The 125,236-nt window shown below is 47.1% G+C and overlaps 3 protein-coding genes and 1 long non-coding RNA gene across 5 annotated transcripts; 2 read left to right on the top strand and 2 right to left on the bottom strand.

The window, feature by feature from the left end:
- The first annotated feature begins 17,800 nt into the window (after nucleotides 1-17,800).
- On the top strand, nucleotides 17,801-34,777 carry LOC144144662 (uncharacterized). Its single transcript, XR_013317301.1, has 6 exons — nucleotides 17,801-17,925; nucleotides 20,907-20,983; nucleotides 22,206-22,244; nucleotides 29,227-29,250; nucleotides 29,869-29,889; nucleotides 34,658-34,777. It is a non-coding gene; the product is annotated as an uncharacterized LOC144144662 (long non-coding RNA).
- Nucleotides 34,778-43,908: 9,131 nt separating this feature from the next.
- Nucleotides 43,909-65,588, bottom strand: Rab35 (RAS oncogene family member Rab35). The gene is made up of 7 exons (XM_077678118.1): nucleotides 65,427-65,588; nucleotides 59,318-59,368; nucleotides 58,783-58,906; nucleotides 54,604-54,728; nucleotides 51,761-51,885; nucleotides 47,600-47,787; nucleotides 43,909-46,111 (listed from the first exon to the last, which is right to left on the bottom strand). Exons 1-6 carry the CDS (start codon nucleotides 65,476-65,478, stop codon nucleotides 47,662-47,664), a joined length of 603 nt encoding a protein of 200 aa, XP_077534244.1. The 5' UTR covers nucleotides 65,479-65,588; the 3' UTR covers nucleotides 43,909-46,111; nucleotides 47,600-47,661.
- A 75-nt stretch (nucleotides 65,589-65,663) lies between these two features.
- LOC144146151 (putative tRNA (uracil-O(2)-)-methyltransferase) lies at nucleotides 65,664-83,543 on the top strand. The gene is made up of 10 exons (XM_077678116.1): nucleotides 65,664-66,252; nucleotides 69,525-69,744; nucleotides 70,551-70,619; nucleotides 72,833-72,937; nucleotides 74,499-74,570; nucleotides 75,559-75,659; nucleotides 75,900-76,089; nucleotides 78,019-78,328; nucleotides 79,103-79,219; nucleotides 82,601-83,543. Exons 1-10 carry the CDS (start codon nucleotides 65,804-65,806, stop codon nucleotides 82,774-82,776), a joined length of 1,809 nt encoding a protein of 602 aa, XP_077534242.1. The 5' UTR covers nucleotides 65,664-65,803; the 3' UTR covers nucleotides 82,777-83,543.
- Nucleotides 83,544-85,867: 2,324 nt separating this feature from the next.
- Nucleotides 85,868-123,645, bottom strand: LOC144146150 (putative RNA-binding protein EEED8.10). Of its 2 annotated transcripts, none has more exons than XM_077678114.1 (16): nucleotides 123,009-123,645; nucleotides 120,488-120,589; nucleotides 118,899-119,039; nucleotides 117,925-118,022; nucleotides 112,188-112,228; nucleotides 112,005-112,080; nucleotides 111,736-111,903; nucleotides 107,230-107,278; nucleotides 106,469-106,512; nucleotides 104,590-104,669; nucleotides 101,950-102,052; nucleotides 100,982-101,069; nucleotides 96,197-96,337; nucleotides 90,783-90,893; nucleotides 89,815-89,877; nucleotides 85,868-87,287 (listed from the first exon to the last, which is right to left on the bottom strand). In XM_077678114.1, exons 1-16 carry the CDS (start codon nucleotides 123,157-123,159, stop codon nucleotides 86,575-86,577), a joined length of 2,169 nt encoding a protein of 722 aa, XP_077534240.1. In that variant the 5' UTR covers nucleotides 123,160-123,645; the 3' UTR covers nucleotides 85,868-86,574. The 2 variants fall into 2 exon arrangements, with proteins under 2 accessions (XP_077534240.1, XP_077534241.1); XM_077678115.1 differs by having other exon boundaries at nucleotides 118,899-119,012; nucleotides 123,009-123,644.
- Nucleotides 123,646-125,236: the final 1,591 nt, after the last annotated feature.

Here is a 125,236-nt window from a genome sequence, read left to right as displayed (position 1 = left end):
CAAACCTGTGGCTGAGACAAACCGGTTGACGCTGCCGGTTAACAAATGTGATGGTACCTGTGATGCGAGAATACGAAATATTATTGCGGCGATGTGACGTGAACTTTATATACGGTTGAAGGTACTTAACCCAAAATTTTGTATTTCAATTCATTACGTGCTGTACAGACTAAAAAATATGCTCCGTCTGATTGCCAGGTACGCAGACACTACACCAAAGCGAATAAACAAATTTCCTTCAGCGTCTAAGTCCTGACCACGGTGTGTCCTGGCCTATTCACGCATACGTGGTACCTTTGTAGGCTTAGAAATAAATGACTGGGCTTGGGCCTACAAACAAGGCCCGTGCAGTGATAGTTCGATTAGCCAAGAGTCATAGTTATTCTATTACGGGTTTACATTACAGTGGATATTTTCTTATCAAGCGCTGTTTTCTTTGCTGGAAATAAATTAAGCCTGTAAGCTCCAAACACCACAAATAATGTTTTAGCGCTATCCAGTCCCCCTAGTGGGTACGTGCCAGACACCTTAGGACTTGAAGGCGAATCATCATCATCATCACCTTGCTGACAATACGGGCGACACCACCGCACCACTGGAAGCGTTTCTGTATGTCTCTGCTGTGCTTACTGCGATTGAGTCCGCAGCGCCCATTCTTCGGGACAGCTGTGAAATGCATGCGTTCGGTGCAGATGGAAGCACCCCCAACCAACAACCCCGTAACCGCTACGACGCGAGGATATATAGTATATCGCTCTGATGACGAAAACTTGTCGCAAAAGAGGAAGACATAAGCACGATAGACCTACCAGTCGCATCGCATAGCTAAAAATAAAATGAAATTCTTTTGCATTGTAAATGTCTCTGGATTGTTTTCGTGACTTGTCTCGTCCTATTGCTAGAGATTTTTGTCAAGTAGTTTGTAGATGCTCTCCATACTATTGTATTAACACGAAAGTGTTTTATTACTGGATACACAAAGATTTCCATAACGTCATTACCGTCACGGAATTGACACCCCATAAGCCTGCGACACTTTCTTCGTGCGATGATGGGCCTTACGACCTTTTTTAACTCGTGGCCCTATTGGTGGAAAACAAAGCGCTAAAAAAAAACAGGGACGAAGGAAGACGTAGACGTAGACGTAAAGCGCCGCGCTGTCTACGTCTTCCCTCGTCCCTGTTTATTGAGCGCTTTTGTTTTCCACCAAGATGAACACATACCAACTAGCCAACTTTCCGTTCTTCTGTTTTTTCGTGGCCCTACAGAGATTAGAAAAAACGCACATATTCGATGGACACTTTAAACCAATGGTATCCTCCAGGTTTCAATTTAGTTAAATGATTCAGCTGGAAAGTTGCTGTGGCCAAAATGATTCTACATCTCATTCGTATCCGCATGTCCTGTTTCGATGCTCATCATTACCCCCTTACGCTTTACTAAGAGTATGCATATTTAATTGTTTCGTGGGATTCCAGCTTTCCTAATTTACTTAGTGTTTTAAGTACTGTGAGTGACGGAAATGTTTTAGCATATCATCATCCCACATATGTGTACTAACTATGGCATGAAAGAAAAAAAAAACTATAGTGGTGTCGGGAACGCGTGCCTCCCCCGCATTCCGGAGGTCCTGATTTCGATTTTTACCCACTCCAGGTTGCATTCTACGGACAAAAAATCAACTCGTCGACAAAGCACGAACGTAGTGTCTATTATCTTGGCAACCGTGAGAATTACCGTCAGACATTTCTCACGCCAGTCGCCTCTCATTGGCTAAGCACGCTACGCGGATATTCTATGGGATAAATATTCCCTACGAGAATTACCGCCACCCATTTCTCACGCCAGTCGCCTCTCATTGGCTAAGCACGCTACTCGGATATTCTATGGGATAAATATTCCCTACAAAGCCGTGTTTGCAGCTGCTCCTGCAGCGCTGTGTTACAGTACTTGGTTTTCAACGAGAAGGTTCTGCTTCGAATCCGACATTTCGATGTTTGTTTTTATTTTTTAGCTCTCAGAATTTTTTGGTCATCGGGATTTTGTAATACTTTTTTTGCCCTTGTTTGTACTATATCAAGAGATCGACTCACAGGACTTATAGAATGGGTTGAATTATGTTTAACATGTCGTTGGGCTGGGTTAGATTAGGTTTGTTGCAGTTGCGCTGGATTTGATTGATTTATTGTAGGGTTTAACGCACCGACGCAACGCAGGCGATGAGGCGCGCCGTAGTGGACGGCTCCGGATTAATTTCGACCACCTGGGGATCTTTAACGTGCGCCAAAATCTCGTACACACGGGCGTTTTTGCTTTTCGCCTCCATCAGAAAACCGGCCGCCGCGGCCGGGAATCGAACCCGCGACCTCGTGCTCAGCAGCGCAACGCCTTAGCCACTGAGCCACCGCGGCGGGTCGCGCTGGATTTGGGCAGGTTAGGATGCGTTCGGTTAGGTTACGCTAGGTTCGGTGAGGTTATGTTATATTATGTTACTTTGGGACGTAATATTAAGTAACAAACTTCAGGCGAGCCAGCGTTTATGGAAACTGCCGTGAGAATTTCCCGGAGGTAATTCTCACGGCTGCCGTGAGATTAGACGCAGCCAAGCACGAATGTCATTTATTTTTTGTTACACGCATGGGGTTGAACTGATCGCATCGGCTGCAATCCTTCGTGTGGCCGTTGCTGCGGCCGCGCTCCCAGCCCCGCAACACGATGCGACCCCGCACCGACGTACAGGCACGCCTCCATCAGCCCACCAGGCACGAGGTCAGTGTCAATGTCATAGTGCGTCAGGACCGGGCCGCACGGATCGGCCGACCGGCTTGTTTCCGCCTCCAGGTCTTTGCTGTACAGGTGTCAGCGCCCGCTTCCGAGATCGCCCCCGATGCGACCGCGAACAGGCATGCTGATCAGCCTCAGATCTCCAGGCGTGGCCTCGTCGGAGCTCGAGAGGGTGTCTTTCTTCTGGTCAATACCAGGGATGCTGCCATCCAGGCCAAGGCCGCGCTCCTGTTCTTGAACGCCGGGTCATCGGTGTACACGAACCCGCCCTCGCCACTCGGACCACCAACGACCTCTCCACGTCCCGGCATGCCCGTCGCCCCCAGCTCCACCGGGGTGAACCTGTCGTCCATGCCCCGGTGCGCATTTTCTTCGTAGCTCGGGAGACAGGGCCTGATCGATGGGTGCCTCCGAGAAGAAGCAGTCACCCGGTCCACTCTTCGAGCTTATCTCAGGGGTGGAGACCGTGGAAAGTTCACGGTGCTACTGGACAGGGCATCCTCCGAATCCACAAAGCCGCCCGCGTTGCTGAAGCCTTCTGGGCGCGCCATCGGCGATTCCTTTTCCACTCTGCCAGTCCGGGTGGGCCCGCCGGTTGCACCGAGATCCGAGACGAGTGGAATCGCCGCTCCGCTTTCCAGGCTTAGTGAGGTGGTCAATGCGTTGGGCATCGACCGAATGTCCGCCCCAGAGAACTCGCTTTTGGGCACCAGATGCGTAGAGTTCTTGTGAAATTCCAGCGACGAACGGTTGGCGCTGTCGCGGATGCCAACACCCTCCGTCATCGGGCTACGAAGAGTGGTGCATTGAATTGGACAAGGCCAAGGCACGCAGAAAATGGTTGGCTGGTGCCAAAAGAATGGCTCATACCCACTCAGGGCAATTGGCCAGTAAATGGGCGCTAACTGAGAGAAACAGAAAAACTGGACTTTGGATTAAAAAAAAATCAAGTGAATGCACGAAGTACTCGGTTAAGAAAAAGGTGTGTATAAACGGGAATAAAAAAGATAATAAGTAGACTGCCAAAAAATGATGTGGGGCAGCAAATAGGACACACCAATTATAAAATCAACACTAATAAATAAGGGAAGGATAGGCCGAAGGACAGCCGTGAAAAGTACGTAGAGAAATAAAGCAAGAAGATATGGCAGTGAAGGAGAGGCAGTGAGCGGGAAGGCAGTGGGTACAGGCACAGACATGTTTGATAGAGCAGCCCACCATCTTGATCTAGCAGCTAGTACGGTAGACGGCGAGATTCAGAAATGAATGAATGTACAGCGCGGCAAAGATCCCCGCGGCAAGAACCCAGGACTTTCACCCCGAATGATAAGATTAGAGGAACAGAGATTGGGTAGGCTAATTGATTAAAAGTGTTTTCAAGATATCTTTTTCGTACGGAGGTGAACCGTCGGCAGAAGAGAAAAAAATGTTCTATAGTCTCTAATTTATTTCAAAATGCACAAAGGGGTGAAGGGGCCAGATCGCAGCGGTGCAAATAATAATTTAAATTTGGTACGCCACAGCGAAAGTTAGGCTAACTTCGCATTTGCGTGATTGACTAATCCGCCACTTCAATGAGAACCAGAGTTGCTCAAGCTCTGAACCTACGCACGCAGTTTCAGCCATGCATTGTACGAAGCCTAATCTACGAAAACGTTCCGAGGGGAGGAAATGTATGGGCGGCAGGATTTCTACCACCGGGCCATCCAATGCAAGCCCCGCCAACGTATCTGCCGATTCGTTAATCCAGATTCCAGCGTGTCCGGGCACCCACACCAAACGAAGTTCTCTTAATGATCTAGGCAATAAGTAATTAAGGGCTCGATGTAGGGGAGATCTATTTGGGGACGAAAGAGCAGTGCAAACTGAGAGAGAGTCAGTAATCACTATTACATGTTTGTTAGCAGAATCTAACTTTCGAAGGGCTAGGATAATTGCCAAGTATTCTGCCCGAAAAGGACTAGTGAAGTCAGGTAGGCGGTGGGAAAAGGCCCAATATAAATCGGGAGAAGCAATACCCACGCCTGCCTTCTCATTACGGACTGAGGCATCAGTGGCGATAATGACATGAGAAGGAAAACCTGTAAGGTGATTCTGAAAAAGGCCGGATAAGAGATTCGACGGGAGCAATTTAGCATTCCTGGGGAACCTTTCATCGAAAACTACATCTAAGGATGAGACATGACGATTAGGTACGTTAACAGATAATAGGGCCACACGTAACGGGTCTAGTAAGGATTGTGCCAATATAACTTGAGGGCATTTGTATCGGGGCCATGGGCTGCTGAAAAATAACGACGGCCATGTTACAAAAGCAGTCTGCGGTCTGGTTATGGACGACGCCATAACTCTTAGGAATGCATCAACAGTGAGGAGCGTGCAGGCGGGAGACTAGTGTGGGAGTTCGAGCTTCCATGTATAAAACGCTTATTGGCACATATCGTGGGAGATCCAGACATAGTCTGAGAGCTTGCCGTTCTAGCGTTACCAGCGGCCGAAGTTTGTAATGTGCGCTTCCTGAGAACACCACCCATCCAAATTCAAGGATTGGTCGGACGAACATTCGGTAAATCATTAATAAGGTGTCACGGCGCATACCAAATTTCTTGTGACTAAGGCTTCTCAATAGCGAAACAGACCGCGCACCCTTAGAAGCAATATATTCAATGTGCGGACGCCAATTTAAAGTGTATTCGCATATTATTCCTAGGTATTTTAGGGAATTGACTGGGGAATTGTTTGCTGGCGGTAAATAGGAAAAAATGGAGACTGGGCCACCCACCGGAAAGACAAGGAGAGCACATTTGTCCACATTTAAGTTCAAGCATAGACCATGTAACCAAGCCTCTACGGCTCATAGATAAGTCTGAAGACGTTGGTGCAATATGTGAATGTCTTTGGCTGACGCAAAGAAAGCGATGTCATCAGCGTAAACGTACAGCTGAACGTCTGGGTGTATTGGAATGGAGGTCATCAGAACGTTAAAAAGCAAAAGAAATGTGGAATACTGGAGCGTAGGAAGAGGAAAGGTGAAATGAAATCATTTTTAAAGCTCAAATCTGACACATAACCGAAAGCATACCAATCGCACCACACCGACACTCATCGGATGTTTCCAGTGAATAAGTATCTGTTTTCTTGTCTTTGTTAATGAATGTTACACCAGATAACGCTCGTTGGACATGCACTGTCATTTGAAGTGGCATTCCTGCAGCCCGCTATGTGCTTTCACCTTATTTCAGTTTTCGTTTCGTTCTTCCTTCTCCACCTCCTTATGTGTCCCCTCCCCCAGCTGTTAAATAAATTGTGTTCCTTATTACCCAATATTGTTTCCCTGCCTTTTCCATATGCAGGCAACGACAACTTACGGAAGAGGAAATCGCCAGTCTTTTAAAGCGAAGCTTTAGTGTCCTCAGTGATGCCGTTGTACGCCAATACACCGTGCAGGAAAGCCAACTTTCTCTGACGATGATGATGAATGATCGTGGGTGAGGTGAAAGAAAAAATTCCGGGCAATCTCCACTAACGTGAAACTTGGGGAGGGGCGAAGCATGCAGTGTTTAAGTATTCTTGGCGCCTTGGCCTTTTTTCCCCCGGAGATAAAACAGTTGTGGGGTCGAGGTATACAGCTTTGCTGTAAAAGTCTCGTTTCTTTGAAGTACGAAGCGTTCTAGCGCGAGGCGTAGACTAGTGTCCCGGTGTGTTTTTTTTTTTTAGTACGCGTTACGTTCTAGCGCGAGGCGTAAACGAGTGTCCCGGTGTTTTAATACCGTGACTACATGAGATGAAGGTTACGACGACGACATGAGACGCCGACAGCCCAAGCCCCGAAGGCGCTTCGCCCCTAAAGAACACTTCCCGTGGCCCGAATCGAACCTGGGTCCGTTGCGGTGTGAAGCCGGCGTCTATCCGATTGTTCCATTTCGACATGATCGAAGCGAACGCCAAGCAGCATGAACCGATTCGCGCCGTTACACAAACGTTAAGCGTACCGAAGTGCACGCCCGAGAGTTTTGTGGGTATTCTAGAAAAGTGATGCGTACCTCCCGAGTAGCACATACTCGCAGTGTGAGATTGGCCAACCAAAGAATCCATCACGAGAAAGCTTAGCGTTCAACCACAGTCGTCGTTAGACGGAGGGGTGCGTGATTATTTTTTCTATGATGGCATGATGTGGTGTAGCTAGTTGTGTTTAGAATGTTAGATATTTTTCAGTGTATGCGCTTTTTTTTCGTTTAGAAGCACTTCCGTCTCTCAAGCAGTAGTAATCGGCGGTATGACCCACCGATTTCTCACATGAAATCACATTCTGGACACTGCACGAGCGTGACACAAGCCACTGTTTCTTGCGGGGCGGAGAACTTTGAGTGGCCCTTAACCTAGTCGTGATTTAGCGAGAGGTGCAGCGTTGCCTAGATAATGATGATGACGGTGATTCGTGGCGTACGAATACATCGCGTTATGTGAGAACAAGCGCTCATCATTTGAGAGACGTCGCGTTGTCATAACAGCTAGACTAACCATGCAATCAACAAAGTCTACGGGGAATAGCAGCACGGTCGAGCCAGGGACTCCTGGACAAAGGAGTCTCCCCACTGGTCTGCCTCCACACACGGAGTCGGATTGGCTTCAATAAAAGTTTATTCTCTCTCTTTCTGCCATAACATAGTGTCCGGTAAGCTCCTATACCGCAAGAGTCAGAAGCATTGTGGAGAGAGCATCTCAAGAACTTGAGCAGTAAATACGTGGTGCGTGATTCTCTTCAGGAAAATTTGATGAAGCTAAACGACCACGCCAAGGCGATGTTATCGTACGCCAGGGATGTCCAGTTGAGCGCCGTATACACTCGAGGGTTAGTTTAACGGCTCGGGTAGCACGTTGGGTAACCGGTCTGGCGTACGTCACTTATCCGGTTCTGCCCCCATCAACCCAATTGCGCACCGACATCGTCAACGTAGTTCGGTCCAAGCCGTGTTAACCAGCATCATATGATGTGGTTCCACTACTTGAGAAGGTCACCTTTTCACCCTGGATGATTTCCCTTCGGCGGCGAAAACGCCGAAGAGGACTCTCTTTTAATAAGGAGCTTGCCAATTCTATGAGGTGTTGCAGCGCTTCGTCTTTTTGAGTGAGAACTATTCCTCACAGTGTAGAGAGCGCATTGAACATGGTCATCTCGTCTCTACTTAGCAGCAAAATGACGTCACCAGAAAGGCAGGCAACTAAGACATGGGACGTGTTCCAAAAAGATGGCCGACCACGGATGCGGATACAAACCTCGTTTCTTTGCCTCACAAGAGAAGACTGAGCTACACAGTGCTGGGTTGAAAGTGAGCAGGAGGCAACGAAGGGGTTTGCTTATTAAACCGGTGATTTGAGAACGTGCGAAATCCCGCTGCAAGTGCCGCCGGCAATATCAGCCGCAGTAACATAATCGCTATGTGGGAAGCAAGAAGGTCATGAAGAGGTGGAACACGGGCACTGGGAAAGGGTCGAAACACTGCTAAGTCGCAAGTGTCACAATTCTTCAGCAGCGCGCACGTAAAAACCTACTGTGCCATACTGTTAGCAAAAAAAAAAATATGGTTAAAAACACGCCATCATGGCTCCTGCCAAATTTTTATGCGCATACTGGCTGCTCGCTAGGATGAATACCTCTGCACAGATTTGAGAGCGTGATGAGAGATCCTTCTGACTGCACGTTCATTAAACGTATCAATCCAACACATAATGCAATATTGAACAGAACCACCTTCCGTAGTTATGATGGGGATTGATGGCAATCGGATTGCTGTGTGTTTCACACAAACGGACACTTTTTATCTATTATAGCAGGGTATAAATTATACACAAGCGCGTTTTCGTTGTTTTAAGTGCGAATGGACTTCTTAAGCGAGCCTGAAGCGTCCGCCGCCGTCCGCATAGCAACAGCTGCGGGTGCGCGCGCTCCTCGTCTTCCTTGGCAACGGGGGGAGATGGGCGCGCGCTGCCTGGCCGCTGACATGGTACATACCCACGTGGGGGATTGGCCAGGAATCTCCTCGTCTTCCTTGGCAACGGGGGGAGATGGGCGCGCGCTGCCTGGCCGCTGACATGGCACATACCCACGTGGGGGATTGGCCAAGAATCGGGCGTGAGAGGGGCTAATGCACCCGCTTAAAGGAGTACTGACACGAAATTTCAAAGCTGAGATCCGCTCTAGCAATCAAGTACAACGACAACACAAATAGGTGTCTGTGAATAAATGCATCTTTCTTTCTTTGTAGTTGTGTGTGTGTGTGTGATCTCTCTTTCGCGAACATTACCGAACCGCGCAAATTCAACTCGTGCATTCGCACTTTCACATTCTTCCCCTCGGGGAAATGCGGGGATTTTTTTTTTCTAACATTCCTTTGTGCCTAAAGCAGATACGTCAAAACGATTATTTCATATTGTCACGAAGTCAAAGACGACGCAGTTGTCCTCAAGAAAATAAGTTTATTGGAGCGAACTTGTGCTCCCCTAACAACTCAAAGAATACACAGACGGCGAAGCAGCAGTCAACAAAGGGACGTGTGCAGGCGAGCTCCGGCGATTCGAATGCCGCGGCGTCTGCTCTGCAGGCTTTTATCTTTCTGCGCGAGTGTTTCTGGAACCGTCGATTTACATCCAGAACATTGTATGTCAAAGATTATTCTGGGCTAGTGACGTTAGGGCAAAACAGTCTGCTTATCTAAATGAGATAGCCCGTGCGGCATAAAAATAAAGAATGGAAGACGCGCTTCGCTTGGGACATAGGTAACAGAGCCGAGCGTGGCCGGGCAGTAAACAAACAATAAATAAACAAACCCATACATGGTTCGCAGCAATATGACGTGGCTTTGGGTGCCGGACGTGACGAATCAGAAAGTACAGACGTGATTGACTATTAGCGCAGCTTCCTTTATTCATCTCGTTCGTCTTGGCGCCTACGGGTATATAGGTCGGCTTCCATTGGTGTTGTACGGCTGTGGAATCCTAAGAAAATATTCTCCGAAATTCGTTTGTCTTGCCGCTGCACCGGCGATGCGATTACGGACGCCAACAAATCCAGACGCGTTGCGACCAGCACCAGCCGAGAAGTCAGGGACGATGCTATTGTCAGGTTTGCCTTCGGCCCCTGACGTGCCGTTTCGTGCCAGGAACGAACGTCTTCCGCCAGCGAGTGAAGCCAGGAACTCGGCGCTTAAGTTTCTTTCCATCTTGGAGTCATCGGGGCGGGGCGGCAGGTAGCGATGGTCTGCTTCGGGAACCGAGATGACTGCCTCCGTCCAGTTGCTCCGAGTTTCGTTGACGAAGCCCTTGGATCGCTGCAGCAGTCCCGAGACAACAGCAACGAGGACGAAGCAGGTGATGACGGTCACCCCAAAAATGATGGTCGCCGCATTCCTCTGGAGAGCCGTGTTGACAGAGATCCGCGGTTCCTGCGGACCTCCGCGGGTGCTGACGAGACGCTCGACATTGCGAGTCGCTTTTTTTGACGGCGGCGTTGACGCGGCATATCCCCACATACGGTAGAGCAGCGTCGTCGTTGGCGAAGATGTTCCCGAGTTCTGCCCAGTGGGGGAAGAGTCGACGTCCTCGTCGGGGTCGCAGAACGGGCTTGTCAGAATCGGGGACGCAGACCCGAAGACGGGAGCTGAGAAGCTTGGACGCATGTCTGCCGATTCCAGACCTGATACGCGTGCCGTATATGGCCACCGAGGCGCTTGCTTCTTCTTTCTTTCTTTGTGGTGAAGCGCCCCCTTAATCATATGGGAGAAATAAAAATTACCATTCTTTCCTATAAAGAAAGTTGAGAAAAGGAAGCGCGAAAGTTTTCTCACATCAAAGCGATTCCAAAAGTGCGTCAAAACGTTTGCTAAAATTGCTTCCAACCTTCGCCGAAAGTGCGTCCAATCGATCGTCAAACCTTCAAAGCTCCAAATCGCAAACGAAGAACAAACCCATGCGACCATTTTCCGCGCAATAAATGAACGCATCAACGAACGATCTAAATGTATACCGATACTCGGTTTATGAGATAAAGGTATACTATTGTACTTCTTCTTCATGATCAGTGCGTGTACTGTGAAATTTAGAACTGTTCCTTTTTCGTGATTTCCGAGTAACCGTTTTGACAGGATAAAAGCCCGCCCGGGTTCACGCACACGCTGTGCGTCCAGAAATCTTATCAGAGCTATTTCGCTCAACCAACCGGCCTATAGGGAAATGCTTCAGTTTACTGACAGAACGCCATCGGTATCTACGTGCTGGCCTGCAAGAGACGTCGAAAGGCAGCGTTTCTGCAAGCACTGCCACCTAACGCTCCTTGATGGAGGCGAAAAGCAAAAACGCCCGTGTGTACGAGATTTCGGCGCACGATAAAGATCCCCAGGTGGTCAAAATTAATCCGGAGCCCTCCACTACGGCGCGCCTCATCGCCTGCGTTGCGTCGGCGCGTTAAACCCCACAATCAATCAATCAATCAATCACCTAACGCTCCTTTTCTGCCTATCTCTAGCTCTACCCCCCTCTTTTCCTCATCCTATTTACCTGCACTCTGGCCCTCTCCCCCTACATTTCCCACTCCTGACTCATTCCTACCTATCTCATCCCCTCCAATCCCCCTCCGACGACACTTCCATCTTCCAAAACAACTTCCAAAACAACTTCCCCTCACCGCCACTCCTTTTCCCATCTTTTGCCGTCGATCCCCAATCCCTTTCCCCGAAGCCTTTTAATTATACCTTCCTCCTTCCCCAACCTCCCCTCAGATCTATCCGCTCATGTCCTTCCCTCTCTTTCCTCTCCCCCGGTTTTCCACCCCTATTCCTCTATCCCGCCTATTCCCGTCTCCCTCTCCTATTCTTGGAACCGATAGCCTTATTTAAGCTACCAATTGATTGATAATTATTTCAATATGTAGCTACCTAAACAAAAATTATGGTCGTCTGTCTGTCTGTCTGTCTGTCTGTCTGTCTGTCTGTCTGTCTGTCTGTCTGTCTGTCTGTCTGTCTGTCTGTCTGTCCGTGTGCTTATTACTCGAATCGTAACCTTGCTCACTAGTGGGTTTCCGACCCACCTGGAATTTCAGGGTAAGGTATTGGCGGTGAGATGTTTGAGTGGCGCCCGCCGTCTTTGACGTCGGCTTAGGGACTCGCGCCGCTGTCGTCTGCTACGCTCCGCATGTGAGGGGCAGCTGTGCCTGCGCTAGAAATCGTCCGCTTTGATGCTTTAGTGCATTAAAAAGCCTATTTTTAGTAATTCAGTTATTTGTGCCAGCTTCTGACACATCTGAATAATTTCAAGCTGTATCCCCCACACGTTTGCAACACACGAGTAGAGAGAGCATCGGTCATAAGATCGTGTGTAACTCATCCTTTATATTCAGGAGGTTCAGCGATCAGAGCTTCTCGATAAGTATTCGAAATGGGTAGTCTTCCCTACAGCCTTTTTGAGATTTTCTTATGAAGACTCAAGAGTCGAATGCTACGTACCAAGCAGCGGGCCCCTACACGCGCATAGCACAGCAGGAAATAAAACAGCTTTCTTCTATTTCTTTCGTTGTTGTCGACTTGTATCTGACGAATTTTTTTTTTTTTTTTTTCTGTGCCCAATGCATTAATTTTTCTGCCCCGTCACAAACATCTCATGAAAAAGCTTGGAAAGGTTTGGGAAGCGCCCAAAGATAGTGTGGATATTTTCTTAGGGTTGTATAGCATATGTTCCCTTCATAAATTGGCTTTCGTTATGGCTGCGTGCAAGAAGATGCGTATCCCCAGCGTGCGTTGTTTATTAACATGCAAATACAATCAGAAGGTTTGTGCTACGCCACCGCGATCGCGCCCCAGACAACGTTGTCCACGGTACTCGAAGGCGGCTTTTGTGCTCCTAATTTCTATTGTAACCATCGTTATCATAACGAACTGACTCTCAACCCGCACAGTTGTGACATGATTACGGTTTTAAAGGCTTTATGCACTCGCTAACGAACGTAATAAATCGTATACGTGCATATTTTACAAGAATCTAAACCGATGAATATTTCCAAGCAGCTCTTAATTGTTTTCCAACCCTTCCAGTCGTAAAGAACAAATCCTGGTCTACTTGGGATGGCGTTCTATGAATTGAAAATTACTATTGCTCTCTTGTCCTGGTGTGAGGACCCGGCCCACTAATCAGCTGTACTTTACTATTAAAGTTTTCTCCTCCTTCTCCTCCTCTTGAGTGCAGTTTTCCTATAACGCATATCTGACTACTGGGACGATATGGCTGTGAGAAATGAAACAGAAATATTACCCCAGGTCTGAACAAACATAGCGTTACTGTATCTTTACCGTGGACGTGACTCGTTTTGCTCAATAAACCACCATACTGGTTAGAAGCCCGGTATAAAACGAGCACGCACCTATGCACACAGTAGGTTATTTGGAACTCAACCTGCATTTCTTGCGCCCATAGTGCGTGTGGCATACTTTCATGCCATGACAACGTAAAGTGATGTGATACAATACTTTAAAGCGCTCGGAAACGTTGCAAAAACTGTTTTACCTTACAAATGATTGCCGAGAATCGTAATGCCTTCTGCCAAAACCGACTGCCCCGAAGGCCTGGAAATTGTCTTGTATTTTCGAAGTTGTCGGTTACTAGCAGCTGGCTGTTACCTTTCTTCGAAATATTGCTTAAAGGGGTCCTGAAATACCTTCCGCCGATGCATGGATCTACATGTAACCAAATAAGACAATGTATTAGCAATCTCCTCCCGCAAGAATTTTGTTAAAGCGATGAGTATTAGCTGAGAAATCGTAAATCAAAAACCGCGCATTATCGTCGCGCCGCGTTTCCTCCTCTTTTCAACTGTTGACGGCGCGCGAGCACTGCCTCCCATGATGCTGCGCTAGTCAGCGGTGACGTACTTCCGCATTACGCTCCTCCGACTGCCGTCTGCTACGGGCAAGTTTTGTTGACACCATGAATTCCGCACTCCGCTCAAGGATTGATAAGCGAACGAAAAATCTGGCCGCATGTGTGCGGTGGCCTGGCCTTGCCCTTTCGCGGTGTGCGTTGCTGCAGTGCAGCACGTGACTTTTAATCGGCGGCGAACTCGCAGCCGCTGGGGAGGATCTTGCGCTCGGTCCCTTTCATGCACCGCGCACTGTTTATCCAAAAAGCGCCGTATCAGATGTGGCCCCGCTGGTGCCGGGTCTTATTTTGCGGTGGTGGTAATTCCTGCCGGCGCCATGTGAAAAAGACATTTTAAGCCGATACAGAACCCGTGCACAAAACGCTTCAATCATGTGACCAGTTCAGCTTGGGGCGACGCGTGGTGGAGGGCGGCAACGTTGGCTAAACATGCTCCGGCGCGGCTCTGAGCTTTCTAGCGCTGGAGCGAGCGCCTTTCTTTGACGATCTCAAACATCGGTTGCCTTGGCAACAAGGCACAAACCGCCCCAGAGGTCAGTTACGGTTGCGTGATCCCGGTTCAGCTTGGGGCCCCACCTCGCGGCATATGGGCACTGCAGGCATACTACTCACTCTCATTTGGAAGTGCGAGATACGTTTGGCATTACAGGAGGCGATGGTGTGTGTGTTGTGGACATGGAGGAAGAAATGGTTGTGGACGCCTTTGTTTCGCGATGAAATGCGACGTTGTGCTTCTGCGGGTGGATAGTGCTTCCCATGGCCTGGATTATCTTTCTCGAGCGACGTACGACTCAACCTCGCATGGGGTATGTGCAGTGTGCGTGGCTAAAAGCCATCTCGGCTTGCGCGCCAGAGTTAAGTGACTTGCTGTTCGTCCCCGCAAACCGCGCGCGAGGTGAGTGCCGAATTTACGAGGGGCAGGAGGAGGCAGCCCATCGTCTGTCAATCGCGGTTCAGACTTGCAACGCATGTTGTGACGTTGTGTTCGTTCGAAACGCATCTCTGGATTGTTTTGAAGTGGAAAAAAATGTATCCGTCAAACCTGCGCATTCGGCTCAGGGCGTTCTCTGCGATTGCACGAAAGAAGTGCCACGGGGCTTCAACGCTTTCTTTATGGGACGTACTCCGGTAAGAGAATATCCATGTCGTGTTATGGCCGTGTTGCATTCAATACGAACGGTTAAGCGTTTGTTTACACTTGTTTCGTTTGTCGTAAAATGTCCAAGCACTCCGGCACTACGCTGGCAGATCAGCCGGCGAGTCGACGCTGAGCAGACGACTCATCTCTTTGCCGGAAGTGCGTGAAAAAGCCGCCCAATAGCAGGATGTCTAGCTCATGACGAACATCGGGGAATCGATGATGTAGACATGTGAAGATGGCGGCGTCCAAAAACACGAAGGAAAGGGTGAGAAAAAAGCGACAAACTTTGCAACAAAAGTGTGAGCTTTCCGCTGCGCGTAAAAGAGTAATACTTGGCCCAGATGACCTTGACGACCCAATCTAACGATTGCGCTACTTCATTTAGTGTGCTCAAAATGCCTTTCAGGGCCCCTTTAATACAGAAGCTGACGCCCAGCTCCGACTCTTCGCGCTCCGCAGAGGACCGGCTTCGCAAGGAATGGGGCGACGCTGGCAATGTTTCTTCCGTAGCGGTATCCAAAACTATACTTTAACTCAAGGATTGAGCTAGCGTATGCGATTTTAAGCCTATTATTATAATAAAAATTTACGCCCACGCGAAATCTGGTGCGCAGAAGCATCAGACGTGAACCGAGCGCGAAGAATCAGCAGGGAGAACGAGCCCGACTGAAGCAGCCGACAAATGCGAGAATCCCTAAGCGACGTCACGGAGGCGCGCTTCGCAGCGCCGCCCGTGGTCGTGCTCACCGCCAATTGGTAAGCAATGGAACGGAAGATGACAGGTGGAACGTCACGGGACAAGAAGAGAGCGGAGTGGGTCAGGGAACGAACGCGTGTTAAGGACATATTAGTAGAAATTAAGAAGAAGAAATGGACGTGGGCAGGGAATGTAATGCGAAGGCAAGATAACCGGAGGTCATTAAGGGTAGCAGAGTGGATCCCTACAGAAGGCAAGCGTTGCAGGGGGCGACAGAAGGTTAGGTGGGCAGATGAGATCATGAAGTTTGCGGGGATTAATTGGTCGCAGTTAGCACAGGGCTGAGATAATTGGAGAATGATGGGAGAGTCATTTGCCCTGCAGTGGGCGTAGATGGGCTGGTGGTGATGATGATTGGTGAACTGCAGAGGAGCGCAAGGGGAGAAAGGAAGGGCGGAAAGTGGAATAAAGAGAGTTTGTGGAATAGTGGATGGAGAGAACATGACAGAAAAGGAATGTAGTGGGCAAAGGACAGAGAGGAGTCAGTAAGGAATGGGGAAGGGGGTGGAGTATGGAGTAGAAGGGGAACTGGCTATGGTCTTTGAATAAAGGAAGGAAAGGAAAAGACGTGCCACTGGGTGGAGAAGGGGATAGAGAATTGGGACATAAGAGAGAAAAGGACAAAAGTGCAGCAGTAGGAGGTGGGATTGGGAAAGTGGAATGGTGAAGTGAGGGTTGTTGAGTGAAAACGGGTAAGTGAGAATTATGAGGTTGAGGTTGAGCAGAGAAGGGAGCAGGAGTAATATGTCGTTGTAAGGAGAATTCGAGGAAGGAGAGGGTAGATATGTTATGGAAGCGGAATGTGAAGGGGAGAGACGCGGAAGCAGAAGTGAGGAGGCTGAGGGAGGGAAATAATATTGGGTAACAGAAATGGAAGGGAGAGGTAAAGAGGAGTAGAGAGTTGTGGGTAGGGGGACATTAGCGGCGGGAGGGTAAAGATAAAAAATCGCAGGGGGAGAGTAATGGGAGAAGGGCGAAATAGGAGAGGGGATGGGAGTGGGGAAGGAGATGGGAAGTTGCGGAGAAGGATTTGAGGGGAGAATACGGGAGATGTATGACTGAGTTGCAAAGGAGTAACAAGGACAGAAGAGAGGTGAACAAGAGGAGGGAGAGAGGAAAGAGTAGGATCCACTTTCGCCTCTCTTCCTCCTTCCTTCTTTCCTGATTACTTTTTCTCCTCTCTTCTCATATCTCCTCCATCCTCGAATTCCCGTAACAGTCACCTTTATTTAAATGAAGAAAAAAAAATCCCTCCGTGGCTGCGTCTCTTTCCCGTCCTTTCAAGCCACTTAGCTGGCCGGAATCAGAACGACGACGTCGTGATCAGCCGCAAATCAGGGCAATAAAGAGGAAGTTTTCTTACCCTCATTCTTTTGCTGTGGTTGTTACTGTTGTTTCTTTATAGACGGCCACGCCATGACGTGCGTGTGTTCGCGTCGTTGAACGTGTCGCTTCAGCTCTGGTTCCTTTCTCGGCAGCTCAATCTTGGTGATCAGTAAAGAAAAAGCTATAATGCACGCGTCTGCAAGGTTTGCGGCACGGGCTTAGCAATGTCTTGGGCATTAGCCTCGGTGCCTACACCCGAGAACAAGAAGAAAAACGTACTCGAGCGGCTCTGATCTTCCACACTTTTGTTTTACTCCTGCTTCCTTCCGTCAATACGAACGCAACAGCTCGCAGAGTCCTGCACCTGAAGTAATCGCGTGATTTCTGGGACACGAAAAGGCGCCGTTCCACACGTGCCGTTATTTCTGTTCACCTGTTTTTTTTTTTGTTTTTTTTTTTTTGAGCATGTGACATGCGTAGTTCACGCCGTTGTCCGATAATCATTACGTGCGCGAGATGTAGAGACGACACCGTGTTCAATAGACCCCCGGGCGTCTATTGAACAATTCAATAGGCCCATCCACCTTGTTTTTGTGCTAGTCAAGTCATTAGACCCCTCAAAGACTCTGTCCGCGACGTTCTGCTTTATATGCTGTCCAATGAGATGTGCAGATTCCGTAGTCATTACGTAGGACTCTGACATAGGTGGCGTTGACCAATCCGTCTGTATAGCTGCTGCCCATCGCGTGTCCTTGCGGTGGTTCCCCACGTTTCGGCGTCACTCAAGGCGGGGAGACTAAAGCAGCTGGGTATCCTCTCTCCTTCGCTTTCGGGTTCAATGTTGGAAGCTTTAAAAGCTGAGCATCCCGCCAGGTCGTTTTCTCACCCAGGTGCGGACTTCTGGCAGAGATGGCCTCTACTACGCTTCTCGTCTTGGTGCTTTGCACGGTCGCCCTCATCTGGTGTGTCATTGAGACGGACGCGGGCCCCGAACGTGCGTTTTCACCTCCTTGTATCCCGCCTGTTTCTTAACATGCGCGTAATTAGCCCTCCTTTCGCAAAACTAGGACCTTGTGGGCTCATGTATGTCCCCTTCCAAGCCCGGCATTAATGTCACTACTACATTAGTTCCTCACCAAAAGAAGCCCCGCCGAAAAGTAGCGTAACTAACTAGAAATTTAGTTCACGCGCGGCCACAAAATTATACACAGAACGGCTGATTTTCCTTTGCTCGCGCAACAAAAATCTATCTTGAGTAATTTTGTTTGAACTTCGGGCAGAAAGAGCAAGTAATGCGTGCGTAGCAGAACATGAGGAAACTGCCAAGATACAATTACGCTTTCAGGGAACGGGCCCATTTGAAAGTACATTAACTGGACGCAGCCAAAATAGTCTTAAAGGGACCCTGTAACGTTTTTTTTTCAACTTTTTTTTCTAAATCTTAAATACTTGCAAAACCAAGTAAACCAACACGTCCAGTATACTTAGGTAAGAGGTCGCAAAGCGTCTCAGCCAAAAATTACTGCAGCTCTACGACCATCAGATAACTTGGAAACTTGCCCAAAAGATTTCTCTCTTTGGCGTTCTTCGAGCACTCGAATGACGTCATTACAGCAACGTAGCGGCTATTGGCCGGCTTTCCTTCAGTTGCAGCAATGAACGCATTCAACAGCCACTTTAAAAAGAAAGCCACAAAAGCAAAGCAGAAACGGAGAGCGTATTTGCTCCGACGAGCAAATCATGCAGTGCCGATCCGTGCTCGCGATAACTATAGCTTTCGCCGTGGTTGAATGAAAGCGTTTTTAACGGAAGTGTTGCAGGGTCCCTTTAAGATTCTGCACTTGCCTTTGCTCGTCCCCTCTGATAGCTATGCTTAGACGATGGCCTACGGATGCACGCTCTCTCCCTACCAGCATGGAGTTTATCATTCACAGCGGCTGCCCTTTCTTCAATTCGGTGTAGCGAAAAGCAGGGGGCGTAGTTTTGTGCCAAGGACTATTGTTTATCGCGAATCTGCTGCCGTCATCGGCTGGTGTCAGCACGCGCGCTCTGCCTATTGGCTGATTTTCTTTTTTGTGCACTCGAATCCTATTGGCTGAGTGTGTTCAACACTTCACGGAGTTCGTCAAATGAGCCATAGTTTCCCGCACTTGTCCTGTGACCACACGAGGCCAGACTTGCGCAATTGGCTGAGGTCGACACAAGCTTACGCAAGTTCAAATTTATTAAGGGCTTGTGTTTGCGCCCGAAGTAGTTGAACCTTAAAACAATCATAATTTCTGGCCGTAAGGCAATTAGCAAGTGTGTGCAGTGCTCGAACGTGCGGCCAATCAGCACAGTTCGGTGACGAAAACCACCTACGTGACAAAGTTGAGAAAGGTCTTATAGCGGCTCTCGCACCAGCATGGTAGCATTCGAAATCGAAAGAGAATCGTAAGCCTCACCAAAGAACAAGAGCGCCACCTCCGAGGCATTCAAGCAAACACATTTCCCCACCCCACTAGAGCCCACATTCTGGCCTGTACTCTACGCAATGCCGCTTCTGCGAGGCTCTGGGCACCCTCTACCGTATCATGTGGGGCTGTGATAAGACCCCCCTACCCCCCCCCCCCCCCTGCCCTTGCCCTCGCCTGAGCACTGGGAGAGAGCACTGTCCAGCTCGGACCCTGACGACCAGCTTTGGCTGGTGCAGCGAGGCCAAGAAGCCGGACGGACTCAAGGGGTCCTGGAATGAGGACTCTTCCCCAGGGCTGACATCTTAGATACACGTTTATTCCTCCTCTACAAATTGCGTCCCTGTTTTCTCGAAGTAGACTTTAGGGTTAGTTACAGCAAGATGGTTACCTTCTGAGCTCGATTTTCGTCGTCTGAAGCGAGAACGAATGCCATTACGTCAGAGTTACTGATCTAAAACGTCCTTCAGCGCTACGTAATTCCGTAGTGCCTATAGGAATGGGGCTACCAGCCAGTTTTCCAGCTTCTCCCCCAAAGACGTCACTGTGGCTTCGTGGCGTCAATTATGGCGAAGGAGGCAGGCATTTTGACACTTAAATGCCAATTGTTCGGCGATACCAGCGAAGTATCTCATCAAAAGGAAAAGAAGAATTGCCGTAAGGTATGAACTATTTTATATTTGGAATAAAACAGCGTTGCGAGTAGTTATCGTTTCCGCAACGCAAAAGCCTACGCGCACAAGAGCTTTGACACTTCGACGCAAACAGAGTATCTACGTTTAGTTGGCCACCCTCTATATTCGGTGACGCTGCCTTTTCTACTTCGCCTTGCATGCGCATGGAATACAATATAACAAATTCAGCGTTGAAATATTTTTCGCCTGAACCCAATGCGCCTTACGTTGCAAAAAAAAAAAACTGAAACCGGAACAGCCGCTGAACTTGAAGTCAAGGAGAGAGAGAGAGAGAGAGAGAGAGAGAGAGAGAGAGAGAGAGAGAGAGAGAGAGAGAGAGAGAGGGGGGGGGAGGGGGGGGAGGGGGGGGAGGGGGGGGAGGGGGGGGGGAGGGATCATTTTAATGAGCATGGAAGTGAGAGTGGAACCCTAGTCCGGGAATCCGTGTGTTGCTCAAGCCGTCTTCTACCATGTCATCAGTAGACGTTAAGGGAAGACGACTGTTAACTCCTCCGGCTGTGCGCCCGCCATGTTTTTGGTTTTTCTGTCACCGTAAAGCGGTACCTTTAGCGTTGCAGCAATCAAATTCCCTCTACCCCACGTCAAACAAAAGAGGGTGCGGGATCCGCCTAGCATCTTTCGGGGGACCCCAGCCGCGTGTGCGTGTGTTTGTGACAAGAGGATCGTCCGTGCTTCTGCTACTGGGTGCACTGCCACGCGTACTGCTGCACAACGTAAATGCACGTGCCAGTCCAGTTTAACCCGCGCACAGTTTCTCACACAGGGGCAGTGTTGGCATTTCTTTGTGGCCACTGTCTGCTCACGCTCGCCCGATTCTTCTCTCGCAGAAATGCAGAAAATGCAGCAAGCATTGAATTGCCTAAATGGGAAAGATATCGGGGAAAAAATGAAGAGGATACAGAAGGTGAGCTCATCGCATCAAACCTTCGCTAGATTATCGAGGAATCTGTCCTTCACTATTGAAAATCGATGCAGGTGGGCTTCACCACATCACTCCAGAACGACCAATTATCGCGACCAAATGTGCAAATTTGGCTAATGACGAGGCCCACCATAGAATTAGAGCCAAAAGTAGTGTCTGCGCTGTGACAACAGCGCAGACGCACGCCTCGCACTGTTGTTACAGCGCAGATACCACTTTTAGGGGCGGGGCTGCGGCTGTTGGCGTCTCCGGTCGTCGTAGTAATCGTCGCCTCATGTAGTCATGGTACTAAAACACCGCGACAATCGTTTACGCCTCACACTGGAATGCTTTGTAACGTGTACTAAAAAAACACCGGGACACTCTTTTACGCCTCGCGCTAGAGTGCCTCATATTTCAAAGATAAGATACTTATACAGCATAGCCGTATTCCTCTACCCTCCAATGGTTTCATCCAGTTGGAAAAAACGCCAAGGCGCCAGGAATGCACTTAATACACTGCATGCTTCGCCACTGCCCAGGTTTCACCTTAGTGAAGATGGCCCGGGATTTTTTTTTTTTGCTCTTATTGCATGCAGGGCTTCGTCATTCGCCAAATTTGCGCATTTCGTCACGAGCGTTGGTCGTTCTGTACAGCTGTGGGGAAGCCCACCTGCGGCGATTTTTAAGGGTGTTCACTTGAGCCCGTTCTCCGCAGTCATACGTGTGCGTGCGTGCGTGCGCGTGCGCGTGCGCGTGCGCGTGTGCGTGTGCGTGTGCGTGTGCGTGCGTGCGTGCGTGCGTGCGTGTGCGCGTGCGCGTGTGCGTGCGCGTGTGCGTGCGCGTGCGCGCGTGCGTGTGCGTGCGTGTGCGTGCGTGTGTGTGTGTGTGTGTGTGTGTGTGTGTGTGTGTGTAGTGAATCAGAATAGGAAATGAGGGGCTCGTTGAAAATAACACAGAAATAAGAGTTGGCAATCAAGGAAACCTCGGAAAGCAAAGGGGGGATGTGGTAGGTCATCGAAACAGATAAAGAATTTGGAAAAAAAGATAGAAAGTGGAGAAAAAAATGCCCGCCAGGTGGGATCCGAACCCACGACCTCCAGAATACCGGTTTGGTGCGTTTGTACATTGAGCTTGTTTTTAGTCCCTTACAAATGTCATTAGAAAAGCAATTCTGTTGTCAAAGCTTTTTGCGTTGCTACATCTTCTGTCTGAAACGTCGCAGGGGGCTGCCGCTTGCACCAGCAGCGACATGCAGGCAAAGGTACGTACGTACACCACCGAAAAGTGGAACGGCGGTCAGTCTCACACCCCTCGCCTTCTAGTTAATTCGACCAGCCCAACGACCCTCTATCTTAGTACTCCGGGTGTATGCGTAGGTGGCCATGGGTCGGGAAGATCAATGAACCGCGCCAAACGTTGGCCAATATGCACCGGGCGGCGAACTTGTAGCTGAATACAAGCAGGAGAGATTTTTCCGCGGAGCCCTACGCCCGTCGTTGACGACCCCCTTGGGCTAACCGGCACTTGGCAGATGTTCATCTGTCATCATTCTAAATAAATATGCAGTGGCGTCTCAGGAGACGTCGCTTTGGACATTTAGTTGTGGGACCCTCGACGCTGTTGTCCTAGGGCAAGCCCGGGAAAGAACCGAGCTTAACTCCTTTTTTCTGTGTTTTTGTTGCCTACAAATTTTCTAACCGTTTCAAAGAGACCCTGAAACACCTCTTTCACCTTTTTTCTAAATCTTAAATTCTTGCAGAACGTGGTCAACCAACACATTCAGTACTTAGATTAGGGGATCGCAAAGTACCTCAGCCAGAAGTTACTGTGCTGTGTCCATCAGATATAACTTGGAAACTTGCTGAAAAGACTTTTATTTCTTTCCCGGTCTCGGCGTTCTTCGACCGCTGGAATTACGTCCTTACAGCGGTGTTGCAGCTATTGGCCGGATTTCCTTCAGTTGCAGCAATTAACGCATCCCAGAGCCACTTAAAGAGAAAAGCCGTAAAAGCAAAGAAGGAATTGAAGGAGTATCTGCTGCGACGAGCAAATCACGTAGTTCAGCTCCGTGCTGGCGATAACTATAGCGTTCGCAGTACTTCCAGATGAAAAGGAAGGAGTGAAAGCGTTTATCGGAAGTGTTCTAGAGTCTCGTTAACAACAGAGACATGGGCTACACCCCTACTTTGTAAAGCTATACATTCTAAAAAATGTTTCATGGTAGGAGTGTTTAGAAACATCCGCTGGCACCTTCAGGGGCCTGGAAACAGCCGAGACATCCTGACGTTAAGCACAGGTTGCGATTGATTGCAAATATGCAGACAGATGGAAAGAGATGGATTTTAATGCTAGGGATTTTATCTAGACAGAAGGAGTACGCATAGGCTCTTTTACCGCACCCGTTTTAAGCGCCTTGTTTTTATCATAGCGCCACAAGTTTACTGACGCGCGCAGTGAGTGACACAGGATGTTGTAGAAAACGTACTTGAGTGCTTTTGCTGCCGCTCGAAAGATCTCCGACTTACGAGCTATCAAAAGAAGGCCGATAGCGGTTTCTGGATGTGTCTTGTAACTTGAACGATAGACATGTGTGCTGGATGGGAGTGGGAAATTGATCGATGAACTTCCCGATTAATCTATTCATGCTCTAGTCGCGATTAATTCCTTTAACCAGTTAATCGGGTGAACTCATCAGAGCAAAATGAAACTAGAGAGCCGTGTTGAAATTGTGGGCAACGCAAGCGTGTCAACGATAATATTTCAAGGATAACAATTGCACCCGTCATTATAATTATGAAGCATAATAATATTGACATTATTATGGATAATAATGTCATTGTTAAGGATAATAATAACGCCTGTCTGTGTCCTCTTTCTTGTGTGCGTGCGTGCGTGCGTGCGTGCGTGCGCGTGTGCGTGTGCGTGTGCGTGTGTGTGTGTGTGTGTGTGTGTGTGCGCGTGTGTGTGTGTGTGTGTGTGTGTGTGCTTGTGTGTGTGTGTGTGTGTGTGTGTGCGTGCGTGTGTGCGTGTGCGCGCGCGCGCTACTCAGCATGCTCTTATACCGAAACCAGCACTCCCAGCAACAAGTTCACCTGCAGATACTATTTCTGTTTAATTAACACGCCTTACGTCAAAACGGAAACGATGCAGATATGCTCAGGTTCTGCTGCTGAGCCCCAGGGTGCGTGTTCGATCCTGGACGCAGTGGCTGCTTTTGAGATGGAGGCGAAAATTGAAAACGGCCGAGTGTCGAGATTCCGGCGCACGCAAAGATTTATTTTATTTATTTTATTTATTTACAAAATACTGCAGGCCTTTTTGAGGCCCAAGCAGGAGTGGGGTACAGATACAATATTCTGATACACATTAACATTGCAAGCAAAAAGTAAAGAATAACTAATAAAAGCAGCGCAAGGGAAAAAAGCAAGGGTATAGTAAAGCCGAGGTTTGGCATACAAGGCATGCATGAAAAACATGAAAAAAAAAAAGACCATTTATAACGCCATACAACGAGCAACTGAAATGGGGAGAACAACAGACAGCTGAAATTTTTACATGTTAAGAAAATTTTCAATTGACCGGGGTACATCATTTGAAAGAAATATGTGGCCGGGGAGGGCATTCCAATCTATTATGGTTCTTGGAAAGAAGGAATGTTTAAACTTCTCTGTACGTGCAAAAATGGGAGTTAACCTACAGGAATGGTGATGTCGTGTGGGTCTAGTGGTTGAAGGCTGAAGGTAGGTAGAGGAGTCGAGCTTTAAGTCCTGATGCCAGAGATGAAAAAGAAATTTTAGCCTAGCAAGCTTTCTCCGAGATTCTAAGGAGCTAATTCCATTTGCGTTCATTAGTTCGGTAGGAGAATCAGACCTTTTGTAACGATTATACGTAAAACGAACTGCAAGTCTGTTAATCTGTTCAAGTTTGTTAATATCTTTCTTATAGAAGGGGTCCCAAACAATACATGCATATTCTAGTCTAGACCTAATTAACGAGTTGTAAGCCAACAGTTTAACATGCGGGGGCGAGTATTTGAGCCTGTGTCTGACGAGACCAAGTTTGCGACGAGCAGATGCGCAGACAGCATCAATATGTTTGGACCATGTTAGGTGACTAGTGAGTGTTACGCCCAGGTACTTAAAGCTTTCAGTTTGAGCAATTGCAACGTCATTAATGCGGTATTGGAATTCAGCGGGACATTTTTTGTTGGTAACGCGCATGAACACTGTTTTCTCGAGATTAATTTTCATGTGCCACTTATCGCACCAGTCAGAAATCCCCAGTAGGTAAAAATTAATCCGGAGCCCTCCACTACGACGCTCGCTTCCCACAGCCCAGGTGTAGATTCGGTGCAATAAAACCTGCAATCAGTCAGTCAATCAATCAATCAATCAATCAAGAATGTTAAGAGACTATATGATCACAACTGTAACCTGGTATTCAAGACAAACGGGAAAATGGCTACTCTTAATACAAATATACACGGTAGAAAAATGTGCGAGCGGGCACTCACACCGTTTTACCGTTGCATAAACCAACACTGCTGTAAGTAAACCACGATTAATCGTCGCCCCCTGCAATAACGGCGAGTGCCGATATTCTTGGTTGTAGAAATACTACTAATGATTAAGGCGGTGATAAGCGTCCAAAACATAAAGAAGACAGAGAGAGCGCTAACTTCAACTTTCGGTGCGTCTTCTTTAAGCTTTCCTCCCTCGTTTCGTGCAGCGCTCTTAAACATCGACAATCATGCACCAGCTCACCCAAACCACTACTCTGATAAACGTGCCGTCTGCATCAGCGCCATGATGATGACGGTCTGCTTACCTCATTTAGAATGTCGGTGAACGAGCCGAGAGGAATATTTGACATTACATTAAGATTATTACTAAAAAAACATTTTTATCTTTTTTTTAGCTAACGCAATCGATTAATCAATTCATTTACTGATTAAAGCCTGCCGATTAATCGGGTTAAAATTTATAACCGATGTCCTGGTGCTAGATGTGCAGGCAGCGTTCGAAAAATCGCAACTCTGAACTACCAGCGGGGCACTCTAAGGTAGTGAAAAGAGGAATCGCCCGTAACTGCATTCCCTGGCCTCTAGACAACGCATGTCAGCATGAATCCTCCCAAAGGATGGAGCTTTAGATTTGCCGCCTGCGGGACACCGGCTTCCCTCGAGAGGTCGTTGCATCGGTGGTACCTTACGAAATAGTGCAATCGTATCTCGTGAAGTTATATCTGGGAGGCGGGAACACGGGGGCGATCAAAATCACCTGAAGACCAAGCCTTTGGTATAGATAAGTCGAACCTAGTTATAACGAAGTAGTATGGGGGCAGTAAATTAGTTCGTGATATCTGATATTCGCTGTAACCGTACAGGTAAAAACCGGCTCTAATAAATCGGCAATCTGGCTCTCGCAACAATCCTAGATAAAAAACGCATTGTTCCAGGCTTCGAACCCCCTTTTGAAAGAGGTAATCCTTATCTATCTTCTTGTGACGTTTCAAACGAAACAGACCGGAACGTGAGATCGTGAAATTGCAACAGAAAACAAAGTTCGTTCGGCAAAACAGGCTTGCGTTCTTATTTACTTGAAGGAGGATGTGGCCTTCGCCTGGTGGCTTTTCACAGTCTGAGCGGAACGAAGTTTTTCACAGTGTCCACGCATAAAGGACCTTTTCTACTTCTGCAGTTTTTCGATCTACTAAAAAATCGTTGTTTTGTACTACTTTTTTTTTAATTTTGCTTTTAATATGCTAGCTGTCGAGTTTTGAGCCTCGCGAAAACCAGATATTTCTTCGTCCTAGCCGATATCGCGCGGCTCTCGAGGTTTCGGTTTCGTTATAAAAAGAATAGGTGTCACTGAAATGAAGCGTGACCAAACAAACTTCGTATTTAGTTCGCTATACCCGATAATTTTCTATATCAGTGTTCGCTATAACGAGGTTCGACTGTATACAGATTCCCGGAGCCTTGAGGAGGTGGCGCGGGGAAGTTTCGGGTGCCTGTTGCATTTTCCGCCCCAGACAAGCTGTGTCACGCTGTCAACTACCCTCGAGAGAGTGATGAGTGCGATAAAAAGCATGCCGCACTGTTTGTTTCATGCAAAATCGGTGTGGTTCCCTTTCTAGTTGGAAACGATAGATCGGGAAAACGGAGACGTGCATTACGACAAGTTACGCGAGCGCCGTGCAGCGGTGCATCCCCAACTTTCGGGGACACGCGCCTCCGAAGACGCCTAGCACCCTGCTCGGCGGCAGCGCCCTCGACGGCGAGCGTAACGGAAAGGGAGGGAACAAAAAAAAAATGTAGCTCTCGAACGAAAGCAGGTTTTTCAAAAACCCTTCATGAGATACCTAAAATTACTTAAGGCGCACTCGCGGGGAAAATTAGAGCAGTGTAAAGCATTAATTACGAGTTCCTCGCGCACCTAAAGTTTTCCAACCCCGGCCCTTGATCTCTTATTAGTTTCGCAATACTTGCGGTTATACTAGTGCTGCACATAAAGATTTTCAAAAAGGCCTTAGCGAAATACCTAAAACTAATTAAAGCGCACTCACGGGTAAAATTTCAGCCCTGCAGAGCATACATTGTTGGTTCCTCGCCCCCCTAAAGTTTTCAAATTCCCAGGGCGAGATTCCTTGATTTCTTCCTTGTGTCGCGATACTAGCGCTGCAAATTGATATTTTTCAAATTGCCTTCGGGAAATATTTAAAACTACTTAACGCGCACTCACGGGAAAGATAACCCTGAAAAATGAAAACGGGAGAGAGCAGGTGGGCGGATTGCGAAATTGTTCCCGGCTATTTATCAAACGCCATTTTATCGAACTCCCGGCGGCCATTTCATCGAACATTTAAACGTTTGGCCGAAGTCTTTTGGGTACAAGACCTTCTGTGTACAGGCTGTTTCTGCAAGGTGTACAGGAGTGACCTGCGGGTGGCCATTTAGTTGATCATTGATGCCGCTGCCTGCTTTCCGCTTTTTAGCGAAACCTGCGTACTGCGGACGTTCACAGAACAGACGTTCTATTAAGTTTTCTAGGCCACGAGCATTTTCCAATGACGGTACCGAGTTTGCAAAACATTTCTTCGGTAAGCCTTTCGAAGACAGAAAAGACTCATTTAAACGAACGCTGCCGCAAGTGTGACGCGGTAATTGATTATTTCCGGGGTTTTTTTTTTTCTATTTTTCCTTTTTTTAATCCCCTGTTAGTTGCGCTGTCTGTGCTGGTTCATATGGAGTAAAGAATTACTTGCTTGCACTTGCACTGCGTACTTCTTCTGCCCCGTTCTCTTAATCAGAGACCTTCAGTGCTTTTATGTGGTATAATTGTTTCACAGTCGAGATAAATAAGCGGTGCCTCACGGTACCTTCTGCAGGAATTTATTCTTTCGGCGTTTGTTTCTTGGTAATTTCTCAAAACATAGCGGTGTTTATTTTTACCGAGAAAATTGTCATTTAAAGGTACTGACTGAATGGTACAGCGATACTTTTGCGGCTCTCTAGGCGGTTTTATTTTGTTTCTCGTCGCTTGAAAAACGCATGAACGTGGGGCAGAAACCAGCATTTTATACTCATAAATGCCCGCAGGGAATTATTCAACATATAAGTCTGCTCTCCTGCATGCCCATATGTGCACCGCAGGGTCGTTTTTGTTCCTTTTTTTTTTTTGTACGTGTAATTTGCATCTGACAAAATCTGTGCTCTACATTGGAGCTGTACACCAGAAAGCGAATAAATGTCACTACTGCACCCGGTATGCGCACACCCAATCACAACGCCGAATTCTTAAACGTTAAAACTGCTCGGGTTTCTCGGCACAGCGTCCAAAGAGTCTTCGTTCGTCACCACGGGCAGTAGCAAGTAAAGCGGAAAACACGGGTGTCTCTGTTCGACCGGGTTTTATGATTCGGTTTCTGACTGAAATACACCACATCGAGAAAACGAAATACGCGGCGAATTTCAGCTATGGGACGTTGGTATTGTGGTTCTCACGTTTGTGGCCAATGAACGCGCCGACGAGATTTGCACTGCTTTGATCGACCGCAACCACTGGCTCAATTTACTACTGCACAGCATGAACCGAATTCGTAATGGTGCAATCGGCAAGCACTATTACCTACCGGGAAATATTGTGAAATCCCTAATTCATGCTTCACCTCTCTTGAGCAACTCTGGTGATAATCTCATGAATTTTTATCCCCACCTCCCCCCCCCCCTCCTCTCTGAACAGATGGAGTGCATGAAGAATTCTATGGTAAGCGCGCTATACTCTAGCAATATCAGTACGAATTTTGCAATCATTATCTCGCGGACAGCGACCAAGTTGCTTTCCGGTCCCCATAAATGTGCCGCATCACTCTCCCTGCCCATTATGGCGTAACTTCAAAAGGAATGTACCATCATTACGTCAATTATGGTGACATCGAAAATAAAAAAGGAATAGAGCAAGACATGAACACAAACTAAATTTATCGCGCTGTCTACTTGCCTTGTACTGGCGTCATCGACAGCAAAATTTATATTTCACCCATCACGGTAACTCGAATTCGAGAAATGTCTTCTCTACTGAGGCGTAAGCACTCTTTCGAGACGCAGTGTGACAAAATGAACTCCTTCAAATTCGTTTTCAATACTGCACATAAACACATTGCTGGGAAGTAATCATACAATGGGCAGCGAACGCAGTCTTATATTTAAGAACGAACGACCGCTCACCAACACGAAACGCTGTATACCGAATGTCATTAAAGCCGGCTTCGCCGTTATACACAAACGCATTGCTAGCGATGCCAGTGATCTCACGTATGTACTGCGCACATAAACCAGCTAACTTTGCCTTTTCTCTCTCGCCCATTCCCTTCTCGATTTCAAGAAACTGACACCAGAAGAAATGGTGACGTATCCATTTGTTTCTTTTTCTTTCTTTTAAGTGCACAGCACTTTAGGGGCTCACCTTGTCGTCATAGCTCATTCGCTGGACCCAAGAAGAGCCACACGGCGTTCCGTCATAACCGCTATCATCGCGGCGTAACCCAGAGGCGTCGAAAGCCAAGCGGTTTATATAGTAATAAGCGTTCGAAACTCGTGAACCACTCGCGCTTGTCATACATCTCCCCGTTGTTTAGCGCAAAGAAAACTGTAGGTACATTTGAGGCAAAGTATGCGTAATTAACCGGAAGCGCCCGCGTTCATTAAAAACGCTCGTTGGGTTGGTTTTTACGATAGTAAGCGGGGAAAAGTGGCAGTGCAACGCCGGCACATGCGGGAGTAAAAGCAAGCACGAAAAGAACAGAACTCCCGCTGGCACAGTTTCAGGCAGGGGGCGCGCGAGCACTGCGAAGAGAGAGAGAGAGAGAGAGAGAGAGAGAGAGAGAGAGAGAGAGAGAGAGAGAGAGAGAGAGAGAGAGAGAGAGAGAACTTTTATTTACATAAAGGGTTAGGGCTCGGTGGGCACGACCCGGAAGGTCGCGACGACTTCAGCCGCTCAAGTCACAAGCTCCTTCTGAAGCTGGCTGGTCCGAGCGGCCCAACGCCTCCATCCACTGGTCAGGAGAATTAATTGGAGGGAATGGGTCCTCTGCACAAGCCCACATTTGGTGTTGGACCGTGGCTTTTCCACCGCAGCGGGGGCAGAGTGAGGATGGGACGAGGGAGGGGTGGACATGATGAAGAACGGCTCTGCAGGATAGAGATTCCGTTTAGAGTTGACGCCAGAGGCGTTCGTCCTCCAGAGTGAGGAATGAGTGAGCGGGGGGAAGCTTGCGGCGGGAGAGGCGGCAATGCTGTGTGACCTCTCTGAGTGTGAGGAGACTGTCCCTGGTCGATCTGGCTTCATGGAGAGAAGAGTCCACATCGTACGCCCGGGTGACAAGAGCTCGGGCTGCCGTGTGGGCCGTCTCTATCCCTCCAATGCCCGTGTGAGCCTCCGCGGACTGCCCAAGACACTTTCAACCACGCAACCGCTGCGAAGGCGGAAACTTGATTTGCATTTGGTGGTAGCAGTGAGCGGATAACGGCGCTATAGCCCATTATGGAGGATCACTGCTTTGCACTTCCAGCAGCTTTTACATTGAGTGGAAAGGCTATAATTTGTCATTACGCGCTAGTGTTTGTTAGTTCGAAAGAGGATGGTCAGCAACCACCATGATGGACACCTTTACACTTCTTTGCTACTCTTATTTTTGTCGAGTCGTATACGCTACTTGTAGCGCCTCTCTAATTATGTGTACGTGTTTTTTTATGTATGTTTATCATCTTGCTCTTAAGCGAAATGTTTAGTACATATCCTCCACCTTTCGCCCAACGAAGATTTTGAGCCCGCTCGCCACGTTTTTACTCTTTGATCACTGACGATCAGCGCACAAGAAGCGCGACACAAAAGATATTAACCGGCAGGACAGCGCTGCTCTCATTTTTTGTGTCTTGTATTTTGTGTGCTGACCGTCAATTATGAATATGGACCATCTCGCCCACTGTTGTACCCCCTGCATTTGTCAAGCGAAAGTAGCAAGGTACCATGCTCAAATGTTGCAAGGTAACAAGGTACCATGCCGCTTACGTTAATAATTCTACGATTTTTCGTCCAATTATTTATTAATTAAGTTTATCAGCGTTTTTTTAACAAAACCGTAGAAGCACTGAACCCCAATTCTAAGCTAAGTTAGTGGTAGCCAATCTTCATTGAACTTCATGCTTGCTTCTGGAATGTTATTTTATGTACATAATAGTTTATAGCAGTGGCTGATTTAGCCATGCGAGTTAGACATAGAATGAGCATGTTGGTGCAAGAAGGTTTTAAGACGTTTCGCGAATACTAATTCATTACCCGTGCCTACCAGATTTATAGATATGACGTTACAAAGAGGCTCGGCTGGGTGGTAACACCAGGACAACCAAGCGTGGCCAATTAACTGGGGTCAGGCAATGTATCGAGAAAGGCTGCTTGGCAGTAATATTGATCTTCGGCTTACTACTGTCTCCGACTATTCAAAGTAAGAACAAATAGTCAACGCTTTAGGGCCAATCGACTAACAGATAGCCATAACTAAGAACAGCTGTATTTAGTCGCCATACCCCGTTCCCATCACTGTGTCATGTTCAGCCAATCCCAGCATCGTTTAATGGCTTCCGTGGACTCGGAGGACCAGCTGTCGACAGTGCATAGTGTCACTATACCCGGCAACAACTTAAGAACGGCAACGGAAGTTGCCGCTGTGTCTAATCACCGCAGCCGGATGTTACTCCGCGATGCGCAGGTAGCGCGTTCCTGATATTGTTTTGAACATGGCACGAGCCGTTTCAGCATTTTTTTTTTCACTTAGTATGCTTATAAACGACTGCAGCGACGACAAACTAATTTCCTGGCAAAGGCAGAAGATATCGCGCATTCATAGCAATCTCATCTCAAAACGCGCGCGCCCGTTGGCATCCGGGGCCGTCGCTCAGGCGGAGTGATACTGTACATGAGCTATTGCCGTTGTCAACTTGTTCCCGAGTATGGACGAAACGAGCAATGGTTCGCGTCAATTGCCCTGCCACCCCGTTACAATAACGTTCCTCTTTTGAGGTGGCGCAATCACACTGAGGGAAGAGATTAAGTTAGAATTTGAGTAACGGCGAATACCCAGTTCAGCTCCTCCCGCCGAGTTTTCTTGTGCCATCTACAGGGAACGTGCTTTAGTGACCCATGTTAAGCGTAGTGTTGTCTTCATAACTTTGTCAGAGCAGGAACAACCTTCCCTTCACTGGCCTTTGACGTCCCAGACGCTTACTGCTGGGACGTGCGCCACATGTGTAGCGTTTTGTAGCGTAAGCTGACCGAGGTTGAGCCGTTTAGCGTGGACCTTAAAGGCCGTTCTGCGCAAGCGCGAGTAGCATTGAATTGGCTTGGATTGGATCGGATCGGATTGGATTTGATTGGATTACATTGTATTGGAGTGGATTGAAGTAGATTTGGATTGGATTGGATTAAATTGGATTCTGTTGGATTGAAAATTAATCCAATTGGAGTACGAGCGTGTAGAGGATTGTGTCTGCACATTCGCCGGTCTGCGCATTCCAGAGGAGTGACGTCACTGCCGCGGCAGACGCACTGGCGCCGGCTCGTGCCTAGCTGTTCTCCTCCGTTGCGCAGTAGACAAATCTGACGCTGCGCCGGAGCCGTTTGATAGCCATTTCGCGTGGCTTCTGGAGAGCCGTGCTGCACATGCGTGAGGAGCAGTGACTGGACTGGACTGGACTGGACTGGACTGGATTGGATTGGATTGGATTGAATTGAATTGGATTGTATTGGAAATCGTTTTAGCAGCACGGTTTTAGTAAGCATAATAATCAGCTAATCCTAGACAACCAGGAAACCTATAGGAGTAACCAGCTGAACCTTAGCTCACGTTACGTATATCCTGGCATAGCCGAGTTAAGCCACTGCTAATTTTTTGGTGGGCGTCCGCTTCTACAATGCAGCGTTCGAAGCGGAGGCCATCCTCCTTTGTTGTCGAATTTGTAACCGTTTGCACGGGTATACACGAACTTCATAACTACGCCGGCAGCGCTTCATGACTATACTGTTACAGCGCCGCAGCCATTTCCGGCTTCCGGTGTGCAGACGTTCGATGCAACGGAGAGAAGCACCGTAACACTTGGAGAAAGTTTGCGCTGAACAGAGCCAATCGGACCAGGTGCCAAGCTTTAAGGATGGTTCCTGGCTTATTAGACCAATGTGACAACAAGGATTCCTGGGCTATAAGACCAGCGCCACTACAAAAGTTCCGCATTTTAAATTATATATTGTTTTGTGTACTAAAAGAACTTCGGTCGCCGGTGTCTCTATCGGGGAAATTCAGGAATTCATGTTATAATTTCCTCCTTAAGTCATGTTGAAATGGTCTAAACGAATTTTAAACAGTGTCTTTTTTCTTTAAAATTCAATGTGTTTAACTGCATCGGATATAGTACATCACCTCTTTAGATTTTAGCCCCAAAATGTAATGATGATGATGATGGTTGAATTGTAATGGCGCAAGGCCAACTGGGGCAAAGAGCGTAAACACTAAAATCGGTGAGCAAGAACACAATTACAATGAGTCAAAGACAATGAGCAAGCCAATGTAAGGAATAAAACTGACCAGGTAGTAACACTGCAATCTCATTCGTTAAGCCCGTATCGTACAGAACCTTCATAAACATTGAAATACAAATAGGGAGAGTGCTTCTCGTTCGCAGTACTGTTGTCTCCAAATAGTTGTGGAAGGCGGGAAAAACGATTCTTTGCACCATTAATCTTCGGCCGTGGTTGTGATGCTGAAACTATATCCGAGACAGCAACCGGACTTCGCGAGCAAGAAAGCAGGTATGTGGGCAGAAAAGAGAACTATTGTGCTCGACCGCATGGTCGAACACGACTCGAATTTTAAGCGCCTCTCCTCTGCGTGCAATTGAGGCACGATATGCACGCAGGTGAATAGCTGTTAAGCGCTCATTTTCGGCGTTCTCACAGCCACGCGGTTTTCTTTATTACTTCCACTATGAACAGTATCCAAGTAGCCCAGCTTCTGTAATTTCACAGTTACGCTATCAGAGCACCACGCGGGAGCTCATGACGGGACTTCCGACTTCACGTGCACTGTCGCTTATATCTTCCCGTTTATGTATGTGCTTTCCAGAAATGCCTGCTGAAGCTCACCCGCTAAAGCGATGCCAACCCCACCCCCAACAACTCCGACGTCGGCAGAGAACCCTGCGCAGTACGTCATTAATAAAACAGAAGCAACCAGGTCTGAAAATCGGCCTTTTTTGTGCATCCCGCACGTGCTTTTTGATGCAGTACTATAGCTTCAACTGGGTCATTGAGAGAAAAGGCCGCCGTGCTAGAAACGCGGCGCAAAAACTCCGCCTCTCACACTGCCAATGGCTGGGACCGGGCGTACCGCGTGTTTTACAGAAAACGAGCGCGCGTTACCAGGCCATGCCTGGGCATGTGCACAGTCACATGAACAGCAGAGAGCGTGATGGCGCCAACGCTTCTTCTGCTCTTCTCAGCCACAGGCGCAGCAGTCACCAGCCGGCCAGGGTGCTGCGCGGTGAAGAAGAAGAGCAAGAAGAAGAAGAAGAAAGAGGAGGAGGAGGAGGAGGAGGAGGAGGAGGAGGAGGAGGAGTTTATTGAAGTTCGTCAGAGAAGTACATAAAACACTAACGACAAGGGTCCCAAACTGAGTGACTGTACACGCACCCTCGATGAGTTAACACAGAGGTAACAATTAGAAACAACATTGGCAGCAACAGTGCAAGAATATACGACGCTCCAAAAAAAATAAAAAGGGTGAATTCATTTCAATTAAACAAACAAAAAAGGAAAAAGTTCACAACTGACACAACAAGACAAAACAAGATCGGTATATCGAATTCCCATTAGGAATAAATGAACAACAAAGTGACCAAAGGCCAATTAACAGGACAAAAGGTGGTCTTTTAGGGACGATTTAAATGACGACACGCGCATAAATAATTTCACAGCAGGCGGTAAACTATTCCAAATTGATATTGCAGAGAAAGTTGAAGTCATTTTACGTAATAGTTTGTACACGTGGTAGTAAAAAGTTCCTGCTTGATGCAAACCTTGTACTGTTGTGGTTTGCTAAGAAGGTGGGATTGATAAAATGCGGGGAAACACAAGGACTTGAAAAATATTAAGCTTAAATTTTATTGAAACAATTTTTCAATCAATAACGCGCTATGAAGGCGTAATAAATCTTGGTTGTTATATTGAGGATGGCTTGATCTTGAAAATGTTGCGCTGATGAAATATGACAATATGTGTTTCCTTAGGCTGCAATCCCGTAATTTAAATGGCTATGAATGAAATAAAAATAAAGTGATGAGAGCATCATGCGAAAAGTACGGACGACGTTTGGTAATGGGCCCGAATACCATAGGAAACGCCCACCCAGAGGTTACATGCCCTCAGGGGCTAGGGTGCGTGTGCGTGCGTGTGCGCGCGTATGTTTGTGTTGCTGTCAAATGTCTATGCAATGTATTCTGAATCGAAACGACATGTAAATAAGGCTTCGCAGTCTGCAGAAAGTGCTGTGTAATACGTTGTTTATAGTGTTATTTCTGCCTCTTGTATGTGTTTATTTAGTGTCAGATTGTTTATGTAGATTATGCCGCATCAGATCGACAAGCAAATAGGCTTCCTGTCTGCGAATATAGCTAGCTCTTCGTTGCATGCAGTAAGGAATAGTCGGCATTCATGTGTAAAGAACGGGACGACTGTATACGTCGAGTTCGCACACATAACAAATGCAAAAAAAAAAAAAAAAGCATGGGGAACCTCCCCATACTTTTTCGCGCTTTGGCGAAGCTTAGGTTTGTTATGCGACTGCAGCATAACTGAACTTCTACTTGTTGTTGAGCGGAACGCAGTTCACCAACCGATAAAGAACCAGGTTGGTCACCATGTACACTGCAATAGAAATACCGACATACATCGGCATCGGCGAATGTCAAGATGGGCATTCAGCGCAGCTATGTACAGATACGCCCTGGACTTCCATACTGGGCTCAACCACACACGTTAATTAGCCACCGTTGCAATTTAATCAGTTTACTCGAGTTCTCGCTTCATTCGAAGTGCTCGCGGACTTCTGATAAACGCTTCCACTCTTTCCTTCGCGCCAAAGTGGCTATATAATTCGTTCATTGCTGCAGCCTGCAAATGAAGGAAAGACACCCAATAGCCACTATACCGCTGCAATCACCTAATTCCAGAGGTCGAAGAACGCCAAGACCGGGAAAGGAAAAATTTTCTTGGGCAAGTTTGTAAGTTATTTGATGGGCATAGAGTTGCAGTACTTTTTGGCTGGGGTACTTTGCGACCCCCTAGTTCAAGTACTGGGTGTGTTGGTTGACCACATTCAAAGATATTTTAGTATTTCGAAAAAAGTTGAAAAAAGTGTTGCAGGCCGGGTCCCTTCAACTGCAGTTCAGGAAGGGGTAAATCACACCCGCTTTTAACGAAGTCGGTTTCCTGTCCCAGGCTTAGGCTTTATAGCGAGGACTAACTGCATCTCCAACAGACGCTCTGTGGCGAATCTGTGGCTTTTATTCGCGATCTAAACAATGTGGCCAGCCCCTTCCGTTTTCCGTACATGTGTACAACCTACCCAGGGTGTCGAACCGGAACCGGAACCGAACCGAAAACCGGAACCGAACCCGAATTTTCACCCGGAACCGATACCGAACCGAGCTCGTATCTTTTTCGCCATTTCGGAACTGAACCCGGACCGGAACGAATCGAAGGAATCGTTCCGAACCGGCTCCGGAGCTTCAAAACTGGAATTGGTACTTTTTGATTATGGTGCTCTACTTTGTGTCTGAAGATAATTTTACCACTCGCCTGACAACATATATATTACGTGTATTATTTAGTACCACAATCTATCAGTTTCTCGTCCTATCACTACCCTCAATTTATGTAAACGTATCCGTATATACTATCAGTTTGCGTTAGCTGCTGCCCATCTCCCCCAGTTTTCTTTTGCATATAGAATAATTTAAGTTTGAACGTATATTCCGAAGCAACGTATCATGGCTTATTCTTCGTGGTTCCTATGCGCATGGTGTTTAATATTATGCAAAGTTTTGAATTCGTTGTTAATGTGAATGAATCCGTGTCCCTTGTGAAGGACTTGAATGACATTATAAACAGTAAATCCTTATCTTTCACTTATTCTAGTTTGAATAGGCAGTTATGTACAAGCAGCGGTGAGACACAAGCTTGAAGGAGGGGAACAGCGCAAATTTGACAGACACGAGAAGAAGGAGACGACACGCACAGCGAGTCATGAACCAACATGCCCAAGCCTCAGTCCTTGCGAGGCACAAGCACCCGCAGTCTTTTACGTCACCACCACTTGTCGTGCAGTGACATTGCGACCCTTGTTTACTGCTCTAAGAGAGCATGAGAATAAAAAAATTGGGGCCTTCTGAACTCCACTTTCCATATAATCTTGAATTTGCTCAATCTTAAAATTTAAGGGTCACATGGACTGAGGCCGATTAATGCTGATTAGTCGGTAGACTAGGATGGAATTAATGAGATGAGTGGGTGAGATAATGTGAAGTAGTGGGGTTGGTGTGCTGATTAATTTGGATTAGAGGAATTAACGGGCCGATTAATTAAGGTGGATTAGTGGTTCGGACCACCCTCGATATTTTGGGGGTCCTTGAAATTTGGAAATTTTGCGGCGCTCTCCGTATCGACCGATCAGGAAATTTAGGTGCTCACAAAATAGCCAGAAAGTGTTATTTGTGACGACCATCTCAATGCTAAAAATGCCTTCCTTTACGCATGTATTGCGCTATTATGTTGTTCCTACAGTAATATTGACATCTCGAACGGAAGGTTATAAATAAACACCTAATACATATTTTATATTCATCCAAGGGTTTTCAAAACGAGTATATATTCAGATATATATACCGAAAGAAAAAAATGAGGAGTGAACAACTGATGCGAAGGACATCCGATAGCATTCTTCAATACCTTCTCTTCCTTTGTGCCACCATTCTGCAGCCTTCGACTACTAGTGACCACTACCGCTGCTTGTGACTTCACTAAGCTACTATCTTTCTTAGAATTTAATCGCGGTCACCTTTCGCTGAAGTACCATTAGCAAGTTGCTATCGCCGGTGTTTCCCTATACACAGTGGGCCATTATAGTCGTTCCTTCCTTCTAGCCGGTTTATTAGCACAAATAAGGTGGCCAGAATGAAATCGCTCCAAACGCCACCTGCCATGTGTGCCAGTCGAGGCTGACGCCCACGCCGGACAGTTTTCGACTTCTATCCCCGCTAACGATTTCGTTGAAACTATAGGCACATGAAAAGCGTAGCAGACGAAACATTTTTTTTTTCAATTCGATTTTTTTTTTCATTGTATGAAAATACGCGTGCGTGCGTGCGTGCGTGCGTGCGTGTGTAGACATTTGAAGGTACCAAAAAAGACGACTGGCTGGCAGGTTCTCTGCTACCCAGAGGAGTTGCCTTCCCACCAAAGGGATTTCCCGCTTGCCAGTAGACCAGCTGTCTGCCTGCCGGCCAGCAAGAAGATTCCGGCGAGGATGCGAAATTTGGAGACGAGGGGTGGCCCATCATGAGCCACCCAGGGGGGGGGGGGTGCACAATTCCGCACCTTGGCAACACTCGATGGTACCAAAAATTGCTGTAGTTTAGCTTCGGTTAACCCTAGTTGATAGCGAAAGCTTCACTGCCGTGGCTAGGACCATTGTCGAAGTGTGGTTTCGCAATGATATACAGACATGTTTGCGATGAATACACTGCTTATTCATCATCTTTTTTCGCCTCACGGAGTTGTTTAAGCCTCGCCGCTGTACGAGCGACCACAGATGGATGTTCGCCTTCCTCCATCGCACACAGCTCTGCGCCGCACGTGGCCTCCTGGCCTTCCTTCGTGGCGCGCGCTTATCGCTGCGGCGGTGACCTCCTCGCCTTCCTCTACCAGGTGGCGACACCGGTCCTGCGCACGCATGGACCGCTTATATCGCTTATATCTCGGCGGAAGGGTTGAAAGCTGGGCTAGTTGGAAATATATATTCTTGGATTAAACCAGTGCGAACTTAAACAAAGACAAAGAAAGTGGAACACAAGTTGTATCAATGTGCGTTTGAGAAAGCATGAATTGTCATTAAAGCCCCCCCCCCCCCCCCCCCCCCCAATCATCCCATATTTCTTCACATTGTACTAAGTGCAGCGGATGTAAACCTAATTTTCCTACCACTGACATTTTATGTAGGCACCGTGAACAAACGCTCCGCGAAATTATGGAAGCGTTCAACATAGCAGAAAGAGGAGACAGCGAAGCAAGCGTGTGCCTTCATCGCAAAGAGATTGCATATTTGCGTGGGCCTTGACTGTAGCCGGTGCCTATCTAGTTGTTTTATCACCTTGGCTTTTGTAAACTTTTTCGCGTATGCGCAGTGTTTTTTATTGTATTCTGTTAAGTGTTTATATTCACTCTTCTTGATATTAAACTTCAGTTTTTAGACCAGCGGCTGTCCTCCCCTGCCGCCTATTTCTCCCCGCCATCGGGCCGCTGCTCCGTGCAGGGCGCTTGTAGAAGGGGTTGTGGTTTGACCTCTAGCTCTCAAGGTCAAAACTAGTCACCCTTTGAAGACTGCCCGAGGTAGCGTAGTGTAGCTTTCGCTACAAAAACGATGGTGGACGGACGGGCCGCCTGCTTAGTGGACAGACTGGGCAATGGGCAGCCTGCAGGGAGGCTGCCCATTTCCCGAAGATTCTGGCGAGGATGCCACAACGGCGGAGATGGGAGGGGGGCTTCGGCGGCACCCGTGCGCTGCCCACTAGCCAGAAGACTGCGGATAATACCATTGTCGAATGGTCTCTGGTGCCGTACAAGTGTTGGTCGAGAACTTGTTCAAGAAGATTTCTTGTGCTCGGGTCAGGGTGGGGAAGAAGGTGAGATGGCCTGGAGGGGTGAGTGCCTTGAGGCGTTGTTGTTTCAGTTGCCTGAATCTAGTACGGAACGTGATTGCGGGAGTGGGGTCATCGTCAGGGCAGTTGGGGGGGGGGGGGGGGGGGGGGGGGGGTCCGAGAAGGGTGGCGCCGGGGGTCCATCGGAGCCTATTGTGAGAAGGGCCTCCTGTGCAGCCACGTGAGCTGCTTGGTTCCCAGGAGCGGCTGGTTCATGACCGGGGGTCCAGTCGATTCGGACTTGGCAGCCTGATGTTCGGAGCGCAGTGATTTGATGAATAATGTTGTGGACAGAAGGGCGGATGGACCTGGGATGACAAAGTTCTTAGAGAGCTTCATATGAGTCTGTTCGGAGGCGAAGGTTGGGGTGAATGGGGAGATGGTAATCGTACATGATATTTTCAAGCTTCACGGTTCGCTATTGCGGGAGTATGGACATTGCGTCGGTTTGCCCGTGTCTTAGGCTTTTGTTTTTTGCTTGAATTCCTTTCTTGTTTGTTTGTTTTTCTTGTGCCTGGCTCAGCTAGACCTGATATCTTATTTTTAATCGACGCTGTTAAGGCAAAGTAAGTAAGGCGCGCAAAGTAAGGCCCTTGCTGGTTCGAGATGCGCGCTGCCATTGGCTCCGCTTGCCGGTACGTCACGCTTTTTTTTTTTTTTTTTTAGTAGTCGACGGGCACGCTTGAGCGGGGCCGGTCGGCGGTTGGCCCGCATCGAACTCCGTGCGGCCGTGCTCCTCTCGTCGGCCCTGCTTGCTACGGCACGTCCTAGGGGAAACTCCCAGATAAACACAACATGCTCGCTCACAACAGTCACTGAAGATTTCCACCGACAACTAGCGGCCGGTAGCGTTTCTGCATGCGGCGCTGTCGCGGCGAGCAGGTTCCTCCGAGGTCGGCAGAAAAGGCCGCAGTTATTCCGTCACCGCTTTACGAAGCGGCGCCGGCGACGATCACCAGCGCAATCCTTCACTGCACTATCATCTAGTTTCACGCATTTATAAACTGATTTTCAGCAATAGTCCCGCTCTGGCTGACGGTGACAAGTTTTAGCTGCTGTGGTGTATGCCGTATCGTGCATACACCGCACAGTGGGGTCCTTGTCGAGCGTGCAGGAATGCCGCGGACGCGCGTGTAGCAGCGTTTCCGGCTGCAGAGACGCTCCGTGCTTTTCAGCGTAAGGACGAGTGCCACGATTAACACTCGTTCTTACTATAATCTTATCTTATAGATTCCCGCAGTTTGTGAAATACGTGCCGTTGGACGTGTACGAGTTTTCCCTGCTGCTCCAAAACTTTTCAGCGCGCCTAGCGGAGCCTCGTGACTTTTACGGGCGTAACAGAAAGCGCAGCACCGAGGATGGCTAATATTCCTACTAATTTTTTAAACTTTTATCTACCTAATAAATATTTCTATCACAGAAACTGACGTCATGTGTTTTTTTGTGGCAAGCACTTAGTATTTAAACATAGATTCACGCGAAAAAAATTCCCCGCATTTCCCCGAGGGGAACAATGTGAAAGTGCGAATGCACGAGTTGAATTTGCGCGGTTCGGTAATGTTCGCGAAAGAGAGATCACACACACACAACTACAAAGAAAGAAAGATGCATTTATTCACAGACACCTATTTGTGTTGTCGTTGTACTTGATCGCTAGAGCGGATCTCAGCTTTGAAATTTCGTGTTAGTACTCCTTTAAGCGGGTGCATTAGCCCTTCTCACGCCCGATTCCTGGCCAATCCCCCACGTGGGTATGTGCCATGTCAGCGGCCAGGCAGCGCGCGCCCATCTCCCCCCGTTGCCAAGGAAGACGAGGAGATTCCTGGCCAATCCCCCACGTGGGTATGTGCCATGTCAGCGGCCAGGCAGCACGCGCCCATCTCCCCCCATTGCCAAGGAAGACGAGGAGCGCGCGCACCCGCAGCTGTTGCTATGTGGACGGACGGCGGTCACCGGAATTCAGGGTCGCTTATAAAGTGCATTCGCACTTAAAAGGCGGGAAACAGCTTTGCATCTTTCAAATAAGCGCGCCAAACGCCTGCTGCAACGGTGGCAGCATCATCTCGTTGGAGCGAAAAAAAAGAGTCATAGCCGTGTGTCCCACCAGTGGGTCACGATGCACCTGGGGGATATACCCGATGGCCCACTGGTGGGTCACTCCGCACCTAAAGCCAGACCCAAAAAAATCATGCCGCAGTGAACGTGTGAAGGCCTGCTGTTCGCACTGTGCTTCTGACCAGACTTGTACACTGATTGAAAAAAAGACTTGATTGAGACTTGTATACCTGTGACGTTTTTAGATGCGACACATATCTTGCTCTGAGGCATGTCCCTCCTGCGTCGGCGTCGGCGGTGTCCGCACGCCACCTGCGCATGCACGACTCTCCTCCGCTCTTCTCTACGACAGCTGTGCGCAACACTCACTCCGTCTCATTATCATAAACAACAGCTGCGTGCGCTCGCTTCGCTCCACTCTCGTCGCGCAAGTGCGCGCATGCGCGACTCTCCTCCGCTGTCTCCTCTCCTTCAGGCGCTGTGAATATAAAGCGGGTAGCGCGCTGCGGTGGTTAAGTCAGCGCTCGCTCTCGTTCGACTTCGCGTCACAACACGTTTCACCCGATTTAGAGAATCAACCCAACGGAAACACCAATTGAACCGCCCGATGCGTCGCATCACACCAGGGTTCCCTCGCGGGAAGATGGGTGTAATTTTGTTACGGTTGATAGTAATTATTTCACGTCATGTACGACTCCACAACAACACTGTCATGCAAATGGCCATGCTGCTTATTTCAGTTGGCCAGTGCAAGTCAGACAAGCCCATTGTGCCCGACAGCTGTGTTAAGCAGTGTCAGCTGCCTAAAACTGCTTCTTTGTTTACATGCTGAGAACTTTTATTGTTTACGGCACCACTCCTACCGCTACAAAAAGAATATGCATTAAATTAAAGCGTAAACAGCTCATTCTACAATGTTATAATTCATCCAATTTCCGTCGGATTTTGCTGGCCTCAGCCAATCGCAACAAGCTGCCCATAATACATTATAGGTTCAGTGCGGGAAAAGTAGCTGGCAAGTCGCATGACTATCCCCCTGTTCTCATGATATAGCTGACTTGAGTAAAGTTTACGTTAGAAGTGGTGTCAGTGCTATTCTAACGAGGCAGTCCTTCAAATGAACTAAAGTTGATTTGTCTTCACGCCCCCTTCTCCATGGACATTACTGAGTATTTTAAACATCCTATTTTAAGTGAACCTAACATAACAGAGGGCAGTGTAAAACGCACCCTGACACTCTGCAATGCTTGAATGGCTTCATATGCATTAAATGCTGTCCAAGTGAGGAACAAGTTGCGCAGTTCGCTTAGACGACAGGGCACCTCCACTGCAATAAGGCCATTACGGACCACATCAATACGTGATTCAATCTGTTTATTTTGCACTGTAAAATTTCAAGTACGGTAGGCGTATTTATTTTCTCTTTGTATCATCTTCCCGTAGCGGCACAAGCACTCACACTTTGCATGGGATACAACATGGGGCTCTCCTCCGGGTGGTGTTCAAAACACAGAAAGGAAACAAATGGCCATGTACAACTTTATATAAGCAAAACGATACACAATCTACCTTACGTTCCCCCCCTTTCGTGTCCGTGTAGAACACACCCCATACAACACACAGGCTGTGTGAAACCAACATCCCGCACAAGGCAGCATTTGCCATTTCCTGACAAATCATCATCATCATTGTGCTGCAACACTCATGACTTTGGAAAATATAAGCGTAAACAATATTATACGAAAAAAAAAATACCTACGCCAGATTTCACCTACATTAAAAAAAAACACCACCTACATTACGTGCCATGCCCTCTCTCACGAAGGGCAATGCCACGTGAGTAAAACTTCACGTGTGAGCCCTATTTCAATCATAGTAAGGCAAACCGGTCAAAACTATGCAAAAAACGCAATGTGTTCAACAATAACACAACAAAAACACACGCTACGAAACTACATTATGGTACACTCCGCCGCAGCACTATTCATCCAGGTGTGGCCCCCGCGTGCCAGAAAAAAAAAACAAGAAATGTGCTACGCAGCTCAAAATGATCAGTGTGACCGGCATGAACCAGGACATACGGCAGAACAACACTCGTTTCTGATTATTCTGCCCGCACAAAGAAGGAGTATGCGTCGAGGAAAGGAAGCTTCACTTCCTGTTCTGATGACGGGGCCTTCACGGAACCCCCCTGCCTCTGTCGTACGAGGCGCTCAATTCTTTTTTTTTCTACAGACAACCGCCGCTCGGAGCATAACACCGTGCGAGGTACGTTTGCATATTCGTTTGCCAAATAAATGCTATATATACGCAGCAAAAGATAAGAAATTTACACCATCCTGCAGCAATAACGGCAGTAATACACGATGCGAGTGATGGGTGTGACGAGGTGCAGACATGCAAATATGTAAGAAAAAAAAAGAAGCACTCTTAAAAAACGCACAAAAAAAAAAAAGAGATTGCGTAAAAGAAAAAGCACTGCACACAGTCATGGGTGAACGCGGCATTTGGTGACTAAGATTGACCCAAACAAAGCAAAAATAGCACGAGCCTCCTTCAGCTGTTAGCATCGCAGTTTCAAAGCTCTCGTTGGTTCTGAAGCGACAAGGCTGCTTCTACTTCTCAGCTGGCACATTTTGACAGCTAAAGCTTCATTGAGTGCAAAGGGAGGCAAACAAAAACAATCAATCAAGACTGCAAACAGCACTAGAGAAGAAAAATTAATCTGTGGAGCTAGACGCAAGAACTGCACGCTTGCATTTCCATGAGCTCCCTGAAGGGGTAACTTGCGAGGACAAAAAAAAAAAAAAAGGACGACAAGGTGGACAGCAGAAACGACAAGCCATACTACAATAGTTCCGTCCGATCTTTTCCCCGCCCACAAGTCCGTCCATGTCGCCAATTTCATGTGCGCCAATGCTTCCTCGAGAGCAGAGATGCTCAGCTACGCGGCACGGCGCAGCAGATAACACTCACATACCACCACCCTGGTCACAACGCATGGTGCAACTCAGCCGACCAGTGCCCGCTCGTTCCTCCTCCCTTTCCCGCTATTTCCCCCTATGTACACTGAGCCAAGTCACGTAGCATTTGACGAACCACCGCTCGCACAGAGCGCACACCAAAAGCCAGCAGCCCTCGCCGGCGCAGCAAGTAGCAAGTGCACAGCTTGAAGGACGACAATCGCAGCTGCAGCAGCAATAGTACAAATAGAAAAAGAAACCGGGCGAGACGCACGTCTTCACACACAAGCAAGGCCGGGGCAAAGCGGAGAGCAGCACCCTGCAGCGCTGCACACCGGAGCCTTCTCCAGGACTGGCACAACGTCTGCACTCAGAGGCAAGACAGAGAAATCAGCAGGCAGTGCCAAAGGAGAAGAAGAACGAGGAGGGGATGAGAGAGGGGGGATGAGGGAGGAGGGAAAAGTGAGCACCGACAACGACGACAGGTCTCTCTTCAGCACTGGGTGCAGCTCTCGGTAGAAGCCCCAGAAGGAATGAGCCTCCGCCTCCTCCTTCTCCTCCTCTTTCCTTCCAAATGTACAAATATACCTGCGTAGCAAAGCACATCGACAAAGAGGTCAGCGGTCCGCTACTGCACTACTGCGAGAGAGAATCGGCACGGTCTGTCGGGGCTGTTAGTTCTCGGCTGCGGTACATCACGTTCAAACGGTGCATATAGAAAAAAAAACAAATCACCCCTCGGCACACAGCTTCAAGCTGGCCTTTGCGTGCAGACTTCCCCGCAACGTGATGAAACTTGAGATAAACGTCCCATGCGTAATCAACGGAGGAGGCATACAGGCAAAAGATGCAAGCCCTAAGATGTTTCAGCATACAAAATTGGTTCTCAGCCGCATGTTTGAAGGGACACGAATGGGTCAATTATGTTTCAACTGAAAGATGGCACGTTTAACAGCTGTCTCAGCGTTTGTTCGGTGACCACAGATGCCTTGTTTGCTGAGAAATCAATAATCAAGGGCCGCACTTCTCTCTCCTCTCCCATTTCCTTCCCATTCTTTTTGTGCCATAAAGTGCTCAGAGCCAGCCAGGGCCCTCTTCTCGACCTAACCTGATCCTCGCCATCATCGTAAGTGCCTGCTCCAATTGGCTTTCACTTTTGTCGTATGGATCACAAGCCAATCAGAAGGGAGTTGTTTTTCGAAACCATCTTGGTATGGCGGCATCAAGGCAAAGTTGGTCATCAAGCTCCGTCTGCCCTCTATAAGCGAGGCTGATTTATACAGTAAAAGCTCGTTAATTTGACACCCGTTAATTCAGAAATTCGGATAATTCGGACGGCTCTATTGGTCCCGGCCAAAGCACATGTTAGTCTATGGGACCAAACCTTCGTTATTTCGTCAGAATGCGGCCCCGCACCGCTTAATTCGGACAAATGTTTACGGCTGCCGCTTCACAAAAGTGTGGTAAATTTGCAGCACTGGAACCACTGGAGTGAAACAGAAACCTGAGAGGCATCGCCATCGTCATCAACCACGATTCTGACGAAGAGTCATGCGAGGAGGTGCAGTCACGACCTCATCGCTGCGAGGAGGTGCAGTCACGACCTCATCGCACCTCACGAGAAGTCTCTGAGGCGCTTTTGATATTGGAGGACGTTTGTCTGAGTAGTTCCGACAGTTTGTGTGCTGTTGGCCACTTGTAAGAGTTAAGAAAAATTGTAATGTCAGCCGGAATCTGCGCGAAAAGGCAGACAACTATTACAAAATACTTCAGCAAATAAAGGTATGCTTCTCAAACGTGATTTTAATGTTGTTTTTCCTATTCATTCATTAATTCGGCATTCGGATAATTCGGACATTTTTCCCGGTCCCGTGAGATCCGAATTAACAAGCTTTTACTGTAGTAGCAACACCCTGCAGTTGCCACATGTCGTCTCTCGAGATGACAAAGAAGCGTTGCAGAGGAGGCACACAGCCATATGTCGAGCACGTAGGGCCACCGCCTAACTGGTTCTCACAACATGCTAGACACGCGCACCAGTGTACAGTGTAGGGCGGCACAGTTCGCACCACTCACCGGCAACGCCAGTTGCTCGGAGAAGGTAAGCAGTGCGGTGGGAGGTGGGGGGGGGCCGCCAATCAGCAGCACTGCTTCTTCTTCTTGTGGCCACCAGCCTTTAAATGGAGCTTGTCCTCGGGGGCCTGCTGCCGCTCCTTCTGCTCCTTCTTGCTCTTGAGCACCATCCGCGTGATGGCATTGAACATCTGTCGTAGGTGGAGAGAGGAGCGCACCTTCGCGTTGCAGCCAAGGTATTGTGCACAACCACAGTTCAGGGGTTCCAAGAACTCAAATGCCCAGTTGACGCTCGATTCCACTGAACTTGATTTCGTACATTTTTACGTGAAAAAGTTACAAAGATTTACAAGCAGCTAGAAAAAAATAAATATTTTCAATCACCAAAGTATTAAAAACAATCCAAATTATAACTAACAGAAGATCTTGACGCTTTTCGTCTTACAAAACGATGCACACTTTTTATATCAGTTTCAGCACAGTGGGCACCAACCAAAGCAGTCCCGGGAGCAGGCAGAGGTGCCTTTTGCAGCAGGCATAGACCAGCCAGAAAGGCCTTTCAGAGCAGGTTTGGAGCAGATGTAACACCATTTCACAGGATTATGGGGACTCCCTAACCTCCCTACAGGCGGCTGTGCCAGCCCCCTGCCAATTAAGTTTATTGTATCTGTCATATCAGGCAATCTACCATGCACTAGAACCAACTCTGAACCAGGAACACAATTCTTGTACTATATCTGGAGCATTACAACATGAAGGAGTTATCTATGTAGCTTCAACCCCAGCGACATCACCGTTCAAAGTACAAACGCCGCACGAGTGTCGAAAGAGATCAGATAACAGGCCTTGCTTCGTGTCCGGTATTCGGCTGTATTAAAGGGGCACTGACACAAAATTTTGAAGGCGAGATAACTTCGGAGATAGATTGGTGTGAACACATATATATCATCTGCAAAATATCAGCGGCGAATACAGCCTAGAACATATTTAAAATCAATTTCAAAGTGTGCGAAACGCAACGGAGCAGCCAGCAGAGGACCACACGCAATCGACATCCCGCGGATATTTTGTAAATATACAACATCCAAACCCGTCACAAGTTTGTGTTTGCCGCTTCCGCACTGCCGGCGTTTTTGGTCGGCTCGCCCGGCTCGCCGCTCCAATTGGAGGGCCGGAGGGCGGAGCTTCTGCTCTCGAGAACGAACAATCCGATCGTTGGCGGCGGAGGCGCTGCGATTTCGTCAGCTCATTGGGCAGCTGGCCGCAACCAAAGTTCTACAGCGATTCCAAGCACTCTGTTTCTATTACTTTTTATTTACATTGGACGCGAAAACGCGCCGGAGACACGAAAAGCCCACTGAGTGAGCCGCACGGTCGCTGTGCAGGCGGCGGCCACGGCCGCGAAGTGGCCCAGGCCGGCGCAGGTAGCTGGAGTGATAGCTTGTTACCGCAGCACGAAATTGTACCCAAGTCCCAATCGGCAGCTTATATGAGAAAGGTGTTAATGATGCATTGGCGGGTTGCATTAAAAATTGTCATCTGCACCTCTTACGAAAGCGGCAATTGAATATCCGCCGCAGTGCTAAGCTGAACACATCTGTAGGCGGACCTGTAGGCAGACCGGCCGGCTGCTCCCAGCGCGCGTCTTGCCACCCACTGTCTCGAGCGTCACGCGTCGTTCTTTAGCCGCGGTAGCTTTTACACTCGCAGCGCCTGCGTCACGTCCACGGTCGCGTTTTAATTAAGCGGCTCATGGGATCAGTACGTGGGGGCATTCGCAGAAACTGCCGGCGATGCGGATTCGACAGGGCTACGGTAGCTCTGCTCCGTGATATCCCTCCGACGGTCACGTGGTCAGCTTTGTTCGCACAAAATCCATCGGTTCGCGGCACCCGCTGAAACCGAAACTGCAACTGGCTGCATTGAAAATGCCTCTAATTAAACAACCATCGCACGCTGAAGCAAATGAGGTTCCTACAGGTGATAAGTAGGTCACTAGCTACTTATCGCAACAAAAAAAACAAGATGCAAAATTTTTGTGTCAGTGCCCCTGTAATAAGCGCTGCATTCCGTGAAACAAGGCCTATGCTTGCATTTTTTTTTCTACCAAACAGGAGTTGCAGTGCGTGCGAAGTTCAACATAGCTTTGCCTTTGCCCGTCACGGGGTTGTGAGAGTCGACGAACGTACGGCGTTGACAATGTAACTAGAGCATGTTAGAATGTTAAACCATTCTCCACATACGCAAAGCTAACCCAAAAGTTCTCAGGCGGAAATGAGTAATCACCTCACAACAAAAGTGAATCCAATTAACAAGCGAGGGCAAAGCGTCGAAGACCCTGTTTGTTCAATACATGAAGGCAATGGCAAGTTGAGGGTCGCAAAATCACCAAAAATGGTCAAATAAATTGAACTTCACCTCCGCTAAATGAGAACCGTTCGTGCGAATATCATTCTACCTGTTTGCGAAGAGACACGAGAACATTTTACTTTTCGTTAATTTTATCTTACATTTATTGTGGTGCAGTGGCCGGCTTCGGCAAACAAAACTGTGAAAATGCGACACAAACAAATCTAAATCTAAACAGAAGGCGGAAAAGGTGCATGGTGCCTGCAGCATTACGGCTAAGCCAAAACCAACTTCCCGAGCCACTTATAGCCTTAGCGAAACCAAAGCCGTAACCACCTTGATGAAACCAATAACGTGACGTTTCAGCCAAATTTTCACGCACAGGGCATCATGAAGGTCATAGCTCGCGCTTCCATTCGCACACTACGGCGCAGAACGGCACTGATAAACAAGTTCGGCGCTACAGGGCCAGATTGGCGCAAGATGACGCATGTAAACGAGTTTGGAGCTCAATGGCGCAAATAGTGCAGCTGTTCCACCCCTGAAATAATGGAGCAAGCCTTTGTTACACTTGAGTACCGTTATTAGCAGCAAATGAAGTGGGAACAAAAAAAGAGAGAGAAAAAAAAAAAGAAAAGATGTGGCCACATATCTGCCACTCACTCCGTTGCAAATGTCATCGAAAGACAATAGTCTTCCGCTGCCTCTGCCAAGTAAATGCCTCTCTTCACTCCCCAACCCGCCTGTCACAGTCTTCCCCTATGGTATCGCTCCACCTCCGATAATCACGGAAAAGGTTGTCAACTCAATTTTCCCACGTTCCACTGCTCGCACCATCTGCTGGAACCTTCCGTTACTTTTGGACTCAGCACACTTCCACGAGGTCCAGGCTTGTGCGAGCTCTTTTTCATATTTCGGGTAAGAACGTTGTTTTTAATGCGTCTTTTGTTATTTTCTATCATAATAATCAAACAGCCATGTATTACTAATTAAAGAACACTGCAAATACCAGTAATGTTTTGATTTTGTGCCTCAAATATGCCTACTGTTTTCTTTCTGTTAAACAATGTTGACAAATATGAAGTGTGTTTTCAGATTTGTTTGTAAAAGTTTCGCCTATATAAACCTCTTGTTCAAGTATTTTTTCAACTTTGGCCAGAAGGCTGAATCGAGGGCCAGATCAATAGACGTACAAACAGACAGACCAGAATATTTGAATTTAAGTAGCCTGAAAAAGAATATAGTCTTAAAAACCAGGAACCTGAATGTACTGCCTTTCTATTTGTCCCCAAAAATTTTGATAAAGGCACAACTCATTTGCGAAAATCAGCACTGCAGCTGATGTTTATTGAATAAACTTGAGCAAAAAAATTGCTCTGGAAATCATAAACCACGGTGCTCGTAAAACTGGCCTTTAAACGGTTGTCACAATGCTAAGCGTAAGCCTCTTTATGCAACCCAGCCAGACACTTATGGTACCCAGAATGCTTGAAAACCCCATCCAACACTTATCCATACCAGTGCCCCCAGCACAACAAAAAGGAATAAACACGTTTTCACCTACTCCACCAGCACAGAGCTAGTAATCAGAACCCATCCACCAGACAGACATGACTGGTGCCCCATTTGTGATAAGAGGCACGTCATGTTTAGTAGACTGACAGCACTATTCCACACAGAATGCAGTTTTCTTTCATCCTCACATGCATAGAGATAACAGTTGGGACTTTCCCATTCCAGCTGGCTGGTGACACCATGGGTGAAGTGTTTTAGAGAGTGTGTGCCCCTCTAACTTGTGCGACAGCAGAAACTCACCTCTTCGACATTGATGTTTTCCTTGGCGCTGGTCTCGAAAAGCTGGATGCCCATCTGGTCGGCAAAGCGCTGAGCGTCTTCTGTTAGCACCACTTTTCTGCTCGGGTCGTCGTTCTTGTTACCCACTGGAACGGCACAAGGCGCAACAAGCGTTCCCTCAGTGTCAACGCGAAACAGATAGGGCCTGCATTTGCAAGTGCACGTGGGTGTACACACAAATCGATTCGCCCTTTCTCAGCATGCATTGAAATGTGACATTCTCGCACAGCCAATGCAGATATAAGCCATTTGAAATAACTTGCGTCTCTTGGTCACAGATCAATGATGTACAAGAGAAAGAGACAAACCCATGCAACGTACCACTTTCACTCACATAATGCTCACACGTTCTTCGCAAAAAATTGATGTAAAGTTAGGCGGCGTGATAATCATACAAGAAAAACCGAATGTTGCAAGAGATATTACAAAAATTGTGGTTGATGCCTTTTTCATAGGAATCGGAAAAACACGAAAGTGAAAGGGGCCTTCACAGGAGCAGTTTAATGTTGAAGGAACCTCCTTCATGTGCGAAGGGTTCACGAGCCTGACCCCGCCAGACGAAGTGATGCCGACACACAAGAAACAAACAAAACAAAAAAAAAAAAAACAGCGGAGGGTGCCGCAATTCACGCACGTCCCCCCGTACACGAAGGCGCTAGCATCGAGGCGCCAACTGTCGGCGCTCATTAGCGTCATGATGCGTTACTTTGCTTCGCCTCTCCTAGACGGCAGCACCATCTGAATGAGTCATAGGGAAGGACATAGGCGCGTTTGTAGGGCTGCTCACGTCCCTGTTCATAGTGCAGTGGGAAGAGTGCCATGTACCTCCCATTGTGGCGAGAGGCGAGAGAGTTCGTGGGCTCGAATCCAGGCGCTGCCGCATCAATGGTGCTTCTTCTGGCGACGTCACTATCGTGATGGATATGACGTCCCCGAGATCTTGGTGTACCCGGGCATAAAACACTTTCGCGTTAAAAGATTGCCAGGGTGCTTAGAACTTCCCAAGAACGTGAAGGGAAAGCCTATATGGACTTCCTCCTGATCTGCTGTTTAACTTTCCAGCCACACCTGCCCCCACGTCACCAGCCCCCTGGACAGCACCCTCCAAGCTCAGTATCTCGCTCGCCATCACCAGGAGCCCTGTTTGCCTCCACAAACACGTTCATGTCTCACAGCAGCTCCTATTGCACGTGTGGCAGTGGGGTACCTTCCTTCGGCCCTGCTGTTTTCCTTTCGTGGCACATAACCCTCAACTTGTGCGCACGTTTCTTGCAACTCACAATGCGTGTGCTTGAAACAAAGATCTAAAGCCTTCGCCTTGAAAATTTTAATAGGCTCTGAACCTATCAAAATTTTTCTGCCAGCTACAGTAGAAAAAAAAATTTTTGCTCCAAACAGGACTTACCCTTGCAATAAGTTCGACATAAGCATGAAGCGCAAAAGCCTCCATTTCCAGAGGCTAGCCAAACCCCAACGTCTCGGCCTAGTTAGTAGTGGCTTAACTACTGCTGGCGAAATGTCCACCGCCCCCAGTGAGTGCAAAAATCGCATGGCCTACCTGTTGCTGGTACAGCAACAATTTTGTGCCTGAAGCCCTCTCTCCTTGTCATTACACAAGTCTGGACGACCAACCTGGTGCATCTGTGTGTGCGGAGAGCGCTGATGTACTCCAGAAGTGCTGCTTCGACGCGCGGAAAATTACTGGCTTTCTGCCCATGGAACGCCTGGAGCATTTTGTCTGCAGCTTCTTGTGATCTTGCCAGTAGCAGGCTACAAAATTTGGAGATGCTCAAGTGTCCACCAGTGGTGTGGTTGGTGTGCTCCAAACTGAATGGCTTCTAGCTTTTAAGGCAGCTGTGTAGCTAGTGGTGCAGCAGTGGAACATACGCAGCTTAAAAGGGACAAACAATGCCAATGAGCGACTTTCAAAAATGGCTGCACGACACAATAGATGCAGTGCATCTCCACCAGAAATGCCTCCCATCACTTCTCCACCCCTTCTGATGCTTGCGGGCATAAATCGTTTGCGTACCATTTAAAAGATGGTGTTCAGCTGCCATACACTGCCATTATCATTAATTCTCAGAAGAAAATGACTCTTGTGACACCAATTTCGGGGCTGCAATTAGTATTACGCAAGGGGAAAAGAAATCTTCGTCTTTGAAAGGCCAGAGGGTCAGAAGTGTTAGGCGAGTGTGGGCACCATGCAAATAAAAACGGTATACAGTTTCAGATTAATTTTTTTAGTCTTGAAGTGGCCCAGAAAACACTCCAAATAATAGACGTAATAAAAACTATGTTCATCAAAGCACTGACACTTCGAAGGGCCCTTTTAAAAGTCTAAAAAACTATGTTCAGCAAAGCATTGACACTTCAAAAGGCCCTTCTAAATTTCAGAAATAATGAACAAGTCCGAATGCAAAGAATTGCCCGGTGACTCTATTTATATATGTGCATGACTAAAAAAGAATGAAGGGCTACTGCTTTGCCCACCAAGTTTGAGCCCAGAGTGCCAGCACAGAGACTGCAACGCGCAGATCGAAGCCCAGCTGTGACACTGCCTGACACGCAGGGGCAGCTCACTAAATATCTGTGACCCAAGAGAATGTGCAGGAACTGTGTGTCCAGCTGTGATTCAGCGCGTGTAGTGAGAAAAAAGAATAAAGGGGGGAAAGCAATGACTGCCAGTGGATTATCTGACGGCTTCTCAAGCTACCTTGCCTTCAAAAACATTGTTTCAAAGCAAACAATTCATCCTACCTGCTCAATGACATCACCTCGATAGCGTACCGTTCCACACGTACCTAGGATCCTATTGACGACGTCGCAGTTCTGGTCAATCTCGTGTAGCCAGCGCTTGACATTGGCGAAGGACTCCCCGTTTGTGACATCGTAGACCACCACCACTCCGTGGGTGCCCCGGTAATACCTGGGCACGAAGCCGGAAACACAAAGTCAGGAAAAGACCGTCGCTACAAATAACATGTCAAGCCATTGTTTTTCAAACAGTATGAACATGTGGACAGTTTCTAAAATGAGCACAATAAGTTTCATAAATTGGATTGAGATTAACAGCAAATTGCCAGTATTCTCAACCTGGTGCGTACATTCGTCCCCGAGGCACGAAGCCTGAACTCTGAGAGAGCAAAATCCCTGCTACTTGCACTATGAACAACCTGAATGGATGCTAAAAAAGCAAGCATAAAGTATTGCATGCATTCAAGAGCTTGTTACGTCAAAAAGCGCAAGGCACGTCAGCAATGATCTAATTTACCATTGCACTGCCTCATTCTCCCGAAGAAAAATAAAAATAAATAGTTTCACTGGGTAAGCCATAAACATTTTGTTCGAACTAAATTTAATGATAACCGACTGCTGCTGTAGAAAGTGCCATAGCTTTGCCATGATCCCAGGACATGCTGCCTTACCAATAAAGCTTTAAGGGGGGTCATTGCCCTTAAAACAGCTTGCTTTAATTGTTAAATAAAATCCGTGAAACTTGGCAGTCTTGCTGCTTTTTTCCCACTGATTTCAAAAATGTCATTATTTTTTTAGTAAGTCAATTAGTTCCCAAGATAATTACAGATAATTAGCCATTTTGGGGGGAACAATAGACAGAACAGAGTCATAAAACTGTAATCTTTATGTCTGCCAATACTATGAACCCTAGTGACTGCAATGAAAGAATCAGTTTCTTGATGCACCGTTTGGAACTAATTTTACACCTCATTAAACCTTGGTGGCACCAGTGGCAAGGAACCATTCCGAATGCCCATTTCAAACATCAAAGTTTAATGAGCTGCAAAATTAGTTCCAAGCCGTGCATCAAAAAACCGCTTCTCTTCTCTAAAAAAACCATTGCAGCAACTCCTGAAGGGGAATTGTTGGATAAATGTGTAAGCGGTTATGCTGTACACGAGATCCCATTGAGGTTGGAGACCACATGACTGTCCACAGCCAATAGCATTACTGGGAAAACCTTTTTTTTTTTTTTGGGGGGGGGGGGGGGGGGGGGGGGGAATATAAGTGGTCTGACTCTGACATCAATATATGAATGCCCTATGGCTATTATTAAATGCCTCCATAAAATCTCATGTATTCCCATGGAGCGCTATACACTGAGCACCTGTAAAGTGGGGAAGGCATTTTTTTGGGGTAAATATGTACGGGGTTGTATAAGAAATTATAAAGGCCGCAGGGCCCATTATCAGCATTTTCTTAAGTGGCGAAAGTGTGACGCATCAAGTGTTACAAAGGGAGTTCCTCGTTAAGTCCACATAAAGATGCTTAATGAAGCATTTAAAGTATTTATGGTAGCAAGATGGGGCTGCAGTCTGGAAGGCAATTTTCTTGACAAAATGAAAACGTACCGAAGACAAATTTAGCAGTGGTTTACAAATCAAGGCCAAATATATCACCGCAGTGAAACATTTGATCATAACACAAAACTTGAGTTACTTCAATGACTTCCACAGATGGCCGATAGTAGAGATAGTGTAAAAATTACCAGTCCTCCCCACTTCAGTCTGCAGCAATGCCTCAGCAATGCCATCCATAACTACAAACAGAAATGGTTCTCAGTCCTAACTTCCTTGGAGCCTGCACAAATGCAACAATTTCATTTCCTATCTGTTTGGTGTTAAAATATGCTGTGCCTGGGCACAGCTTGTTGCACCAAGGATGCCGTTGAACAATATTATTTGTGTTCAAAATAAAACTAAAATTCACGAACGTCACAAAAAACCCATTTTTTTTCTCCCAGTTCAAAACTTCTGAAATATTACCCAATTTATTTTGTGCTAATTTGCAAATTGTCAAAATTACAGAACCTAAAACGAGAATTGATGATTAACCTATTCTCTTCCCCATTCCTTGTTTTAAATCTGCTTTAATAGCTACTAACTAACGTATTTGCACGATTCTAATGCACCCCTGATTGTAACGCGCAGTTAAGTTCACGTACGGAAATTCGAAACACTATTATGACACCAATTCTACTGCGCAGATGTAAAAGACCTGACACCACGTACCCGGCAGAAGACATTTTATTTAATGTGTGCAACTAACAGAAAAAAATCCCTTGTGCTTCATTAACTTGCTTATCCAGCTTTTGCTGGCACTAAAGCTGGAGAGGAAAACCTCGAAAGTGTTTGGAATTTCGAGTGCCTTGAAATTTAGGACATGATTGGCTGTTGGTTCATTCATTGCTAATCTATGATTTTCACCTTGGAGTCTTCAAGTTCTTGAAAACATTAGCGCTCGGGGCCAGTGAGCCCTTGCATGAAAATACGGCTCCGCTTTGTTTACGCCAATCATGCATTCAGGTCTCTGGGGTGCCCAGTGTTCATGGTGCTGCCCAGTTCTCCTCGCTGTGGACAGGTAATTGAAATTACCTTGCGCTTGCTGCACGCTTCATTGTGGTACCTGTTAGGAGCCATGACAACTGAAACGAGGTGCTAACTGCAGCAACAGCAATATGTGCAACAGCTGACCAAGGTATGCCCACTGAATAATGGGGCGCCAAAATTTACTCACGCAATGTTGATGGATTGTTTATACAGTAGGCTCGCGATCATTCAAACTCTGATAATTCGTACTTTCGGTTAATTCAAACACAATTCAAATTTTTGGTTGGCCCGCTATCCTTTCAATGTACCGTATTTTTGCGCGTATAACCTGCACCAAAAATGTGAAAATTTCAGTGGCAAAGTAGGGGTGCGGACAGTACGCGGGGTTTTTCCTTTAGTGCAGCTTCACGGCAATGCGCGTTGTGCCGTGAAGCTCCTGCGCAGTAACACTGACTAAGCCTTCCATAGCTCCGTGCATTGTGACGTTTGCCTTGCAGTAAGTGTATTATACTTGCTAAATATACGTTTTTTCTACATAGTATGTGATGTGCTGCTTGGCCAGTAGCTTTGGTGCTGCCTTTCCTGTGTCAAATGTGCGGGCAAAACACGAGGATTTTTTTTTTTCTTTTCCGGCGGCCTGAAAGTGGGGGTGCGGATTATATGCAGTATGTAAAATCCGCTTAATTCAAACTTCATCATTTGGTTAATTCGTACTTTTTACGTGTCCGTATTCGAAAATATATGCCGCTTTCCTGCAACTATTTGAAAATTTGCGTGCTTATATAATCATAACAGTCGAAAAATTAAAAATAAGCACCTCAAGCCTTCAGAGAAAAGGGCGTTGCTAGTAAACAAACGTTTGAAACGAAGCACAAGTAAGGTAGACTGTGATGTTTCTCAACTTTCTAGCCTTATTTACCGTTTTCACGATGCGAATTAGAAACCAAAACAACGAACAGGCCTCAAAAAATGTCTAAACATGATTGACTGCCTACACTTGTTGAAGCGGTCAAAACCACACGGGCCACTGTCGCAAAAACAAAAGGAAACACTCACAATCACGCATTCGCGTGTCGCGTGTCAGCAAAAAAAGAAAAAGAAAAACGACACGGCGGTTACAAAAGTGACACGCACGGCATTCAGCTCGTGAACCTTACGCCTCCGCTTTCTGTTTATTTTGTGCAGTTTGGGTTTAAAAACGCTTAGAAATGTAAACAATGTGACTAAAATCAATGCCTAATCATAATGTGCGCTGTCACCTAGCCCAGAGTCACATATATGAGAACTTCCGACAATTCAAACTTCGGATAATTCAAACAAAATCCTGGGGTCTCTTCGAGTTTGAATTATCGCGAGTCGACTGTAATTGGATTGAGCCCGATTTTGGTAGGAGTTTGTGTTTATGGCAACGCTGCCGGTTTCTGTTTTGAGCCTGATTGTAACGCGCGCACAAATTTGAAGGCTACCTTTAGAAAAAAAAAAGGGTGCACATTAAAATTGTGCAAATGCGGTACTACCGAAGCCCGTCAAAGTTACCGCACCTCCCTTACACTGCCTACCCACTAATTTACACGACTATGTTCCCCCATCGTGTCGAAGCGTTTCCGGCACTGCGGCTGCCCCGTTGCCACTCACGTGGACGTGATGGTGCGGAAGCGCTCCTGGCCGGCTGTGTCCCAGATCTGTAGTTTCACACGCTCACCGTCCACTTCCAAGGTGCGGATCTTAAAGTCCACCCCAATGGTGGTGATGTAGTTGCCTGCAATTGAGGTGCAGCCGGATATATATACGCCTCATTCGGCGAGTGTCACCACAAAAGGCCACCTTCCCCCCGGGCATACCATGCCAAGAAGCAAGCACAAAAGCTAGGCACCCGGGAAAACAACCTCAACCACGTGCAATTCGAGGCGATAACAAGCCTGAATAATACAACTTCAACTGCCAAACGAAAGCAGCTTCAACCCATCCCTCGTAGAATTGAACCAAGAAAAAAATGGCTTTCAATTTTTGTGTGAGAACCGTTAAGCACACACCAAACTATGAATGTAACGGGGCACATATTGGCGAGTGCTACTTACTGCTGTTGCACTGAATGTACTAGCAAAAGAAAAACAAAGAAGAAAAGAATCTTGGTTAAAAGCTGTGAGAATCCTTTTGCGAGGTGGCTTACCTGTGAAAGTGTTGTCGGCAAACCTCAGTAACAAGCTGCTCTTACCAACACCTGCAATGACAAAGGAAAGAAACACGCTGCTTAAGAGAGCCATCGAGAATTTTTTTAATAGACAAGTTATGCTCTGGTTATAAAGCCGCTGATTAAACTAAATATATGCATAAGGAGCTGGGGTATATGCATTTGCTCAACATATATGCACACACACAAACACAGGATTTAGTTTTTAGATTTATTACATTTTCATCCATTAATATTTTGTAAATTGCAAACAACAACAAGAAATTGTGTTTTGAATAATGTTTTTCCTAATTTGGCATTTTAATTTCGCAAACCAGAAAATATTATTTGTTGTTACTAATATTTTCTAACATGTGCAAAGTTTTAATGCAGGTGATGTATGCAAAAGAACTGAACAGTGTTTGCAATCCGGGCCGTGGAAAACGCACAGTCTTTGCAGGCATTTTAAAGCCATCATATTTGTCTCACTGCAATCAAAATCTGCTTCAATTTTTAATTAAGAGTAACATCAGAGTGCCATTTGCAGTGGGCCGGTGGGAGCACATCCGACGATTTTAACGCGTGTCTTTACTTCCTAAGTTACTCGCTTTAAATCAGCACACGTGACGCTAACTTTCAAACAAACGTTTGTAGGCAACACTGACGCAAACAGGACGTTTTGATGGCCAAATGGCTTACTGTGGTGGCATTTACCACCCTGATAAATCTTGAAAACAGGCGCGGAAATACGTTGACTAAGAAGAGAAATGAATCAACACCAACTCGCCCAACTTGCCATCCTGTCACCGTGACAAGGAGTGACTGCTAAATGTGTTGCCTCCAGTGAATTTTAAGTTTACCAGAAGAGCTTTACATTTGACAGCAGGTCTTTTCGGAATCCCATTTCGGCTAACTGCAAATTTCTAAGGAGGTTCCAAGTATGTGCGTTCAGCTCGTGCTGCCTCGACATGCCTCGCCTCTCAGTTATCACACCCACTGCCCACACACTCAGTGCCACCCCTCTCCACCCACAGCAGCCACTCTGGACATTGCACCCAACCTAGTTGTTTAGCTCTATAACGCTGTGACAAATGCTGCTTCATTCTCACAGCATTCACTGTGCAGGTCTGGTGAAAGTATGCAATAAAGCAGAAACAATTTTTTCTTCTATTGTTCTGTGCAGATACACAATGCTTCCTGTACTTATGTGATAATTTTCAATTGATTATTGGTTATGGGGTTCAATGCGCCGACGGAACGCAGGCGATGAGGCGTGCCGTAGTGGAGGGCTCCGGATTAATTTTGACCACCTGGGGATCTTTAATGTGCGCCGAAATCTCGTACACACGGGCGTTTTTGCATTCAGCCTCCATCAGAAAAGTGGCCACCGTGGCCAGGATCGAATTCACGTCATTGGGCTCAGCTGCACAACGCCATAGCCACTGAGCCATTGCACCGGGTTGCGTGCTAATTTTCAGCAAATGTGAAACTGAGCAAGCTTCTTAAAGAAGTATACATATACATGCACTAGGCAGATGCAAATGACAATGCGCACACGGACACACTGCTTACCGTAGCCGCAACAGTTTGGCTACACAACAATTCCAAGCACTCTGCATGGCCAACTACTCAAAAAGGAATAATGCAAGATGAGATGACCTCAATTTTCAGCCCACTGATCTAGATTCAGAGTCTCTATTAGCTGTGTGTGGGGTGCTCCGAGAATCGTTAATAGAGCCCATTTGTTGCAAATACCTCAGCGCACCGGTACTCAGTCCTCAGTATACCGCTCCGCGACAGCAGTCTTTAGATTTAAAAAAATTATCATGATGAAGTGCCACATATGTTAATTTCGAGCCACCGTAAAGTGGGAGTGTATAAAATACAAAGTACAGCAAGAACGCAGTTCTGTTGTGCGCCCCGTCATGTCACTCACACCATTAAAGGGACACTGAAGTCAAAATACAAGTTGCTCTAGATAAATGAATAACCTCACCGTGAACATGAATATACCAATATTACGCGTAGTTGTTTTTAAACTTGCACCGGAAGTGGTTAAGACGTCTGCAGGGCGTAACGTCTTTCCTGGCTGCCGCTGGTTGACACTACTCGCCCACACTTGGGGCGGCAGTATCGCTTTTCGAGGAAGCGTGTGAGTTACACACGAGAGGTTGGTTCGACGCCAACATTTGTAGGGCCTCAAAAGGACAACATGTTTTTCTTCAACAAAGCGTCAATACCAATCAAAGGTTACACGAAGGAACATTTTGCTTAGTGGTCCGGAGCTGCAATGGATGAGGGAGTTTGGGAAAACACAACTGATTTGAGCGAAACTTAACAAACCACTGGGTATGTGGTACCGTTGCACACGGTTGCTGCTATACCACTATACATCACCGCTACCTCGCTTGCTTCCAGTTTGTAGTGAAGCAAACAGCGGCTGCAGTTGCTGTTTGTGGCACGTTTGATTAGCGATTTCTCAGCAAATAAGGCATGTTTCGGCACAGAATCAACGCTAAAATGGCTATGGGAAGGTCAGACTTTTGTTTTAAACCAATTTTCTGGTTGCCCTCAGTGTCTCTCTACTGACAACCAAACCCGATACCCCTCTTCCGATCCACCAGTACAATAAGAAAAACAGCAGTGCCTGAACTCTCTTTCACCTTGCTGCTGTAGTTCACCTTGTACCGCATTTGCTTGCTCAATACCAAAATCTTCTTCAGGTCCAGACCGCAAAGAATTACATAGAGTAAATGTATGAGTAAAGTGCATTTACATAGAGTAAATGCACAAGTAAAGTGCATTTACATAGAGTAAATGGACTTTAGAGTATTTCATAAAGATTAGACAGAGTAAATGCACAGGTAAAGTGCATAGTGCTTAGAGTAAAATACACGGGTAGAGTAAATACATAGAGTAAATGCATGGGCATTTACTCTACCAAGGTGTAGCTACAGGTAGAAACCTTAAAAGGAATCCAAGAAAAGGTTTGTTCAAGTGAAACTTTGCTTGACTAAAGAAAATTAAAGTCGTGTGACACCAAGAAACTTCAGTCGTTGAAAAGAATGTTGAATCCTAAACTTTACTGTTAGCAAATAGTAGCTTTTATTTTAAATAACTACAACGAAGTGCATGACTGTCTTTTTGACTGCATGATTGTATTCAACGTGCGAGCCGGCTGACGCAGGTTTCATACAGCAAAGCCAAAAAGGTAAATAGTTCAGAGCCAACAAACCACCCAGTGTAATGAATGACATAGTATGCATTTCAAGTAAACAATGAGGCATGAAAGCTGTGCAGCATTCAAACCCCTCAGAATACGAGCCTTAAGACACAATCAGCCACATCTCCAATGATGGAACCCAAGTCATGCCGTATATTACTCGAGTGAAACACACCTGCATCAAGCAGAATAAAGCTAAGCTGGAGAGATGGATTTAAAAAAACACCTGTTTTAACACCAGATTTCCCTTAAGCCGCAGTCGATAAGGTGAGATTCTACTGCATTCTGGTGACATACCTAACCGCCCATCATCACTGAACAGTGTTTAAACCGACATACATTACGCTGAATTTTTTTTTATTCTTTAGCATCAAGCTTGAAAACATATTTGGTTTGTTGTTACTGCTAGGAAATGCTTCCTCCTACTGAAAATTGGCTCAACATTGCCTTGAGCACTGCGACATAAGAGCTGAATTCTAAATTATTGAAAACAAACCAGGCTGGTAAGATGTTTATTAAAAAAAGACAAAGCACAGAGCGCCATCTAGACGCAAAAATGTCGACACAAAGAAGCAAGCACTTTCAGCAAAAACATTTTCATCCAGAGTTGCTCAATGTGTAGCAGACCCGGTGCTTCGCACTGTAGACTAGTACGTTACTTGCAACTTATGCAAATTGCATTGCATACAAGACCCAGCCTGCATCTGCTTTTTGACGAGGTTTCGGCATTCTACATATGTGCCAGCGAGGAAATGAAGCACGGCTCTAAAAATGTTGCAGTTGTGCTCCATGGGAAAGAAAGTTTAAAGCAACCAGTCTGCAGATCTCTGTTCTCTCCTCCATCTCTGGGAGTTTATTTTAACATCCTTAAAAGGCGAAAATTCATAACGTGGAGCCCCTCAGTTTATACTGTTTTTACGCACGAAACCCCAAGGTTTCCCACAGCCAACAACTAATATACTAACAATGGCTGCTCTAAAGGCAACGTGCCTTTAGGCAACGTGCATCCTGGCTTTGAGAAAGCAATTTCAATCCCTTGCAACTAACAGCACCACAAAGCATCATAAAGCAAGATGCCTCCTGACCATACTTTTTTGCTCTTCGCAACCACCAGCAGTTTACAAAATTTGCAGGCCATCAGAAACTTCTGGTTTAGCTTAGAGTTTGGAGTCCGGTTCAGCTTAGAGTTCTGGTTTAGCTGGTGGCAGTGTTCACTCAGCCCCCAGCCTTATTCAAGAGACATAAACAAACTTCCGCCTTTGACGTTTGTAATGCACCTTACTAACAACACAGCCTCTCAAAACGTTATCGTGCTGAAAGAGAAAGGCAACATATACACGACACGGCACAATTGGCTGCTTGGAATAACTCCACGGCGGATATCTTCCGCAGCACGCCTGCGTGCTAGTGTACGGAGAATTCCTCTCGAGAGCACAATGAAAAAAGTGGGGCACGTCGAACGGAGCAGCGCGTCGTTAGAAAAAAAAAGGAAAAGAACACGGCAGCGGCCAGAAATGCGCCGCAAAAGGGTTAAACGAGAAGAAAGGGGCTGGGGGAAACGCAGGTAAAGAACGCCGGCGCTGTCATCGTCGTCGATCGCCCCAGTGCGTACGGGAACGCGGACGGCGCGCAGTTGCACAGAGGCAGGGGAGTCAGGCACCCCCGCCGTGCCAGCGTCTGTTGACGCGTTCCCGACGAACGAAGCGCGCTACGTGACCACTGATACTTCCCTGAGTTCACAACTGTTCTGAGTCATGGCCCTCAGAAAGGATGCATGCCGCTAACGCGTGCACTTGCATCACGCTGGCCAGATGACGTCTCTTCCTCTTTGAAGCATTTCACGAGGCACGCTAACAAACCTCCGGCATCGGTCGCGTCATGCGGATCAAGTTTTACTCATAACGCGACAGATAACACGTCGACGCAGCCGACACGGGACCGCCAAACTGTATTTCAAGCACTGGTGATGAAATGCGCTCACGCGGTGTTGAGAAAGTGGTCGTGCATTTTTTACACGCGGCGCGCGCAAATACACTTCCCAGTCGAACGGCACCGGCTCGTGCTTCCCGATGGATCACGCCCATACACACACGCGGCCACTAACCTTCGTTACCCAAACAAACTTTGCGGTGTAAGCATCCGCTCTCTGACAACCGAACGAAACACGAGCGATCGCGCAAGTGGTTCGCAACCAACTGTGTTTTTCCCCCTGGGGTTTACACACGCCGCGAGCGTGCGTGCTTTCTGTGATCGCGATGCCGAAACGGTGACAATGTCGCCAAGTCACGGCGCTTAATTGGCCGTTGACAAGGCCGAAACGATTCGAGCGGTCACAGTTCGGAATCGCGTTCGAGGCAATGAACCTGCGCCCGAAGACGCAACACCACCCCCGAAAGCTGGTGCCCCATGCTACCAAGACTGGCACGTCAGTTGGCGATCGCCGTCGTGTATCGACTACTACACTGCGATAGTTACGACAACTTCACCGACCTATGACAGCTCGAGTGCAACACGAGACCGGAAATTAGCGCAGCTATATTAACGATAGCGCACAAGGTGAACACATTAGCGCCTAATGACTCTTCAGCGCAACAGCACGGAGATAAAAATATTCTCCGATTCACCGCTCCCCCGTCGTTCGGCAGCTATCGAGCGTACGGCAAAGTCATCCGCGCTGCGATACGCGATCGTGCAAGACCAATGAACTTGGGAACAGAATCAAAAGAAGCTCTGATCAGTTTCAATTGAGGCTGGCCGAAAGAGCAGAAGTGCACTTTTTCTTTCGCTCGCAGCAAGCGTCACAGCGAATCGGTACGAACTTTGTTCGTCTTTGTAGAAGCGACAGTCGCAGCAACAGCGTGCCAAAAGTTTGCAAAGGCCACTTACCGCTGTCTCCGATTATTAGTAATTTGAATAAATGGTCGTATTCTCTAGCCATTCCTAGGATTCAGGCGTGGGATGCTGAAAAACAATTTCATAAACGACGTCTACACGGGCCAAATGGGCGTACAAGAGCGTTACCACGATAGGAGTGAGGGCGCTGCCGTCGCGTGCACTACGGCTCCGCTTACGGCCGCTTTCCGAACGACTGGCTTTGACTTGTGGATTTTCGGCTCAAAAGATTGGAAAGCAAATGGCCATCGCGACCAGTGTCATGGCTCGCGTTTTGCACATGCCGTTGTTGTTGGTGTGCTTCGTGTTGCAATCGTCGTAGTTAATTGCGGCATACCCGTCCTTTAAGATGTTACTAAAGTAGCTTCGAAATGTGGTCTGATGTGCAGTGTTCAGCGGAAGTTCCGAACGAGGAATGCTTTCGGACCGCTTTGAGGGTTTGGATCGACAAGCCACACACTATCAACAGACGACTGACTGGAGTCAAACCTCTCTGTGAGCGTCGTCTTAAGCTCAGCGTCTTGAACTGTGATTGTGAGCTTTCTGCTTTGACAGAAAAGTTAATTTCTGCAAGCCCTGATGGTGTGCGTGACTCACTGGAATCTGTGACCGACGTTCCCGACTGCTCTTGGAAGGACGCTTCGGACATCGCAGGATACGTCTTGGAAAGAGACCTGCTGCCTAAGCAGATTGACAGGTTTTCTCCCGTGAGGGAAGTGGTGACCGTGCTTAGCAGTAGCGCCGTGTTTTATAACATTTCCAGAACTCCCGCGGTTTCGCCGACCGTCACCTACAGACTACGTTTGGATAAGGACTTGAGGTAATGCTGACAGCTCCGCAGTACGTTTGTTTCACCACGCTGTTCATGCGTGCAAGTGTCCATCGTCTGTTGCCAAATTACACAGGTGTTCATTCTGCGTTTCTTTTTTATTCGAGACGTGTTATGTAACGACGCTATTTAGACCCTTTACGAAAGTTCGCGTGTCCCTTGTGGTGAGGTTTGCTCTGAGTGCGCTGATTTCACAATGACAAGCGCGCCGTTGTACGCTTTTTGTTGTTCCCAAGCTGTATAATTAGAACTTGAATCAAGTGCATGAACTGCCGAAATGAAAGGAACCAGTCCCTGTAATGTCAAAACGGTTGTATTTTGTAAAAGGACAGCCATTGCTTCTAACTCCAGTGATGTGATTACCGCGCCGAAATTCAGATTGTGCTACATCCTGCTGTGTCTGAATTTTTTTTTTTTTTTTGCAAGTCTGCGTGAAACCGTCCTTTTTTATTACTATTTGTAGAAACTAAGTTAACCGCCCGTGCTCGTAGCATTTTGCAATCGAGGGCAACATCCTTCATCATAACCACTCGCAGATCCTTCGTAGTGAGCGCATGCAAGAAATTGCATGTACAATTTTGGACGTGAGAGCATTACGAGGCTTGTTTCCTTGGTTCCGACACCCTCACCAGCCGTGACCGGAACTGATCCCATCACACCAGTTTCTTGGCTAAAGGATGTGCAGCATCTTAAGTGGCGTCTGACGGGGCTTCTGCAGGGTGTTGGAGTGCCGTCCGATACGGTGTTGCTCGTGTATGTTTAGTGCATATTTAAGCGCCATCTAATTGCTCTGTCTGTCAGTCTGTCCCATGTGGACAAGCTGTGGTTAACGCAGAAAGCTTGGCTAGTTGGGTCCTCGTTAAATTAGGTGTAATACATTGCCTTACTAGACTGGTATCCCACATTCGCGTTCTTTTTTTTTATGCTCCTGTCTTTCTGCGCCATGTAATTGCAAGCAATCTGTGCGATGTGCTGTCTTGTCTGGTCTGCTGTCATTCATAAGGCACACTGTCTTCCATTGTGCATGTTTGCCTCGAGTCTGCACATTTTTGCAGACGCTTAGGAAAGCCCGAAGTCGTGGACAGTTTGCCACACTCAGCGAACTGAAAGCTGCTGTTCAAGATAATGTTATGTATTTTTGGAAGCATTATGTTAGAGCTGCAGAATAAAAGAAGCAGGGCCACAGTGTATGCATAGGCACGCACCAGGTTCCACATGAGTGGGGGCTGATTCTGATCAGAGTACCCCTGCTCCCCAATACGGCCCTTCCACAGTGATTTGGTGTACTTTGGTATGCTACGCTAGATATAGCTGTGGTCTTGTCAGCAGAAAATGGAAAGCCAAGGGCTGTAAACAACCAAACTGGAACTATTTTTCCATTTCTGAAGATAAACCATTCAAAATTTTGGACCCTTTGACGTGGTGGTCTGGGGGGGGGGGGGGCATGGCCCCCTAGCTTTGTGCATTCGCAGCACACATAACTTGCACCTTGTTTCGGAGTACAAAATGAGGCTCTTCACGATAGCTGCGACTCCTGTTTGTTTATGTATAGCAGGAAATTCAGCTGTAATTGTCTTATCTTCTTCAGCACTTAGGTGCGAATGTCGGCTAAAATAGCATTGGATAGGAGGGCCCTGTAATCCACCTAGCCAGTAAGCTAATATGCCTTACCTTATGCAACGAGAAACTCACCCAGTTTTTGTACTTCTGCGCTAGCTACTGTTTTTGCAAAGCATGAAATCTTCCACTTTGTTGTTGGCCAGTGTTTCATTTTATACACAGCCCTTAGCAAAGAATGCGAGTGCATGCCGCCATTTTGTTTCGGCATCCCTGCTCGTACAGGTGTGGCGAAGGATTACAAGCCGTCAGCAGCAACAATTGATACCTTCAAGGAAGGCTGTTGTATAGCCAAGTCCCACAAACCACCCATCTCGAGTCCACTAACCTGCGGCCTAACAAGCCAGCCTGTCTCACTAACGTCTCTTTATGTGGGCTTCATCCCAGCAGGATGTCGCCTTTTGGGCAGTGCTGCAACTCCACATTAAACGCCTTGCAAAAGCACCATCAAAGGGCACTCCAGACACAGAAAAAAAGAAAGAAAGAAAGACCCGTGGCAGGGACCAGGGCCCAAGACAAGGGCCCGTTTGCCCAAACGCAATAAGTGTGGGAACAAGTTCTCAACTACGACTTAAGCGCTGTCTAGGTAATAAGTGATTTGCCCGAAACTGAAACAAGCGCTCAAGTAAGGTGACGTTTCGGTCGGGTTTTCTGGCAACTGGCTTGTTTGCTATGGCCGACTTCGACTTATTGGCCTCTTATTCGTAAGTGGGAACTTATGCGTACGGGCAAACGGGCCCAGGGTTGCATGGTGGTAAGCTGGTGACTTGCTACTACTCTATGCTGGCACTGTGTGGAACATGGTGTTTGAGGTACTACTTAAATTGTACACGTGGCAGGAGACGAATTCAGAAAAAAAAGGAGTTCTCGCTCCTTGTGGCTTCGTAGTGCATGCCTCTAGTTATAATATGAGTGATAGAAACATAATTCTGTACGCATGGTTAAGTACTGTCTCACGGGCAATTCGCTAGATGGCACAAGCCGGCCAATAGATGTCGCCACATGTCTGTAATATTTTTTTTTACATTACGTAAGTTTTCTTGGGAGTGGCTCAGTAAAGAGGCAATCTGAGTATTCTCGGGCAGGGATTTATACACACACCCCTGAAAGGATTCCACAAGCACCCTGCCCAGGGATTTATGCACACCCCCCAAAATCGAAATTTTGGATGAACCCCTGTTCTCAGGTATGGCAGGAAGCGTGCGTGTGCAGTTGCCTGAGTTATCTCGGGAGTGGCAGTGAAAAAGTTAAAGACCAGAGTTCAGCTAAACCTGCCAGGTACGTTTGTTTAAATTTGTGTAATCCTACAATACTGGCATTCTTTTTTCTATCTTCTTCTTCAGAAGAATGTCTGAGCAAGTTCTGCCATTTCAAATTTCTGTCGTCACAAACCATGCAGAAAAAACATAAGAAGCGACAATAGCTGTGTTCGCGCTTTTGGAATTTCCTGGATTACTATTGAACATTTTGTGGCTACGGTACCACCAGTAGGACAGCATGTGTGTTTGCAGCACTACAATCAACTGATACAGGCTGACTTTGTTTTCGGACTTTAGTGTCCCTGCATTGTTCGAGGTAATGGGACCGCCAAGTATGTGGCAGTCAAACGTGAGGGCTCGCTTTTAGTTCGCTGCCCCTCTTTCTAGGATCCACTTGGAGTTTTTCAACTCCAAGTGTGAGGACGAGGCGTCGGGAGGGGCGTGGCTGAAGGAGTACGTGCTGCCCAAGGTCACCAAGTGGGCCTGTGCCGAGCCAGTGGCCAAGGGCAAGCAGCTAGTGGTGCCCTCGCTGAGCCAAGTATGCATCGAGAAGTACAACGCGATATACTTCGACCTGAAGAAGAAGTACGGCAAGCATCTCTGCAAGGTGAGCGGACTGGTTGCCAGAAAAGTATGGTGTCACTTTATTGCGACAGCTTCCACAAAGAACAGGGAATACCGTATTTACTCGATTCTAAGCACCCCCTTTTTCCAATATCGCAATGCCCAAACTGAGGTGCTTAGATTTGAAAAATCTAAAATGACCCCCCTCACACACACACATACACACACTTTTCGCTGCAGTAGCTAGATGAGACAAGAACGATGAATAATGTTTTATACAGCAAACATTTAAAAAGTATTCACGCACAGACACTGAACTCACCACTTACGTGTGGTACTCAGTCACTCTCGATACCACTTCAGTGTGTAGCACCGCCTGAGCCGCTGCTCTCAGTATCTCACGGCATGTTGTCTTTTGTTCCCTCAAACATTTTTTTTTTAAATGACTCAAGTGCAGTGAATGACTCGAGAACGAAGAGAGAAAGCACTGTTGGTGGCCTGGGCCATATTAAATCTGTAGCCTGAGCAAGGCATGCTTCCGCGCAGAAAAGGGAGTGCTTAGAATTGGATGCAAATTTCTTTCCTTTTTTTTTTTTTTTTTTTTTCTGAAAGTAGAATCGCGAAAATACGGTAGTTGTGTATTAGAGGATGCTGAGCCATGCAAAAAGTGAACGTAAGGCACTAATAAAAGATCCTTCCGAAGGAACTTGCTGTGGATGTAGTATATTCACAAGCTTGCAACTTGGTTTATGAGTGATTAGCAGATCAAATGACTTGTTCATTAGTTCTGCTGGTGCTGAAGGGATAGTTCCTCTACATACACCCGTATGAAACTTTTCCCCTTTGCAGATTTGGCCGGAGAGCACGGACCCATTGAAGTATGTGTATGAAGACATAGCCATTGCAAGCTATTTATTGGTAAGCATTTGTGGCATTTCATGATGCATCCATTTTTGCTAGTGTGTGGACTTTTGGTACCCAAGAGGCAAACAATCCCACTTTTATCTGTAATAGGCGTGATATTATTATAAGTGAGGCCATTATAGGCAGGCTCAACTGTGTTGCTCTTTAAGGTAAATTAGTTACCAAGATAATTCGGGATAATTAGCCATTTTTGGAGGAACAATAGACAAAAAAGTGTTGGTCATAAAACTGTAATCTTTATTTTTCCAATACAATGAAGCCTGGTGAGTGCAATAGGAGAATCAGTTTTTCGGTGCGCCGCTTGGAACTAATTTTACTGGTCATCAAACCTTGGTGTTTGAAATGGACATTCAAAGTGGTTCCTTGCCACTGGTGCCACCAGAGTTTAGTGAGCTGTAAAATTAGTTCGAAGTGGTGCATCAAAAAACAGATTCTCTTATTGCACTCACCAGGCTTCATTGTCTTGGAAAATATAATGATTACAGTTTAAATTTTTATGACCAACAGTGTTTTGTCTATTGTTCCTCCAGAAATGGCTAATTATCCCTAATTATCTTGGTAACTAATTGGCTGACTCAAAAAGCAATGCCATATTTGAAATATGTGGGGGAAAAGCAGCAAGAGGGGCTAGTTTCATGAAGCTTAAAAATTAAAAGAAATTGTTTTAAGAGCCATGTCCCCCCTTAAGTTACTAGTCAGTGCTCCTGCCAAACAAGCCGGACCCTGAAATACAACCTTCGCACTAAATTTGAGCACAATCAGGAGAGTTGTTTACCCCCCAAAAAAGTTTTAAAATGGCTCAGGTATTGTTGCAAACACTTGTGCTTTGGGTCGCGGGTTCGATTCCCGGCCGTGGCGGCCGCTTTTCTGATGGAGGCGAAAAGCAAAAACGCCCGTGTGTGCGAGATTTCGGCGCACGTTAAAGATCCCCAGGTGGTCAAAATTAATCCGGAGCCCTCCACTACGGCGCGCCTCATCGCCTGCGTTGCGTCGGCGCGTTAAACCCTACAATCAATCAATCACTTGTGCTTTGTTGCAGGAAATATGTTAAAAAAGCAAAATAATTTTTACAATGCGCTTGGAAGTATAGACGTTTATTTGCTTCTGTTAGTGATTCATCTATCAAGTTGGAATCTGGTTCTGGTTCATGTCTGTGGGCTTAAAAAATGTGATTGACGAGCATCGTGCCACGAAAGCAAGTGAAATCTTGTCCCCACAGTGCTTACGAGTGACCTGTCATTACATTCCAAGTCAGACTAGTCCCTGCACAATGCAAAATTTGCACTGTTTTGTGTTTTCACGGTTTTAACATGAAATGTTCTTAGGTTGCTCTATTTTACCAGCTTTTGCGTGCGTGCATGCGTGCCGTAGACCAATGGACTGTAGACTGTAAATGCTGATCGGTCAGAGGAATTTCAATAGCAGGCACGTTAGAATGCGAATAGTTGGATTGGACGTCATTGGATTGGCTTCACTTGGATAAAATTGGATTGGATTTGAGTAGCTCATACGAGTTGCAATCATATTTCTACAGGCTGCTGAATATGAAACTCAAGTGACATGCCTTTATTGACACAAATAAAATTGTTGGGCAAGAGATAAGATACCAGAGTTGCAATGAGCAAACGTTAATCGTATGCCCCTTCCTTGGCACCTTATGAAACAACTGGAAAGCTAACTTAGGTCGACCGAGGAGGCCATGGAGTGAATAATGATAGGAGTAACACTTGGGGACAGGAAATGGGTCCGTGGATCAGGCAGCAAACTCGAGTAGAAGATATCATAGTTCAAGTAAAGAAAAAGAAATGGGCTTGGGCTGGCCATGTAGTGAGACGAAACGATAACCGATCATAAACAATAAACGATAACGAAACGATCACCAGGGTAACAGAGTGGATACCAAGAGATGGGTCTAGAAGAAGGGGAAGGACATTAACTCGATGGAGTGATGAAATAAGGAAATTTGGAGGCAAAGAGTGGACTCCAGCAGCACAGGAGAGGAGTGGTTGGACGTCAGTGGGAGTGGCCTTCGTCCTGCAGCGGACCTAAGTAGGCTGTTGTTGATGATGATGAATTGTTTGCAGCACAACTGCTTAGCAATTTTTAATGACGTGTTCTTTGCTCCCGCCAAATACTTGTGCTACTTTTTATAGTGGTGGTGACAGAGAAAGTGCCACATGCATTGATACTCCCTCGTTGTTTCCCAGGCCCTGTGGGACCAGGAGAAACAGGCAGGCTGTGACAGGCGGCCCACCTTCATAGACGTGGGCTGCGGCAATGGCCTGCTGGTCTACCTCCTCACGGCTGAAGGGGTGAGGTCCCAGAGGTGCCAGGTGTCGCTGAATAGACGAGGCGAAGCTCCTGTTTGCCTGGGGTGGTATCGGGAAGGTGGACGAGGTCGCCCGACTGGCTGAAACATGCGCACTGACTCAAGTTTGTGGTGGGAGAAAGGTGTTATACAATTTGGCCCCCAGAGTGCAGCCACTTTGTCTGCATACAAAACGAGCCATTGGAATTCTGAATTTATTAGTTCCTGGCTGACGTGCCTAGGTGTTGTGAGTACCAGTGCAAGTGGTGCCTCTTGCTCTGTGCACATTTGTTTGTGTGCATGGACGGTGCCTTTTGTCGTCTTGCGAGCAACCACCGAGGGGAAGTGAACGAAAACCAATGCCTCTGATGCTTTTCAGTAGTTCGTGACTGAGACATGCATGACGTAGTTAGCCTTCCCTTGAGATGAGCATTATCCCTTTGTAATTTTGGCCTCCACTTGCTGCATCAATGCCAATCGAGTTGGTCCATGTGCTACCATTGAGCGGAGGGAGTGCAACACTGGTGCTGTACTAGCTGGAAGAATCGAATAGCAAAGAGCAGACGCTGCAAGCTGTGCTGGTGAATTGAAGTGGCGCGTGCTCCATATCCTAAGCTGAGGCTTATTGAGATGCGCTTACCGTACAGTGTTAAAAGGCACAGCTAAAGGGGATGCTGTGTAGCCATTCCCTCTGTCCAAGCAAGCAGGAACGCTTGTCATAGTGCCAGCCGTCAAGCTGGCAGCAATGACAGCACATGCAACTTGACAGCCAGACGACTCAGTTTTATTTCCACAGCAGTACAGTAGACCCTCGATAAACGGAACTTCAAGGGGCCGAAAAAATTAGTTCCGTTTAACAGGAGTTCTGTTTACTGCGAGAGATATGCTGTACTGCAAGTTTATGTGCGTGCACACTCTTAATACCATTTCGTGGAACTCTAAGCACTAGACGGCGAACGTGGCCGATAGTTTTTCAGAAAGCAAGAAAACTACAAGAGGTTTAGGCACAACAATCACAAAGTTTATTTGGCATCAGTTAGTCACTGCACTAAAAAATGCATCAATTTTATTTTTGTTTGAGTCCTTGCAACTGCATCTTCAGAATCAGGATCTTCAGCACCTGATACTCCTAGTGGTGGGTCTGACAAAAAAGTTCCATTTCCGGTTCCATTTACATGGTGACGCAGGAATTTTAGTTCCGATTACCGAAAGTTTTTTGTACGTTATCTGAATACAAAACCAACCAACTTACAGGCTACTGTTCCGTTTAAGCGGCAATTCCGTTCAAATGATTTCCGCTTATCGAGATTCTACTGTACCTTCTATTTAATGCATTGTGTTTTGGGGACCAGTGCTCAGATTGCAATGCTTTTTGGGAATACGAGCACATGGGTGCATTTTGCTGCGTCAGCACTGCAGCTCTTGCGTGTTAGTAGCCGTGGGCCCTGAATGTAACGGGGAACAGCAAACATAACAGGAGCGGAGCCTACAAATTAGTGTAGGAGTCGCAGTAAGCGACGCAGTTTCCACCAAGGCAGACAGCAAGCGTTTGTTGTCTGATGCAGTACGATGGCGTTGGCGTCGACGTGAGGAAACGGAAAATCTGGGACCTCTTTGGAAGCAGCACAAAACTGCTGGTGAGCATGCCATCTTTTGTTTTTGGAGAAAACCTCCGAGTTCATGCTGCGAAGCTTTCCGCTAATATGGTCGGGATGTGCATGAAAAAATATACTGAACTGGCCTACAAACTTGGAACAGTTGCGATAATACACAACCGTCACGATGAGGAGCAAAAAAAAAATCTGAAAAGGAAAACACTGCTAAAGACAGAAGCAGATACAGTATTTTTGTGCTTCCAAATCGTTCCAAGTGGCCTCCCAGTCAAAGTTCGTTGTGGAATTCCTGAATTCCCCGCCCCTGCATGCCATTTGTGTCAGTGGCTGGTAAACACACCATGTGGTTTGGCGCACACAGTGTACGATTCACACCCTTTTGTTGCCCAACTATTTCACCCCCTTTTTTTTTTCTGTTTGGCATGGGTATAATGTTGTTACTGTAGCCCTTCTAAGTGTATCATGTGCTTCACAGAAAAGTTAGCTGCTCAACTAGAATTTTTAGCTAAGTCTTGCAGAAAAAAAGTTGCTCGGTGCACCTTTTCTAGGTAGGTACATGCAAGAAGTGGTACTAGTAGAACTAATACATTTAGAACTAATGCTAGTAGAACTATTAAATGCGAGAGCTAGTTATGGGCTGCAGTTGCTGTGTGTGCATTTTGCAGTCCACTTTAATTTTGGAAATGCTTTAAATTTTTAGTTATGGTAATAATTTAGCTCCTTAATCATCCTGCTTCCCACTCGGCACTTACTGCCAGCATTGTTGGCTTTGCAGTTCTAGTATTGCACCTGTCAGTGGCTTAGCCAAGTGCCAGATTCATTGAATCAGTGATACATATTCTGTACCTCTCGCAACATCACTTCTCTTTCTCTTTTTATTTCTTGAAAGCACATTAGAAAGCAACGCTCCGGTGATATCTTAACCTGTCAATCCATGAGCTCTTTGTATAGAGAGGAACCAGGTTGCACTTGTCATTCACGTCAATTGTTATTTGATCTCCGCTGTGCCCAGGAGCAGCCCATCACGCCCGAGACCCGTTTTCCAGAGTACAGCTGGTGGATAGGGAACCACTCGGACGAACTGACTCCCTGGATTCCCTACCTGGCCTCAAGGTAACTATGTCAAGTCCGTCTTCTAAGATAGGTGCCATCATGAACATATTTAGTAGGCCTTTTGAATGGTCAAACAATGTTTTTTTGCGCTCTTTGGACGTTGGTCCTTTTGCACCTATGAAATACAGATACTACTGCCACTACTACTACCCTCTTCGGAGCCCTAGGTTGTGATGGTAGTGTGCATTTTGTGCTTGATGCCAGGCACCGTGAACGGGCGCTTCTTTGTGCTTGTGGCAGGTCGCGGCCCGAGGGGGACGTGCGGGTGTTCCTGCTGCCCTGCTGCCCGTTCACGTTCCACGGCAAGTACCAGCGGCAGCACGGGGGCATGAGCCAGTACCAGTCGTACCTGCTCTTCCTCACCGCCCTCTGCCGAGACCTGGGCCTCCAGGTGGCCCTGGACAGGCTCCGCATCCCCTCCACCAAGAGGGTCAGTCCACCTTTTTGAGGGGGCACACACTTCTGTTAGCCTCGCGAAACACCGACCGTCTCCTTGATGCTGCAGTGAATAGTGTTTGCGGAAGGCCTGAAAGCTGTTATACATGTGTAGTTGTTTTTCATTAATTGTTGACTCTCATCGTTATTGATTGGAGACAAGAAATGGTCAGTGTTCGCAATGACTGCCACGGTGGGTGAAGGGGGCAGGCACTTTGTCATTTGGTGAATAGTAGTAGTCTCTGCAAGGTGATTGAGCCAGGACGTGAAATGGTGCTGGAAATGCAAGCTTGTTGAAATTTTACTTACAATTTAACTACTCGCTATTGGCATTGCTCACAACCTTGATTGGGTAAGCTACCATAATTTGATCCTGTTTCTTTTCTTATTACTATTTTTTTTTTGGGGGGGGGGGGGGGTCCAGGTGACTGCAGAGACAATGAGCACTAGTATTTTTAGGGGCACTTGCCAGCGGATAATGAGGCAGTGACGTCGTAGGCATGTCTTGTGTCCACAGAAGGGCCAGCTTTATTGCCTCCAGGGTAGATTGCATGCTTATCCGCTAATGTAGCCAGCAGTACATTCATAAATACACATTCACTCACGCTGGGTGAACCAGTTCCTCTGCAAAGCTTGAAAAACAGACTTGGTCCCAATGGCAACGGCTGTATTCGAATGCGATTCACCTCAAGTGAAAGGGAAACAGGATTGCATGTGGTCTCGATCCGGAGCTTTTTCTTAAGTTTCTTAAACAAAAAATAGACATATTTAAAAAAAATTGCCATTTTTCGGCCCGTGTGTCCCCTTAAACACCGCCAGCTGTTCACTAGCCAGTTTCATTTTCCTACGAGCATATTTCCAAAGCTCTAGTGTATCCTTCTTAGTAGAACTGTCTATTCTGACAAAGTCTCCAACAGGCTTGATATTGTTTCTTTTCGAAAATGTTAGGTGGCATTGCAATGTAGGCTTGTAGTGCTGAGCTCTCTCTTCATCACGTGACAGCTGCTTGGTGAAAGCTTGCTGGGCGCGATTTTAGTGCATCGCACCTTATTCCTGCAAGCAGGGCTACCGTAGTGAGTCAAGAGGTGGTAAAAAAATCGCAAGTGAAAGTTTCGACAGATAAGTGATGATGAGAACGTCAACAAGAATCTACCACGGAGTTTGGTTTTCAACTCCAAGCACATTTCTTCTTATCGCTTGCTTGCCCTGAATCTTGTGCTGGCCGTAGTCATTGACAAGGTGTTTTTACATCACATGGGGTCTAAATGTCAAACCACCAGATTTATTCCAGAGAACCATCCAAAATCGCGCATTTTGAAATGGACGTTGGGCTTCGCCACAGGGTGCAGGTTCCACGCGTGCCATTTTTTTATAGAAATTGTTCTGCACAACTAAATTTTTTTTTTCTATGACATGTTTTTCAGTTGTTTACCTAAAAAATGTATATTCTAAACTATTTTTTACTACTGGCGGCTTGTTGTACACAACTTCTTTTGCTTTCATTTTCTTTGACGTCTAGACGAAAACTTTGAATTGGGTAATTTTTTTCGCAGCCATTATTTATGAGAACATTAAAACTGGCATTGCTGGAAAGTGCATCGAGTCATTTGCATTTTTTTGTCACTGCAATGTGTGCCTAACCAATATTTTTAGCACACAAAAAAATGCTTTCTTTTCCCACAGTAACAGAAGAGTTCAGAATTGTGTAGCTTATAAAGTTTATTTTTTTGTGGAACACATTGCATCTATACGCATTTGGAAACTGCTGCCGAAAGGGGGTTGTACGAGGGCATCACATTCTGAAGCAGAGTCTCTCAGCTTCAAACTCTGGTTAGAGGGAGCACAGCCAGGTTTCTTTTTCCCTAGAAAATTCGAATCGTCGCGTGCTGTTGCGTTAACCAGTCCATGCGTTAACCCTCCCCAGATCTGCCTGGTGTGCAAGCCTGGGGAACAGCAGGGCACCACCACCAGCAGCAGCAGCAGCAGCCTGGACGCCCAGGGCCTGATCCCCAGTCGCATGGACTGGCAGAAGCAGCAGGAGCTCGCACCTGGGCCCAGAGCGGAGCACGAGCGGCACGCGGACAAGTTTGAGCCCCGGGTCAAGACGGAAGTCGTGCGCAACTGCACCCAGCTGGACAGGGGCTTCCTGGACTGCACAGTGGACTTCCTGGCCAAGAAGCTGCTCCAGATGGACACCTCCGCTGCCTCGGAGGACGGCTCGTGGCAGAAAGGAGGTAAGCTGAAGGATTTTTCTCACTCGTCTGACGAACTTTCAGGCATTACTGAGAGGAGTGGGGTGAAACAATGGAGGGGTCAACGAAAGTGATTGGCAAGTGCAGACTTGAATTTTTCCAGTTCTCTTGTAGAAACGATGCCGGCAGGAAGGCTTTTTTAGTCCACACTGGTTTTTTTCGGGAGGAATGAGCCATAAAGGTTGCTGCTTGGCATACCTACCTAATAATGTTCAAAGTGGGAAGAAATGTATGCAGGGGGGCTGAAAAGAGATTGTTTTGGAATTTTGTTGTAAAAAAGTGAAATTTGCTTGGGGTGGGGGGAGGCAAGTTGGGCAGCAGTTCTGATTGCTGCGCAGTCTTCGCGTGCCCTAACAAGGATTCCCTTGATTTTGGTGCCGTTTGTCCGTGGGTATCGCTCCACTAGCAACACTTTACGGGAGAGCGCCGCACTTTAAGGTTCCAGTGCCTTGTTCTGTGAAGTCAGCAAGGCGCTACTCTTGCACAAACTCTCAACAAGATCATTCATGTGCTCAGCATGAATATCAGAGGAGTTCGCACCAGGCAGCTGTGCCTTGAATGCAAACGTCATGGTGAATGTAACGTCAACCTGGACACGCATGCAAGGAGCATGCAACTTGTTTCATTCTAGCTAAGTCTTTTTGTGGGGGCGTACGGCAGAGTAACATCGCGTCTAACAGGGAAGCTACTGTAGCCCGTTCCTCCTCCTTTGCCGAGGTGTGGTCACAGCGGGGAGGGGGATGTGCTCCTCTGCAGGCGTGCTGCACCTGAGCAAGATGGCTGAGCTGCTGAGCCCGGAGGACCTGGGTATGCTGAAGAGCCAGTGCGGAGGCCTGCAGACGCTCGTCAGGAACCACAAGCACATCTTCCAAGGCACGTACACTAGTTACTAGTACAACCAAGGGGCCTTGGCAAGAGGGCAGTCGTTTCAGCGTTATACGAGCAGAGCCACCTTGGCATGGGCACAAACAGTGCTGTCTACTGTCTACATTCATACCTGGGTCTAATTGATACAAAGCACAGCACTGGTACGCTGTCTTGTCACGTGCCTGTTGTTTGTAGTTGTGCTGTAATGTCATTGGTTCGTTAAAGGAGCCATGAAGAGAAAACAAAAGTTTGTTTTATTCGAAAGATTAGGTGTTTCATAGTACCCCAAGCGCTTTCCCGGAAGCAAATGATGCTTTATTCACTGAGAAATAAGGCAATTTAAGCCAAAATTTTAAATCTCCCGCTAAAATTGAACATTCCGTGACCTGTACAATGGCGTCATAGAGCCGGTCCATGAAACAGATACCGTATTTACCCGATTCTAACGCGCCCCCGATTCTAACGCGCACCCGATTTTCCTGGCAAAAAAAAACGAAAAAACTTGCCCCTCCGACTGTAACGCGCACGGGATTTGTGACCCAGACAAACTAATGCGAGAGAAACAGGCGATTTATTTCCCGAAATAATCTCACTCATCTCACTCCTCGTCGCTCTCCGCTGACCACAACATCTCAGCCTCGGTGCCTTCAAGCGCGTTCGCGATGCCACACTTCTGAACGAACGTTCAACCATTGTCTATGGGATCGTGGCCCACGCCTCGCACGCCCTCGCAGCTTCTCCAGAGGTGCACGCTTCAGCCGACCGCTCGTTTTGAACGCGTGGGAGCCGCTGCTGCCATTGCTGTTATCAAGAGCGCAAGTGAAACGATTTGACGATTTCTGTGAACGCCGATAGAAAAGCCTAGGCGCCTAGGCTTGCTGCGTCCGAAAAATCGTTGCTAAAAGCTTTGGCGCCATCTTGAGATGGCGATGGCGATGGGCCGGACGAAATTTCCGCTGTTTCGGCAGTTTCGGTTTTGTATCCGATTCTAACGCGCATGCGATTTTTCGGCCTATTTTTTCGGAAAAAAAGTGCGCGTTAGAATCGGGTAAATACGGTACTTAGTATGTCGACTCCATATAGCACCCACACGCGGGAGTCGATCGAGACGGCGGCCATTTTAAAAATACTAGTAAAACCTAGTGCACCCGCAGCCCTAGTCATGGAATCGCCTGATCCGGAGAACAAAACTCTCACCGAGGAGCTCGGGCTTGCATTTAACAACCTCACACCACAAAAACGCTCAATGCTTCTAAGTGCACGAGCGGCAAGAGTTGTGGGATACGCGGTGGACGGGAAAGCGACCATTCCGCGATAGCCACAACAGATGAACGCCCAGCCGTCGGCACCGCTGCCTCGTCAGCCCCGTCGCGACGGACGAATATAGACTGGTACGTATGTGCCGTATTTTGATTACGGTTAATAATAGTTCAATTTTAGTAGCAGTATCACTTACGCCAGTTGGCCGGTGTCGTGTATGGAAAGCCGTTCGCGCGAGCTCTCTGCTTCGACCAGAAAGATACGAGCGTCAATGCGCGGTGTTTACGGCATTTTTTTCCCCAAGGTCAGAGCGATTTGACGAAGTCGGCGACAAGCGCCAGCGTGTCCCAGGAGTGAGCTAACGTAAGGGTCCCTGCCGTAATCACTTCCTCGGAAATGAAGCGAGCACACTCGTACTTCCTTTAGCTCTCTTTCTCCTCCGTTTGCAAAGTTCACAAAACGTAGCCACTTGCTTCGCCTAGGTTCGTCGTTGGGCAGCACATGAAAGGAGATCTCCTCACCGGCGGGGATGTCGCACTCCCTCAACGATTTGCCCGTACTACATGGGCATTTCAAAACGCAGCAACGAAATTTCATTGTAAAGTACTCAAACAAACTGAAGTTTTCAGTGGTTGTAAACTGGAAACGAGCTCGTAACGACAGCAGCAAGCCAACACCATTCGAAACTTACGCGACGACTGGCACTATCTCGTCGCTTCTTGCTGTTCCTTACTCCCCTCGTTTCTATTTTTACCTTTGCTGGTTGGCGATATGACGGCCAACCTCCTGTGAAGGGATTACGATACGAAGCAAGGTCGCGGCTGTGCGTGCTGGAACGGTTCGTTGGCTCCGAAGAGCCTCGAACCCGAAAATTCGTCTGCACGACGGCGAGATGTCGAGCTCGGCCGGCGCTAGTTTCGTACGCATTGGCGCACACGCTTGCGAGTTCGTTCGGCCCTTCAACCGTTTACTCCACCGTTCTTTGTCATAAAATGAATGTGCAGTATGTTTCACGGGCATTTAGCTCGCTATGCAAACTGTAAGCCCTGCCTAACATGCGTTTGCTTTTGCCGACCTCCGCCAATCGCAGAGCATTCCCAAGTGACATTACAGGTTCTGTTGCGGAAAATGAGCTGGTGGGTCGCATGGTCATTTCCTTTTTTCCTAATTATGTAGCTTATTTGAGCGAAGTTTGTGTTATAAGTGGTGTCGTTATGGTTCTAACGAGGCAATCTTTCGAATGAACCAAACTTGTGTTTTCTCTTCATGGCTCCTTTAACTTTTCTTTAGCTTTTTGCTTGCGCTGCGGCAGGGAAAGGTAAGCAGGCGCGGAGTTTGCCTTAATAATGTTCTGTAGGTTTTGGTGGTTGTTACGGGAGTGAGTTTGGGTGTACACTGCAAAAAAAAAAAAAAAAAAAAAAAAACGTAAAACCGCAAAGGTTGCAGTTTCTCCCTTCAGGATGCCCCCGACTCTAACTGTCAGTGAAAGTCGCAAAAAAGAACACGTACTACTTCGCAATCAACAATTTAGTTAGGCATCCTATTTCTCACTTTGCTCTTCAGTTGTTTCCCTTGTGTAGTATCATCTGCAACACATGGTAGAATGCTATGGCCCCCTGCTTTGCGATTTTTATTTTTGCAGAGTAAATAAATAAAAAAAGGGACTATGGTGACATCTTCTCTCATTGTGGTGCAACCCTGTTAGTACTACACCCACCTACCTGCCATAATTTGACTTTAGACAGCCACTTCTAATCTTTGAGCTGCCACTTTCAGCTTTGTAGCCATTTATATCTTGCAGTACAGGGTACAGTTTGACAACGTAAAAAGCATACAAAATTTAGTCTTCTGGTATTGTCATTGTATATACAGTTCTCCACAGAACCTAAATTCCTCTCCTGCAGCGTCGCCTGTCACCTCCCCATTTTATGATGTATAGCAAAGTCAATGTTAGCAGAAATTGTTGCGTGGCTTGGAAGAGTTCTGCCTCACTGTGCGTGCATGCATAAACTATCATAGGCACAGGGATAGGCCTAGGATTTGCAAAAAAAAAAAAAAAATTCAGTAAACAACTTCAACCAACCTAGTAATTCTTTTTTTTTTTTTTTTTTTTCTTTCCAATATTAGTGGACAAGGGTTTGGTGTCGCTCAACGTTCCCAGCTTGGAACCCAAGAGTGAGGTGCCGTCCAGGAAGAATTTCACCACCAGGCCTCGCGGAAAGCGGAAACTGTGCTGGTTCCACTGCAACCACCCGCAGGGCTGTCCACTCACAGACGAACAGTGCACGTTCATTCACGAGTGACCGACTTGCAGTCAAGCTTTTCAAAGCAAAAACATGAAGTGACCCATTGAACAGAAAAGCCACCGTTCGGCGTCCGTAGCAGCAAAATGGCTCCTAAAATGGCGGACGCCTCAAAAAGCATATAGTAAAGTAACCGAGTTGAAAAGAAAAGTAGAAAAATTTTGGAATGGATTAAAATTGGACTCGGAGGCTCCGGAATACAAGTCCTGCACGCATTCCCGACACCACCATGGTCGTAGCTGACTAAAGGCAAACATTGTGAATGCATTGTGCCCTCAGTTTAGAAAATATTGACAACTGCTAAATGCAGCTCGACATACAAGGAGTTTGATGTTGCTTGTCCTGTCGTTAAGCTTAACATTAAGGTAATGACACGCGAAAGCTGAACGTAGGCACAACAACATGCTGGTAACGATGACAGCTGCCGTTATAAGCTCACGGCCGTTTCACCAATTTTTGCTGGTTGTGACGTCAATGTCTACTCACAATTCTCGCATGCCCACTCAGTGGGATCAGCCAGTGACGACAAAAGCTGCCATCAAAGCCTCTCGGTTGATTCACCACTTCACATACCCACTTGAAGAAGCACTCTGCAGCGTTCAGTGGGACGTTAATGCTTCCACAACTCATAAGAAGTGCGTAGATGTCCTCGTACTTTTGTATGACCTGTTCTGAAGCGGCACCAATTTTTTCAGCTTGCGTGTTGTGTGCGCTTTTGTAATAATCAGTCGAACAGCTCTCTGAATAATAAATTGGATTGCACACCATACCGCATCCTGGACTGTACTTGATGAAAGCACAAGTTTTAATTCTGACACAACGAACTCTTGGAAAAATAAAATGTATTTTTCTTAATGTGCACGCTGATCTCTTGAGGGGGTGGAGAGGGGTCAAGCTTCCCTGGTAAGACGCAGAAATACAGCAAAAGTGCAAATGTATAGTGTATGTGTGTCTCTCCACACGTACACACAAATGCACACACACACAGCTCTCAAGTAGCAAAAAACTGTCAAATGTATCATCTGGCAATCTTTACCATAAGCACCAATTCTGGTTGGGATTTAAGTGCAAAATAATGAGCCGAATCAGCAAATAACTCGTGTGTGGGGGGAAGCAAAAGGCTTTGTGGAAGCACCCCACAGCACAACTGCACTGCTGGCAACTGTTGGCCAATCCAGGCTTCTGTCTGAACCCAGCCTAAATTAAAGCAGAGTACTTTTCCAAAGCCACCACTCAAGCAGTAGCCAGGGCACCAACCTAGCTGTACAAAGTGAAGTATAGACAACTCTGAAGAGCCTTGTGTGAATCAGTTGTCAGTTGTATTGACCATTTTCCTACCCTCTTCAAATTGCACATTTCCATGTCTTGGCTCATTTCCATCAATTGGTGGCTTGCTCAAGCTGCATGGATGTCTTTGTCCCTAGGTTCCCACCACACCCCAAGGCTCAGTGATCTCCCCCTTGCTCTTCAACACTGCTTCCTCCTCCTTGCCCACCAAACTGGGCACATCGACAATGCATGTGCATGACCTCACTGTATGAACTACCACTGGGGATAATCAACCAGATTTAGGGGAAATCCCCAAGGTGGAGTAAGTTTCTATGAAGGAAAGTTTGACATCCACCTGAATGCAGCCAAGCGGCTAGTAAGGAAAGCTGTACAGCTTTCTCAGGTGGACGTCAAACTTTCCATCATATTGCCGGCGATCTCCAGTGGGAATCAACAGGACGCCCTTTGGCAAGCAGTTGGCAAAGCACTCGCCTACCTCAATGCTCGCGGCATGGCCCTTAATCTCTCTAAACAACACAACTCCTCCAAGCCCACATTGCTGGCCTGCCTGTTCCTTATTAAGTAACCTCCCTTCAGATCCCTAAGGTACCACTCCTATCACAACCACTCTGGGACTGCACTTGTCCCCCAAGTCCGCACTACGATCACCCAACCTCACCCATTCGATTCGTCGAATCTACAGCTCATGCTTCTACCCAGCCATGCACAGACTCAAAGTATGTGTGCTTGCACCACAGAGCAGGCCTGCCTCAACCCTGTCAGCTCCTTCAAACGCTCCCTGAAGATTTGCAACTCACCATCACCTCACTGCAAACCACACTGGTCCTGCATGGAACGAAGTAGCCTCCTGTCTTCGCTTCCGAACACTCCCACCAGCACGACCAAGACCACAGCCCAACGCAGGTTCCTTCCCTCTCACCAGTGGAACCATAATTCAGCGCATGAAAACCCTGCACCGAACCCCACGCCTGAGCTGTGCGAGACCGCACAGACACGCTGAATGTCACTGCTGGAGTGACGGGAAGTTCTGGTGACTGGATTTGTCAATGCAGCACAGAATCACAGCCTTTTGGATCAAGAAAGCTGACCACACCAACCTACCATCCACATAATGCTCAATAATACCACACCACGACGGTATATCATTAATTGGCACAGCACGCTGTTTCCATATTTGTGTGGTTGAAAGGGTAGACAAAAATAAAACTGCTCAGTAGTCTACCCATCAGAGCATTGCTCTGGATACTGAGGCCAACACTGCCAGTTGCTTTACTAAACTCATATAGAGGCCTGCGAGCCCCCGTTGTGGGTTTTGCGACTGGCCAGGTAGCAACGAAACATTTTTTAGTGAGAAACTACAAATCCCCTACCTCTGCTGGTTTCGTGGTAAGTTCGTGAAGCCTACTTTGTGAAGCTGCTTTCATGAAGCTTCCCATATTTTCCAGTTTAGAACTCACTTGTGCTAAACCTGAACGCAAGCATGCGACAGCCCGACGTTAGGCCTAACATCACGCTCCAAAGTCAACTGGTACTCTCAGCTCGGCATACAATTGTGACGTTACTTGGCACGTCAAAAAAAATTCACCTGTAAGGTTACTTAACACTATGCCCAATGTCAAACTTGAGGTCTACCGTCATCACCCAGAGCCACATACTCTGCTTCACTAGGTCTAATCTGCGATCCCAACTTCCAGTTCCTGTCGTAATGCACTAACTGACATACTGAATTCTGACCGGTACTAACTCGGATTTTTTTTTTTCTTGAACAAGGATGTAGCAAAGTGTATGAGAACGCAGTCACTTCAATGATGCAAGGTTGCATGTTGCCTTTAATTCTTCCACGGAAGTTTAGCAAAAGAAAATGCCAAGCAAACTTGACAGCAGCTCCAGTGCAGCTGCATGCAGGTCTTGTCACAACTTCCAGCAATTCTTAAATCTGAAATTGTTCTTTCTAGGCGACAGTTACATTCACATCAAACCACACCTTCAACTTTGTCCTTTAAACAAATCTCCAACTGCCTTCACAAAATGCCCTTTATTTTATTTCCGCACTTTTAAACAAAAGCACAGCTAGAAAATTACAGGCACCACACGGCAAAACATTTAGAGAAGGAGAAGAAATTTTTTTTTTAAATGCTAATACAATTTCGAGATCTTTAAACAAAAGGGTCAGAACTGACTCATTAGATGTCACTGAAGGCAGACATTCGTATTAACTGCCCGAGTCTATTCCAGCTCTCGAGGGTAACACATCTCAAGGCAAACAGAATTGCAGCCCAACGGAAAGTAAAGAGAAATGTACAATCCAAAAGCGGGAACAAAGTTGATCAACAGGCCTGATAAAGAAAGAAAAAAGGATACCCTGCCACACACGCAGGTTTAAGCTAGAGACTATGGCTGCTTTTCTTGTGCGCCGGCCGCCGCCTCCCCACTCGCAAGCACTGTACACAACAACTTCAGTGAGGCTCAAAAGGAGTTCAGTTCCCCATCGTATCCAGGTTAGTCCTATTACCACTGTACTTCCTGTGGGTCGTCCAGATAGTCGCCGTAGTCTGAGCCTTCCGGAGTCCACGGTTCCTCCTGAGGGTCATCGAGGTAGTCTGCAATCTCCACGCCACCTTGGTAACCGTCCTGTTCTTCCTCCTGGGGGTCATCGAGGAGGTCCGCAATCTCCAGGCCGTCTTCGGCCCGAGCTCCACCGTTTCCCCCTACCTGGGGGTCGCCCGGCATGTATGCAATATCGGGCCCCCAGTCGTGGACCACCCCTGCAGCATTCGCCGGTGGGTGATCGATGTCCGCCACCCCTGCACCACCGGGGGCTCCACCACCGTCCTCCCGTGGTTCGTGAAACAGGCCTCCGATGCCCAGGTCGCCACCTTGGTCCAGGAAGTCCTCCTCATCATCTTCATGGGGATCATCAAAGTCGTAGTAGCCCTGGACCCACCCTTCATCGTCCGAGAGCGGACCGTCGTAGCCATAGCCGTAGTCATCATAGTAATCATAAGGCCAGTCGTCGTCATCCGAGGGCGGCATGTCCAGCATATCCTGGAGGTACCCAGGTGGTGCCCATTCCTCAATGCCCCCTCCCATTCCGGGAGGCAGGTCTGCCGGCAGCACTCCACCGGCCAGGGCCTCCTCTGCGGCCAGGGCTGCCTCGGCCGCCAGCTCGGCCACCGGATCCTCGCCGTCCAATTCCAGGTCCCACACATCGTCGTCGACGCCTGTCGGCAAACAAGCAAAACCAGGGCTGAGTTTGCTGCTCGAGTTTGGGGGAGGGGCCTACAAGGCAGCAAGTAGTGTCACTAGATAAGGTTTCAGAGTATCGGCACTCCTTTCTCCTGTTTTACCGTGTCGCCGCCATGATCATTGATCAGTTCATTCGCTTACACTGATGGGCGCCGCCATTTTGCTGTTTATGCGTTTTAGTCGGTCAACTGTGGTAGTCTTGGCAGTCGTAGCTTGTCCTCCCTGCTTTGCGGCTGCACGCGAGTGACGTCCTTCCGAACGCAAATCAAAGATACCGCGCTTCGCAACATTTGAGCTGTAGAAGTGTATCCGAAAATACAGTTTTGCTGCATCCTCGGCAGTGCTGTTTACAAATGACCCGGTCAAAGTTAGCGGAGAGGCCGTTGATGCGGCTATTTGGCAGCACTGATAAACACCAAGATGGCCACCAAACTCACTTGTGTGCCTCAGTGGCGGCGGCACTCTGATACCTTATCTAGTGACACTTGCGTCAGGTGTCACTAGATAACAATGGAAGTTACAAACGCACACGTAAACATAGAAGTGCGAGTGCATACTGCATGCACTATGCCGGTCAAAGCTGCACAGCCATCCGGCGCGTTGCGCTTTCACTGGCCAACTGTTTGTGACCGTTTGCCCAGCATACCTGATGCTTCACGAAATGATCACTATCAGCTGTAATAAAAATTATCCAGGTACAAATCAGGTCAAAAACAAAGCAAGTGCGCACAGCGGTCCTAAGCGATACTGGGGCGCCATCTAGGAGGAATGACGATAAAGCATTTTGCCATTCACTGCAGCCCCAGTCAGCATACTAACGTTCCCTGAAGTACATGCCCTGGATACATCATCGCAGACGTCGTGAAACACACAATTTAATGGGAAAATCGAAATTTTGGCCTAAATTTTTTGATTTCTCAGCGAATAAAGCATCGTTTGCTTCCGGACCAACGGTGGGGGCACTATAAATTGCCAAATCTATCAAATAAAACGAACTTGCATTTTGTTTTCATGGGCCTATTAAATACGCTTGCAATCCAGACTTTAAGCCCTGCTAACTTCCCGGTGTACCTTCATACCCAACTTCAGCAAACTGGCACGGAGCACGTGCGAGGGAAGCGGCTTTTAAAATGGAGAACATCCTCTACGCATTCATACTCTAATCTGGTAAGGTGAGCCACGCACATCGCGCATGGCTCACACTAGCATCCGTTTAGGACACACACCAGTCAGCAACCAGACCTCCATCATTCTTCTTACTGCAGCTTGCTTCTGGTTTCAGTGTTACACGCAACAAGCCTATTTGGAGCATGCTTCCTGAAAAATGTTTGCCAGCTTTTTCGCCTACGACCAGCTGGAATCACGCGCAAAAAAGGTTATGCACCGACATGGTCAAGCAGCTTCAATAAATAGCTGAGCTCCAGCCGTCTGCTTTCGTAATTTCAGAGCACAAAATGACTGAGTAAGGCAGCGCAAAGGCCTGCATCAACGCGCACTACCAAGGCCCATACTTGCATTGGCTAGAAGGGGGAAAACACGGCGAGATGCGAAAAGAGACAATCAACATCAAATAAGCTCGGGGACATGTTTCTCGCCTACCTTCTCTGGTCCCACCTGTTTGTTTCCCTCAAACCATTTTGTTCAAGGTCACGATCGGTTCTTTCCTACCACGTCCGATTGTCCCATTTGACAGGTGCCACTAGTTGGCACTGCAACTTGGCAATTGTGTTTGGCACACCAGTGGCCACCAACGACGGAGGCGGTCGCATGCTGTGCAGTCACTGCAGCTCCTTGGCTATCAGTCTCGGACTGTCCCAAAAGGAATCGAACAATCTGTGGGCTATCCATGGTCAGTCCTGAGCACCACGTGTGAAAACAAGTGAACGCATTAGAGCGCCCCCTCCTTTAAACCTCAACTTGACATGTATGCACTGAAAAAGCGCTGATATTTGTGCATATATGAAGGTGACAGTACTCTCCCAGAACAAATGGCAAAAAAATTGGGCCCATCTCTCCGCGAGGGGGACTCGAGTAAATGCGTCGCATAGGGGGTGGGTGTATTGCGTTAACGTTTAGTGTTTGGGGAGTTGATGGTAGTGAATGCGTTGTATCAGCAGCTTCTTGACGTAGTTTGAATAAATCAAGGATATAAGGCGCGTTCGTAGCCTCCCATTCTGTGTCGGCTTTGTGGCGCAGTGGGTAGAGCACCATGTACATTGCATTCCGCCCGCAGGGTCGAGGGATCGAAACCAGGCGCCGGATAGTATTTTGTTTTTATAGTGTAGGGGGAGGGGTGCGGACAACAACTACGGACGTCAATGCGGGTGACATAGTGAGTTACTGAAATGCTCTGCATTTAAAACCTCCCGCGCTCTGGGGACATACCCGTGAAGATGTCCCATCTTTGCAAAAAAAGAAAACGCTGTTTCCATCAATGAGCCCCTCTTTGGTAGTCGTTTCTGCATTCACAATACCAATACCGCCACCATATACCGCACATACCTTCATAGTCTTCGTAATCCTCATCCCAGTAGTCCAAATTGTACAGGCGGTCATCGTAAAAGACTGAAAAAAGAAAAAGGAAATGAAGAGGCAAGCGCAATGATGACCACCACATAAAGAGGCAGATGTAGCATCGTGTAACTACATTAAATTCAACCTGGTCTTAAAAACTGCGGCGGCTTGGGAACAATACTGCGATGTGCTCGGCAACAACATTTCGAAGCCCAATCGCTTTACTTTTTTCCTTCAATGCAGCAATGTTTCACCAGGAGAAGAGTGCCCGGCAGGCTCAAAAATGTGTAACATAGTCACTTACGGCACCCTGAAAAACCAATTCGCACGCCACGTGATTAAGATTTGGATAACACCACACTTCAGAGGTGTAGAAAACTGAGCCAGTAGGATTGTATTCATGGTTCACAGAGCAAAAAGAAATGACGCAAATAATTAAACACTGCAGGAACCAACTAGTATCACCTGTTTGTTTCAGAAACAACTTAGCTCTGACTGCAGGACTGTTGTAAGCTGGGCTAGTTGGTACTGTTCCATGACGGCTAACAGCGCAAGAACTGGACGGAAACACGAAAAGGGAACCAAAAAAAAAAAAAAAAGGAACAAATCCACAATTCCAGCGCTTGTTTGTCCAGTTCGTCCAGTTTTCGCGCTGTTAGCCGTCATAGCTCCGACGTACGGTTTCCTTCCAGTTGATATGCAGCGGCTGTGCTGCGTACGTCTACAAGTCTTGTTGTCTTCTTGCACTCTGAGCATAAACACCACCCTGCTTCATGGCCCCAAACTTGCCCGAAGGTGTACTAGTATCACACTCCCAAAATCGTGGAAAAGAAATCTTTCGAAATTCCACACGAGAGTTTGTGGCACCGAGAGCAATTTTTCACGTGCGAGAAAGTGCACGTCCGTCTGGCTCTGACCAAAAGGAGGAGGTTCAATTTCCAGCAGAAGTTTCTCACGCATGTGGTCCCATCCGTCCGCCTCGCTGTAGTCTGCAGACATGTTTCTGGTGTCCAGCTTCAGGTTGCACTTGGGGTCCAGATTCAGACGACTAGCCCTAACCCGTGTATCTGGAGGGAGGGGGAAAGGGAAGAAGAAACAAACAGAGAGGCCAGGGTCTGAGAAGGGCTGTCGTGAAAAGCATTCTAGCGAAACAGAAATGGCCACAGAGGCGCATAGCATCATTTCTTGTTAACCTCCTGTAAAAATATTTTACCTGAATGCAGGGTGTTAATCACTACTCGTTTTTCATTGAGCTTAGAAAAGAAAACAGTGGTTTCTGAGCTTAAAACTTCCCTAGCAGCCACACTGCAAGACTATGTACACTCTATTTCTCCCTAATTTGATGCCGTAATTGGGACCTCGTAGATGAATACACCAAGATGCTGCAGGGAAAATGTAGAAGGCCTTGAGAAACATTCTACTGAGGTGTTTCCACAAAGACACGCTTTCAGTGTTTTGTTTTTAGTCTATTCTATAAGGAACGCCTACGACTGAGGCAGAAGCAATGGTAACACACAGCATCTGCGGCACACGGCTTCACGATTACTTTTAAGGATAAAGCAATGTATTTTACGTATTCCAACCATGCAATTTAAAACCACCACCTCTAATTTCTTCCTACTGCGCTTAGAAGAAAAAAAAAAAGAGGAAAAGACATTCACAGCAACACTTCAATCGAAACAAAAAAGACTTCACTACAACTCCTGCCTAATGCATCACCACTCCAAGCTAACAAAATAAAACAGAGAAACAGCCCATCTATTTGCGATGTTAGTTTCAAAAAGTTTGTGCATAGTCCGGTGTCAAGTACTGCCCAAAATCATTCAATTTTGGCACACCTAGCAACTACAGCAAATACTTTGAGGAATGCTTGCACAGTAAACCTTCCGGTGGAGTCCACAAGCTTAGCTGATCAACGGCAACTAAATTATTGAAAGCAGGCTACCATTCCACCCGCAGGCAGAACACAATTTCTGTCACCTTAGTTCTAAGCCTGTCAGAAATGCATTGCTCAGGAAATTCAGGAACTTTACATCCAGGAACCACTACCTCAACACACATTGGTGTTTCTTATAATTTATTCCACATAAAGTAATGAGCAGTGTACACATTTCTTATGAATGCTGCTTCACAACAACTGCCAAAGAGTAGTTTGGACGCTTTAGGAGCCATGAGTTCTCAATCCGCCTTTTTCACTGCATCATGGTGGCCTCTGGCAGTACCGATTTGGCAGGGGTGCATGCAAGTGGGCTGCCACTGCAGCAGAAGAGGAATCAGCGTTGTGCTGACGGAGTTTATTTTTTCTACGTAAATTGTTGTATAGCCAACCTGAAGCTGCAAAAAGAATGTCTATGCTTGAAGACGTACATTTTCAACGCGGGAAACATCTGAACAAGTGCGCGACGCTTGTTTCTTTTTGCAGTGGATCCCCAAGTGTGAGCACCGGAAGCCGGCTATCCGAGGTTGTGAAAACTATGCTCTTATGCAAATTCTGTTTTTTTCTTTTCTAGCTTGTAAAAGGGAGGCAATAAAAGGCATCTGCCACACAGCAGCATAACCACGGGCACTTAATGTGGACTTCGTGAAAATAATAGCCGGAGGCTGGTAGCTGGATTTCAGCAATGAACAAAATTGTACGTGACCACATACTTGTTCAATTCTGCCGTTCTTTCGTCTCTCTCTTTTTCATCATCAACCCACGTGGAGGTTACTTTTATGGGCATTCTAATCGAAGCGAGTGAAGTCCAAAGCAACCGAAGCCCCAACGTATCTGAGAAAATTGTTTTATGGTGCATTTTCATTCGAAAATGCGCTTGTTCACCCAAGTTGCCCTACTACACTTTTTTTTTTAGAACTGTCAGCTTGAAAAGTTGGTATTGGTTCGTGCCTTTGAAACAGCGGCGAGTTGAAGGGCAAAAAAAAAGTGGTACGCAGGAACTACTTTTCTACTGACATCACTAGCTCCGCATCATTTGGATCGAAACATTTCTCAGTAGTGGATGACTCTAAATATTAAAATTTCCATATAAAATTTCCACAATAAAAATTTCCATATGCATGGCAGAATAAAACTGAAAAAACTTAAAAATGTTCCTAACAGGTTTTGAACCAAAATATCCAAGCAATGCGCTGTTTCCGACGTGCGAGACCACTCGACCACGATGAAGCAAGTGACCCTGCTCGAATGCCTCGAACACAAAGCTCAGGCTTAGCTCATTATGTTGTGCACCTCTCCGAAATAGTTTTTTTATAGCATTGCTGGCACAGAAACTGATCCTTATTTGAATAGCGCTTGTCCACTAAGCATCTCTTGACCCCCTCTTGAATACCTGATACCCAAAGGCTGCGTTACTTATTAACTCTTTCGCTACCGCGCCTATCAAAATCGATCAGTTTGATCGACACTTTTGGGAGCGCCTTTTCGTAGCGTTCCACGCGTTTCTCGAACAAGTAAAGCTGTTCGGAGTTAGATCAGAAAATGGCCTTTCAAAATCAGTTTTGTTTTCATTTTTGCTACAGAAACGGGATTTTTGACACGCTTTTGAATCACCTGGGTGTGGAAAAGGGGCGTGGTCATCGCGCGTCACTGCTACCAATGAAGAATGCGTGCAACTCGTAATTACTCTGCACCAGCACTTGTTTTTTTGCTATCAGGGCGTGAATGGGGAACTAGCAAACGATTTTTCAATCGTCCGGTTCGCGCTCTGACAGTAATAATCCCAAAAGTCGTCTGAAATTGTCAAGCAGTGCCTGGTTGCAAAGCTACTTTATGATTTTAGGCAGTTTTATTGCCTTTGCACACGTTGTTCTAAATACTGTGGTAGTTCTACTTACCCCAGGACCATTCGCAAACAGTTTACAACAGTTTCGGTTTCGTTTCTGCATCGCGAAATTCATACTTAGCGCTACTACGCAGTTACCCAACTTCAAGGCTACCTGCCATGGCGCCTGGAGCGTCCGCGACTGATCCTCGAACAAAGCACGGCGCTCCTGATTTCCCCCACCCTAACCCGATTTCTGCGATAAGAACTTCAGATGCAAGTCAAAAGATCACACCCAGTCGCCAGATATCTGTTCCGTCGAGGACAGCGCTTCAAACCGGCCTTACACTGCCAGCTGTTCGACTTCGTTTCGTTTCCATGCGAGGGTATATCCGGGTGTCTAATGTTGCTGCTTAGTTGAACTGTCTATTCGGACGGAGTCTCCGAGAAGTTTTTGTACTGTTTCATTTGAAAAATGTTAGGTGGCGCTGCAATAGAGGAGGCTCGTTGTGCTGATCTTTTCATCGCGCAACTGCTACTCGGCCAAAGATCGCAGGGCACGATTCTAGCTCATCGTACCTCATTTTTGCGAGCAAGGCTACAATTGCGAGTAAGAAGATGATAATAAAGCTCAGCTTTATGTTTTGAGAGATAATTGACCGTGAACGACAACAAGCATCAGCCACGGCGTTCCGTTTTCAACTTCATGCATGTTTTTTTCCGCATCGCGCGCTAGTCCCAAATATTGTGCTCGCTGTAAATGAAAAGTCAGCCATTGACATGATGTTTTTACGTTATGTGGGGGCAAATTGGTGCCTCTGATAATGACAAACCGCCAGGTTTATTCCAGGAAACCACCCGAAATTGCACATTTTGAATCGGAGGTTGGGCTTCACCGCATGACACGAGCACCGTGCATGCTAACATTTTTTTTTTATATCTGACAAACTGTTCCGCGCAAGTCGACATTTTTTCTAGGGCGTGTTTTTGAAATGTTTCCCTACAAAATGTATATTCTAATTTTTTTCTACTACCGGTGGTCTGATAAACACAACTCCTTTTTTATCATTTTTTTCGACAACTTGACAAAAATTTCGATTTTGATATTTTTTTTTACAACTATGATATATATAAAAACCTTTAAAAAACTGGTGTTATTGGAAAGGCCGTTAAATAATCTGCATTTTCTGTTCCTGCAATTAGTGCCTAACCAATTTTTTAGCAGGAAAAAAAAAGTTTTCTTGGACCCCTAAAATTAGTCAATTTTCCGGCGGTAGCGAAAGAGATAAGCCGGGAAATATGATCGCAAAGTTTAGCTCGCAAGCAAATTGCGAACCCAACCGTCGAAAAAAAAAAGTGCTCTTCCTACCTTTGTTTTACGCTTTATGATAGAAACTTCGTTTGATTTTTATTCCTTGTTTTCTAGATTATTTTTGAGGAACTCTTCTTCCGGAATTAGCATGCCTTACATTTTCCACACGCGTGCCTGCCGTGCAAGCATATGTAGTAGCTTCAGTTAGGGAAGTCAGCGAAGCATCGCATGCCGAACTACGGATCGCATACCTTGTGTGAAGGCATTTTTGCTTCGTTGAGGCCCATTCATCGTGGCAAGAATCTCGGCCGACTGGTCGCCTCGGTCGGCAAGCCTGTCATACTACAGCGATTTTTCGTTTTCTGGTGTGTCTGTATCGTCATCGGCGTAATACGAGAAGTCGATCTCGGGATTTCGCGCAGTAGCATCGTGAAAGAGGCAGATTGGGGCTTCTTGAAAGATACAACGCATCTTTTCTCGCACAGAATACTTAAAATCCCACCCGCCAGAGGGACAGTGTCGTACCGTATTTACCCGATCCTAACGCGCCCCCGATTCTAACGCGCACCCGATTTTCCTGGCAAAAAAACGAAAAAACTTGCACCTCCGATTGTAACGCGCACGGGACTTTGCGATTCAGACAAACGAATGCGAGAGAAACGGGCGATTTATTTCCCGAAGTAATCTCACTCATCTCACTCCTCGTCGCTCTCCGCTGACCACAACATCTCGGCCTCGGTGCCTTCAAGCGCGTTCGCGATGCCACACTTCTGAACGAACGTTCAACCATGGTCTATGGGATCATGGCCCACGCCTCGCACGCCCATCCCGCGAGCTTCTCCAGAGGTGCACGCTTCAGCCGACCGCTCGTTTTGAACGCGTGGGAGCCGCTGCTGCCATTGCTGTTATCAAGCGCGCAAGTGAAACGATTTGACGATTTGTGTGAACTCCGATAGAAAAGCCTAGGCGCCTAGGCTTGCTGCGTCCAAAAAATCGTTGCTAAAACCTTTTGCGCCATCTTGAGATGGCGATGGCGATGGGTGGGACGAAATTTCCGTTGTCTCGGCAGTTTCGGTTTTGTATCCGATTCTAACGCGCATGCGATTTTTCGGCCTATTTTTTCGAAAAAAAAGTGCGCGTTAGAATGGGGTAAATACGGTAATCTCTACTGTGTTTTCAATGCACTGACACGGGGCATTTGAGTAGTGAAAATGAGAAAAAAAACTGCACCACACGCTTCCTGTGTGTGCAAAACTAATCCGCAAGTGCACGCGAAACAAAGTGTCGTGGAACGTACCTCCCACCGCCATGGTCAACACGTGCGGCCGTTCGCGCACAATGTTGTTGCATTCCGTCACAGCCCGGTTGTCCAGGAGGCGACAGCCGGTGAGATCTAACATGTGCAGGTGCGAGCACTGCTTCACCAGCGCTTGCACACCTGTCAAGAAAGGAGGGGGAGGAAGCCGTTACGACTACTGCTGCACTTCCACTCCATCTGGGGAACAAGATTTCCTTCTCCACACATTCAGAGGCTGTTGACACCAGCGAATAGCTGGCACAGGCTCAAGTGCGGCCAAGAACGGCAACGTAGCAAAGCGTGCCACACTTTGCTGCGACATTTCCACCGTTTTGAAACGCTAAAACAACTGGAGTACAGTGAAAACTCGTTACAAGAGACACTCGAGGAACCCAGAAAACGTGACTCTTGTCACCAAAATCTCACATATGCGAAGTTGCTAACATGGCGAACACTGGAAAACCAACCAAACTGCTTTCGCTCAAATGTCCTTTAAAACCGAGTGTCTCTTGTAACAGTTTCTCTTGTAACGAGGTTTTACTGTACTTTGAACAGTCTAGGCGCACCGAGAGCCAAACCAAGCAGCAAGCACCTCCTGCAAGGTACTCTCAAAGTTTTGAAATGTTTGTCCACCATTACTGAATTCTTCAATTCTCCACGCCTAGGACACAGCAAGTAATGGGAGGAAGCATACTTTTACAAACGCGGCAACTGCTTCTTCCGTGGCCACGGCAAGACATGAGCGAAGCACGAGGCTGCCGACATACTCGAAAGAACGCTACAGCAAGTTGTATATGAAACCTATTTTCTTTGTTTTTTCACCAACTGCAATTAAACTTGGCTCCCTGGTGTAGTTTGTTCTGCTCATCTCAAACATGCACTTATTTTGTTTCTGTGCCAATTAGTTTCTAGTATGATTAACATTTAGGGATGGGCGAATATTCGGTATTGTCGAATATTCGATCGAATAGCTCTCTATTCGTTATTCGCTTCGATCCGAATGCAGGTATTCGATATTTTCGAATTATTCGATGCTCCCGAATAGGCAGCTAAAAGCCAAGCTTTTCGGTCAAGCTTTCCGAGAGTTACCCCAGGCTTGGCTCAAGACCCACCGACGCGGACATTTCTATTATCAGTGCTGGCACTGCTGAGTTGCTACCTTGCCTAGAGGTTCGACGAAGCTCTCGGCCGCCAGCACACTTTCCGTTAAAAAAAAAAGGCGGCACTGAAACGACATTGCTTCGAACATAGCGGCACCAAGCCAGCAGACTTGTACAGGCCGCCATTTTGAATAGGCATGCCGCCATTTTGAATAGGCTCGCACAGCGCGGAAGTACGCCAGCGAGCCTATTCAAAATGGCGGCCAGCCACTTGCACTTTGCTTGGCTACGGTCGAGGATACTAGTGGCTACAATACTTCTTTTTTTAGCGGAGCTTCTAGGCGGCGCTTAACTCTGCGAGTTTCTAGGCGGCGCTTAAACTTGTGAATGAGCAGCCGGCGGAAACTACTGCACCTAGAGCATGTGGCGCAACAGGCATTTCTTCATGAAAACTTGTGAATACAGCAAAGGAAAGCTGTGTGTAAGATTTTGCAATAAATGTTCAACTGGTAATAGTTTTACACAATGCTGTGCCTACGTGAGTTCTAATTATTAGAAAAAAATGTGTACATTAGTCAGGTCACAAGTTGCTCATTTGTCTTTGTGATTTGCAATGTGTACTATTCGAACTATTCGATTCGAAATTATTCGACCAAATCACTATTCGCTTCGAATTCGCTTCGAACCTCAAAATCTATATTCGCCCATCCCTATTAACATTAATTAGGGATTTTTTGCGTAATCAGTAGAAAAACGCCTAACTGAATGTTGCATTCTGCACCCTAAAAGGAACCAGAAAGCTCAAGGAACACAATGGTAGGAGTACTTTTTTGATCAGGCCACAAGTAGTGATTTTATGGCAGTTTAAAATTTGTCGTTCAAAACTTGGCTACCATCAGATACGGTTAGGAACAAAATAATTATTTTTTTTTTTTGACACATCTAATAAAAATTCTGTTCCTACCATTGTGAGCTTTGCACACTCTGCTCCATAATACAACAAAAATTATTGTTGTGTGCGCCCCGAGAGCTGAGATAGCTCTTCCGCAACTTTGCAAAAAAGGCCAGAATCAGTGTTTTGAGAAAATGAGGAAAGAAGCAGCAGACTTGTTTTCGGTGAAAACAACAACAAAATTGCAGTGTATTTACACTGGTATCGGGTCAGTAGCCACCAGGCACATAATTGACTGGAGGCACCGGAGTGGCGCTTCTTGAAAGCTTGCTGCATGCCGTCCGCTGACTTGCGCTTGCGTGCAGAAGCAGATTGTCGACGGCGGTCTTTTCCAGCCATACGCTTCGTGCTGGGAAGCCCAGGATTGAGGTCGAGTTCTTTTAGAATGGCAGCCGAGGCTCTTCCGTTGCCTGTGTTGAACTTCAACACCGCCTTAGCCACAGCAGCTTGCACGGTGAACAGCGACGCGTGCTTCTCCTTGGGTGCCAGGGCCCATATAGTGGAGTGGAGGGACTCGTTTGAGTTCTGCGTTTTGCCTTGCAGGCAGAGCTGCAGGAGCTTTTTGTCCGAAAGGCGCTCGTACACAGGGAGAAGAGCCTTGCACACGTGAGGTGGCAGGTTGTATCCGTGTTTTGGTGCGGGCTCCCCCTTCGCCTTGGCAGCGTTCTGCCGGCACCATGAGTCCGGGCCTGGTGGGCACAGGCTGCGGTTGGATACGGTGTCATTCGAAGTGATGTGGTGGAAGGTGGTAATCACCACTTTGAGCATGGCCCTGACATTGCCACTGTGCGATTTCAAAGCCCAGCCGTAACAGGAACTCAGCTTAGTGACAAGGTCGCCACCGAGCCTGTACCTTTAGCAAGCAGGTTGCGCAGGGAGGTTCCCATCCTCTTCTTCAAATGACTGACACAGCCTTCCTTTGTAATTGGAATAAAACCGTACACTTTGGCATCTACCAACGCCAAGTAAGTGCGGCTGTCGCCGTCCGACAGCATTGTGGTGTACCTCAGGTTGTGCCGCTGCAGTGACCTCTCAAAGAGGACGAGACTGGCCTCCACCTCCATCTCACCAGCCTTCTTTTCAGTGTCTTTTTTTTTTGACAGACGTGATTGTCTTTTCAAGCCTGGTAAGCAGGGTCGCCTACCTTCGGCCCGCGCTCGCACCCAGCACAAAAGTTGCTCAAGACGACCAAGTCTAGAACTAATCCCATAAAGAGTTCGATGACCACGCCGATGCCGATGTGAGACGAGTGGCCTCGCGTCATCCACGACCCGTCGTACGTAACAGAAATGTTACCGGGGTTCCCCAGTTGCAGGTCGCCATACAGCTTTCTCACTGACCGCTCACTTGTGGCCATCACGTTGTCGGCAGCACGAGTCGCAGCGGGCGCAAGCTTCGCCTTCACGTAGCCTTGCCACGTTTTGGTGTGCAGCCCGCGGTGAGAAATGTTCATTGCAGCGAACACATCGTTCAGCACGGTTTGGCGATTTCCTGTCGTCTGCATCGCCCGCGCGGCGAGAACGTTAACGACAAACGGATACACCTTCTTATCACTCTTCACGCGAGGAGAGCTCCACTCTGCGGCAATATCACTGCACGTCGCACACGCGATTACCATCTTTATGGAAAGGCCGTACGCCTGCTCACCCTGTTCTAAATGTCACGCTGTCAACGCAAACTCTGCACTTCACAGCCGACAGCAACACGTTGACGCAGTCCAAACTTGCAATCACGAAGCTGCTCTCGTCAGGTGGGCCGGGAGGAGCGTCGTCGGCGCTAGTGACCAAGTTTGATTTCCGTTCAGTTGCAGGAATTGAAGAGAGCGCTTTCAACTGTTACCGGGCAAACACCTCTCTGCAGCACATCTTCGGGTTGCAGCATCACTGTGTCGCGTCAAATACAGCCGCTTTCCGACGCATTTCCGCAGGCTGGTGGAGCCGCTAGGCCTACCTCGTCGGCAATGGCTTCTGCACAGCTCGGCACAGGCAGCGCGTCAGGCCAAGCGCTTTCCTCTGCAACTGCAAGGCCCTTTTGGAAGTTGTACACTGACCGCTTCCTTTTTTTTCCGAACTTGTGCCTCGTAGCAAACTTTCACTCGGCGTTTGGCATCGCTCTTGGCTTGTTGTGCGAAAACGATAAGCAAGATGGAGCCGCCTCGGATGCGCTCGCTACCACAGCAGACGACGCACGTACCAGGCTCTACCAATCAGGAAGCAGCATTTGGTCACATGTCTTCGTTCAGCGAATAGGATTGTCGGTTGTGGGGTTCTTCTGGCGCCGTTTTTTTTTATTCAACCAATGGCTCCCCGGAGACGTTTGGGGCAAGAAAATAAAGAAAAGGCGCTCTTTCAAACGGTACCGATGTTGCCGCGATCCGCCATGCTGGTCGACCGCCACACGAAGTGAAAAAAGCAGCGTTTTCGCACCAGCTTCGATAAAAATTCGGCTCCCACGCGCGTTATAAATCAATATCACATTGTAAATACTGATTCACGAGGCACGAAATTTCAACCACAAGTAGCATAATAGTTGCAGAATCTGAAAATCTTGTTTCCAAAAAATCTACTTTTTCGCGATTTTTCAGCCGCTAGGACCCGTGTCCCCCTTAAGCCATCCACTGCACCTGCTTTAGCATTGTGTACCACCAAAGCGGGAGTTCGAATCTCATTGTGCCAAAACGGTGGCACCCAGGTAACTCACTCATGCCAAACTTTACGGAAGAGAGACACAAACCTTCGTTGGTCACAGTGGGACACCCACGGACTTCAAAGCTCCGCAGCTGACCCTGATGAGCAATGGCATTCAGACCCACGTCTGTGACCTGGACAGGTAGAGAAAGGAAGCCACATTGCCTAAGAAGTAACAGATCAAAGACCATAAATGCACTCATTCGTGTCCCAATGTAGACCACCTACCCTCAAGCATGCTATTTGCAATCATTTGTGGATCAGTCCATGCCTCCCCCCAAGGCTCCATGAAAACACGCTCAAATATCTCAAGATGCAAGCCCTTTTTGTCCTTTCTTTAGCTTGTCCCTTATTTCCCACACAAAGGAGTGTTCACATAAGCACACACTTGAACAGCGAGCGATTTCCAATAGAGCGTGAAAATGTCCTGAAATATTGACTGAGCTGACTGGCTCCTCTGGTCACGCATCCAAAACCCTCCTTTACGAAAACACTCCACCAGGCAAGGCGCAGAAACAGCTGCTTCCATAAAGCCCAGCTACTAAAGCAAGCAAAGTCCAATCTACTCATTTCTTCAGAACATCGTAAACCACAGTATCAGTCGCAAGGAGTGTGCGAGTGTGTGAGTGTATCTTCAGGTATTCTCTAATAGTTTTCCATCCAACACTGACCTCTCGTCCTTCAATGCTTTCCCACAACTCTAATCGGTGTGCAATTACACTTGTTTTCACAGCAACTAATATTTCAGTTCGGGCAGCTTCGAATCAAAGCAGGTACTTTATGATCACCACTGTGAAAACTGCACATTACACTTTCTCGGCTAACTTTCAATAATTGGTACCCAAAAAAAAAAAAAAAAAGAAAAGAAAAGATACTGAACTAAACACCTTGTAAGGATCTTTCAACTAGCATAAACAACAACAAAAAAAAAAGCCAAGGGTTGGCCATTTTGTTGGAAATGAGTGCCCAAATCGCTATCCCGAGGCTCCAGGCTGGAATCCAAACCATGCTTACCCCTGCGTAGCTGACCTTCAGGATGCGCAATGAAGAGCAGGCTGCCAGGGCAGCTAGAATGGCGTCACCGGCGTGGTTGTGGATGCCCGTGAGATCCAGGCACCTGCATTCGAGATAAACGCATCAGTGCCTATTTTTGGAACGGCACATCTGCTCTTTGATTTGATCCCATTTGAAAAACCTTCACAGGATACTGGGACTAAAGGTGCAGATGGCCAGACAGAGGTCCTGTGTCAGCAGCATTGCAACGTCAGCAAATATTTCGCAGAATGCATATCGCAGTACACCTGTGTGTATGAAATCAAGAAGAGCAATCGCTATCACAAATGCGGGAGTAAGTAAAAATTATTAAGCAGCCAGAAAGAGAGTATCAGAAATGTGGTAAGCAAAAAAGAAAATGAAGGATTACAACACAAAACTTAACAAAGAAACCCAAGTCATCGATAAAAACACGAATGAAAATGAATGAATATTTGTCTACGTCTACATACAAGATATACTGCATGCACTTTTACGCAGATACTTCAACAAAAAAAAAACGCACTCTGGTACTAACTGCAAGACAAAGAACGGAAGCGTAAAAAACTAGTAAGCATCTCGAACAGCACCATTTTACAATCTGAGCCAGAAACAGCATACCTTCTACTCGGGAATGTGTGGTAATAAAAAAAAGCACAGAAAAAAAAAAAAAGAAAGCTCATCAATCTGGCCTTGGAGTTGCGTACAATAGCAAACAAGCAGACAGAAAAAGTACACGCTGACCTACCCACAAAGATAGCAGGGGAAGGCAGCCGGCTTCCCGCACCTCGACGATCCACAGAACCCCCAGCTAAAACTACATACTGCCACCCAGCAGAACTATGGGCCTCCTCGATTTACCAGTCCTGGATGGAAGTCCCGTAGGAATACATGGGAAAATCAAGCGCCGGATCGCAGTCTCGGGCAGTCCGCGGGCGATCCGGGACTGATAATCGAGGAGGCCCCATGCTTACAGGCTGCTGTTACGGCTTGCCCTTGGATGCCCTTCCCGACCGGGCTACTGACGCAGCTACAGAATAGGATATCCCGAGCTTTTTCGTCACACTAATAAAAAATAAAAGAAAAAGACTGATGGAGGTGAAAAGCAAAAACACCCGTGTGTACAAGATTTTGGCACACCTAAAAGATCCCCAGGTCGTCAAAATAGACCCGGAGCCCCCCACTAGGGCGGGCCTCATCGCCTGCGTGGCATCAGCACATTAAACCCTACAATCAATCAATCAATCAAACCTTTGTCCCACTGCAGTGCCCTTTCTGCCACAGCAGGCTCATACAGCATTGAAATTACTAGAGCTCTGTCAACAGGAGCGTCACGCTACAAAAGCACTCACAGTGCTGTTGCTGTTGCAACAATTTCCAAAGCTTGTGGTTTCGACTGAGAGTGAGGTTTAACGCGCCGTAATAGAGGGCTCCGGATTAATTTTGACCACTCGGGTATCTTTAACGTGCACAGAAATTTCGAACACGTCGGCGTTTTCACTTTCCGCCTCCATCAGAAAAACAACTGCCGCGGCCGGAAATCAAAACTGCGTCCTTGAGCTCGGCAGCACAACGCCTTAGCCGCCTCGGCGGGAGAAGCTCGCAGTTTCAATTCCATGTTTGCATGTGTTAAAAATATTAATTTCTTTTGCAAAAGTACACTCTACAAGTGCGGAATTGCCTCCACTACAATGCAGTGTCGGACAACACTGTCTGCATAAGCATTACGTATGTGCCGAAGGAGCAGCGTCGCGGAGCCAGCGCGTGTGTGTAGTGAAGCCACTTTAATTCCTCATTTGTGGAGTCACCCAACAATTTCTCAGCACACTGTGTCTGGACAGCCAAGTAGTTTGATGCTCTTGCATAATTTTGTGCAGTAGTTGTAGTACTCCAGACGAAACCCGCCACAGTGGCTCAGTGTCTAAGGCGTTACACTTTCATACTAAAACCCACAGCAAAAAAGAATTTGTAGAGTTGCCAAACGACCACCCTGGGCAAAAATTTAGAAGCGCAAGCATTCAATTATCACAGGGCACAGTCCATCCCAGGAGCCGAGGGGGCAGAGCCCAGCTATAACTGAGCAGATCTGAGTCCTGTAATGCTGGGTTAACATTTTGGCATTAACATTTTGGGTATATAGCAGCTCAACCAACGATTAACAACGCTTGCTCCAACTTTGGGCGCTATCAAAAGACCGCCTTTGGCGAGATCTTTCCCTCAGTTAAATACCCAATGTCTTGCAGTGTGGTGCAAAAACTTTTTTCCTTAAAACAAGCAACTCGTTTTCTGCCCTCAAGCGGGCTATACTCACACTTTTAAAATAAATGGAATTTAACTAACCAGGAACAGTGTGAAAGCAACAAAATACATTTCGTGAGCTCAGCACGTTTTATCATCATTGACCTCCCATGCAAAGAAATAGCAAACCTGACGTAGCAAAAGCACGTGCACATAATACTAAACTCTGCACTTTCGGCGGACTGTCGTTTCGGCCCAGTCCTGCGACGTTACTGGTGAAACGTGCTCTAGAGTGAATTTCGGGAAGCTACAAATCCCGACTGCTAACTCTTCAGTGCCAAGCCACCGTCAAGTGCCCCCGACTGACAGCAGCGGGGTACTGACCTGAGTTTTTTGCAACCCTTGCAGATGGTTGAAATAGCTACTTCGGTGACATGACGGTTGTGGCTCAAGTCCAAGTCCTCCTGCACAAGATTGGAGAGCAAAAAACAGAGCCAACAGGTGACTTTCAGAGCAACAACAACTACACCAGAGAGGACAGAGCACTTGCATGCCACGGGGCTGAAGATTACATGACTTCCACCACAAACAAATGCACAAGGGCGTGTACTGGGTATTCTCTCCTCCGGGTGCAACGCCAATACCAGAAGCTTTCGTGAACTTTTTTCCCAAAAATTATATGCAGAGAAGTACCAACACAGCACACATGGGGTGAAAAAAGAACCAGCTGATAAAACGACAAGTGCCCAGTTTGTACAAGTACTCAGTTTGTCAGTACGGTCACAGAGGGTGCCACCGCCGCATTTTAAAACACCTATTTAAACCACTCACAGCTTAAAAACTCACCTTCAAGCTTCACAGCTTAAAAACTCACCACGGAAACACACGTAACACATGTTAACACATACAGCGGAATCGAACAAGACTTTCGGTGATGAAGGCACAGAAAAATGCCCTGCCTTTGGCACCATGTTCTGCTACGCAAGGAGAGGTGTCCGTGCGCGCTATGTAGACATGTCCCTCCTGCTTGCAACTTGTGAGAAGTACTACCATAATGTTTTGTATTAAAAGAATTAAATGGTCACTGCAGCGAGTTGAGTTGTAAATAACACCTATACTTACCCTACCAATTAAAGTCTAAGATGCAAAGGCAATGTCCCGAGTTCTCAGCACCAATTTACACGCTGTTTGCATGAGAAAAGTGTGCCTGAAAAATGCTGTTTTCCTCACTCCCTCCTGCATTCTAATATTAGCTACACCACTGGCCAGCCAGCAGGCTAGCTAAATTTACCACAGGGACAGCACATGCAACCTGACCCTTAACAACAAGAACAAAAACTTGATATGAACGAGTAAATGGGTGACATAGTAATTTCAAAGGTTGAGACAACATGAAAAACCAGAGTGAACCAGTGAAACATTGTTGCGGTAGCTTGTGCAGTGGCCACGAATGGCGTACAATGCTTTCTGTTCTGCAGTCCATTATAGATGAAGCGAGACTCTCGACGTCCATTCATTAGACAAGTAACAGACTGCACAATACAGCCCCAACAAAGACTTATCAGTGTCCCTTTAATTAAAAGAATCAGACAGTGTGGTGATTGGAATGAAGGATTTGAAGAAAGTCCCCGTCCCATGGCACGCAGGCCACACAGTATGGCTAGCAACCGAAAGAGGGTTGCCCCTCAACTAGTAGTACCAGGTCATGACTGCACCGACTACACCACCAGTCGTACTGGGTATCAGAAGTCGTTCTCTGCTCAATGCAAAGTTTACACTTGTCTATCGTTGCACAGATACACACGCCTGGATTATCCAGTCAAATTTGGTGTTTCTGTGCAGCTTTACGCTTAAAAACTGTGGGTGCCATTTAGTATTACGGGCGTTACTTGTGGGTCAGCACAAAGCAGATTTCATGTGAGAATGTCCTCCACATTGAGCCAGGAGGACTTTTGCTCTCCGAAAAGTGGAGAGGACATCTCAAGTTCGTCGCAGTACAAAAACGTGCAAGGCAAAGTCATTTTCTGCCCAGAACTCACATGATGGGGCTACGAGTTTTTGTACACTGCGAGTGGCATGACCTCACGAGAGTTGGGGGGGGGGTCGCAATAACTGCTTGTTGCCAGTCCTGTGTGTCCTCAGCAATACGGTGGCCAAAATACGGAAGCATTATTAGTAGTGGGGCTTGTCAATGACTTGTTCAAGCCTTCCTTATAGCCCAAAAAATCGACCCAGGAACAATGGCTGCCAACGTCTTGCTTACCAGTAGGGACAAGTTGGCGATAGAAATGATGCTGGCAGAAGTACCTGCAGAATATAAAAAAATAAAAATAAAATGACATTAATACCGATGTCACACACACATTTTGACTACTTTCAACAATGGAAAAAGCTTGCGATGGTCTTTGAATGAACGGAGTTTCTCTAAACCCCGTAATGTGATCAAGGGCAATTGAGAACTGCATACACCTTTTTGCCACAGTCAACAGAAATGCAGTAAAAAAAAAAAAAAAAAAAAGTGTGTGCGTAAGAAGTCAGTAGGTATAACAAGGATACAACCCCGAAGCGCCAGAGTGCTGTGCAGCGACAACTGGTAGTATAGTGCGCGCACTATGCACTGCTGATTCTGTTTATGTGTGCGTTCATAGCCTCCATTGTTTCCTCCACCATTCTTATTGATATAAAAAGAATATGCATTAAAGTTAAACGAAAATAGCTCATTCTGCAAGCTTACAAGCCCGGCCTAATTTCTGTTTGTTTTTGCCATCCTCAGCCAATCGCACAGCTGCCCATAATACGTCACAGGTTGTGGTGCAGGAAATGAGCTACTGGGTCACATGGCCACTCTCTTTTTACCCCAGTATACAGCTTATTTTGGTGAAATTTGCATTAAAAGTGGCATAAGTGTTATTCTAAACCTTTCAAATTAACCAAACTTGCATTTTGTCTGCATGACTCCAGCTGCCCCTGTGAAAATGCATCCGGGTACAAGTGCAAAAGGATCAAGAAAGTGAATATGCTTACAGCCAGGAAATGATCCGGAAAACCTGAAGATTTTCAGTGCCGTGAGATTCTGGCGAAGGAAAAATAAAAAAAGAAGATTGAGTACTTAAACCACACACCGTGGCAAAGAGCAAGCAATTAACCATACACACTAGAGATGGTGGTAGCAAGCAGTACTCAAGCAAAGCGATCAAGACACATCAATACTTTCCTGTTTGGGGGAGTGGGTAACGGCCAATGTATGCCACTGCACGCACACTACTGCGACGTGTGTAACAGAGAGAGCCCTTGTATTAGTTAAGATTTCCCAATGCTTTGGGCACCCCACACCGCAGTAGTGCACACCTATCACACACTCCACATCCAACAGGTGAACTAGAGTGCGGTGTCCTGGTGTCAGGTTCGGAGACAATAGTAAATACACAAAGAAACTAAACGAGACTAGTTTATATATATATACCCAAAACCCAAACAAACTACTACACACAATGGGCTGAAGCACAACGGGTAACTAATGAACAATGGGGAACTGCAATAAAGTAATGTAGGAAACAGTCGAGAGTTCGAACAACCGCAAAACAGTCAAAGCCGGGTAATGAAAAAAGTCACAATACGTGTTCGCTGCTAAAATGGGGTTGTCCCACACGCCCGAAAAGCAGCGCCGTGGCGTGGCCGCAGCGGTAGAGCGCATTCCAGGCTCCCAGAAGCTACAAAGGGGAGAGCCTGGGACTCTCAGACACATAGTGGGCGGCTGCGACAAGTCCACCCTAGACCCCCCTAACATCCACCTTTCCACAGAGCTTTGGGAGAGATTAGCCAGCTCCGGCCTTGAAGATCAGCTGCGCCTGATCGAAAGGGCTGTCGACGCAGCCCGAGCTTAAGGCATCCTGGAATGAGGACGCCTCTCTCAAGCATTTTCTGGATTAATTAAAGTTTATTCTCTCTCTCTCTCTCTCCAGCTCCCATCGCGCAGTGGCAGACACAGCTCTCTTGGGGCGTCATGGCCCTCTACCGATGTCCGACGACCCAACTTGTTTGCGGAGCAGACATCCTGGTGATTGCAGTTGTGGAGGACCTCTTGGAGCACAAGAAAGCGGACAGGTCCCGCATCCCGAGAAAACAACCCAGAGCACAAAAGTAGCTTCGGGGACAAAGCACCCAAGAAGTAACCTACAAAGGAAAGGCTTCGGCAGGCCAAAATGTTGAAACCCGAAAATTAAGAGGAAAAGATACAGGGCCGTGCAAAATGGAAAACGTACTAAAGCTCGCCACTCAAGGGAAAAGTTCCACCGGTAGGGCAAAACTTCGTTCACAAGCTTTCAGTGCGTTCGCTTCAGCGCGCAAGGCTGGTGATTCAGAAGAGCCCAATCACCTCTTGGTAAAAGTTGCATATAGAAGAGGTAGGTGCTGGAACCGAAGTCACTGCAGGAAAAGAAACAAGCATACCGCCAGCCTGAAGTTGTGAGCTGGTTTTTATTATGTATTCTGCATGCGTGCGCTGTTTAAAACTAGGCCTTGAGTTGTGGTGCTTTATATTATGAGTGTTCTGCCGTCAATTTTGTTAAGGTGTTCGTGAACTGTGTGTAGTGGACCGTGAAAAAACATTTTTCAACTGAAAAATAATGCTCCAGTGGGGGGACGTGTCATGCGAAGAAATCGCAAGAACAGAAACAAACGCCGAGAGAAGACGACGACAAGAAGGGAGGCGCAAGACACGCGGCGCCAAGGTTGTTGCCCCAGCTACGGCGGCCAGCGCTCGAGAGCACAGCAAGAGCCGCGCCGGCCGCCGGCCAATCGGAAGCAGCCAGCGACAGCGGCTGGTGTCAGAGAAGCGGTCCCGGGAAGAACACCGAAAGGGTCGGAGGGTGGAGCATGACCGGGATGCACGGTGGTCGAGTGACCGGACCCGTGCAGTGCCCAAAGAGGTCAGGCTGCACGGGTCTGAGGAGGTCAGAGAGGAGAGGAGGCTGCAGAGGAGAGGAGCAGGAGGAGAGAGAGAGAGGAGAGGAGAGGAGGACATCTCCTCTGCAAGGAAGTCGGGTGGCTGTGCATCGGTTCCAGAGAACTGCGTTAGCCACGACGGGGACGGGAGCTCGGAGCACGCAGCCCTGCTTCCCGCGGCCACGACACTTCCCCTGGACATTTCGAAGCTACTTCCGACCTGTGCCGGTAACGACGACGTACTGTGCCTTCTACCTTCATTCCCGGATTTTAATGACTTTTCTTTGACTTTTTCTCGTTTGGTTGAACTCATTACAGTTTTCTCTATCGCATTCTTGTTCGCTACTGTTCCCTGTTCTCAAGTTCTTAATTGTTCCTTATTTCTATATAGTTGGTCTCTGTTTGTTGTGTCTGTACTTATATGTACTTGTGTCTGTACTGTATATATAAACTAGTCTCGTTTAAAGAGTTTCTGCTTCAATTCATTATTGTCTTCGAACCTGACACCTGGACACTGCACTGCTCAATTTAGTCCCACAAAAAAAAAAAAAAAAAAAAAAAACCCACAGGCTCAGCCCCTTACACTTCCTACGAAAAGATCCCCCCCGCATTTTGCACCCCTGGGGGTTTTTTTTTACCACTTTTGGTGGCGACACTGCTGCTAACCAGTGGGCCTCCAAACACCTTGCAAGTGGTGTCTGACCACTTTTTTGCATGGAGGGCACCCAATAAGACACCGGAGAACGTTATTTTTAGCAGATTGTCGACTGCACCGCATGGTCTTGTCGATATCGGCAGAAGAGTGTGAACAGGGGAAGGTTAGCAAGCGTTAGGGAGTCTCGCGTACAATCTGTACAAACTCGTTCCCTTTTTTGCCTTGTATGGCCTCAGTGAGGGTGTTCACTGCTACCAAAGCCAGCATTACCGTGCCTTTCGTTTTCTTTAGCAAAAATTGCAGCTTATTTCTCTCCATATAACTCCGTACTCCATGAATTCTTCATGCTTTTTCTGCCATGGAATTGCCTGTTTTGCAGCAATAATTGGGAGAACAGTTGAGATTGTAGAGTATACTCATCTAAATACTGGACCAACAGCAATCATTAGAAAGAAGGCATTTGTTTCAGGACACCCTCCATAAAGCTGTACACATTACTGCCATGAGCAGCAACGCTCCTTAAAGGAGCCATGAAGAGAAAATGCAAGTTGGTTTTATTCGAAAGATTTCGTGTTTTATTGTGCCCCCAGTGCTTGTCCGGATACAAACGGTGCTTTATTCACTGAGAAATTAAACAATTTAGGTTAAAATTTTTATTTTCCCGCTCAATCGTGCATTTTCGTGGTCCCAAATGACATCACAGGAACCGACCGCTCTGCAGCCTAGAGTACCTTCACTCACGCATCCACCGTACAGGGTAGAGACACGTGTACGCTGGCGCCGCCATGTTCGGTTGCTCGCTCGCCGCCGAAGCAAGTCATTGTGTCAAAACCGCGCTAAAATTATCGCCGCAACGCGGTTTACTGAAGAAGTTTGAATCATATTGTCTGTTTCGCGTTGCTAGGTCTCGTGGGCAACGAAAAGACTAACGCGTTGAGGCCGTTGGCCCAACTGCGGCGGCACGGGACCGTTCAAAGGTTGTCTCCACCGTGTACAGCGGTGTTGGTTCGTTCCCGCGTTTCTTTACGTTCCGTAACCTAGATGGCGCCACCATACCGTGGCAAGCGTTTGGTTTGTTTTTGTCCGCATTTAAACCTGGCTTGTTTTTGTTCTGGGAGAAAATATTCGTTCCCTGCAACAGTGCTCGCTCGACAAATGGGGTCACGTAAGACACCGTTGCTTGCGTCAGTCGGCCAGTGTCGTCTGAGACAACCGCAAGCCCCGTAGTGCTGTGAAGCTAAACCAAGCATGCTGTGCGCAGTATGAACAGCAGAACGCATCAGTACTTCTATGTTTACATGTGCTTTCGTAACTTCCACTGTTTGTTCCATCATTCTTAATGCTTCGTAAAGAATGTGTCCTAAATTTAAGTGCAAATCGCTCGTTCGTCTAGTTTGTAAGCTCTACCTAATTTGCGTCTGCTTCTGCCAGCCTCCGCCAATCGCAGAGCTTAGCTCATGTGACATCATAGGTTCTGTTGCGGGAAATGAGCTGGTGGGTCGCATGACCATTCCCGTTTTTCCTATGTATGTAGCTTATTTGAGCGAAGTTTACGTTAAAAGTGGTGTCAGTATGATTCTAACGAGACAATCTTTTGAATGAACCAAACTCGTGTTTTCTCTTCATGGCTCCTTTAAACTCGAGATAAAATTGGCATTGCTTAGAATGGTATTGGTGCCCACAGCCTGGCAGATATTGCTGTCCCCAACAACAGTGCGATTCACCGTAACATGTTACTGCATAAACACTATCTTGGGACACACATCCCAAAAATGCCTTACCCAACAAAGTACATCACCCATCAACGGTGTTTACACAACTCCAAAAACAGCTCCGCAGACCACCCGGGGTCCACCGGCCCATATTCGAACACAGCCACTGCTCCAGACCCTGCCTCCCCCTTTCCTCCACCACACTACAGACCAGCGCACCTGGCCAAGCAGCTCCAGCTCCCGGTCAGTGGCCTGAATGCAGCGGCTCAGCGACAGCTCCACCAAGGAAGTGCACTTGGTGACAATGGCGGAGAGGCCCGCCATGGTGAGTCCCCAGCATCCATCCAGCAGCAGCCGTCGCAGGCCGGTGCCAGCCTCGCTGAAGCACTGCGTACCGGAACGCAGAAAAGCACGCATCGTCCTCCACACACGGTTCTCCTCAAGTTTTGCGACATGCACGCTGTTCGGAAAAGCAACTTTCCACTCACCTCGCCGGACAGCCGGTGCATGGCCGCCAGGTTGAGCAGCTCCAGGTTCTTGCACAGGCCAAGGAGCTTCCGGATCCTGGGCCGAAACATCGCACCTGTACTACCACTTCTCAATCCAAGACAATCCGCAATCCATTCTCCCAGCAATCACAGCGAGCGAAGGCTGCCGCATCTCCAACTCACCCTCCGTCATCGACTTCGGTGCATCTCATGAGTACGGCAGTCTGCAAAGAGAGGGCCACGTCAGTAAGTAGCAAATGCGCACTTGAAACACCTACGGCAGCCTCTGCACTCCAAACTTCCACCTCAACTGGCTGTCAAGCAGCCTCTCCAAAACTGCCAAGTTTTGGGTCTGGTGGTGCCTACATGTGCATATATTTTCGTGCATTCCGGCATGCAGAACCTTCGAGGGAAGCTCACAAGAGTGTACAGTTCCCTTTGGGCCACTTCATTCCCAGACCAACACCATACCATACGCACCACTAAAGCGATCTGCAAGTGAAACATTTAGTTTAAGACCAAATGCAGAATGGTTTAGCGTGCAAAGCGTCTGAGGGTTTCCAGGATAAACTGCGCATCCATGTGCACTACCCACGCCTACAAATGTAAGCATTGAAAAAAATACGAAAATTTCAGGGGAGGGGGGGGGGGGGGGGAAACAGATTGCGTTTGTTTTTTTTACAACTGGAATAAAAATCTGGAAAAAAAAAAAAAAAAGGCTTCCCTAAGGCCTTTTATTGCAATCTGACTTTCACTGGACATCAGGAAACTTGTGTCTAACATCACAGAATTAAGAACGTGCAAGGAAATTTGGTCAAAGGAATGTGTTTGGCAATCTGCGAAAACACCTGTATGTGTCTGCGTGGTGGCAAGGGCTCATGTCCCTTCACCTACTGTGTACTGCAGATTCCCTTTTCTTCTGCAGCATGCGATGACAATGATTAGATTTTTATGGTGAAAGGCCAACTAGAGGCAAAGAGCGCCAAAGAAAGTTATTTCATGAAAGGGATGTAAACGGAAACCCAAACGTTTAAGTAAAAATAAATTTGAACTGCTTTTAAGAGTCAATGAAGATGGCTGGTGTAAAGGGCCAGGCTGTGATTATGTGTGGTATGAAATGAGGTGTAAAAATTGGATTTCTGTTAGGTACTTGACAACGCGCTTAATAGAAAACATGGGATCATCGGCAACGAAGCAAGATGAAAGAAACTGGTCCCAGTCCAGACATGTGCACGCCAAGCTATGCAACAGGACTGCCAGGGAATTGCGTGCAAAAGCTGGTGTACGAGCAGTCCAACCTAAATGTCTGGAAAAATTTATGCTTGATGTCAATGCCTGGAAGCACTGACCCATCAAGCATAAATGAATTTGACACAGATTGCATAGTTAGGTATAAATTTCAGTCTTGGCTGTAAATCAGTACCTTCCCTTGAAATTGTGTCTAGACTCTGAATCCGAAAAAAATTTCAAATTGTGAGGGTTTGAAGCGAACCGTAGTGGAGAAGGGCTTTGGAATAATTTTGACCACCGGGGGATCTTTAACTTGCGCCAAAATCTCGACACACAGGTGTTTTCACTTTTCGCCTCCATCAGAAAAGCAATCACTGTGGTCAGGATCGAACCCACCACGTCCTAGGGCTCAGCAGCACCATGCCTTAGCCACTGAACCACTGCGGTGGGTGATTCTGACACCAGAAACTCTTCTGGGGCTTTTGTGATGCCGCAATTAGCAATTACCGTCTTTCCAGTGTTAACAAAATAAACGTTCCGGGTATTTCATAGCTGTACGCGCAACCATCTGTTTCAAATTTTTTGTATTTTTCCGGGAAAAAAAAAAAAAACACGAATACCTGTTTTCACGCCTCTCAAAATTTGATGAAATTTTACATCGCTACACATGCACTACCCTAGTGCTGCAACTAGCTTCAAAGCTGCGCAAAGCCACCAATGCCATGAATGAAAACTTCACTTTACAGTTGAACCTTGTCACAATGACCACTGATAAAGCGAAGTATTGGCTATAGCGAACTCAATATGAACTTTGGTTAGTCGCACTTCATTTCATGAAACCGAAACTGCAAGAGCCACGAGTGATATCGCCGTAGCGAATAAATATTTGGTCCTGCGAAAGGCTAAAAACTCGAAAGCTAGAATAAAAACGCAAAATAAAAAAATTCGAACAACCTTCTTTTCTTAATCGTTTGAAGATGTTGAAGAAATTTTGGTCGGCCAGTGCAAAAGCGCATTTTATTAGAAGTAGAAAAGGTGCTTTTGTGTGTGGACGCTAAAAAAACTTCATCCTCCTTAGTGGAGTGAAAAATCCACCAGACAAAGTCACACTCTTCTTCAAATAAGGCATGCTTTGTCAAACAAACCTTGTTCTATTGTAATTTTACGTTCTGTTCCGGTCAATTCAGTTTGAAATGCCACAAGGAGACAGGTAAGGATTACCTCGCATATAATGGGTTTGAAGACTTATAAAATAACGCATTTTTGTATCTAGGATTTTTGCACGAGCTAGATCACTGATTTGTTGGAGCCAATTTATACCTCTACTGTTACAATGAATATCAAATACAACAAACTAGTCTGCTGCCCCAACACTACTTTGTTATAACGAGGTCCGACTGTGCAGTACTGAGAGAGGAGCGAGGTCAGCATGCCAGTGGGCAAGCACCCCAGAATCGGTTGCCATGGCTCCTCAAAAGAGAACACACGCTTATGGCTGATGGCAGAAAGGATTCCACACCAAACACAGGAAAACAAATGGTACAACAACAACAATAATGTACATATCATTGCAAGAAAACATGCCACCGCGTAACAATGCAATATCGTCAGAACACTGACTCCAGGCCAAAACGTCACCACGCATTCAGTACACCCGGCGGCAAAATAAGCCGGAGCACCCGAGCACGTGGCAAATTGCACCGCCGCACCATCTGACGCTGCACTTCTGGTGTCAAGACATTGATGCGTGCGTGCGCGTCCACCCACGCTCGATACCCGGCCTTTTCCTTCGCTGGCAAAGCTGATAGCATTCAGTGTTTGGCGTTAGGGGTCACTTTCGGTTTTACGCTGCTTCCACTTTTATGCTAAGGGCTGGTGTACAATAACACCTTTCATTTTTGTTCTTTTTGTAAAACCCCCCACCACACCGATCTCGACTTGCGCCTTTCTCCCCTTCAATACTGCTTTTAATACGTGTGCAAGGTGACCTTGCATTACGCTTCATTCGAACAAATTATTTATTGCCTCATTTCCTTGTCCGTTTTGGAGTTCTTATTCCTAGCTTAAAACCAACTGCACCCTTTAGGCACAAAATACAAAGGCGCTATGAAATATGTGTGGCACAAGTTTATCACCGAGACGAGCAAGATGTGCTATTGGTTGGATCGGTGCAGAGTGAGCCACGAACAACACTTCACTCTTGCTGTCCGCTGCTGAAGCATGTGCAAGTGATGCGTGCTGAGCAAAGAAAGGGACCCCTTGATCAAACGTGATCAGCTTGGCTGCTTGAAGTGAAGGAAGAGACAAAGGCAGCTTAGCATGGCAGTACGCACACGCACACTTTCATACCTCGACACTAGATGACTCAACTGCATTTTGTCACGCGCTCGTGTGCTTCGACCTTTTTTGCGGCCAGGTGTATGCCATCCAATGACCATGCAGCAGACATTAATTTTTGTGTTATCAAATTGTACAGTGCTAGTCCGCGGACTTTTTTTTTTTTGCCATGAAAACAACGTGCTGTTTTAAGAAATTTGAAGGTCCCCACACAAGAGCTGCACATGCTCACAAGTGCCGCCAACCCACATTTCGTTTCTGCCTGCCGTTCATTTCTTCGATCACGCCAACCACAATGAGATGCCTACTGAATAGAAATACACTTAGGATTTTCCCTACTTTCTGGGGGGCCTTCTTTATTTTTTTTCCAGGAACATGCATCATATCTCGTAAAGTCACGCTTTTTTAATGAAATTCTGCACTTGCCAAATAAAATTATAAGCTGCAACCTTCAAAGCCTTTTTTTTTACCTTTTTTTAATGCTGCTCTACAAGCATGTCTATTAAACCATATCCTCACATATTGCCAAATGCCTTTAATGTTACTTTCTAACAACAAAAAAAAGTACAAGTGAAATTTATAGGAAAACGGCCCTTTTTTTCTCCCAGTGAGACAAACAAAGAAAAAAAAAATCTGCCCCAAATGAAGCTGTGAATGCAGTTGCATAGCAAGCGAACAGAAGTGTGACAAGACAATTCACTGTTTTGCAATAGAAACAAGTGCGAGACAACAAAGCAAGGTTGTAGCGTGCAGTTTAGCATACTTGTCAGTTAATTAGCATAATGAAACTTTGGAAGGACTAGAGTTTTGGCCTGGCAGACAAACACAAGGCTGCCCGTTTCATGGTGGCCTAGTGATACCGCGGAAGCAGCTTAGCAGCGGCGGCGACAAATTATTTGTATTAAAAACTAGGGATGGGCGAATATAGATTTTGAGGATTGAAGCGAATTCGAAGCGAATAGTGATTTGGTCGAATAATTTCGAATCGAATAGTTCGAATAGTACACATTGCAAATCACAAAGACAAACGAGCAACCTGTGACCTGACTAATGTACACAATTTTTTCTAATAATTAGAACTCACGTAGGCACAGCATTGTGTAAAACTATTACCAGTTGAACATTTATTGCAAAATCTTACACACAGCTTTCCTTTGCTGTATTCACAAGTTTTCATGAAGAAATGCCTGTTGCGCCACATGCTCTAGGTGCAGCAGTTTCCGCCGGCTGCTCATTCACAAGTTTAAGCGCCGCCTAGAAACTCGCAGAGTTAAGCGCCGCCTAGAAGCTCCGCTAAAAAAAGAAGTATTGTAGCCACTAGTATCCTCGGCCGTAGCCAAGCAAAGCGCAAGTGGCTGGCCGCCATTTTGAATAGGCTCGCTTAGTGCGGCGTACTGCCGCACTGAGCGAGCCTATTCAAAATGGCGGCATGCCTATTCAAAATGGCGGCCTGTACAAGTCTGCTGGCTTGGTGCCGCTATGTTCGGAGCGGTGTCGTTTCAGTGCCGCCTTTTTTTTTAACCTAAAGTGTGCTGGCGGCCGAGAGCTTCGTCGAACCTCTAGGCAAGGCAGCAACTCGGCAGTGCCGGCACTGATAATAAAAATGTCCGCGTTGGTGGGTCTTAAGCCAAGCCTGGGGTAACTCTCGGAAAGCTTGACCGAAAAGCTTGGCTTTTAGCTGCCTATTCGGGAGCATCGAATAATTCGAAATATCGAATACCTGTATTCGGATCGAAGCGAATAACGAATAGAGAGCTATTCGGTCGAATATTCGACAATACCGAATATTCGCCCATCCCTATTAAAAACGAGAGACTGATAAGTTATCCATGATTGATTGATTTGATTGATTGATTGTGGGGGTTTAACGCGCCGACGCAACGCAGGCGATGAGGTGCGCCGTAGTGGAGGGCTCCGGATTAATTTTGACCACCTGGGGATCTTTAACAGGCGCCAAAATCTCGGAACATGCGGACGTTTCGCTTTTTGCCTCCAGCAGAAAAGCGGCCGCCGCGGCCGGGAATCGAACCTGCGACGTCGTGCTCAGCAGCGCGCAACGCCTTAGCCACTGAGCTACCGCGGCGGGTCAGACTAATTTCTAATTGTTTACAACTCCACAGTAAACTACTTATGACAAGTTAATGATACTCGGGGTAATGATAGAGTTGTCCTAGCGACCAACTGTAGAGTAATGTTTTTACGACATTACATTGACAGCTATAGAGCGCTCAAAGAAACTTGGCCGTGCTGCAAAATGTATTTTGCCCATGGACACTGGCCAGGGTTCAGCCACTGGGGGAAATTGGTAAACAGCTTCGCTGCAAAATTTGAAGAAAGCAAAGAGAGCTCGAACCTTGAGTTTGGAGCATCCCTCTGCCAGGAGCTGCACAGAGGTATTGTTAAGACGTGCTCCCGATATATCGATGTTCTCCAGGTTAGGACAGAGCACACCTGCACACAAACACAAAGCGCTCAAGGGTGGCTCGCTTTTCCACAGCAACTCTCCACTCCCTGAGAAAGGGTAGAGAAGAGACGGAGGATGCAATGCTGTCTTGTGCTTCTCCTGCATGATCCTGTCCGACGACATTGTACCTTTCCTAAGATGCACTGCCAACTAGCCCAACTCCCGTTCAGAAGATATGGACCAAATTTTGGCTCATAAAAAAAGCGCCACTAGCTCTATGATTCTTGCTAAGGAGCTCCCTTGCAGAAGCAAAAACTGCAGCACATAAATTTTCAGTTTTTAATGTTGTTAGGCCAGGCGTGCGTTTAATGTGGCAGGCTACATAATACTGCTGTCACAAATTGTGCTGGCCACGAAAACCCCTTCTTCAAACATTACAGTGCACTATTGCGACTTAGGGGCCAAGCGCAATACATAACACACAATGCGCAATAAAGCTCTCATAAGGATGCTACTACACTGCCATCACAAGCACCAATCTGGAGAGGTCATGCGACATTTTTTGCACTACACAGAATGCCACGCGGCATCAGCAGCTTACCAGCGACTGGAAAACAGTAGCCATGAAATGACAGAACAGGGAGGCCACTGCACTCTGCCGGAAGCAAACAGGAGTAAAACCCGGAATCCGCCACCCCCTCACCGTCCTCGCTAGCACGTGGCGTAAGAGCGCGCAATTTCGTTCACCAGAAACGGCATAAATCTCTCACCTGCCAGTGGCTTAAAACACTGGCTTATGTCCACACCGCACCAGCCACACTCTTACAAATAAGGACTCTCCAAGCTTGCGTGCTGCCCAAGCTCACGTGTAGCGCCAACAGGCCCGCATAAGACCCCGGTGACAGACGGCAAGTGCCACTCACTGATCACAGCGCCAGCCTCGGAGTTGAGTGAGCGCGTTGCAAAGCCCAGGTTGAGGGTGCGGACGCATCCGTCGCAGCGGACCAACAGGGCCTCGAGGACACACGGAGTCAGGCCTGCAGGACAAAGAGGTGCAGAGCAGACTGCCACCCACCCCGTCAATCGCAAGGTTTGCTCGAAGAACGGGCCACCAGCCTGTCTAAAACACACATGGCAGAAGGTGCTTATGCGTGATTTCTGTCTCTTTTGAGGCAAAGTTGACTTTGTGGCCTCTCGCACACTGTGCAATCGGCAGCACACGATCTTACTGGCTCTTATAAAAGATGTGGCTAGTCTTTGACATTAAGTCGTGCACATTAATCACTGTACTCGTGAGTTACGAGTGGCAACAAAAACTTCACGTCAAATTGGGCGCGCAACTTAATTGTTAAGAAAATGACAATTAGAACATGACGGTGCCCCATTCATACACACATGCGCCCACCCACCTATTCCACCTAATAGTCACGTGTGGCCACCACTGCCCACTACAACAGAGAGGGCATTCCTCCAGATAAAGAACGTCATGGCACCACTGACCATGATCAGGACTGAAAATGACATGTCATTATATCAACGATACGATCACTCATCCACCATTGTTTCTAACAACGAGGAACAGGAGACCGTGATTTCTCTTACTCCCTTTTCTTCTGCTCTGGGCGGGAAAACCCGTCATTGTTTTAAAGGAAGAGTACAATCAACCCTCGTGTCGTCGTGTCAATGATGCATTGTGTCAACCTCTCTCTCCAATCTTAGCACACATTATATTCCACAATAAACAGGCAGAAACTGTCCTTGACGCCTGCTGATGTGATGGCATCCTTCACTTGTGCAACAGATATGTATCGATGCGCTGCTCCCTTTCCCCATCTGTAACTTCCCCTTTCCCACTTTCATGATCAAACTGGCGCCCTGCCATGGGGAAATGGTTCGACAGGTACCGACAGATAAAAATGGTCTGTTGCTGACAACCCAAAAACCCCGGTGGAAGAGCCAAAGTGCGAGTAGCACTTAAAAAAAAAATGAATAACTAAATCCAGTTCCACCCAGGATGAAATCAGCTGAAACAGCTCCGTCTTGTGTCGACTTAAACGCCAAAGACGCTCGCCCAAGAAGGGCAACGGCCTCGCCGTGCATATTTTACGGTTCGCGCAAAGAAATCGGCCGTTAAACGTCACTGGTGGGAGGCTCCCTACCCCGGTGGGAGGGAGAGGAACCCGCCCCTGTAAGACCACTGCGCCCTCTAGTGGTGGGTCAGGGAACCAGTGGGTCTGGGAACTTGCTATCGCTGCGTGACGCACGACCTACAGCAGACGGACGAAAAGGCTCATCCTACAACAGCTCCGCTGTTAAAACTTGTTTTGAATACCGAATGTAGAGAAGGTGTGCTGTACAAGCAACACGGAATCTTGCTAAGCTTCTTATTAAAGTGGTCCGAAATCACAGGCACCTTGCCTTGTTTTCATTTGGCCTAAATCGGAGATACCGGCACAGCGAACCGGGAGAGGTCTCGGTCACCAAGAGTCTAAACAAGAAAGAAAATCCTTACATCGTCCGGGCAGCTCAGGACGGCTCGAGAAGACGCCCACCAGGGACAGGTGCCTCTGGGACTTCCACAGCTGGCGTGCAAGCTGCTGCCAGCGCTGGGAAACTGCAGGCGGGGAACAAAAAAAGTCAGCTTGAGTACACAAAAGCTTAAGCCACAGCTACCTGAAGGGGTACAAGTGTATGTGGATTCTTAGGGTTAAAACCCCACTACCTATCCCGCTACTACCCTAAACTCAGTTATAAACTGTACAGTAAGGGTTCATTAGTCAAAAATTTCGGAGTACAGACTAAATTTAAAACTGTGAGTGCTTGCTGTTGTTGTGAAGGCACAGGCGTCATCGATAACTGGAGGAGTGTGGGTGAAATAATCGGTACGGAAAAACATGAGCAGCCAATCTGGATACTTTTTGCCCTTTGAGCTTCAAAGGAATAACAAGAAAATGAGGGGGGGTTCTTTAAATCGGGTAACAACAGTCAACTTCACAACATACACTAAAAATAAAGGAGAATTTACATCTGCACCGATTTACATCTGCACAGAGCACACGCTCGACATGAGCGATCTCTGTACAAACGAGGAGGCACATAGGCTGAAGAGCAGCAATGGCCCCTTTGCCGAATTCCCTGAACATCACAAAAGGTGGGCGTAAAAACTGTCCCTCTGCCAAGTTCATCAGGAGGAGTATCTGGCATGGTCACAATAATGGCTACAGCATGAAAACTCAGTTCATGGAAGTTAGGCTGCAGTGCCTGCAAAAGGTATGACAGACCTTACCATTGTGGTTACTCTGCCATTTGAGGCCTTGAGTTTAACATTCTAGGACAGCACCTTCACCTGAATGGTTGGATCATACTGGTGATATGAATAGTACTGAGACAGCCACACCTGCCTCAGCGAAAATACCCTAACAGCTGTACTGTGCAACGGGTTCGATTGCTTGTCAAGTGCTAAAGAACATAAAAGATCCCTGCAACAAGGAAACTTTGGTGTTTAAGAAATTAAAAACTGCCTATTAGGTGAACTGAAGCGAGTGCAAGAATCTTAAAGTGACTTTATCTTAAAGTGACCATATACCTCGGACCACAAAAAGGGGGGGGAGGCTGAAGGAAGAACGTGGCACCTAGCTAGAAGGGACATTAATGCTTAATGCAATTTTGTTTTAACTGATGGATCGTCTGCGTCGTAATTCTCTAGGCCTTTGTTCGATGAGCAATGCTGCTTTCTTTGCTGAATAAGTAAACAAGTACTGAGGCACGTCCACACACCGTTCCGTCAAATACAGAAGGGTGTACTGGACGGTTTGTTGGTGCACTGTAACTTCAAGAAAACAGCTCAGACATCGGGACTAAGCAAGAAACAAGCAACAGTTTCTTGCTTAGTCCCGTCATGTGGGCTCCTTTGCTGAAGTTGCTCTAACGGTTTCTTTTGACCCTTTCATTCCTCCAGCTTTTCATTAGTGACACTGGGCTAGATACCCGTTTTCCAGATTTCCTGCCAAAAGCGGGACAAAACACCATCCCACAAGCAGGCCGCGGGACAGCGGGACCACAGCCGCAAAACCGGGACGTGTCCCGCCTAAATCGGGACGTCTGGTCACTTTAGTCTAAGACACCGTATTCTTTCCTTTAAGTGTCAAGGGCTTTAAGTTTTCCTACCTGCGTTTGCATGGCATAGCAATCAGTTGGTTTGCCCTTGATTCCCTAGATGATGGAGATGTGCATGTACCGTGTACACAAAACTTGATTGCATTATGTCTAGCATTAGCTACCTTTCATTATGAAGTAATAGTGAATGCATGAAGAGATAAAATTGACTAGCCTTCAAACTTGCAACATAAAGTGCCGAGACATATTCTTCCCTTTTCCAATTGATGGGCTGTGTTCTCACGAAGCTGCTATGATCAGAGAATACACATCAAGGTCATACTTGTAAGAGTCATATAAAGACTATCACACAGGCAATTTGAAAGGACTCCTTCAAAAATAACTAGGCAGCCAACCCACAGAGGAAATAAAATATAAAAAAAACTTTAGTTCAAGTACTTCAAATATACTACCGTTTATGGGCAGCACATTCAAGAAATGGGGTATAAGCAGATTCATTATTTCAACGACGCTTAAAATGTAGAACCGAACAGTCTACCGATCGAGAAAAGAAGCTGGCCTGCAAAAACGCAGAGTTACTAAAAAATGCAAACTTAAATGTACGTGAATACGACTATTTGGGCGTGCTGCAAGACAGTATGTCACAGAGTCACCAGAATATCACAAGACAAGCCCAAATGAGCGCTGAATACGGTTACGTGCTCGCGCTGTAGGGTATGAAATTGACAGCATCGCTGCATAGCTAAACGCGCTCGATAGGCGTGAAATAAAACTGTTCCCTTGTACGGGATAGGATCAGGTGTACACAAACGATAAGCGCATACTCCGCGAGAACTGAGGCACTATGAGCAGAATAATACCAGGACGAACGCCAGCTGTTATGGGCTGGGGACAATGACAAGACAAACGAAGAGCACCTCTTTCAATGCGGACGCGCGACTTGATGTCGAGGCGCTCGAACACCGTGAGCAAGACATCGTCCGGCAGGTCGTCAACATGAAGAGACTGGCTCTGCCCGCTCACGTCTTCCGGCGGGGGGGAGGTCTTCTGCGTGGAGTCTTCGTCCATGGTTACCTTGTCTTTCGCGCTCGAACACCGCCAGCCAGCAAGTCCACGTCAGAACGCCGCGCTGGAAGGGCTGAAGGCTCGTGCCGGACCGCACCGGCGGTGCGAATTTACCATTACCTCGCTTTAAATTCCACTTAACTGGCACGAAACCACCGCAGGCGTAACAGGCGCCGCGCTTTGACAAGAACAGCCTCTCTCGAACGCTGTCACAGCCGTCGTAGATAGCACGCGACAACTGCACGCGCTTCCTCCACTCCTAAAGAGAGCGCTGGCCAACGCCAACGAAATATCCCGATGAACGGAGTCTCCCTCTATGGAAGACGTACACGTAGCTGTTCTAGTCCACTATAAGTAAACTAACGGAACAGCAGTTCAAGAGATTCGAGCATTACGAGTGCGCGTCTTAAACCTTTCACCACTTTTCCGTAGTCAGCGCCAATCAGCTGTTCAACTTCGCGGCCGAAGCACTAGCCGAAGCTTCGCAGCCGAAACGCCGAAGTGCGTCTCGCGGTAGCCGCATGGTGGCGACTCTGTTCAATACAAAAATACCTTTTCTTTCCTCCATGCAAAAATACATTCGTCTGAAAACATAGTTTGAAGAGATCATAGAGTTTCTTACAATTTGTATGAAACTCTATGGAAGAGATAAGGAACTGATTATTTAACTCTCCAGCGCGAGCATATTTTCATATGCATATTCTGTCCTTTTATACCTTTATGCGTCCGAAAAGTACCTAGCTCCTTACAAAAGACCGATTTTTAATGCGTGAGCATTTGTATTTTTTTATCAGTACGGCTTCGTGAAGCCATTCGTTTTCAGCTTTCCTCCATGGTTTTCAGGCTGCACGGGTGACAGCCACAACGCGATTGGCGCGAAAGGGCATGCAAATTTCAGTGGCAGACGTACAATAGACAGCAAATTTTCCTGTGACGTCACTGTCTCTCTCCGACTTCTATAGAGGAATTGAATAAAATTGAAGAAAGAGAAGCATTGAAGAATGACCCTCGTACCTGGCAAGCCAGTTCCCAGCTCTTTTTTCAACAGTATACAAAAAGCTAGCATATAGGACCACATTTAATCCAACTACACTCCCTTCATCTTCTTTTCAGGCAATCACCGAGGTCAAGGAATTAGGTGAATAAATACATACTAAAGCATTGCAATGGCTCAGGCGTGTAGCATGCAGACAGAAAATGTGCTAAGGAAACGTGCCACAAACCTGCTTCAGTCTTCCATGTTTGTTCAGCAATGAAAGCACAACGAGCATCCGAACGTTAACATTTTCTTCTGTTGACTTGGGATGTTCAAACAGCGTTCTTAAAACGGTGTATATCAACACCGACCTACCCGCATAAAAAAGGACAAAAAACGCTTTACAAGACGTTCTCAACACTCAAAACATTCATGTTACGAATACGGTGTCCTATGTCATGCTCAGGTGACGCTGTAGAGAAAACACTGCTTTTCCGCTCTGTTACCATTACTGTGGCAGCGTGACGAATTGAGTAAAGGTTGAATGAAGCAAGCCCAGCAACTACAGCATCAACTTGCCATAGCATTTCCACCTGCTTCCTGTACATGTAGTTTGCCACATGTCAAGCCTATCCTCTTTCCTTGCGACAAAACAATTAAGAAAGCTGTCATAGAAGCAGCGACAATTACACAGTACTTTCGTATAAAGGGACCCTGACGGCTGCTGTTACACATCATAGGGCAGAAAAATGAACAGGAGGCAATAGTTATTCGAGCACCTTGGACTTAGGGGCGTCATTAAACTGCTGCTGCTGCCGTGAATGGTGCAGTAAACTATCGTTTCAACAAAAACGCCGTATTTAAAGTTTTTCCTTGTTCTAACTGCAATGCATAGACAGGACATTTTGCCAACTTTTAATGAAATACTGCTTATAACGAAGTCAGCTTCCTGCCCAGAGAGCTTTGTTATAATGAGGGTTAACTGTGCATTCATGTTCACAGTTCCGTAGTCAGTCGATACAGGCCAACTAGCTTCCACACTTTTGAGTCCCTTTAAGAAGTCAGTGACACTACCTCTATAACTAGTTTTGCTCACATGACTGG

The sequence above is a fragment of the Haemaphysalis longicornis genome, unplaced genomic scaffold (genome assembly GCF_048455015.1).
Source record: "Haemaphysalis longicornis isolate Haplotype H1 unplaced genomic scaffold, Haemaphysalis longicornis Haplotype H1 scaffold_7, whole genome shotgun sequence".
Taxonomy (NCBI): Eukaryota; Metazoa; Arthropoda; class Arachnida; order Ixodida; family Ixodidae; genus Haemaphysalis; species Haemaphysalis longicornis.
Note: the sequence above shows the minus strand (reverse complement) of the source record. Positions and strands in the feature narration are given on the sequence as shown.

Excerpts from the sequence above, each read along its gene's own strand:
- Rab35 (XM_077678118.1), bottom strand. The coding sequence starts at position 65,478 with ATGGCTAGAGAATACGACCATTTATTCAAATTACTAATAATCGGAGAC. Across the intron at positions 59,369-65,426 it reads ACTAATAATCGGAGACAGCG|GTGTTGGTAAGAGCAGCTTG; the intron begins GTAAGTGGCCTT and ends TTGTCATTGCAG. Across the intron at positions 58,907-59,317 it reads TGCCGACAACACTTTCACAG|GCAACTACATCACCACCATT; the intron begins GTAAGCCACCTC and ends CCTCAATTGCAG.
- LOC144146151 (XM_077678116.1), top strand. The coding sequence starts at position 65,804 with ATGTGGTCTGATGTGCAGTGTTCAGCGGAAGTTCCGAACGAGGAATGC. Across the intron at positions 70,620-72,832 it reads CCATTGCAAGCTATTTATTG|GCCCTGTGGGACCAGGAGAA; the intron begins GTAAGCATTTGT and ends GTTGTTTCCCAG. Across the intron at positions 72,938-74,498 it reads ACCTCCTCACGGCTGAAGGG|TACGATGGCGTTGGCGTCGA; the intron begins GTGAGGTCCCAG and ends TGTCTGATGCAG.
- LOC144146150 (XM_077678114.1), bottom strand. The coding sequence starts at position 123,159 with ATGGACGAAGACTCCACGCAGAAGACCTCCCCCCCGCCGGAAGACGTG. Across the intron at positions 119,040-120,487 it reads TCCTGAGCTGCCCGGACGAT|TCTGCTCTGCACCTCTTTGT; the intron begins GTAAGGATTTTC and ends GGTGGGTGGCAG. Across the intron at positions 106,513-107,229 it reads TTCCGGATCATTTCCTGGCT|GTACTTCTGCCAGCATCATT; the intron begins GTAAGCATATTC and ends TATATTCTGCAG.